The sequence below is a fragment of the Triticum aestivum genome, chromosome 3B (genome assembly GCF_018294505.1).
Source record: "Triticum aestivum cultivar Chinese Spring chromosome 3B, IWGSC CS RefSeq v2.1, whole genome shotgun sequence".
NCBI lineage: Eukaryota > Viridiplantae > Streptophyta > Magnoliopsida > Poales > Poaceae > Triticum > Triticum aestivum.
The window spans coordinates 113,192,076-113,336,254 of NC_057801.1; positions in this window are offsets into that span (position 1 = coordinate 113,192,076).

Here is a 144,179-nt window from a genome sequence, read left to right on the forward strand (position 1 = left end):
TTTAACCACCTGGAGTTTAGCTACGTAGAATGCAGGGATAATAAAAGTCTCCACTGCGTGTCCCGTCTTCGATGGCACTGATTACCCCTACTGGAAGAATAAGATGCGTATGCATCTTGAAGCCATTGATGTCGACCTTTGGTATGTCATCAAGAACGGCGTTCCCAAGGTTGATGAAGGTGTCACTGCTGCTGATGTCAAGAGGTTCATTCAACTGGACTCAACTGCTAAGAACATCATCTGTGGTCATCTGACCAAAGGACAGTATGGTTGTGTGAGTGCTTTGGAAACTACAAAGCTAGTCTGGGACTGTCTTTCCAAGGTCAATGAAGGCGTCTCAACATAGAGAGATTCATTGATCAGTGTTCTTCGCAATCTCTTCAACCGCTTCAAGAGAAATGACAATGAGAATGTCCAGCTCACATTTGATCGCCTCACTGACATCACAAATGAGTTTCATGCACTCAACGCCACTGAGATCACCAAACACGAAATCATCAAGACACTACTGAGGTCACTTGGCAGCTCATTTGACACCCTATCCCTGATGATTCAAGAACGTCTAGACTACAAGACTCTCGATCCGTCTGACATACTTGAGAGGCTCAACACGCATGAGTTCCAACTATCTGAGAAAATAGATATCTATGGTCCCAACTATGGCCGAACTCGCGCTTTGAAGGCAAAGGCTGTTTCCTCATCTGAAGAAGAATCTGACTGCAGTTCTGGGGATCCTGAAGATATTGGAAAGGAGCTTGCTATGCTAGTGAAGAAGTTCCAGAAGTTCACCAAGAAGAAAGGCTTCAAAAAGTCTTCGAGATCCAGCACTAGAAATGATTAAGCTTCATCTTGTGATCCCAAGAAGAGAACGTGCCACAAGTGCAAGAAACCTGGTCACTACATCTCTGAGTGTCCATAGTGGGACAATGAGACAAATAAGAAGAAGAAGAAGAGCAAGGAATATGATTCTGATGACAAGAAGAAGAAGAAATCCTCAAAGTCTTCTTCCAAGTCTTCATCGAAGTCTTCATCACACAAGAAGAGCTCATCAAGCAAAGCTCATGCGTTTGTTGGCAAGGAGATGGATTCGGAGGAGGAATCTGCATCTCAGGAGGAAGAGGTGGAGTCTGAAGAGGAATTTGATTCTAGAGTAGCAAGCCTGGCTCTAGCTTCTTTGTATGTCGCCAAGTCCATCTTCAACACTGAAGAAAATGGCCTCGTCACCAACGCTGATGCCAAGGATGAGGATGACTCTGCTCCCACCTACTGCTTCATGGCACGTGGTGCCAAGGTAAACTCACACGATGCTTACTTTCAAACCTCAAGTGAAGATGACTCTGGATGTGAATCTAAACCTAGCTACGAAACACTTGCTAAAATTGCAACTGAACAATAGAATGCTATGGAACATATTCAAAAGTTGTTAGACAAAAGCGATGACCCGTTGGACGCAGAAATGACCCGAACTCTGTCCTTATTTGAAGACATTAAAAATCTTCATGGTAAGTACGAGGAACTTGAAAGTCGTCATGAAACGCTCTCAATTTCTCATGAGAATCTCTCCTATGATTATCTTCAAAGGAAACAAGAGCTTGAGAAATTGAGATTGGCTCATGAAGATCTTCAAAAGGAGAACGAGTCACTCTGCGCTCAACAGATCAGTTCCGCTCAGGAAGGATTTGAACCACCGTGTCTAAAATGTCTTGAGCGTGATAATGCTGTCTCTGTTGCTGAATGTTCAAATGTTGCTACTGTTGCAATATCTTGAACTACTGATGTGGTAACTAACCCCTCTGTTGAGGATACCACTACTATTGCTGATGAGAATGCCAGGTTGAAGGCATTACTTGAGACATGAATGTATAAAAGTCTCAAAGGGTATCAGACACTATGTGATGTCCTCAAAAAACAGATTCTGAACTGAAACCCTAGGAAAGAGGGTGTTGGGTTTGAAAGGAAAATGAATGTTGATGGTTCTTACTGGATGCCTGAGCAGTAATATTGGGGATTCATTTATCCTCATGTCCGAGCCGGAACAAGAGTTACAACACGCATCTAGACTCGCCGGCCATTTCAAGCAACGCCCAACATCGCGATCAGTCACGCGGGTATGACCCGGCTCGGGGTGGGGCTCCTAATGTGCACAATTAGGACAGAGTGCACTAGCAAACTGAGCAGGCGGCTTATCAGCCCCTACCGGTTTATCCGACGGTGTCAGTCGAGGCAGGTGTGGTCACCAGGACCGGGGGTGTGCCTTGTTTGGTGCTGGCTTTGCGTAACGAGTGTTTGCCCAAGGATTTTAAGGGGCCTCGTAATGTACCTAATTACACGGCCGATTTATAGCCTGCAGCGTGGATTGAGAGTTATGAGATGGCTATGGAATTACTGGAAGTTAATGATGCTGCACTGGCCAAGTACTTCATCATGATGCTGGATGGAACGACTCGTAATTGGTTGAAGGCGTTGCCACCTAATTCTGTTAGTTCCTAGGCGGAGTTAAATGAGAAGTTTATCCAGAACTTTAAAGATACATGTAAGCAGCCCATGTCGATTGTGGAATTGACTAGTTGCAGGTAACAGGAGGGTGAGTCCATGACCCATTGGGTGCGCCGGGTTAAGGAGATAATACATTCCTCTGATAAGATGGATGCCGGTTCTGCAGTATTGATGTTAGAACAAAATTGCCGTTTTGAGCCTCTAAAGATGAAGCTGGGGCGACTCAAGCGTGATTGTTCTGACATGGGCTAGCTGATGGCGGCTCTCGTCAAGTATGCTGACTCTAATAGTACCAGGGATGCCGAGTCTAACGACGAGAAGGTAGGGAAGGGAAAGAAGAGCGGCAATGCTAAGGGTCCTCAGCCTGGCCCAACAAATCAAGGCGGCAACAATAAATGTAAGGCGGATGATAGCTTAGAGTTTGTGGCTAACAATAATGCACATGGCAACAATCAGCTGCGTAAGGGGAGGCCACCTCCTCGATCTGGCGGGTCGGGTCCTACTCTTGAACAGTTGTTAAATGAACCTTGCCCGAAGCACGGCACTGAAGAAAAGCCGGCTACTCACCTGTTGAAGGATTGCACTATCATGAAGGCCTTCAAAAATTCCAACATATGGCGGCGGTTCAGGAGGCGGTTGCTTTCATGGCCCGAACAATGGAGGTGGCAGTTCTGGTTCTGGCTTTCAGGGCCACCAGAACAATCAAGGCAATTTCAATCAGGGTGGTTAAGGCGGCTACAATCAATAGTCTGGCCAGGGGGTCAGCAGCAGCAGCAGCATTCTGGCTATCAGAGTAATCCAAAGCAATTGAATAGTGGGCAGTATCATGTTTTCACCACAAGTTTATGTAAGCGGGATCAGAAGCTTCACAAGAGGGCAGTGAACGCCGTTGAGCCGGCAGTGCCTCGATACTTGCGATGGTCTGAGCAGCCGACTACGTGGAGTCGGGAGGATCACCCACCCCGGGTTGACAATTCGAGTCACTTGGCTTTGGTGGTAGCACCTCAAGTTGGGGGGTACAAGTTCACTAAGGTACTCATGGATGGAGGCAGCAACATCATTATCCTTTATTGTGAGACCTTCCGTCATATAGGGTCAACAGATAAAAATCTTAAGCAGTCCAATACTGTTTTTCATGGCGTAGTTCCTGGTAAGTTGGCATACCTAGTGGGCAAGATCGAGCTGGAAGTAGCCTTCGGAGATGAGTATGATTCCAGGGACGAGAAGTTAACTTTTGAGGTGGTCAAGATCAGGAGCCTGTATCAAGCTCTGTTTGGGTGATCGGCTTACGCAAAGTTTATGGCACGACCGTGTTATGTTTATCTACAGCTGAAGATGCTGGGTCATAAGGGGACTATTACCATTCATGGCAGTCGAAAGGTGGCTCTGGAGTGCGAGGAAGGCGACGCGGCTTATGCTGAGTTAGTTTGTGCTGCAGAAGAGTTAAAGTATTATATGGACAATGTTGACCCGGCAGACATGACATCTTTGAAGAAGCCCACCACAGAGCGTGAACAGGAGATGAAGTTTAAATCAGCTGAGGACACCAAGATGGTTGATTTTGTTCCTCGCGATTCATCAAAATGGTTCAGCATCAGTGCCAATCTGGATCCCAAATAGGAAAGCGCGCTCATCGAGTTCATCCGTGAGAATCGGGACATCTTTGCATAGAAACCTTCTGACATGCCGGGTGTACCGAGAGAACTCGCTGATCACACTCTCAACATTGATCCTAAGTACAAGTCGGTCAAGCAGTTTCTTTGGCGGTTTAATGAGGAGAGGCACAAGGCCATTGGTGAGGAGGTGGCCCGGCTCTTGGCAGCGGGGTTCATTATTGAGGTATTTCATCCTGAATGGTTGGCTAACCCAGTGCTAGTGCTCAAGAAGAACGACACTTGGCGTATGTGTGTGGATTACATGGATTTGAACAAGGCTTGTCTAGCTGATCCCTTTGCTCTCCTGTGTATTGATTAAATCATTGATGCTACGGCGGGATGTGAGCGTCTGAGTTTTTTGGATGCTTATTCTGGATATCATCAGATCAAGATGGTGGTTAAGGACTAGGAGAAGACAACATTCATTACTTCCTTTGGAGCCTTCTGCTATGTTTCTATGCCTTTTGGGCTCAAGAGTGCCCAGACGACTTATCAGCGTTGCATGCAGAATTGCCTTCATACTCAGATTGGCCACAATGTGCATTCTTTTGTGGATGATATTGTGGTGAAATCCAGAGAAAAGGAAACACTAATAGATGATCTCAAGGAGAACTTTGATAACCTCCTACAATATGATGCTTAACCCGGCAAAGTGTGTCTTTGGTGTGCCAGCAGGCAAGCTCTTGGGGTTTCTGGTTTCTAACAGAGGCATTGAGGCTAACCCGGAGATGATTAATGCTATCACCTCTTTGGCAAAACCCAAGTGCGTCAATGATGTTCAGCGTTTGGCGGGCCGGATCGCTGCTTTAAGCCGGTTCATAAGCCGGTTAGGTGCGAAGGCCATACCACTTTATCAGATGTTGAAGATAACATATGACTTTGTCTGGAGTGATGCCGCTAACATTGCCTTTGAGGAGTTGAAGAGACAATTGGCTGAGCCGCCGGTCCTTGCTGCTCCCGTTGATAAGGAGCCACTGTTGTTATATCTGGCTGCTAATGCACGTGCTGTCAGTGTGGCCATTGTGGTGGAGCACAAGGAGTCTGGTAAAGAATATCTGGTTCAACGGCCGGTTTACTGCATCACGGAGGTGCTTATTGAGTCCAAACAGAGGTATCCACATTGGCAGAAGCTTGTTTATGGGGTGTTCATGGCCAGCCAGAAGCTTAAGCAGTATTTCCTGGATCATCCCATCACTGTGGTCAGTTCTGCTCCTTTGGGGGATATCATCCAGAACAGAGAGGCCACAGGACGAGTCACCAAGTGGACCATTGAGCTTGGACCGCATGGTTTAAAATATGTGCCTCGTACTACTGTCAAATCTCAAGCACTGATGGATTTCATCAATGATTAGACAGAGTTGCAGGTGCCTGAAGAGAAGCTGGATAACACATACTGGACAATTCACTTTGATGGATCCATGAAATTGGAAGGCTCGGGGGCTGGAGTTGTTTTGGCTTCCCCTCGAGGTGAGAAATTTTGTTATGTGCTAAGCTTGATGTTTCCCTATACTAACAATGCAGCAGAGTATGAGGCCTTGCTCCATGGTCTTCGGATGGCTAAAGAGATGAACTAAAGCCGGGTAAGGTGCTTTGGCAACTTAGATTTGGTAGCTCAACAAGTCTCACACAAGTGGGATTCCAAAGATCCTCTCATGGCGGCTTATCGCCGTGAAGTTGATGTTGTGGCTGGACACTTCAAGGGTTATCAAGTGGAGCACATAGATCGTAGGAAGAATGAGGCAGCTGATGCTTTAAGCTGGCTTGGATCTCAGTGTAAACCAGTACCCCCGAATACCTTTCTTGATGTTTTGCATAATCCTTCTGTCAAGTTACCTACAGAAGAAGACTTGGCTGTGCCTGACCCGGAGGCACAGCTGGTGGCGGCTCTTCATGTCATCCCAGATTGTACAGTGCCATACTTGGCTTATATGACCCGGGGAGAATTACCTGAGGATGAAATCTTGGCTAGACAGATAACCCGGTGGTCTAAGTCAATGACGATTACCAATGGCGAATTACATCATCACAGTGTCACTGGGGCGTTTCAACGGTGTGTATCTCCTGAAGAAGGACAAGAGATTCTTCGTGATATTCATGAAGGAGATTGCGGCCATCACGCCAGTTCAAAGTCCCTTGTGGCCAAAGCTTTCCGTCACGGATTTTATTGGCTGACGGCTCATGCTGATGCAGAAGATCTGGTCAGTAAATGTGACGGGTGTCAGAAGTTTCCATGACAAGCTCATGTGCCAACTCAAGAATTAAGGATGATACCAATTACTTGGCCGTTTGCTATGTGGGGGCTTGACATGGTTGGGCCTTTCAAAATAACCAAAGATAATAAGAGTGACCTTTTGTTGGTAGTGAATAAGTTCATAAAGTGGGTGGAAGCAGAGCCGGTCAGTAAGTGTGATGCGAAGACAGTGGTTCAATTCATGAAAAAGGTGATTTTCTGTTTTGGCTTTCCCCCATAGCATAATAACTGATAATGGCACTAACTTGTCCAAGAGGGCTATGGAGGAGTTCTGTCAACGTGAGCATATCCGGCTTGATGTCTCATCAGTGGCTCACCCCCAATCCAATGGTCAAGCAGAAAGAGCCAATCAGGAGATTTTGAAGGTATCAATCCCCGGATTTTAGTTCCTTTGCAACGAACACCGGGTTGTTGGGTGGAGGAATTACCATCAGTGTTATGGAGCATCAATACTACCCCAACAGATCTACGGGTTATACCCCTTTGTTCATGGTTTATGGAGCAGAGGCGGTTCTTCCTAGTGACATCCTCCATGACCCATCCCGAGTGGCGGCTTAGGTGGAAGCTAACAATGAGCAAGCACGTCGGGAGGCACTTGACCTGTTGGATGAAAAGCGTGACTTGGCAGCAGCTCGCTCGGTGATTTACCAACAGGACCCGCGGCGTTATCACAGGCGCCGGGTTAAATCCAGAACCTTTCAAGAAGGCGACTTGGTGCTCCAGCTCATCCAGGATCAGACTGATGCACTCAAGTTATCCCCACCTTGGGAAGGGCCCTTTGTGGTCAACAAAAGTTTAAATAACGGGTCTTACTACTTTATCGATATTCGAGAGCACAAAGACTCACGTAAGTCGGAGGAGGAGACCCGCCGGCCGTGGAATATAGCTCATCTTCGGCCTTACTACACTTGAGCCACCGGCTCTCCTGATGTACATATCTTGGTGATATATATATTATAAATAATAAAGCAGGACCTCTGTCCTTTTCGTCCCCAAAGATCATATGTCTTCATTGTCATTATTTCAAAAGTACCATTGGGGGCTGATCGTATTCGAATCTAGCTTAACCCCTTTGGCACAGCTTCCTGACCGTATTCGAATCATAGCTATTCAAACAAACTTGATCACTTGGGGGCTGGGTCGTATTCGAATCATAGCTTGACCCCTCTTGGTCCGACTTAGATTGTATTCGAATCAGAGTCGTTAAATATTCTCAAGGTTACTTGGGGGCTTCCTGTTCAAACATAGGTCGTATTCGAACCAAAGAGAACATAGCTGTCGGTACCCACTTGATCGGCGCAATGCCAAAACCCACTTGGGGGCTTCTTGATCATATTCGAATCATAGCTTAACCCCTCTTGGGTCCGACTCAGATCGTATTTGAATCAGAGTCGTTAAATATTCTTAAGGTCATTTGGGGGCTTCCTGTTCAAACATAGGTCGTATTCGAACCAAAGAGAACATAGCTGTCGGTACCCTCTTGATCGGCGCAATGCCAAAGCCACCGGGGGCTACATGGTCGTATTCAAACCCTAGCTTAATCCCTTTGGGATGGTTTACTGATTGTATTCGAATCAGAAGCCTTAAGTTTGTCTTTGTATTCTTTTTGCTTAAGTCTTCTTTGAAAGCCCTTCTTTGGATTTGTCTTGAGACCTTTTCTGTGTTCATGATTTAAGACATAAGGTTTTGATTGAGCCAGCTTAACTTTGAGCAATCGGTCACGCGACGTATGACAAACTCCAAGAGAAGGTCATAGTTTCTAAGCTGAGTCATCACCCTTACTGTAACATGTCATTTAAATCGGCTGTAGAAACTTGATATCTCAGGTATGATGTTATCACAGTTATATTGCAAGTTCCGATTCTCATCAGAATTATTTATAACTCATATTTCACATTTATAAATATGTGGGATAATTATGACCCGCCCTACGGTGAGCCGCCAAGGGTCTCTGTGATTTACCTCTATGTAGGACTGATTACATGATTTCTTATGCACAAGGGAAATAGAAAAGCATAAGACGGAGTAAATATATGATGGCGATTTAAACAGTGTTAAGGCGTCAAAATGTGCACGAAGGCACGACGCATCAAAGTCATTTCTACTCCTATTACATGACTCCTCGATTCAAAATGATTAAGCATTGTTTTTCAGCAAGGCTACAAATATGAGCCGCCCAACGGATTAGTTCTCTTGATTGCCTGAAGCTTTCGGGTCAACCCTTTCCACTTCTTCGTCCTATTCCTGGTCCTAGAAGGTTGATGATGACCAGTCAATGCCACTTAAAGCTTTACATTCAGCTTCTTCATCGACTAGCCCGGCCGGGTCAATCTCAGGAGCGAAGGTATGCTTACGAGTTGGTGGAATCAGGCTTGTCAGGGTATATTGTGGTGTTGGGATTCTCCGGTTCTCTACGTCATAACCTGCCTGGTACTTGGAGTGATCCGCTTCTTCGGCAATTAAAGTGGCCACAGGACGTATTGCCTTCACACAAACAGCTAAATCTTCTTGTTCAAAGGGCGCACCATCTTCTTTGAGGCCCGGATACCCAATAGCAATGTCAGCCGGGTCTAGTTCCGGAAGCCAAGCTTTGGCCCGGCTCAATGAGGCTACAGCTCTGGCTCTCGCAACGATCGCTTCAGTTCAGCAATCCGTTGGGGCAGCACAATAAGTTTCCTTAGCACATCCGCCAAGAGTGTGGGCACTTCATTGGACAGGGCCATGGTGGCTAAGGCGCATTGAGACCCGGTGTAGAGTTGCTCTACCAGTGTATAAACCACCTTCAGTTTTACCAAACAGTCCTGGTTCAGATTTGAGCTCCTGGGGCCTGCTTAGCAATGTCAGGTGCGTTAAAAAACAAATTTATATGATCATTGAAAAGTATAGTCTTTATAACCTGCAGGGCAACTTACCAAAGATTGTGGTCACCATCTGGGACATATGGCGTTTTAAGCTGGACAATTCATTGGTTGCTTTTTCAAGAGCCGCTTCTGAATTGACAGCTCGTTGGGTTAAGGCATTCTTTTCATCAGCCCAAGTCTTTCTCTCCGCCTCAAAGTCGGCCTTCAGCTTCTCTTGTTCAAATACACTGAATTCAAACTTGGAATTGGCCCTTTGGGTTTCTGCTTCTTGTGCTTGCAGGCAGTTCTTTAAATCAGCAATTTCTGTTTGCAATTGACTGGTGGCAACCTGCACACATACCGGATCAAAGTCATTATTACTAGCATCTTATATTCAAGTCCCAAGCACCTTGCAAGCAAGACTACTTGGCACTTGGGGGCTAATGTCGACCACGGAAGTCTATTTACAATGGTGGTTCATAAGATTGGTGATTCACAAAATTAAAGTCCCAAGCACTTTGCAAGCAAAGGCTACTTGGCACTTGGGGGCTAATGCATATTGCAGTTCAAACTACGCAGTTGATATATTCTACACAAGCATGTGAAGGACCGGCTCATTCATTTTGATTAAACCGGTCCTTGGGGGCTACGGGTTAAGCCGGATTCTTTACAGCATATTCATCACACAAGCAGTAGACTTGGGGGATGGCATAAAGAGAACAACTCAGATGAAAGAGGAGATCATACCTCAAACTTATGGTGCATCTGCTTCACCATGTCGATCTCAACGTCGCGACTACTGTGCACTTGGCTGAGATAGCCAGACAAAACATCTCCGGCACTCATGTGAGAGTAATCCGTAAGGTCAAATCTGACCTTACGGCGTTCCAGGAGTTCTTCTTTGGCAGTGCATTTGGCAAGCACAGTAGGCCTTCCCGGCTCAGTGTAACTGGCCTTGGTAAATTCAACATCAACTTCTTGAGGGTCGATTGTCTTGACTGAGCTCGAGATTTAATGATTTGCAGAGCCATGAAGAGTCTGCTCGGCAGGTGGGTCAGCTGCTAGGGTTGGCGGTTCAGCCGCTATCGAATATCGGATTCCGGCAAAACACTTAAGGTTCGAACTCTAGGGTGCGCGCAGAGATCTTCTCCCTACCGATCCACGCCCACAATCTTGCCGCGATTCTAAGCTAACAAGATGAACAACACAAAGGGCACGTGGTTTATACTGGTTCAGGCCACCATTGTGGTGTAATACCCTACTCCAGTGTGTGGTGTGTGGATTGCCTCTAGGGCTGATGATGAACAGTACAAGGGAAAGAACAACCTCGCGAGGAGAGGTGTTCTTGTTCTGGTGTGTATGAACTGAATCTCGATGAGCCGGCCCCTTGCTATGGTGGTGGTTAGTCCTATTTATAGAGGCCTTGGTCCTCTTCCCAAATATTGAGCGGGAAGGGATTCCACAATGGCGATATTTGAAGGGGGACAGTCAATACAAGCTATCCTGACTAAAGGTGGTCTTCGACTACCAAAGGCGCTGGCGATGACGCCGTCTTGGGCTCCATGGTGACCTCCGTCTTGCCGTCCTGCTGGTCTTGGTCTTGTTGCACCAATATGGAAACCTTTGCTAGATACCTCGGTACTCCGCGCCTGCGCTTGCCCCCTTTGCACCAAAGAGGAAACAAGGACACTGCGCTGGCCGGCGCCCGCCTGGCGCCCGCTTGGTCTTGATCGTCATGACTTGCGTCATGTGCACCTCACGAGGTACCTCTTGCCTTGATCCCTCTTCCTCCTCGCGAGCCTGCCTGGTGAGGCTGCCCTTGAGGAGGCCTTGCGTCGTCCGCCCCGCAAGGCTTGGCCACTCGCGAGGGTCTTGAACTTGGGTTGATGAAGACGGGTCGTACTGGGCCACTGCTGAAGCAGGCCGCAGGCCGCAGGCAGGCAAGTCTGGATACCCCCATATCCAGGACGCCAACAGTAGCTCCCGGTCCCAAGGCACACTCGGACTTGGCTTAGCGGCGAAGCAAAAGGACAAGTGCGGAGCGCCGCGGGACCCAACAACCTAAGGCCTTGGTTAACGCATGGCGACTTGATTGGACGTGGGCGTCTCCGCTTCCGCACACTACCTAGGCAACTGCCCGATTGACAAAAGGCCAGTTTGGTGTAAGGCTTACTTTCATTTCTCTCCTCCGCCTTACTTCAGATCCCCTTCATTGCTCTCTTGCTTCCAAAATCTCCAGATCTGCTCTATCCTTTCTCTCAAGCAGGCGATGGCACCCCACAAGACCAAGACTGACACGCCGCCGGCTTGGTATTCGCCGGCCCTAGACGGCCCCAATGTGTCGAAGAAGAATCTTGCTGCCATACACCTGATGACAGTGATGGAGGGCAGCGAGATGGGGGTGACGGAGCTCCGGGCTGGCTCCGCCGAGGTGGAGGCCAAGGGGAGCACCTTCTACCCCTTCTTTATGAACGCCATCGTTGCCGGACTGGTGCCTCCCTTCTCCGAGTTCTTCTATGCCGTCCTCCGCCATTACAGGTTGCAGGCCCTTCACCTCCATCCCAAATTCCGTTCTCCTTTTGTTGATTTTCGCCTATGACTGCGAGGCGCATGTTGGGGTGATGCCGTCCGTGGCGCTACTGCGCCACTTCTTCTCCCTCCGAATCAATGGCGAGCACACCTCGGCGTCCACCAACTTCATTGCGTACGCCAAGACCAATGTGATCTCGAAGACCGGGAAGAGGGCCGAGAACTTCCGGAGCAAGTGGGTCATGGTGGACGCCAGGTGCATCCACCCCCAGTTGATGCTGCCCACGAGGATGCCCCAGCCTGAGGAGGGGTGGTCTCGCACGAAGATTGACGACAACCGAGCAAAATTGATGCTGGAGAAGATGAACGCCGACTTGAAGCCAGGCAACATGAAGGCGGCGAAGCTGACGGGGGCCATGCTCCTGAGGGAGTTCCTGACCCAGCGGGTGGCTCCCCTTCAAGCGCACTCGCGCTTGTTGTGGCTGCTTGGGGGCGCCGACGACAAGTTTCATTTGAACCCGGATGCTTTGGCTAACGATGAACTGGCCTCTGCCCTTCGCCTCTTGGTTGGAGACGACCAGGGGGATCTGGAAGGTGTCCCTACTCCCTTGTTCCTTCGCGAGGATCGGGCGCTGGTGGTGAAGGCCATGCCTACCTTTGACGGTTTGGTCTGGTGCCGGCGGTGCCTCCTGAGGGCCAGGGGGCGATGATGCCGGTGGAGGTGTCTTCGGATGGTTCCCGCGAGAGAGGAGAGGAAGATGAAGAATAAGAGGAGCATGACTCAGAGGCGACCACAAAGGGGACAGGGGAGACCTCCCACTAGCGCAGGGCCAGCTACCTCCGCACCCTGTTAGAAGACGACTATGCTGACGCCGCGCGAGAGGAGGAGGATCCGCCCGCGATCCTGAAGAGGGACAGGTCGGCGCTGATCTCTCAGGGGGCTAATCTGGTTTAGGCACCACTCAGGGTTGGCTCCAGCCCTTCTGGTGTGCCTTCTCCCGCTTCTGGACCTCCTGAGGCTGCCCCCCGGACCAAGAGGCTGTCGGGCTTCAAGCTTGGAAAGATACCGACGGACTATGCCGCCATTGACCAGTAAGTGCTCGAACTCCGTCTTGTTCTTTTTTTGCTGCCGAGGCTTGACGTTCTCCATCACTGGGTTAGGCCCACGCTTGCGGCGAAGAATAAGAAGGGGGACATGGTGGCTCCACCTGGGGCAGGCACATCTGCCGCAGCTGCGCCTCCGCTTGTGGGAAGGGGAGGCAGTGGAGCTCACACCTCCCCTGCCCAATCATCCTCGCGAGGACCAGAGGGGGGCTCTGGCATGGTGCCAGCCCCCATGGACCAGAGGTGCTGGCGCCTGATGCTGTTGCTGAGGCGGACCGGACTCAGGAGCACCCGGTCTCCCAAGCCGTGATCACGCTGCCGCCTCCTCCTGCTGCTCCGCTGGCTCCGGATTCCTCTTCCTCCGCTGCCGTCTTGGACCGTGCCTGTATCGAGCTGGGCCAGCTGCGGGAAGACCTCCAAGGCGCCAACCCCCGCATGGTGGCTGGGCGCTTGGAGCTGATCTCTGGCTAGGTTCACTCTGATGCCTCTATTCGAGCGGCGCTGAGCCGGGCTGCAGCGGTTTCTGAGGAGGAGAAACGAGCCACCACCCAGGCCGCAGCTGCTCGTGATGCAGCCTAAAGGATGCAACAGTCTCCCAGGACCATTGCAAGGTGCTGGAGGCCGAGCTGCAGAGCTTGTGCAATGAGCTCGCCAAAGAGGCCCGCCACCGCTAGGTGAAGGAGGAGGAGATGAAGGCTCGGTAGGACGCCATTGGGGATCACGACACTGAGCTGGCCGCCGAACGCGGCCGACTGAAGACGCTGGAGAAGAAGTTGAAGATGGAGAGGGCCAGGCTGGACGCCAAGGCGAAGGTTCTGGCTGAGGACCATGCGGCCTTCGCAGATCTGGAAGAGACGTCTCGCAAGGCGCTGAAGACACTCTATGAGGACGGCTTGGAGACGTCGCTGGCTGGCGCCGAGGACGGCCCCGCCCAACTGCTTCCTTTCTTGGTCGAAGCGCTTGAGGAAGTCATGAACGGCGTCGGCCCCATGGCCGAGGCTGAAGCTCGCGTCCTTTCTTCTGCAGCGCTGACGCGCGTCCTCAGCCAGGTTTACCTTCACGATCCTAGTGCGATCCTCGACGGGCTGCTGGAGCCCGTGAACGGCGAGTGTGCCGCCGCTGCTGCTGAAGCCATGAAGGGTCGAGCGGAAGCCTTGCTGGCGAAATTCCACGCCTTTGCCACCGTGCCTAGGGCAGGTGCTGCTGCCCCCGCGGCTTCGGGAGGTGGAGCTGATGGGGGCGACACCACCATGAAGGCAGGGCTCCTGGCGAACGATGGTGTTGCCCAAGGGTGATCTTCTCGCGGCTTCCTTCCTGTTTTAATCCCTGCAATATGCATTGTGCCTCGTGGAGGTGTTTAAACTTGTGTTTGGTATCGTGAAGACGATTATGGTTTGTAATATTTGCTTCTGGATTTGCTTCGAGATTCTATGATTTCCTTTGTATTTGCTTTGTGTTTTACGTCGGTAGAGCCCGACCCCGCGCATACCTCAGTGGCCGTTAGCCCCAACCTGAAACCAGGACGGAATCAAGGAGTGTGGGGATACGTGACAAGTTAGGCTCCTGAGTCGCGATGCTCAGGAGTCCCCCTTGACGTGCAAACAACAAATAGGAAGGGAAAGTAGGGGTAGGTCTAGTGTTCTACGTTGGCAGGGCCTGGCCCCGCGCATACCTCAACCGTCGTTAGCCCGGACCGGAAACCAGGACAGAACCAAGGAGTGAGGGGCTACATGACTAGTTAGGCTCCTGAGTCGCGATGCTCAGGAGTCCCCCTGATGTGCAAACGACCTTCATACCTTGGCTCCACTCAGGGAGGGGCGCGCGACGACCAGGTCCGAGGGACCTGGCTGGGTGGCATGCGCTCGGGCGTCATCCCGGTGCAGCCTCCGTGCCTAGCCCCCTCGCGTGATGCTCCCGAGGGGAGGTGTTGCGATGAGGCCGGACACTGAGTTCTAGGCTCCCTGAGGTTGATACGGCCGTGGGCCGCCCTCAGTTGTTTATCATGAGCGCGGAGCATAGCACTTCCGTATGTGTACGGGCATAGCCGCTCCTCGGCAGTGTCGTCAGCCAGCGCGGAACATGGTGCTTCCACTGGTATGTGGGAGGGGGCTCCCCTCCGGGAGGAGCCCCCGGGGCATGTACAGCCCCGCCCTGACACGTGGCTTGCACGACAGGGCTGGACGAGGTGTATCTGGGCACTCGTGAGCCAACATGGGACTCACGAGGTCCTACCTCAAGGCGGGTTGCGCCCGGTCTTGGGCCTTGGGCGGCTGTGTGCTCCTGCAAGATGGTGAGATACAAAATGCTCTACGTCCTCAAGTCCCGTCCCTCGAGCGAGCTCAACACCGCTGGTACGCCAGGTCGCGATGTCGTGGTCAAGGCCAGGGGTGAGGGCTGGAGAGCCAGTAAGAGCTCCTGAGTCGCGATGCTCATGAGCCCCCCTTTTAACGCACAAGCGATTTGTATGAGGGGGAGAAGGCCCGTGATAGGCGGCCGATGATAATCATAGGCAGATTAAGCATGAAAGGCAGGTCAGCTTGGATATGCAGGAGGGGGGGTACATGCTACTGGGTTAGGCCCGAGTGGCTTAGGGGATGATGCAGCCCGAGGGGCGCCCCCTAGCAAGGTAAACTAAAGATATAAGAAAAAGGGATACATGCCGCAGGGATGGACCCACGCGACCTAGGAATGATGCTGCCCTGAGGGCGCTCCCAGCTGAAATGAACTTGGAAGATGCCACCTGATTCCGTTGCAGATGGAGGGGTGTTGGAGTAGCTGAAGATGCGCGGTGAAGAGGCCTGCCCTCACGAGCCACCAAAGCCTGAGCCTCGGGAGGCTCTGGGGCCCAGGTGGTTCCCTGAGGACCATCTCCATCTCCGCCAGGACCTCGTGGTGCCTGGCCTCCTGAGCCGCTAGAATGCTCTGCAGATGGCGCTGATGAGCAGCAGCCGCGTTTGGCAGGCCGAAAGGCATGTGAACGTAGCTATGCGACAGGCAACGTCCCACGCACGAAGGCCAGAGGCGCTCCTGAGACGTGGCCCGGTTGAGCCCCGGTAAGTCGATGCAGACGCGCAGCCCACCATCCTCGCCTGGATGAGGGGCTACGCCTGGCAGGTGGCGATCGCCGCATATGACTCTTGATTCCTGAAGCTCCTAAGTGACCATGGTGATGAACTCCTGAGGGTTGGGCCTTCCTCGCCCCATGCCTTCTTGAGGGAAACGTGTTGCGAAGCACGCCTCCAAGTGGTGCCCGAGCGCCTCCCTCATGATCTTGGCAAAGTCTGAGGCCCTCCAGAAGAGAGCCCCTGAGCCCTACCCGAGGTGGGCACCGGGCGCACCTTCCTATGCCATGGAGGGAGGCGCCCCTTGCACGGGTGCAGATATTGATGCGGCACCTCCGGAGATGCCAACCTCCCGAGGCCTTGAGCCGGGCGATGTTTTCTTCTTCTTGGGAACTACCTCAGGAGGGTTCTCACTCTCGCAGTCTGGGTCCACGACTGATGCAGCTTGAACGGCGCGCTCGAGCGAGCACACCGCATCCTTCTCTTCATAGGGGACTGTGATGACCCCACCGCTTCCTGGCATCTTGAGGACATTGTAGCCATGGTGGGTTACCGCAATAAACTTGGCCAGGGATGGATACCCAAGGATGGCATTGTATGGCAGGCGGATATGGGCGACGTCGAACTTGATGAGCTTGGTACGATAGTTGTTGCGCTCTCCGAAAGTGACAGGGAGGCGGACCTGCCCTATCGGCATGGTGGAGCCGTAGGTAACCCCGAAGAAGGGCCATGTAGGCTGGAGCTGATCATGTGGCACTTGAAGGTTGACGAACATCTTGACGGACAGGACTTTGAGGCCTGCGCTGCCATCGATTAGGGTCCTGGTGACCTGCACGTTGCTGATGACTGGGGAACAAAGCATCAGAAGGACACCGGCTGTGGCCGCACACTTGAGTTGGTCTGTTGAGCTAAAAGTGATGGCGCACATGGACCATCTAAGCGGGCGCGTGGCCTCAAGCTTGGGGAGGACTGCGTTCACCTCGCGAGCGAACTACTTGAAGATGCGCTGAGAGGCTGGGGCTTGGGCACCGCCGAGGATGCAAGCGATAGCATGCGGCTCCTGGAAGCCCCCAACCCCCTCGTCCTGGTGGTGGTCATCATTCCTTCTTGGCGGTGGCAGCGGGGGAAGACCTCCGTTGCCCTACGGGCGGTCCTCGCGAGGCTGATCCCTCCAGGCTCCCTCGCGAGGCTGGTCCTGCCAGCGATCCTCGCGAGGTCGGTCACACCACTCCTGGCGAGGGCCTCAGTCATCCCATCATCCTCCACCTATTCCTCCTCCTCGGCTGTAGCCCCGGTCGTTACACTGGGGGCGTCGACCGACGCGTCCTTTGCGAACGGCTCTGAGCTCCTGTCATTCGTTGGTGTTGTGGGTATAGAGGTTGTGGTAGGCGCAGAATCGGCTACCCTTGGACGACCCAGCTGGTCCCTACCGCGCTTTGTGTCTGGCTCTGCTGCGAGCATGTCTGCTCATTTGCGCTTCACGTCCTTGGCCTTGGCCTTCTTCTCCTCCGGGTCAGCAGCTGGAAGCTCGAGGAGGGAGAGAAGTCCCTCCTCAGCCCTTGCACACTTGGTCGCCAGGTTGAAAAGCTCAAGAGACGTGCACAAATCCTCGTGGATGGCAAGCTCCTCCTTCATCTTGACGTCGCAGACGCCATCGGAGAACGCTGAGATGATGGCCTCATCTGTTACCCTGGGAATCTTGAGGCGAGCGTTGTTGAAGTGTTGGATGTACTGCTGTAGGGTCTCTCTAGTCTGCTGCTTGATGCGACGCAGGTCACCCACGGCCGGAGGGTGGTCGCGAGTGCCCTGGAAGTTGGCGATGAAACGGCTACGCATCTCATCCCAAGAGGAGATCAAGCCGGGAGGCAGGTTCAGGAGCCAGTGCAGGCGCCGTCTTTGAGCGCCCTGGGGAACCAGTTTGCCATGACCTTTTCATCTCCACTTGCCGCCTTGATGCCCAGCTCGTAGAGCTTTAGGAACTCCGCGGGGTCGGTGGTGCCGTCGTAGCGAGGAGGTAGGTCCGGTTTGAACTTGCCGGGCCAGGCGATGCTGTGCAGCTTGGTGGTGAAGGCGCAACAGCCTACCATGGCCACCGAAGTTTTTTAGAGACGCAGGGCCTGCTCTTGATGGTTCTCACGCGCTGCCGCCTGTGGCAACGCGAGGTCTTGGAGTGCTGGTGTGGGGACGCGGCCTTGCCGCACCGGTGCAGGGAGCACGCGAGCGCCTTCTTGAGGACGAGAGATCTCTTGATAGCTTCTTTCTTGCCGTGCGGACACCGGACGTGGTGGGTCGCGTCCAGGAGCCGCGCGCCTTGGAGCCAGGGCGCCTTCTTGGGGAGGAGGTGGCGGAGGAACTCCCTGAGCCGCATCGCCCATGCTGGATGGAGGGCGAGGCAGCGAGAGGGACTGCGCAGGAGAGCCCCCTGTGGCGCTGACGAGCTCGGTGATGCGAGCGAGCCACTCCTCGTAGAGGTCATCGACGGGGCGGTAGTGCAGGAGCTCATGTGCTAGGAGCAACGCGGCATGCGCGTCCACGGGGGCGCGACGAGCGTGAGACGATGTACCTGCTGGGGTCAGCGATGGCGTGGCGGTGTGGCCTTTTTGCCGCACCGAGGGAAGTAGCGAAGATGCTTGCTGCTTGTTCCCCGCCGGGCCGGTGGCGGCGTGGGCGGCAGGCAACAAAGAATGACGAGGAGGCCCATCGGCGGGAGCCGTCTCGGCGACGTGTGTGGCGAGAGCAGCCCGGCGCTCAGCGCGAGCTCGGCGAGCATCTGCCATGGATGCGATGAAGCGATGGGACGCAGACGAGCGGAGAAAAGATTCCGGCGCACCCCTACCTGGCGCGCCAACTGTTGGATATTGGGTTCCGGCAAAACCCTTGAGGTTCGAACTTTCAGGTGCGCGCGAAGATCTTCGCCCTACCGATGCACGCCCACAATCTCGCCGCGATTCTAAGCTAACAAGATGAACAACACAAAGGGCACGTGGTTTATACTGGTTCAGGCCACCATTGTGGTGTAATACCCTACTCCAGTGTGTGGTGTGTGGATTGCCTCTAGGGCTGATGATGAACAGTACAAGGGAAAGAACAACCTCGCGAGGAGAGGTGTTCTTGTTCTGGCGTGTATGAACTGAATCTCGATGAGCCGGCCCCTTGCTATGGTGGTGGTTAGTCCTATTTATAGAGGCCTTGGTCCTCTTCCCAAATATTGAGCGGGAAGGGATTCCACAATGGCGAGATTTGAAGGGGGACAGTCAATACAAGCTATCCTGACTAAAGGTGGTCTTCGACTACCAAAGGCGCCGGCGATGGCGCCGTCTTGGGCTCCATGGTGACCTCAATCTTGCCATCATGCTGGTCTTGGTCTTGTTGCACCAATATGGAAACCTTTGCTAGATACCTCGGTACTCTGCGCCTGCGCTTGCCCCCTTTGCACCAAAGAGGAAACACGGACACTGCGCTGGCCGGCGCCCGCCTGGCGCCCGCTTGGTCTTGATCGTCATGACTTGTGTCATATGCACCTCGCGAGGTACCTCTTTCCTTGATCTCTCCGCCTCCTCGTGAGCCAGCCTGGTGAGGCTGCCCTTGAGGAGGTGAGGGAGTCCTGGATTAGGGGGTGTCCGGATGGCCGAACTATGACCTTCGGCCGGACTCCCGGACTATAAAGATACAAGATTGAAGACTCCGTCCCGTGTCCGGATGGGACTTTCCTTGGCGTGGAAGGCAAGCTTGGTGATACGATATGAAGATCTCTCCCATTGTAACCGACTTTGTGTAACCCTAGCCCTCTCCGATGTCTATATAAACCAGAGAGTTTTAGTCCGTAGGACGAACAATAATCATACAATAGGCTAGCTTCTAGGGTTTAGCCTCTCTGATCTCGTGGTAGATCCACTCTTGTACTACCCATATCAACAATATTAATCAAGGAGGAGTAGGGTTTTACCTCCATCGAGAGGGCCCGAACCTGGGTAAAAACATCGTGTCCCTTGTCTCCTGTTACCATTCGCCTAGACGCACAGTTCGAGACCCCCTACCCGAGATCCACCGGTTTGGACACCGACATTGGTGCTTTCATTGAGAGTTCCTCTGTGTCGTCACCTTTAGGCCCGATGGCTTCTTCGATCGTCAATCACGACGCGGTCCAGGGTGAGACCTTTCTCCCCGGACAGATCTTCATATTCGGCGGCTTTGCATTGCGGGCCAACTCGTTTGGCCATCTGGAGCAGATCAAAAGCTACGCCCCTAGCCATCAGGTCAGGTTTGGAAGCTTAAATTACACGACCGACATCCGCGGGGACTTGATCTTCGACGGATTCGAGCCATGTCCGAGCACGCCGCACTGTCACGATGGGCATGATTTAGCTCTGCCGCCGAACAATGCCCAGAACGTGGCTCAGGTGTCCGCTCCGACCATTAGCTCGGAGCCTACTGCGCTAGTCGGCGATGGACGGTTGGACGCCACCCCGGGAGCCGCAATCTCTATGGCAATAGAGCCAAATACCAGCCTAGTCCTTTGCAGGGCCCATGACTCTAAGGTGCCAGACTCCGTTCCGGACTCCGTATATCCCGCACCTCTTCCGATCGAACCAGATTGGGCTCCGATCATGGAGTTCACCGCCACGGACATCTTTCAGCACTCGCCCTTTGGCGATATCCTGAATTCACTAAAGTCTCTCTCTTTGTCAGGAGAGCCCTGGCCGAACTATGGTCAGCAGGGTTGGGATACGGACGACGAAGAAATTCGAAACCCACCCACCACCCACTTGGTAGCCACTGTCGACGATCTAACCGATATGCTCGACTTTGACTCCAAAGACATCGACGGTATGGACGCCGATAAAGGAGACGAACAAGAACCAGCACCTACAGGGCACTGGAAAGCCACCTCATCATATGATGTATGCATGGTGGACACACCTAACAGAAATGACAACAAGGATCAAAAGGGCGCAACCAGGGATCGCTCCCTCGAAAAACAATCAAAGCGGCGGCGTAAGCGCAAGGCCAAGCCCCACCTCGACAAAGACCCATCCATAGAACAAGATGAATCAACGAAATACGAACACGCCATCAAGCAACCGTCCAATTAGGGCAGACAATCCGAACAACCCATCCCCGGGAAAGATAATAGTCCGGACGACCTCACGCCGGACAAATTGCTGGAACATCAGAACCTCCACCAAAGGCTCATTGCCACTGCACGTAGACTGAAAAAGCAGAAGCAGAGGCTCAAAACAGCGGAAGATGCACTCAGGATTAGATGGGGCAAAGTACTCAATACCACACACAAGTACGGCAACAGTCGTCACAAGGAGCTATCCGAAGCGGAAACTACTACCGAAATTTGATGAAGAGGCCATAAAGCCCCCACAGTCAAAAATAAGGAAGCCACAAGGTCGGATAGACGACCCCAAGATCGATCTCAAGCAACAAAGGGCGCCGCACTCAATACGGCGCACGATCCGCATCAAAAAACTGGCCCAACCAGATCCATCTATGGGCCAAGAAAGCAAGCTCCAGTGAGCAATGCAATGCAAAACATATCCAAACATCGCGGCACACCTAAATACAGGGGCGCCACACATCCCCTATGTTTTACTGATGAGGTGTTGGATCACAAATTTCCAGCGGGATTCAAGACCGTAAACATAGAAGCATACGACGGAACAACAGACCCTGGAGTCTGGATCGAGGATTATATCCTCCACATACACATGGCCAGAGGAGATGACCTCCACGCCATAAAATACTTACCCCTTAAGCTCAAAGGGCCAGCCCGGCATTGGCTTAAAAGCCTTCCCGAAAACACCATGGGAAGTTGGGAAGCACTCGAGGATGCTTTCCGGGCAAATATTCAAGGGACCTATGTCCGACCTCCATATGCAGATGATCTGAGTCATATAACTCAGCAGCCAGGAGAGTCAGCCCGGAAACTCTGGAACAGATTCCTTACTAAAAAGAATCAGATAGTCGACTGTCCGCACGCCGAGGCCCTAGCAGCTTTCAAACATAGCGTTTGGGACGAATGGCTCGCCAGACACCTCGGCCAAGAAAAGCCAAGAACAATGGCTGCATTAACAAGCCTCATGACCCGCTTTTGTGCAGGAGAGGACAGCTGGTTGGCAAGAAGCAGCACCAGCAACCCGAATACATCCGAACCCAGAGATGGGAACGGGAAACCGCGCCGTAACAAAGAACCGCGTCGGATCAAGGACAACAGCCCGATGAGCACGCCAGTAAACGCCGGATTCAAAAGCTCTCGGCAAAATCAGAAAAAGCCGCCCCCCAAAGATGACAGGGACGAGCTATCCAGCCTCAACAAAATCTTGGACAAAATATGTCAAATCCACAACACTCCTGGGAGACTTGCGAACCATACCCACAGAGATTGTTGGGTCTTCAAGCAGTCCGGCAAACTCAATGCCGAACACACCAAGCGAGGATGACGATGCACCCCACAAGTAGAACACCGGAGAACAAAAGAAGTTCCCACAAGAAGTCAAGACAGTAAATTCACTTCAGATGACAAAAGGGAAACACAAAACGGTGCTTACGAAGACACGCGCCATACGGCCAGCCCTAGAGGAGCACCGCCACTGGTTGTTACAACCAATCACCTTCGATCATCAGAATTACTCCAGAGGAGCCCAGAACGCAGGATGGACTGCCTTGGTCGTGAATCCGATCATTAACAGACTCCAATTTACAAAACTCCTTATGGACGGCGGCAGTCACTTGAACCTATTATATCAGGAGACAATCCGCAAACTAGGGTAAACCCATCTATAATCCGCCATGGCAACACCTCCTTTCAAGGAGTCACGCCGGGTCCAGATACCCAAAGTATGGGTTCCCTTTCGTTAGAAGTCACGTTCGGCTCACCCGACAACTTCCGAAGCGAAAAGCTAACATTCCACATCGCCCCATTCGTAAGTCGCTATCAAGCGCTACTGGGACGTGAAGCTTTCGCCCGCTTTAACGCAATACCACATTATGCATCCCTTACACTTAAAATGCCCGGTCCACGAGGCATCATTTCATTACAGGGGAATATAAATTGACCCCTAAAGTAAGGGCAAAGGTGCGGCCGCCTGGACAGCCGCCCACTAATCCAGCCCTACTATCCCGGACACGGCTCGACGAGTCCGGCGTAAATGTACATATGCTTAATAGCCGCATAACCCTGTACAAGGGGCTCCGCGTGTTCACGCCAGGAGACAATACGGCTCAATTCCTACTCCAATTATATTTTGTTTATTTTAATATAGATTTCTCGCACGCTTATTTTTTACTAAGTTCCTCTCTTTCGCAGACGAACATCATGCTACGCCCGTCCAGGATACGGCACAACGGAGACACAGACGCAGACGTGCAACAGGGACCCGTTTCAAGGATTCTTTTTCAGATTAAGACCCTGCATAAACCTTTTTTACTGTCTCTTGTTAACAACATCCCCCGGTTTTCGCCATAACCGAGGAGGAGGCTGGCGTCTTGGCATGTGGCCACGCCAGAATTTTTGCGCGTACCTGGACACCAGGGGCTTTTTTACCAAGGGCTCTATTTCGGCCCGTCTTCATAAAGACCGAATACCTTAGGGAGTGTTCGGCGTCGCAAGTTTGTCCCTATATGCATCATCTCCGAATCATGTCTTTGGTCAAATGTTGGGTTTGTCCGGCTCCTGTGTTTTGCCGCCTTACGTTCCATTATATCAGCTAATGCGGCACCAGGAGAACTACTGCGATTGTGCCCCGGTTCGGCCAGGCGAGCACCTCAGTAGAGAAAGCCAAAAACTGACTGTCATGATATAGCGAGAGACTGGTCAACCACTCGATGACTTTCGGAATCTTTAGGATTCCTCCGCATTAACGAAGGGCCGCTTCCCAGTCAGGCACACTCGCGCCCGGAATTCGCGTGAGCGCAGTGCCCCTAGGGGCTATTCAGTAGCCCCACTGTCAAACTCCTATGGCTAAGTGAAAGTGATAAAGCATTATAGTCTGGTTGCCTAGTTTGCCGCGCCACCACCTCCTTTATAGGACCAAGACGTTGGATTAAGTGTGAAAAGGCGCCTTTTTTGTGAACACCCCCGCATTCTATGCGTGGGGGCTAAAGCCAACGACTGCCATCTTTCAGGTTATATACACGTATATACATTAAACGGCCGCACAGGAGGCATCATAATTCTTGCAAGCACAAGTATAAAAAGCCTTTATATTCCATCAAAATATTCGCTTACAATAGTACACGCTATTCGAACACAACATCCTTCGAGCACTGCGACTCTATTAAACGAGCGCCATGAAGAACTTCCTCAAAGTAGTGCTTGACAGGTACTCGGCTTTCATCCGAATCTCGGGATGCAAAAACACTGGCCTTCATATCCGCCCAGTATGTTTTGACACGGGCAAGAGCCATTTGTGCGCCCTCTATGCACACCGACCTCTTCATTGCATCAGCATGCGACACCGAACCAAGGAACTGCTGTACCAAGCCAAAATAACTCTTCGGCTCCGGCTTCTCCGGCCACAGACGACTCGCAACATACCTCATGGCGAGTCCGGATAACCTGTTCAGATTCTCCCAGGCGGCCAAACGGATACCGAAAGTGGGCGTTCTGGATTGTGGAACTGCGACCAAAAAAGCTCTTCCAATCCATGGTCACCTCGGCCGCGGAAGTGTTCGGTCGCGTCCGCCGCACTAGCTGCCAAATCCAGATACGTGTTTTCCGCACTCCACTGCCGGTCTAATGGAGCATACTTGGGGTCTCCGAACTTCATCCGCAGCATATAGGGCTTTCCAGCCGTGATATCTCCGGCCTGACGCAGCTCCTCCTTCATAGCTCTCATTGTAGAGCGAGTATCCTTGGCTTCGGCAGTGATCTTTTCAAGGTCCTTCTGAGCCGCCATATCTTCTTGTTCAAGAAATTTACAACGGACGGTAGCATCCTTCAATTTTATGGCCATCTCGGCTATTACCTTCTTGCTCTGGCAGTGAGCAGCCTGTTCGGCTCTTAGCTCTTCAGCCGCTTTAACGGCAGCCGCATCACTTCTCCTTGCTTGCTCCTTGGCTCGGGCAAGTTCCACCCGAAGGTTCTCCACGGCAGCAACACCATCTACATTAAGCACATATATATAAGGCCCAAGCATCGAGCTCCTATTACCAGGTGTCTTTTGGACATACCTTGTGCCTCGTCTAGCCGCTTATTTACAAGCGTGATGTCGGCATCTACTACGTCAAGTTGCCGCTTTAGCTCGGCAGATTCATTAGTCCGGCTAGCCACCGAACGCCTCGCCACCTTCATGGAAAAGGCGACATATTATACCCGGGGGTTATGATCCTCTGTGCGCCGTCACTTTTTAAAGCACATAGAGTCTCGGGGGCTACTATTTATACAGGGCGCATTTAAAATGCAGCTCTACCAAAAGGTACAACTTTTTGCGTACCTCAATGCCTGTTAGCAAACTCTTGGCAGCCTCGTACGATCCGCTTTCCGCTGATGAAACCCTTCCAATCACCATATTCATCAACATATGGTGTGCTTCTAAGATGGACGCCCTACCAAGCAGATCCTTCAGCCCCTCCGACTGCGCACCAGAGGGTGCCGGACTAGCCTGACCACCTTTTCAGGGTCCGGACTTGGGAAAACCCTCTGAGATGACACCTCGGGGTCGCCTACCTCGTGAGACGGTGCAACAAGAGGAGGCGTTTCACTCTCTATCATCTCCGGACGAAAATCCCCTGAAGATGAGCTCTGCTGAGAAGGGTTGAGATCCGAACTTCAAGGTAATGTTTTGGTCACTTTCCTCAGAAATAAGACAGGAGTGTCATTTATTATAGAACCCCTCCCTTCACTTACGTCTCGGGAGAGAGCGGGTCCCCTTTAGGGGGCGATTCGGCCGGGGCATTCTCCGGTGCCGAACACTCTGGTGAAGATTTCTTCCCCCGTTTTGAGGCCATCACATCCGGGTCTTCGGAGGCAGTCCTTTTCTTTCCCTGGTCGGGGGAATTTTTGATTCTTCCCTTCCTAAACAGCCTCCTTCACGGAGGCAGTAGCTCCTTGGTTCCCCCCTTCGCCTTCCGCCAAAAGCGCGACCTCCAGCATCCTGGTTAGCGTGGGATTCGGCGCGGTCTCGGGCAGGGGGGCTGGACACCCGATAAGCTTTGCCGTCGCTATCCACTCCTGTTCAAAGGACAACTCTGTTAAGGGTAATTTTGTGATGAAAATACGGATGGTGTGTCCAAATACGGGGCTACTTACCTTAGCATCTGGGCGATTGCAGCTCAGACCTGTGTCCTTGGACAAATCCAGACACCTTGCTTGTGATCCGAAGAACAATTTGTACATCTCCACGGGTGTCGCACCCATGAAATGTTGGAGGACTCGCGGTCCCTCCGGATTAAATTTCCACAGGCGGAGAAGTCGACGTTTGCAGGGCAGTGTGTGGCGAATCAGCATGACTTGCGCCACTACAGTCAAATTGATATCTCTTTCTAGGAGATCTCGAATGCGGTCATGCAGCAAGGGCACGTCTTTGGGCGGCCCCCAAATAAGTCCTTCATTAACCCATGACGCTAGCCGTGGTGGGGGACCCGAGCGAAAAGTAGGTGGCGCCACCCATGTGGTGCCCCTGGGGGCTGTGATGTAAAACCAATCCCATTGCCATAAGTCGAGCTCCTCTTGAAAAGAGCCTTCGGGCCATGGAGCATCGTCCATTTTGCTTATTATAGCTCCTCCGCACTCAGCGTGCTGCCCCTCGATCATATTCGGTTCCACCTTGAAGGTTTTCAGCCACAATCCGAAGTGAGGAGTGATATGGAGGAAGGCCTCACACACGACAATGAATGATGAGATTTGGAGGATGGACTCTGGAGCTAAGTCGTGGAACTCCAGCCCGTAATAAAACATAAGCCCCCTCACGAAGGGATCAATCGGGAAGCCTAGCCCCCGAAGGAAGTGAGATGCGAACACCACGCTCTCACCGGGCTGGGGAGTGGGAATGACCTGCCCTTAAGCAGGCAGCCTATGCGAGATTTCGCCGGTTAGATACCTGGCATCTCTCAGCTTTCGCACATCTTCTTCCGTAATGGAGGAAGGCATCCACCGGCCTTGAAGGTCGGAGCCGGACATCGTCGAAGGTCCGAAGCGCCTAAAACTAGAGCTTTGGGTGTTGGAACTCGAAGCGAGGGGCGGATTCGATTGGATTGAGAAGAAAGGAGTCGAGCCTTGGTTTCTTTATAAACGAGTTGAATACCAAGAGCCCTCCCCGTAACCGTTTGGGACTCACTTTCAATTAGGGAGTCATACCAAAGGCACGGTTGGGTTACCCATGCTCGTATTGATGAGAATCCCGGAATAAGGGGGCACGATCTCTACTTTGACAAGACGCGCCAAGGAAACTGCCTCGCTAAACATGCTGAGGTGGAAGAGTAGAACGATTCGAATAAAGGCCCGGCCGTGACATGACGTCACGCTGCGGAATACGTCAGCAGATTAGATTTGTGCAAATATTATTCTCTCTATGGTGGCATGTGGAACTTATTTTGCAGAGCCGGACACTATCCTTGTGTTCGACATCTTCTATAAGTATTCGGGGGAGGAACCCGTCTTGCAATGCCGAAGACAATTTGCGTGCCGGACTCGTCATCATTGAAGCCTGGTTCAGGGGCTACTGAGGGAGTCCTGGATTAGGGGGTGTCCGGATGGCCAGACTATGACCTTCGGCCGGACTCCCGGACTATGAAGATACAAGATTGAAGACTCCGTCCCGTGTCCGGATGGGACTTTACTTGGCGTGGAAGGCAAGCTTGGCGATACGATATGAAGATCTCCTCCCATTGTAACCGACTGTGTGTAACCCTAGCCCTCTCCGGTGTCTATATAAATCGGAGAGTTTTAGTCTGTAGGACGAACAATAATCATACCATAGGCTAGCTTCTAGGGTTTAGCCTCTCTGATCTCGTGGTAGATCCACTCTTGTACTACCCATATCATCAATATTAATCAAGCAGGAGTAGGGTTTTACCTCCATCGAGAGGGCCCGAACCTGGGTAAAAACATTGTGTCCCTTTTCTCCTGTTACCATCCGCCTAGATGCACAGTTCGGGACCCCCTACCCGAGATCCGCCGGTTTTGACACCGACAGGAGGCCTTGCATCGTCCGCCCCGCGAGGCTTGGCGCCTCGCGACGGTCTTGAACTTGGGTTGATGAAGACGGGCCGTACTAGGCCACTGGTGAGCCACGCCGCAAGCCGCAGGCAGGCAAGTCTGGATACCCCCATATCCAGGATGCCGACAGACGCTGACTCAGGTGGTGGCTTAGTAGCGGAAGTTTCTGGTACAGACGTCTGAGGTGCCGGTTCATTGAGAGTTGGCTCATCAACCGGCTTGTCCTTCTTGGCCTTCTTGCTAACCTTTGCTTTGCCGCTACATAGAATCAAAAGGTCAGTATAAGCATAAAATGCAAAGTACAAGATAATTAAAATCATCATTACCTTGGAGCGGTCTTGAAAGCCGATATATTCGATTGAATAGAGTCGCCGAAAGAAGGAGAGGTTTCCTGGTAATTCGAGTCAGAAGGATTCAGTGGCTGATGAGTGAGACCCGCCAAAGGATAAGAGGAATCTAAGACGGAGATGACCTCATTCCGACGTTTTCTTGGTGTATTGGGTAGACTGAAGGAAAGTTTCGTGTCTTTTGTGGTCCGGGTATGCCTCTGGTTTTCATGGATCTGTCGCTTCAAAAGAAATTGAGGATCTTGATAAGCTAAGGGATGTGAAAATCTTACTTTCCGGGTTACTTGGTGGAGTTTTTGACGCGGCAAAGGCTCTGAGTCGTAGGAAATAATAGTTACCTCTTCTTCCACCTGGCGGCTCGTGCCCGTGTCATCCTGATCATAATCAGTGTCAATAAGGTAATTAAAAAATGAGCCAAGGGAGTCAAGGGCTACCTCCGACTCAGAAGAATCATCTAGTTGAAGCTGCTCAGAAGCACTGGGTTTCTTTTCGCGTTTCTTTGCGGCGGCTCTCCTGGCGGCTCTTGGCCTTCCTGTCCTTTTTTGCGGATTCATGGTCATATTTAACTTTCTAGAACTTGTCATCAGCCTGTGAAAATCAACAAAAGTTTGAGTATAGATAAAAGCATCAATATTGAAGATGATTTGTTTGGCTTGGCGACTTACCGCTGGTGCCGGATTGGTTTTGCAGAAAGGGCGTAAGCCCACCTTGCCGCAATCTATTAAGCTTTCATTAAGAAGGCATTTGGTCATATAATTGATGACATGATCAGGTAGATCGTCAGGACTGTGTCGCTGAGGGTCATCTTTCTTGCGTGAGTAATTGCACATTAGACCGGGGCGGCGGCTTAGTGGAATGATCCGCCAGGCGTGCCAGACCTGGACCAAGTCAATACCGTTCAGTCCGTTCCCCAGAAGAGCCTTGATTTTGGCCAAGGTGGGGGCGAGTGTTTTGTGTTCGGCGGGTGTTATCTTGTTAGGCAGTGGATGATTGGAGTCCAGACGTAGGGCGTGAAAACCGGGCAGAGAATTCTCATCAGCCGGGGAGGTGTCTTGGCAATAAAACCATGTTTGATTCCAGTCCTTTGGATGGCTCAGCGGGTTGGCATAAGGAAAAATGACGTCTCTCTGATGTTGGATTGAGACGCTGCCGAGTTCCAAGCTCTGTCCGCTGGCACATTCATTTTGGCGGTTTAAGTAAAATAACTCTCTGAAGAGTAAGAGGTTGGGTTCTTCTCTAAGATACACCTCGTTGAACACTTGAAAATTGCAGATATTAGACACGGAATTGGGTCCGATGTCTTGAGGGCGGAGATCGAAGAAATACAGGAAGTCTCTAAAGAATTTAGAGTCAGGTGGTGAGAAACCCCGGTTCATATGATCTGAGGAAACGATCACCTCCCCTTCTTTGGGTTGAGGTCTCTCTTCTGTCGGGTCAGGAGCACGATAAGACATGACATCCCTTTACGGCAGGTAACCAACTTTCACAAAGGCTTGGAGAGTCTGCTCGGTAACGATGGATGGAACCCAGTTGCATGAGGTGCTTGTCTTAGGTGCCATGACGATGGAAGCCTAAGAAAGGATAAAATTTCCGGTTCAAATTTAAGCTGGAGGAAATATCAATGTTCAAGATGGCGGCTTACTAGGGGCCTAATGGTATGAGGATAATTATGGCAGATTCTTTAAGTCGCCACAAGCATCATTGACATTTCAATTATTTAAAGCCGCCATGAGTGGTCAAGATTATCAACTGAAGCATTCTGTTTTAATCCGGTGATAAGAGTCTCCATGGCTAGGGGAATCTAACAGATACATATTTTTTCCTAGGTGTGGCACAAACAAGTTTCACAAAGTACAGTTGCTATTTTGGATCAAATAGCTGTTCAGAAAAGAAAATATTCTAGACCTAAAAACAGAGTACACATGAGTTCATTAGTTCTAGAAAGCCTCTTTGCGGTATAAACGGATCCGTTGATATCAAAAATGTGTGAGAAACCGTTATTGCATAAGTTTTACACTATTTTTGGGTCAGAGGAGACTGCAGTATAGAGCTATGAATAACCAAGATGAATAGCAAAGAACACAAGAAAAACCTATGAACCCTAATGCAGATCTGGAGCAGGGGAAGAAGAAAAGCTTACGGCTGCAGGGGTGTTGCGGAGGTTACCCGTTGTTTTCTAGACAGACTCAGGTCGAAGCAGCGGCCAAAGTCGACGAAGACGAGGGGCATGGCGGCGGCGGTGGAGCTCGAGCAGCAGAAGGGTGCACGAGCAAGAAGATGCGGAAAGAAGAAGAATGAGAAAGGACCCGGTCGGATCTATTTATAAGGGAAAACTGATGACTCACGCGAAAAACGAGGTGGCCAAAGACATAAGTTATCCAACTACAAGGACGCCTCGATTTTTGGGATGGTCTTTAAGATAAGGATCCGTTGAGATATATGGGATAAAGCATATATTAATGACAGATGACATCATGGAGGGTTATCCAAAATCTGGAGGATGACGTCACGACGGGTTAAAGTTATCACACAAGCAGGAATCACAAGATTTTTCCGAAGTGTTGAAGATTGACATGAACCAGTTCAAATCAATCTGGGGCCTAATGTTGGGGATATAACTATTAGGCATGACCCGCCGAGGAGGGGCCAGGTCACACCAACGATGAAGCCCACGAAGACACTTCAAGATGACGACTCACTTACAGGCCCAAGGACCAGAGGCGATTTAAGGCTTGTAGAGATGAACTGCCATGTATGCATAACTTGTATTGTAAGAAAGGAATAGAGAGAGACCGAGCTGGATGTTGTTTATGAACCGGCCGGGACTCTGTGAGCCGCTCGGCATCGACCTCTGTATATAAAGGGACGACCCAGTAGTGGTTCAGGGCAAGTAAGATCAGATCGAGAGCTAGGTCAAGCGGATTCGCTCCCTGGTTATCGATTCATAAGAAATCCCACAAAAAACTGGATCGTAGGCTTTTACCTCCACCGCAAGGGGCCTAACGAGTATAAACCTCGTGTCCTTTGTCCCGTTTAACCCCTTTAAGCTTCCTAGTTGCGATGGCTCCACGACTATGTCCTTACGCTAGGACATCTGACGTGACAATTCCACGACAAGTACCCCAAAACCACATGGGTTGCTGCAAAGGGACCTTCAGTCGATCCATCTACCTTATCTGGCTTCTCTTGTGCTAACCTAATTATCATTAATGAATCCTTTTATGCAAACTATAAACTATTCTAGAATCAGAATGGTGAAGTGTTTGCCAGGTATATCGGTACTAACTGCAGGAATGGACCACCTTTTAAGAAGATCTGGGTACCCAAGAGTTGTCTTGAGAATCTTCCCGTGAATGTCATCATGACACCACCTGGGAAGAAGAAAAATCCCACACCAAATGCTTCATATGGTCCAAAGGCTTCATACAGACAGAGGACTCACTAGAGTCACCCTAACACCGATGTTTTGTTGGGAAATCATACTCAGACTTGTGAATATGAGCATGTTTCGTCAAACCGCTATGTTCATAAGAACAAGAACTTCTCTGCTTATTCTTATGAGTATTATTCACCTCCTGTAAGGCTATTTGCTAGGGCTCCAAAGCCGAAGTTTTCAGATGCTGCACTTAGACTCCTTGCTTCTAAGCCACCCCTGAAGATGTGGGTGGTTAAGAAAACTTCACTCTCTTTTGTAGGGAAAGGTCTCCAGCCGAAAATCACAGGCGTCAAATGCTAATGCTGGGGACCTTAAACATCTTCTGGGACACAAGATAAAATTTCCAAATGGTCTTACTATGTATTTCGTCCCGGGATTCCTTGACAATCATCCTATTTATCCTAACTAAGATCTGAACTTTCATAATCCGCTTGTTTGTCAAATGTTTATGCTTCACAATACCCTTGGTGAAGCCTATCCCCTAAACTATACTGTAGGATATGACACCAGTGGCTTCAGAATGGATTATGGATAGTGGATGCACTAACCACATGATTGGTGATCGAAGTCTTCTAGTGGATTCAACTCTACGCCCGTCTGACAAAAGTCACATCACATTTGCTGACACTAGTAAAAGCAAGGTATTGGGTCTGGCTAGAATTGCAATCACAAGGGACCAACACATGGGTAAAGTGATGCTTGTTGAATCCCTTGGTTTCAACTTAATGTTTGTCTCAATGCTTTCTGATCTGAACATGATTGTGACATTTGGAAAATATCGTTGTCTTGTGCTTATGGAATCTGACAAATCTCTAGTCTTTGAAGGGCATCGAAAAGATGATCTGTACATGGTAGACTTCTCAGCAGGACTATAGTTGGCCGTATGTCTTCTAGCAAAAGCTTCAGAGTGCTGGCTCTGGCATCGGAGGCTAGGACCTGCTAGCATGAGGAACTTGTACACACTTGCGAAGAAGAGGCATGTCATGGGCATCGAGGGCATCAAGTTCAAGAAGGATCATCTGTGTGGTGCTTGTGAAGGTGGGAAGATGACACGGGCCAAGCATCCCTTGAAGACAATCATGACGACATCAAGTCCCTTCGAGCTGCTTCACATGGACTTATTCGGCCCTACTCACTACTCTACTCTTACTACTACAACTTGTCTCTATGGCTTAGTCATTGTGATGATTACTCAAGATATACATGGGTGCATATAATCCTCTACAAGACTGAAGTGCAGGATGTCTTCAGACGATTTGCCAATCGTGCCATGATGAACTATGGCATCAAGATCAAGCATATCAGTAGTGACAATGGCATAGAATTCAAGAACACCGGCCTCGACACTTATCTTGGTACACTGGTCATCACTGATGAGTTCTCAGCTCCTTATACACCTCAGCAGAATGGCATCGTGGAGCGCAAGAACAGAACCCTCATTGAGATGGCTCGGATGATGCTTGATGAGTACAAGACTCCAAGGAAATTCTGGCCTGAAGCCATTGATACTGCATGCCATGTCATCAACCGTGTTTATCTTCACAAGCTTCTAAAGAAGACATCATATGAGCTGCTAACTCGTAAGAAGCCAAACGTCGGTTAATTCAGAGTATTTGGTGCTAGGTGCTAGATCAAGGATCCACATCACACTTCAAAATTTGCACCGAAAGCACATGAAGGTTTTATGCTTGGATACGGAAAGGATTCACACTCCTATAGTCTTCAACCTCTATCACTATAAAGTGGTTGAAACCGTGGATGTGTGTTTCAATGAGACTAACGGCTCGCAAAGAGAGGACCTGCCAAATGTGCTAGATGAAGTCCCTCCTAGTGAATCTATAAAGCTTATGGGTACTGGAGAAATCATACCTTCAGAAGCTCAGGCTGAAGAGGAAATCATCATTGCACCAAATCAACCTGAAGACAATGCTCAGCTTGAAGTCAATGCCGAAGCTGAGGACAATGATCTGCAAGGGCAAAATCTTCGTCTAGTTCATCCCCGTGTTGCAAATGAAGTACAAATTGAGAAGATAATTGATAGCATCAATGCACCTGGTCCACTCACTCGTTCTAGAGCAACACAACTAGCAAATTTATGTGGGCACTTTGCTTTTGTCTCTATATCTGAACCCAAGAAAGTTGCTGAAGCTTTCATGGAACCTGAATGGATTCAAGCTATGCAAGAAGAACTTCATCAGTTTGAGCTGAACAATGTATGGGAACTGGTCAAGCGTCCTAATCCTCGCAAGCACAATATCATTGGCACCAAATGGATCCATCGCAACAAACAAGATGAGTATGGTCAAGCTGTCAGAAACAAGGCTCGTCTAGTTGTTCAAGGTTACACTCAAGTTGAAGGGATTGACTTCGAAGAAACATTCACTCCCGTGGCAAGGCTTGAAGCCATTCGCATACTGCTAGCCTATGACAACCATCATAACATTCTTATGTACCAAATGGATGTGAAGAGTGCCTTTCTCAATGGGAAGATTAAAGAAGAAGTATATGTTGCACAACCACCTGGCTTTGAAGATCCAAAACATCCTGATATGGTATACAAGCTCAACAAGGCACTGTATGGCCTCAAACAAGCTCCTCGCGCTTGGTTTGACACACTCAAAGACTTCTTGAAGAGCAAAGGCTTCAAACCTGGTTCTCTAGATCCTACACTCTTCACGAAGACATATGACGGTGAACTGTTTGTGTGCCAAATCTATGTGGATGACATTATCTTCGGCTGCACTGACAAAAGATACGGTGATGAGTTTGGGCACATGATGCAAGAGCAATATCAGATGTCCATGATGGGTGAGATGAATTCTTCCTCAGTCTTCAAATCCGTCAGCAGAGCAATGGCATCTTCATATCACAAGAAAAATATCTCAAAGATTGCCTGAAGAAGTTTGGAATGCAAGACTACAAAGGATACACGACAACATTGCCAACCGAAAGTCATCTAAGCTCCGACAACAATGGTAAAGAGTTCGATCAAAAGGTATACCGCTCCATGATTAGTTCTTTACTTTACTTATGTGCATCTAGGCCAGATAAAATGCTTAGCACTTGCATGTGTGCCCGATTCCAAGCGGCACCAAAGGAGTCGCATCACCTAGCGGTGAAGCGAATACTTCGATATTTGGCTTACACCCCAACAATAAGATTATGGTATCCAAAGGGCTCAACATTTGATCTGATTAGATATTCTGATGCTGATTATGCTGGTGACAAGGCTGATCGCAAGTCCACTTCAGGAACATGTCACTTTCTTGGACGATCTCTTGTCTGTTGGTCTTCAAAGAAGCAGAACTGTGTGTCTCTCTCCACTGCTGAATCTGAATACATTGCTGCTGGATCGTGCTATGCTCAGCTCCTCTGAATGAAGCAAACTCTCAAGGACTATGGCATCCATACAAAGAATGTGCCACTCTTCTGTGACAATGAAAGCGCCATCAAGCTTTCCAAGAATCTAGTTCAACACTCTGTACCAATGACGCCTCCTCATCATATGTTGATACAAGTAAGATTGAGGGGTAGAACCTTTCTCCTCGCACGGTTGCGAATTCTATAAACGGGTTGTTCTATTTCGAAATCATTTTTGGAATGAATGAGTATTGCGTATGCATCATACCTCGCGGGTCTATTTTCTCAGAAAAGCGGTTTGAACATATAGAGAATATGTTTTCTAGCACGACCGAAATGAACATCACCGATCCAATACAAGACCCGACAGATTCAAACACCAGGCCTTCTTACGATGGAAATCACGAAAAAGATCATTCGCTCTTACCTCGTTTGGAACAGACGAAACGTCTTTTGTTTGGACTTTGGCCTTTTCATTTCAATACTGAAGCCGAGTAGATCAATCAGCAAAGACAAAGCACATTCAAATCCGTCATCACTTTCTCAGAGATCATGTCAACAAAGAAGATATTGATATCATTCACATTAACACTGAAGAGCAATTGGCAGATATCTTCACAAAGCCCTTGGATGAGAAAATGCTTTGCAGGTTGTGGTGTGAGCTAAATATCTTAGAATCCTCAATGTCCTATAATTGGACACCCATCCTAACGCTTATGCATGTTGATGACTTATATGTGCAACACTCGAAGTAACTATATCTTCAATCAATGAAGACTTACTCTCTGAGTGTGAATACATTAATGTGGAAATCGACTTCGGAGCGCCACGATAACTGTGTGTCGTGTCTGGGTCTAATACTTCCTGTACGGTGGGTAACGCCACCACCAAAATTCTTTTGAAGTGTTTCTCTTGGCGTCATGGTTGCATAGTCTTCGCATTTGGTTTGTCTTCAACATTGATTTAACTTCAAGGTTTATCTTCACAATGCTGAGTTGATATATATATATATATATATATATATATATATATTTGTTTATGTTATTCCTCTATAGCATTCACTTATAGCTATGTCTTCATGCTTGAATCCTTATTAAACTAAGTGAATGCGATCGGACCCTAACCTATTCTGTGCTTCTATCTCAAACTCTATCTGTCCAAATCATATGCATTCTACTGAAACCTGTCAATTGTCTTCTCTGAGTCCTTGTCAGCAGAAGACAATGTGACAAACATTTAAATCTGCTTTTAATGCTATATCCTTATTGCTTGGAAACTGGAGAAGCCGAAACGACCACCCAACAATCCAGGCGTGCATGGGAACATCAAACAACTTTCAATGAGTTGCATGCATGCCAGGTGTCCCTCAGATGTGAACCGCCAGGGGCGCCTGAGTAATTGTGATGCGCCGCCCTCCTCTTTCCTATAAATACTCACCCGCGCGGTCAATATATGCTCTTCCACCCTCGCCACCTGTAACACCCCGGATGTAACTTTCCATATTTGTATCTCCAACTCTTGCCATTTTTGGCGATGTGATATGATATTCCCTCCATGGTTGGGTTTTGTCTTTTGTTTTGCATTTTATTCATGTCATGCATATCATATCATGTCATTATGTGCATTTCATTTTGCATACATGTTCGTCTCATGCATCCGAGCATTTTCCCCGTTGTCCGTTTCGCAATCCGACACTCCCACATGCACCGGCGCACCCCTCTTGTCTCCTTTTCGTGTGCGGGTGTTGAACGTTCTCGGAATGGACCGAGCCTTGCCAAGTGGCCCTGGTATAGCACCGGTAGACCACCTGTCAAGTTTCGGGTCATTTGGAGCTCGTTTGGTACTCCAACGGTTATCCGCATATCCGCAAAGGCCTCTTTTAAGTTGCAGCCCAACACCCCTCCAAAACAGCCCAATAACCCATCTAACTCCCTTCCATGCTCTCCGTCGTTCGATCACGATCGTGTGGGCGAAAGCCGCACCTCATTTGGACACTCCTAGCTCCCTCTACCTATAAATATGTCACCCCCCGAAATTCCGGATCAAACCCTAGCCCCTCCTCGCCGCCGGACACGTCCGGGCGACCGGACACGTCCGCGCCGCCGCCGCCGGCGAATCGGGCGCCACGTGGCACCGCGCCAGCCCCGCGCCGCCCGCGAGGCCCGCCGCGGGCCCCCGCGCCGATCCGGCCGCGCCCGCGGCCCCCGCCGCCTCCGCCGCCGCCCGTCGCTCCCGCGCCGCGCCGTCCGCCCTCCGCGGCCCCTCCCGCGAGCTCCGGCCGGAGCCGCGCGCTCCGCGCCCGCGCCCCGCTCCGGCGCCGTCCCGCCGCCGGCCTCCTCGCCCCCGCGTCCTCCTCCGGCCGCCGCTCGGCGCCGTCGCCGCCCGCTCCGCGACGACCCGCTCCGCAGCCTCGGATCCGGCCAGATCCAGATCCACCCGCGGTTGACTCTTCTCCCCCCTTTTTTTCAAGTCTTTTCTGTGATAATTATTGTTGCATCTTCATCGCATCACATCTTCGCATCCGTAGCTCCGTTTTGGGCGTGTAATATGTCAAATTGTTCGCCTCGAAGAGTACATCATTTCATTCCATTGCATCATTTACATTTGAGCTCATCTTGATGCCCGAAATGCTGTTGGAAGAGGGCTTCATAATGTTAGTTTCAGAATCTTATCAGCACGAGCTCTTTTGTCATTTTTGCCATGATTGATGTGTGCATCCTATGGACTTGGTCCCTAAATGTGTTTTGAACTAGGCTATGTCTTCTTTACAGAGGTGCTTACCATGTATTTTTGTGATCAATGTGGTGACTAGCACAAGCATGCAAACTAGGCTTCGTGATAATGCTGATTTTAGTTCCTGTTCTGCTGTAATTTTGATGCCATGTAAACATGTTGCTACAGAGAGATCCATGCATAATTTGAGATACTTCAGTAAGGGTGTTTTGAAAACATGGTTATGCTCTATCCATCCATGGTCCTGGTTGCAATTATGGAGTAGTCTAGCATGTCATTTTCGTGCTCTACTTTTGCTTCAAAATGTTTCCTGGCAGATTGTTTACATGTTATTCAATTTGGCCGAGGTTGTTGTAGTTGGTCCGGATATGCTATGATGTTGTTTCTTGCCATGTATAGCTTCTATGACATGTCTTCCTGATGGATGTATGCTTAGTTTATCATGAGATGCTCTGTAGTGAGTGCATAGAGCTCACAAAGGTGCCTTCGTAATTATTTCAATGCCATGCTTTGTTTGCTGAAATCTGTTAACGAAACTTGCTATGTTTACGTGGGTGCCATCATATTTTCTGATCCTTTTTGGCTTATGGTCAGTAAGGGACTTTTGATCTATGCTTTGAGTAGATTCATGCCATGCCTTGTTTGCTATTATAAGTTCCTGTAGCATGTTGATAACCTGCTCTGAACATTGCTTCGTGATGCTGTTTATGCCATGTCCAACCTGATATTTTTTGCACTTTCTCCATGCTTGTTTGAACCTGTTATGATGTGATTTAGCCGTAGCTCAGTGTTCCTCTTTTGTAAAGCATCTCCTGTAGATCATCTCCATATGCTTTGTTTTCATGTTGGGGTGCTGTAGCATAGTTTATTGTTGCATGCTAAGTAGCATCGTGCTGTTAATCGCAGCTTTGTGCCATACTTGTCTTGCTTGCCATTTGCAAACCGTGCATCCGAATCCGGTGATCTTTATATCGATTTCAACCGAAATCATCTCATCTTTCCAGCGGCATACTTGGTTTGCCAAGTTGATGCCTTGTTCATCATCTTTCCTTCCGAAGCACGCATATGCATTGCATACCACATCTCGCATATCATGACATGTATCGCATCATGTTGCTTGTGCATTGCACCGTGATTTATTGTGGTTCCTTGCTTGTGTTCTTGCTTTGGGTAGAGCCGGGAGACGAGTACGTGCACGAGGAACCTGTTGAGTACGCTAACGAGGATCCAGCCTTCGACAACTCTGAGAACCTTGCAGGCAAGATGACCATACCTTCGATATCACTTCTATCTTTGCTTGCTAGTACTCGCTCTATCGCTATGTTAGCTCTACTTGCCATTGTTTACCATGCCTCCCTATTGCCATGACAAACCTCTAACCAACCTGTCCTAGCAACCGTTGTTTGGCTATGTCACCGCTTTTGCTCAGCCCCTCTTGTAGCGTTGTTAGTTGCAGGTGAAGATGAAGTTTGTTCCTGGTCGGAACATGGATATTTTGGGATATCACAATATCTCCTGTTTAAATTAATGCACCTTATATACTTGGTAAAGGGTGGAAGGCTCGGCCTTATGCCTGGTGACTTGTTCCACTCTTGCCGCCCTAGTTTCCGTCATACCGGTGTTATGTTCCTTGATTTTGCGTTCCTTACACGGTTGGGTGATTTATGGGACCCCCTTAACAGTTCGCTTTGAATAAAACTCCTCCAGCAAGGCCCAAACTTGGTTTTACCATTTGCCACCTAAGCCCTTTTCCCTTGGGTTTTCGCGAGCCCAAGGGTCATCTTTATTTACCCCCCCCCGGGCCAGTGCTCCTTCGAGTGTTGGTCCAACCTGAGCGATGTCCGGCGTCCCCTGGGCAACCAGGGTCTATACCAACCCGACGTCTGCTCATCCGGTGTGCCCTGAGAACGAGATATGTGCAGCTCCTATCGGGATTTGTCGGCGCATCGGGTGGCTTTGCTGGTCTTGTTTTACCATTGTCGAAATGTTTTGCGAACCGGGATTCCGAGACTGATCGGGTCTTCCCGGGAGAAGGTCTATTCCTTCGTTGACCGTGAGAGCTTGTGATGGGCTGAGTTGGGACACCCCTGCAGGGTATATAATCTTTCGAAAGCCGTGCCCGCGGTTATGAGGCAGATGGGAATTTGTTAATGTCCGGTTGTAGATAACTTGACACTTGACCTCTTTAAAATGCATCAACCGTGTGTGTAGCCGTGATGGTCTCTTCTCGGCGGAGTCCGGGAAGTGAACACGGTTTGTGTTATGCTTGACGTAAGTAGTTTCAGGATCACTTCTTGATCACTTCTAGCTTCTCGACCGATGCGTTGCTTCTCTTCTCGCTCTCACTTGCGTATGTTAGCCACCATATATGCTTAGTGCTTGCTGCAGCTCCACCATATTACCCCTTACCTACCTATGAGCTTAAATAGTCTTGATCTCGCGGGTGTGAGATTGCTGAGTCCTCGTGACTCACAGATTCTACCAAAACAGATGCAGGTGCCGAGGATACTGGCGCAGATGGCGCAACTGAGCTGAAGTGGGAATTTGATGAGGCCCTTGGTCGTTACTATGTATCGTTTCCAGATGATCAGTAGAGGAGCCCAGTCGGGACGATCGGGGATCTAGCATTTGGGGTTGTCTTCTTTTCATTTGAACTTGACCGTAGCCGGTCTATGAGTGTATTTGAATGATGTATGATCTTAATTTATGTATTGTGTGAAGTGGCGATTGTAAGCCAACTCTCTTTATCCCATTCTTGTTCATTACATGGGATTGTGTGAAGATGACCCTTCTTGCGACAAAACCACCATGCGGTTATGCCTCTAAGTCGTGCTTCGACACGTGGGAGATATAGCCGCATCGTGGGTGTTACAAGTTGGTAATCAGAGCCATCCCCGACTTAGGAGCCCCCTGCTTGATTGTTTGCTGGCGATGTTGAGTCTAGAACAAAAATGTTTTGAGTCTTAGGATTATATATATCGGAGAGTAGGATTCTTTTTACTCCTCAGTCCCTTCGTCGCTCTGGTGAGGTCTCCTGACGTAGATGTTTTGACTATCCTCTTCTCAAATTTCACTAAAAAATTTTTAGGATCACGCGGGTATCTTGGAATCGTTCCGATGGTTTTGTGACGAGAACATTGTTCTTGGTGCCTCCTGACATTTAGGGGTTGTGGCAGTGTCCCGGGGAGTTGAGCTCCGAGGTGTTGTCGTCACAATTTTATCGTTGCAGTTCTGGAATACCTGAGTTTGCCGACATCGAAAATCTCTTTTATGCAGTTGTTGGTGAGATAACCCCGATAACCCAGTACTGGGGCGAGCTCGGGAGTATTGCCATAACTCGTATAACGGATGCTTTTCGAAGGTTGAGGTACACGATTTCCGAAGGTTTCTTGGTTATGTGTTGACGGATGGATACAGCTGGATGTAGGGATTGTTAGTTTGGGTGAGATATTGTGCTTCCCCTGTATCCCCAACACCAGATTGCATAACCAGAAAGTTTCGGGAGTTTATAGGTGGGATTCAAGTAGCTCTAGCATTTCTTCCCGCAGATATTTGGTTTGTGATTGGGTAATCCTTACCACTTATTTGTTCCAGTTGTACCTTGTTTATTTCATTCATCAATCTCTATTCAAGTGGCTTCTCACCTTAATGGACGTGTGATGTTTACTTTGGAATTCATTCGTTCATCTTTGTTCGAATGTTTATTGTGAAGACTATATGTTGCAATTTCTATCCGTTGATTCAACTTGTCTATCTGTCTATCAAGATGCTAACGGATGTCACCCTCTTCAGGATGGCTCCGCCAACGCGTCAGAATCCGGATCGCAATGATGGGAGTCAGGCGAACCCTCCACCTCCACCTCCGCCTCCGGAGGCATGGCAAGCTTTGATGGCAGCCTCTAACGCCCATGCTCAGATGATGATCCAGCTCATGCAAGAGCGCAACCAAGGCCAAGGCAACCAAGGGAATCAAGGTCAAGGGCAGTTCAATCATCAGCCTCAGTTTCCAACCCTCAACCAATTCCTTGCAAATCAGCCGAAGTCTTTCAGCTACTGTGCCGAGGCCACAGACGCCGATGATTGGCTCGTGGATATCAACAAGCATTTTGAATGCAGCAATGTCAGGCCTGAGGACTATGTCAAGTTCGCTTCTTTTCAGCTCAAGGATCAGGCAGCTGATTGGTTCCAGCAATACAAGGATTCCAGAGGTGGTCGAGTGATTACTTGGACTGATTTCTGTCGGGACTTTAAAGCTCACCATATTCCTACCAGTGTTGTTGAGAGCAAGCGTGAGGAGTTCCGCAATCTCAAGCAAGGCAACATGTCAGTGTATGAATACAACAAGCAGTTTCAGAAACTTGCTCGCTTTGCTAAGCAAGATGTTCCAGATGAGAAGAGTATGATCTATCAGTTCAGAGGTGGCCTTAGAGAGGATCTGCAGTTAGCTCTCGTTCTTATTGAGCCTACTCAGTTTGATCAATTCTACAATATGGCACTCAAGCAAGAAGGTGCTCAGCTCAAGTGTGAGGCTTCTAAGAAGAGAATCAGAGATGCAGTGCAATCTTCTTCTTCCTCACAAGTGGCAGCTAAGCAGCAGAAGTTCTATCTTCCTCCTCCTCCGTTTCGTCAGCCTTACCACAGAAGAACTCAGGTGCTCGTGGATCTTCCCACCCACCCAACCCAAGCTATCAGAACAAGTCTCAGTCTCAAGCTCCAAGGTCAAGTGCTCCTTATCACCGTCCGCTCTCAGAAGTGACTTGCAACAAGTGCCAGCAGAAAGGCCACTACGCGAACAAATGCTTGAATCAAAGGCGCCTTCCTCCTCCTCCTCCTGTGAGATCTTCAAGCAATGCAGTGGTCAAGCATAATCCAAAGTCTGCAAAGGTGAACATGATGAATGCAGCTCAGGCAGAGGATTCTTCAGATGTGATCATGGGTAATCTTCCTGTTAATGATATTCCTGCAAAAGTTTTACTTGATACGGGTGCTTCTATTTCATTCATATCAAAGCCTTTTGCATCCATGCACGATTTGCATACTGTTGGTCTACCTAAGTCGATAGCGGTTTCCTCTCCGGGTTTATTCATGAACACCAAAATGATGGCTCCAGGTGTTTCTATCAAGATGGGCGGCTATAGATTTCTATCTTCTCCAATGGTTCTTGGCGACTCTGATATTGATCTTATTCTTGGGATGGACTGGCTTTCTAAGCACAAGGCTCAGCTTGATTGTGCTGCCAGGCAAATTCAATTGACACACCCTTCTGAGGATGTTATCATCTATGCCGCTCGTGATGAAACCATTCGGTTGTTTTCTCTCAATGAGAAGGGCAAATTGGATGCTATTTCTCAGATTCCAGTCGTTTGTGAGTACCAAGATGTCTTTCCAGAAGAGCTTCTGGGTATGCCTCCTCATCGGCCAGTCGAGTTCGTTATTGATCTTGAGCCTGGAACTGAACCCGCTTGCAAGTGTCCATACAAGCTTGGACCCAAGGAGCTGAAGGAATTGACGAAGCAGCTCGATGAACAAGAGCGTCTGGGTTTGATCAGACCGAGTTCTTCCCCATGGGGTTGTGGAGTTCTTTTTGTCCAGAAGAAGGATGACACGGACCGACTTTGCGTTGATTACCGTCCATTGAAGAAGAAGACAATCAAGAACAAGTATCCACTTCCCAACATCAATGAGCTTTTCGAGCAACTCAAAGGGGCTAAAGTTTTCTCCAAGCTTGACCTTCGTATGGGTTATCATCAGATTCGCATTCGTGAAGAAGATATCCCCAAGACATCATTCAGAACAAGCTATGGTTCTTATGAATATACTGTCATGTCTTTCGGCCTTGTCAATGCTCCTCCAATGTTCTCTCGCATGATGAACTTTATCTCCAACCCCTACACCAATGAATTTGTTCTGGTGTATCTCGATGATATTTCGGTCTTCTCCAAGAATAAGAAGGATCATGCCAAACATTTGCGATTGGTGCTCGACAAGCTCAGAGAGCATCAATTCTATGCGAAGTTTTCCAAATGTGAGTTCTGGCTTGATGAAGTTCTTTATCTTGGTCACATCATCTCCGCCAAGGGAATTGCTGTTAATCCGGCGAAGGTTTCTGCAGTTGTGAATTGGGAACCTCCTCAGAATGTCAAGCAGCTCCGCAGTTTTCTCGGTCTTGCAAGCTATTGCCGAAGATTCGTTGAGAACTTCTCTAAGATTGCAAAGCCTCTTTCCAACCTCCTCCAGAAGCATGTCAAGTATGTCTGGACGCCTGAGTGTGACGTCGCTTTCAACACCCTCAAAGAGAAGCTAGTCACAGCTCCTGTCTTGACTCCTCCTGATGAATCCAAGCCATTCGAAGTTTTCTGTGATGCTTCCCTTCAAGGTCTCGGTGCTGTGTTGATGCAAGAGAAGAAAGTTGTGGCCTATACCTCTCGTCAGTTGAAGCCCAACGAAAAGAACTACCCCACTCACGATCTTGAGTTGGCGGCAGTTGTCCATGCATTGATAACATGGAGACATCTCTTATTGGGAAGGCAAGTGGACATTTTCACCGATCACAAGAGCCTCAAGTATATCTTCACTCAACCCAACCTTAACCTCAGGCAAACTCGATGGGTCGAAATGATTCAGGAGTACAATCCGAGTATCGAATATACTCCTGGCAAGGCGAATGTGATTGCAGATGCTCTGAGCAGAAAGGCTTATTGCAACAGTCTAATTCTCAAGCCGTTTCAACCGGATCTTTGTGAAGCCTTCCGCAAGCTGAATCTTCAAGTTGTTCCTCAAGGCTTTCTTGCCAACCTCATAGTCTCTCCTACTTTGGAAGATCAAATTCGTGAGGCACAACTCCTGGATACCATGGTGAAGAAGGTGAAACGTGGTATTGACAAGGGCATTCCCAAATACAAGTGCTATCGCTTGGATGACAAAGATACTCTTTTCTTCGAGGATCGAATTGTGGTTCCAAAAGGTGATCTGAGAAAAGTCATCATGAATGAGGCACACAATTCCCTCCTATCCATTCATCCTGGAAGTACAAAGATGTACCATGACCTCAAGCAGTCATATTGGTGGACTCGAATGAAGCGAGAGATTGCTCAATTCGTGAATGAATGTGATGTCTGCAGAAGAGTGAAAGCAGAACACCAACGACCAGCTGGTCTCCTCCAACCTCTTGCTATTCCGGAATGGAAGTTTGACCATATCGAGATGGACTTCGTGACTGGTTTTCCTAAGTCCAAGCGTGGAAATGATGCTATCTTCGTTGTCATTGACAAGCTTACCAAAGTGGCTCATTTTCTTCCTATCAAAGAATCTATCACAGCAGCTCAGCTGGCAGAGCTATACACCTCCAGAATTGTCTCCTTGCACGGCATTCCACAATTGATATCTTCAGATCGTGGAAGCATCTTCACTTCTAAGTTCTGGGACTCCTTTCAGACGGCCATGGGCACCAACATTCGTTTCAGCACAGCTTTCCATCCTCAAACAAGTGGCCAAGTCGAGCGAGTCAATCAAATCCTTGAAGATATGCTCAGGGCTTGTGTCATCTCTTTCGGTATGAAGTGGGAAGATTGTCTTCCATATGCCGAGTTCTCCTACAACAACAGCTTCCAAGCGAGTTCGGGCAAGGCCCCATTCGAAATTCTCTATGGCAGAAAGTGTCGTACTCCTCTCAATTGGTCTGAGACAGGTGAACGCCAACTTCTTGGCAATGACTTGATCACAGAAGCCGAAGAAATGTGCAAAGTCATTCGTGAGAATCTCAAAGCCGCGCAATCGCGACAGAAGAGTTACTATGATAGCAAGCACCGTGACTTGGCTTTTGAAATCGGAGACCATGTCTACCTCCGCGTCTCTCCAATGAAAGGCACTCGTCGCTTCGGTATCAAAGGGAAGCTTGCCCCTAGATACGTGGGTCCTTTCAAGATCATTGGCAAAAGAGGCGACCTCGCCTATCAACTTGAGCTTCCATCCAACTTTGCAAACGTGCACGATGTGTTTCACGTGTCACAGCTTCGCAAGTGCTTCAAGACTCCTGAGCGCACTATCAACTTCGAAGAGATCGACCTCCAAGAAGATCTCTCTTATCATGAGCACCCCGTTGCTATTCTTGAAGAAACCGAGCGCAAGACTCGCAACAAGTCAATCAAATTCCTGAAAGTGAAGTGGTCACACCATTCCGACCGAGAAGCCACCTGGGAGCGCGAGGATCACCTCCGTTCCGAATATCCGGAGTTCTTTCAGTCCTAGATCTCGGGACGAGATCCTCTTGTAGTGGTGGAGTGTTGTAACACCCCGGATGTAACTTTCCATATTTGTATCTCCAACTCTTGCCATTTTCGGCGATGTGATATGATATTCCCTCCGTGGTTGGGTTTTGTCTTTTGTTTTTCATTTTATTCATGTCATGCATATCATATCATGTCATTATGTGGATTTCATTTTGCATACGTGTTCGTCTCATGCATCCGAGCATTTTCCCCGTTGTCCGTTTCGCATCCGACACTCCCACATGTACCGACACTCCCCTTTTGTCTCCTGCAGGTGTTGAACGTTCTCGGAATGGACCGAGCCTTGCCAAGTGGCCCTGGTATAGCACCGGTAGACCACCTGTCAAGTTTCGGGTCATTTGGAGCTCGTTTGATACTCCAACGGTTAACCGCACTCCCGCAAAGGCCTCTTTTAAGTTGCATCCCAACACCCATCCAAAACAGCCCAATAACCCATCTAACTCCCCTCCATGCTCTCCATCGTTCGATCACGATCGTCTGCACTCCCCCGAAATTTCCGGATCCCCAAACCCTAGCCCGCTCCTCATCCGCCGCCGGACACGTCCGGGTGACCCGGACACGTCCGCCCGCCACCGCCCGGCGAATCGGGCGAAGCCACGTGGCCTTCGCCGCGCCAGCCCCGCCGCCGGCCCGCGAGGCCCGCCGCGGGCCCTCCCGCGCTCGATCTGGGCCGCGCCCCGCCGCCGTCCTCCCGCGCCGCCGCCGTCCTCCCGTGCCCGCCGCCGGTCGCCCTCCGCCGCCCCTCCGCCGCGAGCTCCGGCCGAGCCGCGCGCTCCGCCGCCCGGCCGCCCGCTCCGGCGCCCGTCGCCGGCCGCCCTCCTCGTCCCCGGCGTCCTCCTCCGGCCGCCGCCCCGGCCGCCTTCGCTCTGGCCGCCGCCCCGGCCGCCTCCGCTCCGGCGACGACCCGCTCCGGCGAGCCTCGGATCCGGCCAGATCCAGATCCATCCCGCGGTTGACCTCGTTCTCCCCCCGTTTTTTCACTAAGTCTTTTCCTGTGATAATTATTGTTGCATTTTGATCGCATCACATCTTCGCATCCGTAGCTCCGTTTTGGGCATGTAATATGTCAAATTGTTCGCCTCGAAGAGTACATCATTTCATTCCATTGCATCATTTACATTTGAGGTCATCTTGATGCCCTAAATGCTGTTGGAAGAGGGCTTCATAATGTTAGTTTCAGAATCTAATCAACACGAGCTCTTTTGTCATTTTTGCCATGATTGATGTGTGCATCCTATGAACTTGGCCCCTAAATGTGTTCTGAACTAGGCTATGTCTTCTTTACAGAGGTGCTTACCATGTATTTTTGTGATCAATGTGGTGACTAGCACAAGCATGCAAACTAGGCTTCGTGTTAATGCTGATTTTAGTTCCTGTTCTGCTGTAATTTTGATGCCATGTAAACATGTTGCTACAGAGAGATCCATGCATAATTTAAGATACTTCAGTAAGGGTGTTTTGAAAACATGGTTATGCTCTATACATCCATGTTCCTGGTTGCAATTATGGAGTAGTCTAGCATGTCATTTTCGTGCTCTACTTTTGCTTCAAAATGTTTCCTGGCAGATTGTTTACATGTTAATCAATTTGGCCGAGGTTGTTGTAGTTGATCCGGATATGCTATGATGTTGTTTCTTGCCATGTATAGCTTCTATGACATGTCTTCTTGATGGATGAATGCTTAGTTTATCATGAAATGCCCTGTAGTGTGTGCATCGAGCTCACGAAGGTGCCTTCGTAATTATTTCAATGCCATGCTTTGTTTGCTGAAATCTGTTAACGAAACTTGCTATGTTTACGTGGGTGCCATCATATTTTCTGATCCTTTTTGGCTTATGGTCAGTAAGGGACTTTTGATCTATGCTTTGAGTAGAATCATGCCATGCCTTGCTTTGCTATTATAAGTTCCTGTAGCATGTTGATAACCTGCTCTGAACATTGCTTCGTGATGTTGTCTATGCCATGTCCAACCTGATATTTTTTATGCACTTTCTCCATGCTTTTTTCAACCTGTTATGATGTGATTTAGCCATAGCTCAGTGTTCCTCTTTTGTAAAGCATCTCCTGTAGATGATCTCCATATACTTTGTTTTCATGTTGGGGTGCTGTAGCATAGTTTATTGTTGCATGCTAAGTAGCATCGTGCTGTTAATTTCAGCTTTGTGCCATACTTGTCTTGCTTACCATTTGCAAACCGTGCATCCGAATCCGGTGATCTTTATACCGATTTCAACCGAAATCATCTCATCTTTCCAGCGGCATACTTGGTTTGCCAAGTTGATGCCTTGTTCATCATCTTTCCTTCCGAAGCACGCATATGCATTGCATACCACATCCCGCATATCATGACATGTTTTGCATCATGTTGCTTGTGCATTGAACCGTGATTTATTGTGGTTCCTTGCTTGTGTTCTTGCTTTGGGTAGAGCCGGGAGACGAGCACGTGCACGAGGAACCTGTTGAGAACGCTTACGAGGATCCAGCCTTCGACAACTCTGAGAACCTTGCAGGCAAGATGACCATACCTTCGAAATCGTTTCTATCTTTGCTTGCTAGTACTCGCTCTATCGCTATGTTAGCTCTTCCTGCCTTTGTTTACCATGCCTCCCTATTGCCATGTTAAACCTCTAACCATCCTGTCCTAGGAAACCCTTTGTCTGGCTATGTCACCGCTTTTGCTCGGCCCCTCTTATAGCGTTGTTAGTTGCAGGTGAAGATGAAGTTTGTTCCTGGTCGGAACACGGATATTTTGGGATATCACAATATCTCCTGTTTAAATTAATGCACCTTATATACTTGGTAAAGGGTGGAAGGCTCGGCCTTATGCCTGGTGACTTGTTCCACTCTTTCCGCCCTAGTTTCCGTGATACCGGTGTTATGTTCCTTGATTTTGCGTTCCTTACACGGTTGGGTGATTTATGGGACCCCCTTAACAGTTCGCTTTGAATAAAACTCCTCCAGCAAGGCCCAACCTTGGTTTTACCTTTTGCCACCTAAGCCCTTTTCCCTTGGGTTTTCGCGAGCCCAAGGGTCATCTTTATTTACCCCCCCCCCCCGGGCCAGTGCTCCTTCGAGTGTTGGTCCAACCTGAGCGATGTACGGCGTCCCGTGGGCAACCAGGGTCTATACCAACCCGACGTTTTGCTCATCCGTTGTGCCCTGAGAACGAGATATGCGCAGCTCCTATCAGGATTTGTCGGTGCATCGGGTGGCTTTGCTGGTCTTGTTTTACCATTGTCGAAATGTTTTGCGAACCGGGATTCCGAGACTGATCGGGTCTTCCCGGGAGAAGGTCTATTCCTTCGTTGACCGTGAGAGCTTGTGATGGGCTGAGTTGGGACACCCCTGCAGGGTATATAATCTTTCGAAAGCCGTGCCCGCGGTTATGAGGCAGATGGGAATTTGTTAATGTCCGGTTGTAGATAACTTGACACTTGACCTCTTTAAAATGCATCAACCGTGTGTGTAGCCGTGATGGTCTCTTCTCGGCGGAGTCCGGGAAGTGAACACGGTTTGTGTTATGCTTGACGTAGGTAGTTTCAGGATTACTTCTTGATCACTTCTAGTTTTCTCGACCGATGCGTTGCTTCTCTTCTCGCTCTCACTTGCATATGTTAGCCACCATATTTGCTTAGTGCTTGCTGCAGCTCCACCATATTACCCCTTACCTACCTATGAGCTTAAATAGTCTTGATCTCGCGGGTGTGAGATTGCTGAGTCCTCGTGACTCACAGTTTCTACCAAAACAGATGCAGGTGCCGAGGATACTGGCGCAGATGGCGCAACTGAGCTGAAGTGGGAATTTGATGAGGCCCTTGGTCGTTACTATGTATCGTTTCCAGATGATCAGTAGAGGAGCCCAGTCGGGACGATCGGGGATCTAGCATTTGGGGTTGTCTTCTTTTCATTTGAACTTGACCGTAGCCGGTCTATGAGTGTATTTGAATGATGTATGATCTTAATTTATGTATTGTGTGAAGTGGCGATTGTAAGCCAACTCTCTTTATCCCATTCTTGTTCATTACATGGGATTGTGTGAAGATGAACCTTCTTGCGACAAAACCACCATGCGGTTATGCCTATAAGTCGTGCTCCGACACGTGGGAGATATAGCCGCATCGTTGGTGTTACACCACCTCGCACAAACCCTAGCGCCACCACTACCTCACGTCGATGCCTGAGATGAAGCGCTTAGCTCCCGCGACTTCTTCGACGCCGTCCTCACGCAGGTCGCGGACCTCGTCCTCTCCGCCGCCGCTGTAGGTGTGTTCTGCCGCTGAGTTAGGGCATGGGAGATTGAACTACTCGGCCTCTCTTTCAACCTCGTCTTGCAGTTCGTCAGCGGTAATTAAATCTTACTTTTTACTATCTTTTTGATCCCTCAAATCCGTCCACTTCAACCAAAAGTGGTTTCTTCACTTCCAAATCTGGATATATCTTCTCCAGCATCTCATATCATGCCAAGTATATTCACTTATGCTTCATAACTAGTTAGATTCCACACTTGTACTTATTCATCGATTCGTACAAATCTGGAACCAACTCTCTTCAAATAAGTGAATGTCTTCGCACTATGAGATCAATGTCTTCTAAACCGGTTTATCTTCAAAATCTTCTGAGAATGCATATGACCTCTTCCCCTTCCCTTGCATCTCTAATGCTGTCATAGGTACATGTCCGTTGGAGAATCCCTTGGTTCTCATAGTCTGCATTCATTTGCAAAATACTTACAACATCACATCGAATCTCCTGAAGCCACTTCTTGTCTAACCAGCAGACGGAAGCCCTTCATTATGTTGAAGCCAATCAGTTTGAATATAACAGCTTCAGAAAAATCTGCACGGTAAGGCAACAGGCAACGCCGTGGCAACACTGCACTTGATTTGCCTCCTGATCTATATGAACTGCATAAGTTAGACACCAAGGAAAGTTACAATAAGCGCAATAACCGGATTCAGTGGATCCAAAGATACTGGGCTGAGGAATGGTTCAAGTACAGGTTCGTGATGCATGAATATGCAGAAAAGAACGCCATCAAGCGCCCATGGGGTGACTGTCTGTACTGCGGCTTGGTGCCAAAGACTAAGGCTGAAGCTGTTTAACGGGAGTTCTATCCATGTATAGTCAGAGGACCACATCCTGAAAATGCCGACCCATCTTCTCTGTTATGGTGTCGTGAAGACAATCTTTTCAAGCGCAACTATCAGTTTGTAAGAGATTCAGCTATCACGAATCAAAAGGAGTTTGGCCTCAACTTCAACCCTGGCCCCTCCGCTCCAAGATCTGATGGGACACGTGAAGCTAATGAGAACAGAATTGGCCCCTACGCCAATTTGATGGGCTTCTGTCTCACATTGCTACTCAGAGAGCTGATGTGGAGCAATCTGCTGGAGAAGTTGATTCTGATGAAGCTCCCTCACCTCCAAAGGAGAAAAAGAAGAAGAAGACAAAAGCTCCTAAGCCATCTGCTTCACCAAACGCTTCAACAAGGAAGACTCTGAAGTCTGCACCGCCTGAATCCAGTGTGCAGTCTGAAGATGTATCTTGCGTGTCCAAGAGGACCAAGCAGCCTTTGCTCAAGAAGGCCACTAGGCAACCCCTGACTCCGTTTGCTGTTCTGCGCAACGAAGATGACACCATTGATCTGTCCAGCGATCAAGATCTTCGTGATGACGTTCTTGAGATGCTTATCAAGAGCAAGCAAGAGGCAGAAACCTTCAATGACCTGCCCCTCTTCGATGTTGACATTCTGAACAACTTCATCGATGAGTGGTTCGACGACCAGAGCATCACTATTGATGATCTTCAGCTTCCTGTGGACATTAGCGTCACATTCCACGAAGCCATTGCAGGAAAGTTGGCCTTGGCTCAGAAGATTGTTGAGATCAAGAACAAAAACGATTATGAGAAGGCTCACTTCAAGAACAACATGGCCAAGCTTAGCGTGGCAGATGTTCAAATCTCCAAAAAGATGTTGCATGAGCTCAAGGAGGAATTCCATAAGAAGCGCACTGAAGCTAAAGACTCACGAGAACACATGAAGTATTTAGCTCAGAAATGTGTTCAAGCACACAATGAAGCTGAGAAGCGCAAAGCTCTTGGGCGCCCTGGTATCGATCCCAGGATGGTTGCCAAACCAAAGAAGCCTGCTTTGACCCAAATTGAAGTACCAAGGCGGGAAGAACCTAGCATTGTTTTCCCTTCTAGCATGACAGGCTCGAAGCCTAAGGTCCCCTCAGCAGCTTCAGCGCTGAAGAAGACAAGGGCAGTTGAAGCTGAAGCCAAGAAGCGCAAGCACAAGGATGCATCTGACGATGCCCCTTCCAAGAAAATGTTGAAGACTAAGGGAACTAAGTCTTCAAAGAAAAAGCATGCTACGACTTCTCAGCCTCTCATTGTTGAACCTATCTCTGTCACTCCTCTAGCTGCCACCAACAAAGATCGTTGTGTTGTGATCCACCAACCTGCATCCACAGAGGCTCATGAAGATGAACAAGTTCAAGCGGTTCACCCCAACGCAGCTGAAGACATTGGTCATGGAGACAATGTTGTTGGTGATGAAGTCCTTCCTCAACTCGAGCACCACTTGGTATCATCGCCTGCTCCAACGAGCAGTGACTACATTAGCATTGGTCGTCCATTGACCCAATCGCTCAAGATAATTCCTAGGATGAGCGGCCTCAAAAAGAGTCACCAGTTCATGATGAGACACCCCACACTTCCCCAGCACAAGTTACAAATCATGTACTTAATTATGACAACTACATGGAGACCACTCCATCACCAAAGGCGTCGCCCATGTTTCAACAGCTTCGCAAAGGTCTCAGGCCATCTGTCTCCATGTCAACCATCCCAGAAGAAGATTCACAACAATCCAGTTCAGTGGCACGTCAAGTGTTCCATGAAAAGAATCCTTCAGTGATGGTTCCAGAGTCTGAAGCTAGCTGTTGAAGACATTCCGGCTGCATCAGCCGATGAAGAAGAAAGAAGAGAAGATAGAGTTGCCACACCCCCAGCTACAAACCAAGTCATTCTCGAGGAGAATTTGATTGTGCTAGACCCTCCAGTCGTTTACCAAATGGAGGTTGAGAACAATGAGGCTGCCACAAACACTACTGAAGTCAATGACCCTGTCTTGGCTGAGGACCGTGTGGAGCCTGAAGCTAATGTTGTGCCTGAAGCCAATGTAAACCCTGCAGCTTCTGTGATGCCGGTCCCCACTGACGGCGCTATTCCTCCCCAAGGCCTCATGCTATGGAAATGACTTACGATCGTGATGGGGAGTTGGTCACAGTTCGTTGGCCAATCATGGTTCCTCCCACTGCTCCTGGACCACAATATGATTATCATGTGGAGCAGCGACCACAAGTTCAGAAGCCTAAGCCAAGGCTGCCAAGGCTTCCAGGTGCTGCTACATTGCCATGATCATTCAGCGCCAACTGCTTCAGGGCACACAAAACATTCTTTGACAGTGCCAAGAACCCATACTCGAAGCCAAAGATCTCTTCCAATTGGTTTTGGCCATCAATAGCTGCTACCTCTTGAGCACTGCGTTGGATTTCCCCGAAGAGGAGAGGATGATGTAGTAAAGTAGTGTAAGTATTTCCCTCAGTTTTTGAGAACCAAGGTATCAATCCAGTAGGAGATCACACACAAGTCCCTCGTACCTACACAAAACGATAGCAACTCGCAACCAACGCTTAGGGGTTGTCAATCCCTTCACGATCACTAACGAGAGTGAGACCTGATAGAGATAATATTTTTGGTATTTTTGATAGATAGATGCAAAGTAAAAAGTAAAAGGCAAAGTAAAAACAAAGCAAGTAAATAAAGTAGTGGAGATTGATATGATGAGAATAGACCTGGGGGCCATAGGTTTCACTAGTGGCTTCTCTCAAGAGCATAAGTATTCTACGGTGGGTGAACAAATTACTGTTGAGCAATTGATAGAAAAGCGAATAATTATGAGATTATCTAGGTATGATCATGTATATAGGCATCACGTCCAAAACAAGTAGATCGAAACGATTCTGCATCTACTACTATTACTCCACTCATCGACCGCTATCCAGCATGCATCTAGAGTATTAAGTAAAACAGAGTAACGCTTTAAGCAAGATGACATGATGTAGAGGGATAAATTCATGCAATATGATAGAAACCCCATCTTGTTATACTCGATGGCAACAATACAATACGTGCCTTGCAACTCTTTCTGTCACTGAGTAAGGACACCGCAAGATTGAACCCAAAGCTAAACACTTCTCCCATTGCAAGAACTACCAGTCTAGTTGGCCAAACCAAACGGATAATTCGAAGAGAATTGCAAAGATAACTCAATCATACATAAAAGAATTCAGAGAAGAATCAAATATTGTTCATAGATAAGCTGGATCATAAACCCACAATTCATTGGTCTCAACAAACACACCGCAAAAGAAGATTACATCGAATAGATCTCCACAAGAGAGGGGGAGAACATTGTATTGAGATCCAAAAAGAGAGAAGAAGCCATCTAGCTAATAACTATGGACACGAAGGTCTCAAGTAAACTACTCACACTTCATCGGAGAGGCTATGGTGTTGATGTAGAAGCCCTCCGTGGTGGATGCCCTCTCCGGCGGAGCTCCGAAACATGCCCCAAGATGGGATCTCGCGGATACAGAAGGTTGCGGCGGTGGAATTAGGTTTTTGGCTCGGTATCTGATCTGACGGGGGTACGTAGGTATATATAGGAGGAAGGAGTACGTCGGTGGAGCAACAGAGGGGCCACGAGGCAGGGGGTTGCGCCCAGGGGGAGGCGCCCTCCACCCTCGTGACCGCCTCTGGCACTTCTTGGAGTAGGGTCAAAGTCTCCTGGATCACGTTCGGTTGGAAAATCACGTTCCCGAAGGTTTTATTCTGTTTGGACTCCGTTTGATATTCTGTTTCTTCGGAATACTGAAATAGGCAAAAAACAGCAATTCTGGGCTGGGCCTCCGGTTAATAGGTTAGTCCCAAAAATAATATAAAAGTGGAAAATAAAGCCCAATATAGTCCAAAACAGTACACAAATTAGCATGGAGTAATAAAAAATTATAGATACGTTGGAGACGTATCAAGCATCCCCAAGCTTAATTCCTGCTCGTCCTCGAGTAGGTAAATGATAAAAAAGAATTTTTGATGCGGAGTGATACTTTTGGCATAATTTCAATGTAAATCTCCTTAATTGTGATATGAATATTCAGATCCGAAAGATTCAAGACAAAGGTTCATAGTGACATAAAAATAATAATACTTCAAGCATACTAATCAAAGCAATCATGTCTTCTCAAAATAGCATGGTTAAAGAAAGTTATCCCTACAAAATCATATAGTCTGGCTATGCTCTATCTTCATCACACAAAGTATTTAATCATGCACAACCCCGATGACGAGCCAAGCAATTGTTTCATACTTTAGTAATCTCAAACTTTTTCAACTTTCACGCAATACCTGAGCGTGAGCCATGGACATAGCAGTATAGGTGGAATAGAATGGTGGTTGTGGAGAAGACAAAGAGGAGAAGATAGTCTCACATCAACTAGGCGTATCAACGGGCTATGGAGATGCCCATCAATAGATATCAATGTGAGTGAGTAGGGATTGCCATGCAATGGATGCACTAGAGCTATAAGTATATGAAATCTCAACAAAAGAAACTAAGTGGGTGTGCATCCAACTTGCTTGCTCAAGAAGACCTAGGGCACTTTTGAGGAAGCCCATCATTGGAATATACAAGCCAAGTTCTATAATGAAAAATTCCCATTAGTATATGAAAGTGACAACATATGAGACTCTCTATCATGAAGATCATGGTGCTTATTTTGAAGCACAAGTGTGGAAAAAGGATAGTAGAATTGTCCCTTCTCTCTTTTTCTCTCATTTTTTTTCTTTTGGTGGGATTCTTTGGCCTCTTTCTCTTTTTTTTATTTGGGCTTCTTTGGCCTCTTTTATTTTTCACAATGTCTGGAGTCTCATCCCGACTTATGGGGGAATCATAGTCTCCATCATCCTTTCCTCACTGGGACAATGCTCTAATAATGATGATCATCACACTTTTATTTTTCTTACAACTCAACAATTACAACTCGATACTTAGAACAAGATATCCCTCTATATGAATGCCTCCGGCGGTGTACCGGGATATGCAATGAATCAAGAGTGACATGTATGAAAATTATGAAGGGTGGCTTTGCCACAAATACAATGTCAACTACATGTTCATGCAAAAAGCAATATGACAAAAGTAATGTGTGTCATATGAACGGAACGGTGGAAAGTTGCATGGCAATATATCTCGGAATGGCTATGGAAATGCCATGATAGGTAGGTATGGTGGCTGTTTTGAGGAAGGTATATGGTGGGTGTATGATACCGGTGAAAAGTGCGCGGTATTAGAGAGGCTAGCAATGGTGGAAGCGTGAGAGTGCGTATAATCCATGGACTCAACATTAATCAAAAGAACTCATGCACTTATTGCAAAAATTTAGAAGTCATCAAAAACCAAACCATTAAACGCATACTCCTAGGAGGATAGATTGGTAGGAAAAGACCATCGCTCGTCCCCGTCTGTCACTCATAAGGAAGACAATCAATAAATAAAATTGTGCTCCGACTTCATCACAAGCGGTTCACCATACGTGCATGCTACAGGAATCACAAACTTCAACGCAAGCATTCTTTAAATTCATGATCACCCCAACTAGCATTGCTTTAATATAATCACCTCCATATCTCAAAACAATTATCAAGCATCAAACTTATCTTAGTATTCAACGCACTCAAAAGAAAACAAATCTTGAACACAAAGTATATTAACATTAAGCAAATTACCGTGCTATTAACAACTCTCAAAATAATCTAAGTGAAGCATGAGAGATCAATAGTTTCTTTAAAACAAATCCACCACCGTGTTCTAAAAGATCTAAGTGAAGCACTAGAGCAAAAAATATTACGCTCAAAAGATATAAGTGAAGCACTATGAGCAAAACTATCAAGCTCAAAAGATATAAGTGAAGCATATAGAGTATTCTAGCAAATTCCAAATCATGTATGGCTCTCTCAAAAGGTGTTTACAGCAACGATGATTGTGGCAAACTAACAAGCAAATACACGAATAATAAAGACGCTCCAAGCAAAACACATATCATGTAGTGAATAAAAATATAGCTCCAAGTAAATTACCGATGGAAGTAGACGAAAGAGGGGATGCCTTCCGGGGCATCCCCAAACTTTGACTTTTTGGTGTCCTTGGATTATCTTGAGGGTGCCATGGGAATCCCCAAGCTTAGGCTCTTGCCACTCTTTGTACCATAATCCATCAAAAGAATTCACCCAAAACTTGAAAACTTCACAACACAAAACTCAATAGAAATCTCGTGAGCTCCGTTAGTGAAAGAAAACAAAAGACTACTTCAAGGTACTGTAATGAACTCATTATTTATTTATATTGGTGTTAAACCTACTGTATTCCAACTTCCTTATGGTTTATAAACTAACTTATTAGCCATAGATGCATTGAAATAAGCAAACAACACATGAAAAACAGAATCTGTCAAAAACAGAACAGTCTGTAGCAATCTGTAACTAACGCAAACTTATGGAACTCTAAAAAATCTACCAAAAATAGGAAGCACTGGAAAATTTGTGTATTGATCAGCAGCTAAAAGAATAAATGCAAAAGCACGTTCCTGTGATTTATTGAATATTTTCTCGTGAGCACAAAGTTTCTGTTTTTCAGCAGAATCAAATCAACTATCATCATAGCTTATCCTATAGGTTCTACTTGGCACAAACACTAATTAAAACACAAAACCACATCTAAACAGAAATTAGAAACAAAATTTAGCACTAAACAGTAGCAAAAACAAAGAACACAAAATAAAATTGGGTTGCCCCCCAACAAGCGCTATCGTTTAACGCCCCTAGCTAGGCATAAAAGTGAATATAGATCTAGGTTTTGCCATCTTTGGTAGGCAATCCATAAGTGGCTCTCATGATAGATTCATATGGTAGTTTTATTTTCTTTCTAGGGAAGTGTTCCGTACTCTTTCTCAAGGGAAATTGGAATCTGATATTCCCTTCCTTCATATCAATAATCGCACCAATCGTACTAAGGAAAGGTCTACCAAGAATAATAGGACATGAAGGATTGCAGTCTATATCAAGAACGATAAAATCTACGGGCACATAATTCCTATTAGCAACAATAAGAACATCATTAATTCTTCCCATAGGCTTTTTAATAGTGGAATCCACAAGATGCAAATTTAGATAGCAATCATCAAAGTCATGGAAATCTAGCAAATCACATAAAGTTTTGGGGATAGTAGAGACACTAGCACCCAAATCACACAAAGCATAAAAATCAAAATCTTTACTTTTAATTTTAGTAGTAGGTTCCCACTCACCATAGAGTTTTCTAGGAATAGAAACTTTCAACTCAAGTTTTTCTTCATAAGATTGCATCAAGGCATCAATAATGTGTTCGGTAAAGGCCTTATTTTGACTATAAGCATGAGGAGAATCTAGCACGGATTGCAACAAGAAAACACAACCAATCAAAGAGCAATTTTCATAATTAAATTCCTTGAGATCCAAAATAGTGGGTTTAGCAACATCAAGATTTTTATTTCTTTCAATCCCACTTTCATCAATTTCATCATCAAGATCTAGAAACTCCGAATTCTTAAAACGCCTTCTAGGTAAAGGAAGATCATATTCAGTCTCATCAAGATTCATATTGCAAAACAAATATTTAATGGGGTACACATCAATAACTTTTAGATCTTCATCTTGATTTTCATAGGAATCGGAAGAACACGCTTTAATAAAGGCATCTTTGGAAGCACGCATCCTAGAGGTTCTTTCCTTGCACTCATCAATGGAAATTCTCATAGATTTGAGAGACTCATTGATATCATGCTTAGGAGGAATAGATCTAAGCTTTAAAGAATCAATTCCAAGAGAAATTCTATCAATGTTCCTAGCCAAATCATCAACTTTAAGAAATTTTTCTTCAAGCAAGGCATTAAAATTCTTTTGTGAATTCATAAACTCTTTAACACTACTCTCAAATTCAGAGGGCATCTTATTAAAATTTCCATAAGAGTTGTTGTAGGAATTTCCATAATTATTAGAAGGATTACTAGGATAAGGCCTAGGATCAAAATTCCCTCTATACGCGTTATTTCCAAAACTATTCCTACCAACAAAATTCACATCCATAGATTCATTATTGTTCTCAATCAAAGTAGATAAAGGCATATCATTGGGATCAAGAGAAGTATTTTTAGTAGCAAACATCTTCATAAGTTCATCCATCTTTTCACTCAAAACATTGATTTCTTCTATAGCATGCACTTTTTTACTAGAAGTTCTTTCGATATGCCATTGAGAATAATTAGCCATAATATTATCAAGCAATTCGGTAGCATCCCCTAACGCAATTTCCATAAAAGTACATCCCGCGGCCGAATCTAAAAGATTTGTAGAAGCAAAATTCAATCTGGCATAAATTTTTTGTATGATCATCCATAAATTCAAACCATGATTAGGGCAATTGTGAAGCATCAATTTCATTCTTTCCCAAGATTCGGCAACATGCTCATGATCAAGTTGTTTAAAATTCATGATATTGTTCCTAAGAGTGATGATCTTAGCGGGAGGAAAATATTTAGAGATAAAAGCATCTTTGCACTTGTTCCAAGAATCAATACTATTTTTAGGCAAAGATGAAAACCAAATTTTAGCACGATCTCTAAGTGAAAACGGAAATAATTTCAGTTTAACAATATTGTTATTCGTATCTTTATTCTTTTGCATATCAAACAAATCAACAAAATTGTTTAGATGAGTAGCGGCATCTTCACTAGGAAGGCCGACAAATTGATCTTTCATAACAAGATTCAGCAAAGCGGTATTGATTTCACAAGACTCATCATTATTAAGAGGAGCAATCGGAGTACTAAGGAAATCATTATTATTTTTATTCGAGAAATCACACAATTTGGTATTATCTTGCGCCATGGCAACAAGTAATCCAACACACAAGCAAAGGCAAACGAGAAGAAGGAAAACAAGAAAGAGAGGAGGAGATTGGGAAAGAGAGGCGAATAAAACGGCAAGGGTGAAGTGGGGGAGAGGAAAACGAGAGGCAAATAATGTAATACGAGAGATAGGGATTGTGATGGGTACTTGGTATAGTTGACTTTTGCGCGAACTCCCCGGCAACGGCGCCAGAAATTCTTCTTGCTACCTCTTGAGCACTGCGTTGGATTTCCCCGAAGAGGAGAGGATGATGTAGTAAAGTAGCGTAAGTATTTCCCTCAGTTTTTGAGAACCAAGGTATCAATCCAGTAGGAGATCACGCACAAGTCCCTCGTACCTACACAAAACGATAGCAACTCGCAACCAACGCTTAGGGGTTGTCAATCCCTTCACGATCACTTACGAGAGTGAGATCTGATAGAGATAATATTTTTGGTATTTTTGATAGATAGATGCAAAGTAAAAAGTAAAAAAGCAAAGTAAAAACAAAGCAAGTAAATAAAGTAATGGAGATTGATATGATGAGAATAGACCCGGGGACCATAGGTTTCACTAGTGGCTTCTGTCAAGAGCATAAGTATTCTACGGCGGGTGAACAAATTACTGTTGAGCAATTGATAGAAAAGCGAATAATTATGAGATTATCTAGGTATGATCATGTGTATAGGCATCACGTCCAAAACAAGTAGATCGAAACGATTCTGCATCTACTACTATTACTCCACTCATCGACCGCTATCCAGCATGCATCTAGAGTATTAAGTAAAAAAGAGTAACGCTTTAAGCAAGATGACATGATGTAGAGGGATAAATTCATGCAATATGATAGAAACCCCATCTTGTTATCCTCGATGGCAACAATACAATACGTGCCTTGCAACTCTTTCTGTCACTGAGTAAGGACACAGCAAGATTGAACCCAAAGCTAAACACTTCTCCCATTGCAAGAACTACCAATCTAGTTGGCCAAACCAAATGGATAATTCAAAGATACTTGCAAAGATAACTCAATCATACATAAAAGAATTCAGAGAAAAATCAAACATTGTTCATAGATAAGCTGGATCATAAACCCACAATTCATCGGTCTCAACAAACACACCGCAAAAACAAGATTACATCGAATAGATCTCCACAAGAGAGGGGGAGAACATTGTATTGAGATCCAAAAAGAGAGAAGAAGCCATCTAGCTAATAACTATGGACCCGAAGGTCTGAAGTAAACTACTCACACTTCATCGCAGAGGCTATGGTGTTGATGTAGAAGCCCTCCATGGTGGATGCCCTCTCCGGCGGAGCTTCGGAACAGGCCCCAAGATGGGGTCTCGCGGATATAGAAGGTTGCGGCTGTGGAATTAGTTTTTTGGCTCCGTATCTGATCTGACGGGAGTACATAGGTATATATAGGAGGAAGGAGTACATCAGTGGAGCAACAAAGGGGCCACGAGGAAGGGGGCGCGCCCTCCACCCTCGTGACTGCCTCTGGCACTTCTTGGAGTAGGGTCCAAGTCTCTTGGATCACGTTCGGTTGGAAAATCATGGTCCCGGAGGTTTTATTCCGTTTGGACTCCGGTTGATATTCTGTTTCTTCAGAATACTGAAATAGGCAAAAAACATCAATTCTGGGCTGGGTCTCCGTTTAATAGGTTAGTCCCAAAAATAATATAAAAGTGGAAAATAAAGCCCAATATAGTCCAAAACAGTAGACAAAGTAGCATGGAGTAATCAATAATTATAGATACGTTGGAGACGTATCAACAGCGCAGCTACTTCTCTTGTATCCTCTACAACCGGGCGCATCTTTCCCCAGATGCGTCTTGATTGTGAAGTTGTTGCTGGGCTACCCTGCCTTGAAGAAGCTCTTGACTGCTTTCGGGATGCTGGTCTTCTGCAATTTTTCACTGCCAAAGAGCACTAGAATGAAGAGCTTCTAATGCAGTTCTATGCTACTCTTCACATTTCTGGCTACAACAGGGATCCGAAGACATGGATCCTCGAGTGGATGACAAGAGATGTGCACCATGAAACCAAAGCTCAAGGCATCATTGAGCTTACCTCCCTGCCCCCCCAGGTGAATTGTATGAGCCTGGTTGTCAGTGTCACACAGAAGAACTGCAAAGCATTTTTCAGAGGCCTGAACCCAATATGAGTTAGATGCTCAGCATGATGAAGCCATTGCCCCAAGATGCAGAATATCCCAAGGAATTCTTCGTCAAGGACCTTGAGTACTTGCCCCGCACAGTCTATCATATACTGAGGCGTACTCTATGGCCAATCAAGGGACATTCTTCCGAAGCCAAACTTGAAGGAACAATGAAGACTTTGGTGTTCTATATTGTCAATGGCATTAGATTCAACTCCCAGGATTTCTTCATCAGACAACTTGCTGCATCTAGGATTGGTCTATTTGGATTGAAGTTCTATGCCCCAAGGGTAATGTGCCTAATCAAACTCCATTCTTATGTCGATTATCAGCCTTCAGCATGCAACCATCTTGTCTTTCTGCTTGAGGTTGATCTGCCAGTTGAGGCCACATACCCCGAGCCTGCCAAGGAGCCTCTATGTCGTCAATATATTGATCATCACAGCTTATCGCGACAAATGGAAGGAGTTCATGTCCCCAATGCTGATATTCCTGCTTATCCTCTGGCTGGCAATGTGTGTATGCCTCATCGTGCAAATATTGAAGTCACTGCTAGTACGATTGCCCAAAGGCCTCAGAAGTGCTCTCGTGTACTCAATGACCGAGAACTTCTTGTGGCCTTACATCAGAAGCAAGACAAGCATCACAACTGGCTAAAGAGTCAGATGCATAGTCTCTTGATGGATGTAAATCACATTCGCAACGTGGCCACCAAGAACTCATTTGTTTCCCATGAAAGCTCACGTCGGTCCTAGAAGAGCCTCACTCTGCTGTGTTCTGAAGACGATCTTCGCGCAGATGGCTTCACCGAGGGATTCAAGTTTGATTCCAGGCCCCCACAAAATGCAAGTTGGTGCCGCACTCCCTCACTTGAAGATTTTGAATATTCATCTTCGACTGCAACTGTTGTTGTGAATGTCGTCGATGAAGAAGACGACGCCACTTCACCAACCATGGCTACACTGCATCTCGACACTGCACCAGGCCCTTCTGCACCACCAAACTCCAACATCGACCCTGCTCCTGCATCTGCTCCTTCTAGGAACGAGTAGATGCTCTATGTATTCAAACCTTTTTGGTCATTACTAACAAAAAGGGGAGAAGCGTATGAATTGATAGTCTTCAAGCGGGTCCTTATGGGTGGTTGCATTATTTTGCCAAGTATTTACAACTCACGTCTTTTGATACATTTGGTTCTTTGAGTTATAACACTAAAACTTGATGGTGTCTGCTACTTTTTCTGCTAATTTGTGATGCAATGATAAATTCCGCAAAAAGTCATTCTGCATGACGTCCATTTTCCATTATGCATGTCATTATCTTCATTATCTTCTTATATGCATAATGCGTTGTCTCCACACTTTGAAGATGGCCTCCACAAAGCAAAACATGTCATGTGCATTTTCATTCAAAAGAAAATCATTCATATGCACATCTTCAGGGGGAGCTGTCGGCGTTTTGGGAACGGGGGTCCCCAGACTTGCCTGCCTGCGGCCTGCGGCGTGGCTCGAGCAGTGGCCCAGTGCGGCCCATCTTCATCAACTCAAGCTCAAGACCCTCATGAGGGGCCAAGCCTCGCGGGGCGGACGATAGGAAGCATCCTCAGGGCTAGCCTCGTCAGGTTGGCTCGCGAGGTGGCGGAGAGATCAAGGCAGGAGTACCTCGTGAGGTGCCCGTGACGCAAGCCATGACGATCGAGGCCGGGCGGGCGCCGACCTGTGCAGTGTCCTTGCTTCCCCTTTGGTGCAAAGGAAGCAAGCACAGGACGACGCATCAGGCAAAGGCTACCATTTCGGTGTAACAAGACCAAGACCAGCGGAACGGCAGGATGGAGGTCACCCTGGAGCCCAGGAGGACGTCATCGTCAGAGTCTTTGGCAGGCGAGGACCAACTTTAGTCAGGATAAGTGTACTAGATGTTCCCCTTTAAAATGGCCAATTGTTGGCGCCCTTCCCGCTCAATATTTGGGAAGAGGACCAGGGCCTCTTACTCTATATATAGGACTAGCCACCATAGTATAGAGGCATATGGAATCGACCCCTCCAAAGGGACAACACCACCACAAGAACATCCTCGAGAGGCTGTTCTTCCCTTGTACTATTCATCATCAGACCCAGAGGCAATCCACCACACCGCAAACTAGAGTAGGGTATTACACCACAACGGTGGCCCGAACTAGTATAAACCTTGCGTCCCTTGTGTTGTTCATCGTGTAGCCTAGATTCTTTGCGAAGCGATGAGACGTGAGTGGGTAGAGGAGAGATCTTTGCGCGCACCCCAGAGTTCGAACCTCAAGGGTCTGTCGGAACCCACAATCCGACATTTGGTGCGCCAGGTAGGGGTGCGCCGGAATTGCGTCTTCCATCGTCTTGCGTTTCCTCGTCCGTCGCATCCATGTCTGATGCTCGCCGAGCCCGTGCCGAGCGCCGGGCTGCTCTCGCGGCCCATGTCACCCAGACGGCCCCCGTCGGCGGGCCTCCCCATTGTTCCCCGTCGCCTGCCGCCCACGCCGCCATCGGCCCGGCGGGAAACAAGCAGCAGACATCATCGCTGCATCCCTCGGTGCGGCGGGAAGGCCGCACCGCTACCCCGTCGCTAACTCGAGTGGGCTCGTCGTTGCACGCCCGTTGCGCTCCCGCGAACGCGCACGCCGCATTGCTCCTGGCACGTGAGCTCCTGCACTACCGCCCAGTCGAAGATGTCTACGATGAGTGGCTTGCCCGCATCACCGAGCTCGTCAGCGCCGCAGGGGGCTCCCCTGCGCCGTCCCTCTCGCTGCACGGCCCTCCATCCTGCGCATGCAACGCAGCTCCGGAGGCTCCTCCGCCGCCTCCTCCTCAAGAAGGCGCCCTGGTCCTAAGGCGCACGGCCCCTGGACGGGACCCACCGCGTCCAGCGCCCATGCAGCAAGAAAAGAGATGCCTAGAAATCCCTCGCCCTCAAGAAGCTGCTCGCGTACTCCCTGCACCGGCACGTCATGACCGCGCTCCTGCTCCAGCACGCCAAGACCCCGCACTGCTCCTCACGGCAGCGCAGGGAGACCTCCAGGATCAATCCCTTCGTCACCAAAGGCCCCCTGTGGCCACTGCAGGCTGTCGTGCCTTCACCGCCGAGCTGCGTAGCGTGGCCTGGCCGGGCAAGTTCAAGCCAGATCTGCCTCCATGCTATGATGGCACTGCAGACCCCGCGGAGTTCCTCCAGCTCTACGAGTTGGGAATCGAGGCGGCCAACGGAGATGAAAAGGTCATGGAAAACTGGTTTACTATGGCGCTCAAGGATGGCGCCCATATATGGCTCCTCAACCTGCCTCCCAACACGATCTCCTCTTGGGACGAGATGCGCACTCGCTTCATCGCCAACTTCCAGGGCTCTCGTGACCGGCCCTCGACCATGAGTGACCTGCCCCGCATCAAGCAACAACCAGGAGAGACCCTGCAAAAGTACATCCAACGCTTCAACAACGCCCGCCTCAAGATCCCCAGGGTGACTGAGGAGGCCATCATCTCAGCCTTCTCTGATGGCGTTCGAGACATCAAGATGAAGGAAGAGCTAGCAATCCACGAGGACTTGTGCACCTCTCTGGAGCTATTCAACTTGGCAACCAAGTGCGCCAGGGCCGAGGAAGGACGCCTCTCCCTTCTCGAGCTTCCAGCTGCTGATCCGGAGGAAAAGAAGCCCAAGGCCAAGGATGTGAAGCGCAAAGGAGCAGTTGTGCTCGCAGCTGAGCCGGATACCAAGCGAGGCAGGGATCAGTCGGAGTCGTCCAAGGGCAGCCGGTACTACATGTACCACGACCTCCACACTCACAACACCAACGAATGCCAAGAGCTCAAGGTTGTGCGAGATGAACGTATCGGTCGACGCCCCAAGCGCAACGATCGGGTTATAGCCGAGGAGGAGGAAGAGGTGGATGCGATGGGAAGACCGTGGTCCCCGCCAAGGGTGGCGTGACCGACCTCACGAGGACCGTTGGCAGGACCAGCCTCGCGAGCGAGGTTGGAGGGATCAGCCTCGCGAGGACCGCCCACAAGGCAATGCAGGCCTCCCTCCGCTGCCACCACCGCCGAGGAGGAATGAAGACTAGTATCAAGACAAGGGGGCTGGGGGCTTCCAGGAGCCGCGCGCAATTGCTTGCATCCTAGGTGGAGCCCGAGCCCCGGACTCTCAGCACATCTTCAAGCAGTTTGCTCGCGAGGTGAATGTAGTCCTCCCAAAAACCGAAGCCTCGAGCCATCTCAGGTGGTCCACATGTGCCATCACGTTCAGTTCAGCGGATCAACTCAAGTGCGCAGCAACAGCTGGTGTCCTCCCAATGCTCTGCTCCCCTGTCATCAGCAACGTGCAAGTCACCAGGACCCTCATTGAGGGTGGAGCAGGACTCAATGTTTTGTTTGTTGAAACTTTCAACAATCTCCAAGTGCCATATGATCAGCTTCAGCCAACCAAGCCCTTCTCAGGAGTCACTGATGGTTCTACCACCCCGATTGGGCAGGTCTGCCTCCCTGTCACCTTCGGACAGCGCAAAAACTACCGCACTGAGCTCATCGACTTCGACGTCGCTCACATTCGCCTGCCCTACAACACCATCCTTGGATATCCGACCCTGGCTAAGTTTATGGTGGTGACTCACCATGGCTACAATGTCCTCAAGATGGTAGGAAGCGGTGGAGTCATCACAGTCCCCTGTGAGGAGAAGGATGCAGTGTGTTCTCTTGAGCGTGCCTTCCAGGCCGCGGCAATCAAAGACCCAGATCACAGGAGCGGGGGCCTTCCCGAGGCAGTTCCTTAGAAGAAGAAGACATCACCTAGTCCAACCATCAGGAGGCTAGCACCTCCAGGGGCGCCGCGCCAGGATCCGCACCCGTCCAAGGGGCGCCTCCCTCTATCGCATAGGAAGGCGCGCCGGTGCCCTCCTAGTGCAAGGCTCGGGGGCTCACTCCTAGAGGGCCACCGACTTTGCCAAGGTCACGAGGGAGGCGCTCGGGCACCACTTGGAGGCGTGTTTCAAAGCACGTTTCCCTCAGGATGGTGTGAGGCAAGGAGGGCCAAAACCTCAGGAGTTCATCGCAAGCAACACTCAGGAGCTGAAGGAGTGAAGAATCATGCCTGGTAGCCATCGCTTACCCGCCGTAGATCCCCATCCAGGCGAGGATGGTGGGCTGCGCATCTGCATCGATGTACCAGGGCTCAACCGAGCCGCGTCTCAGGAGCACCTCTGGCCCTCGCACGTGGGACATTACGAGGGTCCACCCCACAACTACGTTCGCATGCCTCTCAGCCTGCCGAATGTGGCCGCTGGTCATCAGCGCCTGCTGAGGAGTAATCTAGAGGCTCAGAAGGTCAGGCATTGCATAGTCCTAGCGGAGATGGAGATGGTCCTTGAAGAGCCGCCTGCGCCCCCGGAGCCTCCCGAGGCTCTGGGCCCTCGGGGCTCGTGAGGATCGGCTTCCACACCTTGCTCCATCCGCTACTTCAACATTCCTCCATCTCCAACGGTATCAGGTGACACCTTTCAAGTTCCATTTCAGCTGGGAGCACCGCCAGGGCTACATCATTCCCAGGCCGCATGGGTCCGTCCCTGCGGTGTGTATCCCTTTTGTTCATGTCTTTAGGTTACCTTGTTGGGGGCGCCCCTTGGGCTGCATTATCCCCAAGCCGCTCGGGCCGGACCCAGTGGCGCGTGTCGCTCTCGCACCTATCTAAGTTAATCTAGCCTTCCATGCCTAACCTGCCTGGCTTGATCGCCCGTTCGATTGATGCCGACCTTTGGAGCTACTTTCCCTGGCACGACACTTGCGCATGGGTCCGTCCCTACAACATCGACAAACCTGAGTGGCGGAGCTCTGGCTGCGGCAGCACCACACGGTGCCACCTCATCAGGCCCTCAGTGCCCTCATCACACCCCCTGAGCAATGAGTGGCTGGCTAACGATTGTGATGGCGACTCTTGCTTTTTCTCGTGATAAGTTACAGGGTCTCTCTGAGGGACAGCGTTGGGCGAGGCCTCCACGGCCCCTCTTCCTCTCTCACCCGCACAAACTGCTTGTGTGTTAAAGGGGGGGGCACCTGAGCATCGCGACTCACGGTTCTTACTGGCTCTCCAGCCCTCACCTCCTAGCCTTGTCCACGGCATCGCGACCTGGCATACCAGCGACGGCTGAGCTCGCTCGAGGGCTGGGACCCGAGGACGTAGAGCATGAAGGGGAGTGCGGGGGAGAAGGAGGAGGCTCGCGGAGACCTCACTGGGCAACCCCTCAGCTGCTGGCGCGCGGGCCTGGCGCAGCACTGAGAAATGGCTTCAAGCTCCCAAGATAAGTCATTCTCCGGAACTACTAGCTATTGCAACACCAACCTTGCACCTAATGCAGCCCCGTAATGGCGACGTCGCGCTCCTTTCTCACCAAGCGACGGCTGCTTGAGCGCTAAAGGGGACCTCCCGAGCATCGCGCCTCGGGGGCTCTTACTGGACCTCGGGCCACTCACCTCCTGGCTTTGACCACGGCATCGCGACCTGGCATACCAACGACGACTGAAGCCTTCCTGGGGACTGGGACCTGTCAGCACAGAGCACCAGGCCTTCGTGAGGTTGGAAAGGAGGTACCAAGTTGAGACGGGACGAGCATCTCACACTACTTCACGATGAGGATCATATTAACAAAAGAGACTACAAACACTTTACAAGCCCCTGGGGGGTATGTTCTTGGTTCCTCGCAGGAACAAAAGACGTGAATCCTAAGGAGCCCTAACTACAGGAACCACAGCGGCAGACACCATCATCAATAGTGGGCCACATGGGGCCGGCGCCAACCTCATCCAGATCAGCCATGCCGACCGTCCAGCACACCGGCTCTCCTTCGGGCGCGGCGGGAGCTCGGTCGCTCATAGCTGTCATCACTCGTCTCCGGAGTCAGGAGAAGTTCGGGGGAGTCCCTGGACCCTCCGGCACGGCCGCTACTGCCAGAGGAGCTACTGGAAAGGCGGGCGGCAGGCCTGGTCCTCACCGTCCCGGAGCTCTGGCCGCTGCCCCTGGGACAGCACTCTAGCCGGCGTCCTTCTTCGTCAAAGACACTGAAGAACATCAAGGAGGCGCCATCCTACTCCAGATGGATCACGAGGGTGCCCTCTGTTCGGCAGACCCTGGTGATCTCGCCCCAATCTCGGGTCATGAAGACCCTGCCAGGCGCGACGACTTCGACCTCCGCTTCGGTCACGGGGGAGCGGCAGTCGGCATGCTGCAGCCATAGCTCTTGAGGCCACCTCGACGGTATCTTGAAGGCCAAGGAAGCAGGTAGGCGGATCCAGGATCTCGGAGGCATGGCGGCGTGGAGCATGAACTCGCGGGAGGAGTTCGCCGCATGGACTCTAGGGGGGACGACGCGCACCGCCGTGATCCGTCGGTGACGCCGGCGACGCGGGCGGCGCCGCTTGTCGCCCTCTTCCCCAGGGCCGTCGGCCTAGGCGTATAAGGGCAACGGGTATCCAGGAGGAGGCCGCTTGTACCAAGGCCTCGACACCTCCTGCCGAGCACCCTCATCTCGGCGGCAGGGGACCGACCGCTTCTTCAGCAGAAGTGGGACGGGCCCCTCTCGGGGGGCCTTCCCTTTCTCTTCGGTCGAGAACTGGCGGATCGGCGCCATTGTCGACGAGTTGAAGGAGGAAGTGAAGAAGGGTAGGCGGAGCAAGGAAAGATGGACTGAAAGGCCTCATGCCGCTCCGTACTTATAGCCGGAGGAGGCCAACCGTCGGCCTCCACGATTACAGGTAATCATGACCCGTTTTAGCATGCAGGGAAGTGTGTTGTCGAACGGTTGCTGAGGCATCGTGGGGAAGCGGAGACGCCCACATCCAATCAACCGCCACGCAGCGCTCCAGGCCGCAGGCTGTTGGGGCCCGCGACGCTTCTCTGCTAAGCCAAGTCCGGGCGCGCCTTGGGCCCGGGGGCTACTGTCGGCGTTCTGGGAACGGGGGTCCCCAGACTTGCCTGCTTGTGGCCTGCGGCGTGGCTCGAGCAGTGGCCCAGTGCGGCCCATCTTCATCAACTCAAGCTCAAGACCCTCATGAGGGGCCAAGCCTCGCAGGGCGGACGACAGGAAGCATCCTGAGGGCTAGCCTCGTCAGGTTGCCTCGCGAGGTGGCGGAGAGATCAAGGCAGGGGTACCTCGTGAGGTTCCCGTGACGCAAGCCATGACGATCGAGACCAGGTGGGCGCCAGGTGGATGCCAGCCTGCGCAGTGTCCTTGTTTCCCCTTTGGTGCAAAGGGAGCAAGCACAGGCCGAGGCATCAGGCAAAGTCTACCATTTCGGTGTAACAAGACCAAGACCAGCGGAACGGCAGGATGGAGGTCACTGTGGAGCCCAGGACGGCGTCATCGTCAGAGTCTTTGGCAGGCGAGGACCAACTTTAGTCAGGATAAGTGTACTAGATGTTCCCCTTCAAAATGGCCAATTGTTGGTGCCCTTCCCGCTCAATATTTGGGAAGAGGACCAGGGCCTCTTACGCTATATATAGGACTAGCCACCATAGTATAGAGGCATCTGGAATCGACCCCTCCAAAGGGACAACACCACCACAAGAACATCCCTCGTGAGGCTGTTCTTCCCTTGTACTATTCATCATCAGCCCCAGAGGGAATCCACCACACCACAAACTAGAGTAGGGTATTACACCACAACGGTGGCCCGAACTAGTATAAACCTTGCGTCCCTTGTGTTGTTCATTTTGTAGCCTAGATTCTTTGCGAGGCGACGAGACATGAGTGGGTAGAGGTGAGATCTTTGCACGCACCCCAGAGTTCGAACCTCAAGGGTCTGCCGGAACCCGCAATCCGACCGGAGCCTCGTCATATGTATGAAGATAATACTCACAAAATTGAACTTTCACATACTTTTATCGCCGTTGAAAACTTCAACCAGTTTGTCATCAATCACCAAAAAGGGGGAGATTGTAAGTGCATCTAGTGCCACCCCTAGTTGGTTTTGGAGTATTGACAACAAACTTGGTTGACGGACTAATGTGTTTGTGAGAATTGCAGGATAACACATGTAGTAGTCCCATATTTATTCAGTTTACCTACCAGAGATGACCCCTAAAAATGCGTGAAGACATTGAAGACAATGGTGGTCTGTGAAGATATTCACAATGAAGACTATGACATGAGAAGACATCGCATGAAGACTATGGAGTGCGAAGACATAGTTGTTTCGTTGTTTCCTTTTCTTCTTTGTTGAGTCATAGGAACAACCGTACTGTTAAGTGGGGTCCAAGTGAACAAAGTCAGAGTGACTGAGGTGATGCTGAACCAAATTCTAAGTCTTCGAGCAAAAACAATTGGAGCACATCTTATCTAGAGCTAGATGAGTCAGCTTTACTTCTAGCCCAAGTCAAGCTGCCGCGTGTGTTTGAAATCTGACTGTTAGACACATGTCAGTCCCTTAGTGATCCAGGGTCATTTCAGACAAATCAGGTCGGGTTGCCTCCTGGCTATAAATAGCCCACCCCCTACACCATAAATTGGTGGCTGCTCAGAGTTAGTACACAACTTTTGTCGTTTGAGAGCAATCCACCTCCGAAGCCTTTGAGAGAGTAATCCTTGCGAGGACAAAGCCCAAAATACCCAGGGAATAAGGTGAAGACGCGGTCTTCTGAGTTGAATCTCAGCCTCCCTAACCAGACGTAGAGTTGTCATAGCAACTGGAACTGGTCCAACAAATCCCTGTCCTCTCCGAGCAACTGGTTCCATCTTTCACCTCTCTTTACTTACATTTTGTATTCATGAAGTCATTGCCATTTGTCTGATCTGATTGACTTCACTGAGTGAAGACTGTTTAGTGTTTGGCTTCATACTATCTTCCATCCTGATCTTTACTACCTAGCTGCTGATAGTCTTCGTGCTTTAACTTCATTGCTTACTTGAATATGGCTTGTCTAGTGTAGTCTACCTTCCGCTCCATATCAATAGGATCATTTTTATTGTTTGTCTTCAAAGAATTCATGTTTTGAAGATTTTGATAAAAATCACCTATTCACACCCCTCTAGTCGAATACTAACACTTTTATAATCGACGTCGTGTTCCAATCCGAGCACGGCGGACACCCTCCACCAGATCAAGATGGCTCTTGCAGATCTAAATTTCGACAAAGGTCAAGACTTTGCGTCAGAGGTATGGAGAAAGTGGGGAGTGTCCATCAATTTTATGGACGGCATAGATCTCCAAGAATTCATCCTGGTGGCGGAGTTCACTCGTTCTAGGATTCGACTCATTGTGGAATCAGTGGCCACATTTCTCCTAGCATGTTTCAGGGGTCGTGCTTCATTGTCCAAAGTTTAGCTGCTCCAAAACTGGTCCTTCAGTTTCTATGTCTCCTCCAAAGAAGTGGGTTTCTCGATCATAAAAGGAGGTAGCATTTCACTTCCTAAGCTCAACATCAATTACCTTCTCTGGGGTTCGAGAGGTCCAAATTAATGCTGAGAATTAGATCAGTATCTCCAAGAAAAGGAAGATGAATGGGCGCATGTTTTCCACAATCATCCCAGAAAATATTACCTTCAAGCTCTTGATATCCTACCATGTTTCGAAACCATGATCAGCCTTCGAGCAACACTCAGATGGATCATGCTAATAAGTCGCGAGCCTAATTAGCAGGCCGTGATCACCGTCTGGTTCATACACAGTTATTATAAATGGCGCGGGATCCCCGCTGGTTCAAAATTCAGTTAATGGGTTGTTCTGCGTCTGCTACCTCCTCACATGCCACCTCAGGCCCAGTTGCATGAATCGCATGAAATGTAGTAACTACAAGAGATGGGGGCACATTGCTCATGCTTGCTATTCATCTGGGCCCCGTGTGTCGCCGATGTTCCCAACCAGACTGCCACTAGTCAAGCCCAAAACCCAACAAGCTCTAGACAAAATCCCATTGTTGCCGTGATTAAGACTAATTAGTCGGTCATTCCTACCATCACTCATGGAAACAGAGGGAACTCCTCGATTTCACCCCCTGTAGTTGGTATACGCCATTTCACCGCCCCCTCCACTTCCATAGCACAGAGACTTGTTGACTCTGACTCTCAAGCCAGCGCACAAACCCTCTCCACCCGCCTCTCCATACAGATTCCTCCTCCTTCAAGAGAATCGACAATGGCGTACTTCCCATTTGACCCCACGCCTTTCCTCCCGCATGGTCACCAACGTATCGACATGGTGGGAAGGCCTGCTAGGGTCCGCATCTTGGCGGGAGCAGTATCTACAACGCATGAGGAATGGGCAATCACAATCCGAGAGGTATTATCTAATTTTCTCACAGATGTCAAGCACTTGGGTTTCTTTGAGATCTCGCTCTATCCGTTCGGTCAAGCTTTGGTCAAGCTCAATAGTGAATTTGACAGAGAGGAACTAGTAAGGAATAGCCCTCATCAGTTCACAGATGTTCATGTGATCTTTGAAAAACATAACCAAGGTATGAAATTGGAGAAGATTAGAGCTAGTAGAGAAGTATGGATCCTTGTTTGTGGCTTTCCTTTCAACAGGAGAAGCATTCATGAGATTAATTATGTTGTGAGTAAGTATGGGAAAGTTGTCATGTGGGACATGAATAAGAGTACTCGTGCTAACTTGATGGTTAAGGTTAAGGTTGGAGAGCTAAGGGACATTCCTGCCAGTATAGTCATTGGGGAGGGAGATGAAACTGTTGCTACCTCTTGAGCATGCGTTGGTTTTTCCCATGAAGAGGAAAGGGTGATGCAGCAAAGTAGCGTAAGTATTTCCCTTAGTTTTGAGAACCAAGGTATCAATCCAGTAGGAGGCTACACTCCAAGTCCCTCGTACCTACACAAACAAACAAGAACCTCGCAACCAACGCGATAAAGGGGTTGTCAATCCCTTCACGGCCGCTTGCGAAAGTGAGATCTGATAAAGATAATAAGATAAGATAAATATTTTTGGTATTTTTATGATGTAGATTGGAAAGTAAAGATTGCAAAATAAAGTAGATCGAAAACTTATATGATGGAAAATAGACCTGGGGCCCATAGGTTTCACTAGTGGCTTCCCTCAAGATAGCATAAGTATTATAGTGGGTGAACAAATTACTGTCGAGCAATTGATAGAAAAGTGCATAATTATGAGAATATCTAGGCATGATCATGTATATAGGCATCATGTCCGTGACAAGTAGACCGACTCCTGCCTGCATCTACTACTATTACTCCACACATCGACCGCTATCCAGCATGCATCTAGAGTATTAAGTTTATAAGAACAGAGTAACGCATTAGGAAAGATGACATGATGTAGAAGGATAAACTCAAGCAATATGATATAAACCCCATCCTTTTATCCTCGATGGCAACAATACAATATGTGCCTTGCTACCCCTGCTGTCACTGGGAAAGGACACCGCAAGATTGAACCCAAAGCTAAGCAATTCTCCCATTGCAAGAAAAATCAATCTAGTAGGCCAAACCAAATTAAAAATTCGAAGAGACTTGCAAAGATAACCAATCATACATAAAAGAATTCAGAGGAGATTCAAATATTTCTCATAGATAAACTTGATCATAAACCCACAATTCATCGGATCTTGACAAACACACCGGAAAAAGAGTTACATCGAATAGATCTCCATGAAGATCGAGCAGAACATTGTATTGAGATTCAAAGAGAGAGAAGAAGCCATCTAGCTAATAACTATGGACCCAAAGGTCTATGGTAAACTACTCACAACTCATCAAAGAGGCTATGGCATTGATGTAGACGCCCTCCGTGATCGATTCCCCCTCTGGCGAAGTGTCGGAAAAGGCTCCAAGATCGGATCTCATGGGTACAGAAGGTTGCGGCGGTGGAAATAAGGTTTCATGGTGCTCCTGGATGTTTTTGGGATATGTGAATATATATAGGAAAAAGTTGGTCAGGGGAGCCACGAGGGGCCCACGAGGGTGGGGGGCGCGCCCACTTTCGGTGTCAAAACCGGCGGATCTCGGGTAGGGGGTCCCGATCTGGGCGTCTTAGGCTGATGGTAACAGGAAGCAAGGGACACAATGTTTACCAAGGTTCGGGCCCTCTCGATGGAGGTAAAACCCTACTTCCTGCTTGATTAATATTGAAGATATGTGGAATACAAGAGTAGATCTACCACGAGATCGTAGAGGCTAAACCCTAATAGCTATCCTATGATGGTATGATTGTAATTGTGATCGGCCTTCTAAGGACCATGCTCTCCGGTTTATATAGACACCGGAGAGCTAGGGTTTACATGGAGTTGGTTACAAGGAAGGAAACATAATATCCGGATCGCCAAGTTTGTCTTCCACGCAAAGGAGAGTCCCATCCGGACACGAGCCGAAGTCTTGAGTCTTGTATCTTGACGCTTCTATAGTCCGGACGATATGTACAGTCCGGCTGTCCGGATACCCCCTTATCGGGGACTCCCTCAGTAGCCCCTGAACCAGGCTTCAATGACGATGAGTCCAGCGCGCAGTCTTGTCTTCGGCATTGCAAGGCAGGTTCCTCCTCCGAATACTCCAAGGTTATTATTGAACATGCAGGTCGTGTCCGGATCTGCAAAATGATCTTCACATACCACCGTAGAGAGAACGATACTCCAGCTGACAGCTTTTTAGACGACGCGATATGTCATTTCGGTCAGATCGAACCATTTTTTTCACAACCAGCCACAACGCGTATTGCGAGGCGGTTTCCTTGACACGTCTTGTCAAAGCAGAGATCATGTCCCCTTACCGCAGGATTCTCATCAATACGGGTATGGGTAATCCCCTCGTGCCATCAATCGTGGCGCTTGGGAAGTAAGCGATTCTCAACTGGCTAGTGGGGAGGCGCACCGCTTTTCGTCGCCTCTATAAAGGGATAAGAGTTCCTCATTTTTACCCACGCCTTCTTCCTCCCTCGCATACTCTTGCCCCCTCGAGCTCCAGCGCCCTAGTCCAGGTCTTCTCCGCACAGTTAGTCATGTCCCGAGTAGGAGGCAAGTGGGTGGCTTCCACCGCGACGGAGAAGAAGATTGTGAATCTTCGGGCGGCCGGATACTTGGCTGCAGACATAGCACACCGGCTACCAAACGAGGGGCAGGTCCTTCCAACTCCAGGACCCCACGAGAGGGTCGTGTTCCTTGCCCACTTCGTCCGTGGACTGGGGTTTCCACTCCACCCCTTCGTCCGCGGGCTCATGTTCTACTACGGGCTAGACTTCCATGATCTAGCTCCGAACTTCGTCCTCAACATCTCGGAGTTGATCGTCGTGTGCGAGGCTTTCCTCCGCATTAAGCCTCATTTCGGCTTGTGGCTCCAAACCTTTTGCGTGAAGCCGAAGATTGTGAGCGGCCAGCAAGCGGAGTGCGGAGGAGCCATGGTGGGCAAGATGCCTAATGTCACCTGGCCTGACGGTTCCTTTGCGGAAACCGTGAAGGGGTGGCAATTGGGGTGGTTCTACATCACCGAGCCATGCGACGCCAGCTGGGCGGCGGCCCCCGAGTTCCGATCTGGACCCCCTATGCGGCTCACCTCCTGGGAACAGAAGGGCCTGTTATGGGGCAAATCTGCAGAGCTAACCGGACTCATCAACTGCGTCAAGGGCATGAAGGACAAGAACATCAAGCTCATCAACATGATCCAAGTCATGCTCATTCGCCTGATTCTGTCGTGCCAAAGGCGGGCATTCAATATGTGGGAGTACGTCCCGGCCGAACACCGGACGCTCCAGAGGCTCTATGGCATGAAACACAAGAACGCGTGGAAGACGTTGTTAAAGTCCACCGAAGTACCTCCTCTCATAACCGAGGACCGTGGGCTCCATGCCGCACGGCACCCTACCCAGGTGAGTTCTCAGGCCTCCACCGGGTCCGGTTCTTCCCAATGTATTCATGGAGAATTCCGAAGCGATTGTATATTTTTGTTTTAGGAGTATGTGGAGACAGCGGAGTGGATTGACAGTCCAGCTCTGTTGCCAGAAAGTCCAGCCAATGATCTTCTGACAAAGATGCTGGTCCCGGCGCCCTATAAGGGGCCGGAGAAGAAGGCCGATAAGAAGGCCCCGGGGACCCCAAAGGGTCTCCGAAGTAAGGTTGCGCAAGCCTCGTCCGAAGATGACAAGGCGCACTCCTCCCCCGAAGGGGAAGAAGAAGAAGAACAGGACGCCCCATCCGGAAAGGATGGGGGGCCTGAGACGGCGAACCAGGGGGCCAGGAGAGGCCCCCGGCGTAAGGCCGTCATACCCTTGTCGTCCGATGACGACGAGGCAGATTCCTCCCGTGGAGGCGGGGAGGAACAAGGAGAAACACCACCTCCCCGTGTCGGGGGAGGGAAGAAGAGGAAGGCCGCCTCGATGGGGGAGACTGGGACATCCAAGAAGGGAAAGGCATCCCTTCCGGACTACTCATCCACCGCCGAAGATAGCGAGGAAGGGTGGCTGCCCAGGAAGAAGCCCCTTGTGCGATCGTAAGTATCCGCACTCAACCGCAATTTTCGCTTCATAATTTTGTTTATAATGCTGAACTGTATGCAGTCCGGCTAGGGCCCATCCGGAAGTGTCATCTTCGGACGGGTCCTTGAGTGAGTCAGCAATGAACTCACTCCCGATGGCCACGTCTCCTTGTCCTGTGGACGACACGGAGGTGTTGTCCTGAAGGTTCCCGATGATGGCGGAGGTGGCCCTGGAGGCGCCTCAAGGCAGCGTCCTAGGCGTCGGACTCGCGGGGTTCAAGGTCCCCGCGGATCGTGTCGATGAGAGCCACGGCAAGCCGGGATCTCAGCCGAACACTGTTCCGGAGCCTTCAGTGGTTCCAGACTTAGGTGGGCAGCCCCTCGTTATGGAGGGAGGGCCATCTATATCAAGGACTTCCATTGCGCCCCAGGCGCCGGATTGTCTACTGGAAGCGCTTCACGGCGCTTCCGTAGATGAAGAGCACCATACTCTCATGAGTGCGGTGATTCAGAAGGTTACGTCCGCCAAGAGCGGACTAACCGAAGCCTGCACCAGCCTCCTGACAGGCTTTGAGGTAAGTAAAAATGTGTGAAATTACCACCCGATAGGTAGTAGCCCCTGATACTCTGTTTGGTGTTTGGAAGGAAAAACCAAATGGAGGGTCAATTATAATCCACATGAGTCTAACAATAAGTTTGAATGTGAATAAACAGACTATGCTTTTGGCCGCTACTGCTTGTACGGACGAAATCGCCGGCCTAACACAGGACTTGGAGCGGGCACAGGGAGAGCTCGGCCTCGCGAGGAGGCAGCTCGAGGAGAGCAAAGGTGAATGATTCCCCTCTCTCATATAAAAAAAGTTGATTATGCTAACGACGAAGTGTTGTAATTTGACAACAGAGGCCACAATCGAAGTGGCGTATCTCAAGAAGGCGTTGTCCGAGGCCGAACACAAAGCGGCCTTGGAACTCAAGGAGCGCAAAAAGCAAGAGGCCCGAGTGGGCGAGGTAGAAGAAGAGCTCCAGGAGCTCGGCAAGAAGCTCGAGTCTGTGGAGCAGGAGCTTAAAGCAAAAGGGGCCGAGCTTGCGAAGGCCCTTACAAATATAAAAGACGCCAAGGCCGAAACCGAGAGGGCTCAGCAAGAGATCCAGGAGGCCGAAAAGATAGCAGCGGATAAGAAATTTTTTATGCAAAGCAAACATGTGGAGGAGGCGTTTCTTTTACTTACTCGAATCCAGAGCTCTCTAGGGGCATTCGCAGTCCTGCCACGCAGCGTATCAGATGCCGCGGAGTTCTACCGTGCCCAGGAGGGGAGCTCAATAGAGAAGTTGTTCTGGTCCCAGTATGCTAGGGCCGAACATGCAATGCCTTTGAGTGACCAACTGAAGCAGCTGGTCGAACTCCACAAGGGGCCGAAGTGGCTATGAAAAATCTCATAGTCCGGATATGGCCTGGCGAGCTTCTGCCCACCAGCTACCTCGGCCTGATCAAGCGGATGGTGGATTCCTGTCCGTGACTGGAAGTCATCAAGCGATCTGTTTGCATTGAGGGTGCCCGCCGGGCCCTTGCTCGCGCCAAGGTGCATTGGGGCAAGCTGGATGCGGAGAAGCTGGTGAAGGACGGGCCACCGGAGGGCAAGCCGCATCGCGTCCCCGAGAAGTATAATGATGGTGTTATGAAGGGTGCTTGCCTCGTGGCCGATGAATGTACCAAAGACATAATTTTTGAATGAATTCACTTCTGTCATGTTTGTAATTTAAAGACGAAGTTACTTGCGCTATGTAGCGCATTTGTTATTTAAAATATTACCTTATGTGCGGCTGTTTATCAAATTCTGAAAGTAGGCCAGTCACCGGCTTCCGCCCCCGTGTAACTAGTACTGGGGTGTTCGTGGAAAACCCGGACACTCTTTATCCAAATGTTTGGTCCATTAAGGAGGTGTCCAGCGCAACGAACAAGGCAATCAGACTATGCGGCTTTATAACTTTCACTTAGCCATAGAAGTCTACCATTTTAAAATTCGGTGAAGCCCCTACAGTCCAGAAGGCCGAATTGGGGCGCTATACACGCCTATATCGGACAAAGCCGAATTAACGCCTAAAGCGGAAAACTCTTTAAGATTTTTAAAACCTCTCGAACAGCGACCAGTCTCCCGCCACATCATGTCGGACAGTTTTGTGCTTTCTCTACTGAGGTGTTCGTCTGGAAGAACCAGGGCACAATCGCAGTAGTTCTCCCTGCGCTACCTTAGCCGAATTAACAGAACGTAAGGCACCAAAACAAGGGAGCCGGGCTATCCCAACCGTAACCCAAGACATGATTTGGAGCTAATGCATATAATGCTATAAGTTCAGGGTGCCGCACTGTTGAAAGTGTTCGGACTTGACTTGCCATATTATGGGGTGCCATAAGAAGCCCCTGGCAAATGAAGCGTACCAAAGTGTATGGATGCAAATTTAAATAGTCATTTATAAAAAATTCTTAAATAAAAATAAGTAAGCTGACGCTATATGTGGTCTCCCATTGGTAAATAATACGTTTACACGTATGTTTACAATGTATGCATTAAGCGGAGACAAATAGGATTATTTGACATATCCTATCCAGGGGCAGGCTACGTACAGATAGATAAAGCAGGCCTACGATGGAATTACTCACGCACGGCAGTGAGCATCATGAAATTGGTGATGGGGGATGGTTGATGATGACGAGGGGGATGAATCCCCCTCTCCGGAGCACCGAACGGACTCCAGATCAGCCCTCCCGAGAGAGATTAGGGCTTGGCGGCGGCTCCGTATCGTAAAACACAATGATTTCTTCTCTCTAATTTTTTTCTCCCCAAAGGCCAATATATGGAGTTGGAGTTGGCATCGGAGGGCCACCAGGGGGCCCATGAGGTAGGGGGGCGCGCCCAGGGGGGGCGCCCCCCACCCTCATGGACAGGGTGTGGGCCCCCTGGTCTTCATCTTTTGCGAGGATTTTTCTTTATTTTTTCTAAGGTGTTCCATGGAGTTTCAGGACATTCCAAGAATCTCTATTTTCTGCACAAAAACAACACCATGGCAATTCTGCTGAAAATAGCAACAGTCCGGGTTAGTTCCATTCAAATCATACAAGTTAGAGTCCAAAACAAGGGCAAAAGTGTTTGGAAAAGTAGATACGACGGAGACGTATCAACTCCCCCAAGCTTAAACCCTTGCTTGTCCTCAAGCAATTCAGTTGACAAACTGAAAGAGAAAAAGAAAAACTTTTACAAACTCTGTTTGCTCTTGTTGTTGTAAACATGAAAAGCCAGCATTCAAGTTTCAACAAATATTATGAACTAACCATTCTCACAATAACACAAAGGTCTCACAATTACTCATATCAATGGGATAATCAGCTAGCGAGCCATAATAGCAAAACTCGGATCACAACACTTTCTCAAAATAATCATAACATGATATAACAGAATAGTATCTCGCTAGCCCTTTTTGAGACCGAAAAACATAAATGCAGAGCACCTTTAAAGATCAAGGACTGACTAAACATTGTAATTCATGGTAAAAGAGATCCAGTCAAGTCATAACCGAAATAAACCAATAATAATGAATGCAAACGATAGTGTGCTCTCCAACGGGTGCTTTTTAATAAGAAGGGTGATGACTCAGCATAAAAGTAAATAGATAGGACCTTCGCAAAGGGAAGCAGGGATTTGTAGAGGTGCCAGAGGTTGGTTTTAAAATAGAGATTAAATAACATTTTGAGTGGCATACGTTTGCTGTCAACGCAACAACTATGAGATGACGATATCTTCCATGCTAAACAAATTATAGGCGGTTCCCAAACAGAATGGTAAAGTTTATACTCCCCTTCCTCCACAAGCTTCAATCCATGGCTTGCTCGAAACAACGAGTTCCTCCAACATTTAACGGGTCCCAAGGGGAGTTTTGTTTGCAGTTATTTTGATTTAGTTTGCATAAAGCATGGGACTGGGCATCCCTGTGACCAGCCATTTTTCTCGTGAATGAGGAGCGGAGTCCACTCCTCTTGAGAATAACCTCCTAACATGGAAGATAAGGGCAGCCCTAGTTGAAACATGAGCTGCTCGAGTATACAAAACAGAATTTTATTTGAAGGTTTGGAGTTTGGCACATACAAATTTACTTGGAACGGCAGGTAAATACCGCATATAGGTAGGTATAGTGGACTCATATGGAACAACTTTGGGGTTTAAGGAGTTTGGATGCACAAGCAGTATTCTCGCTTAGTACAGGTGAAGGCTAGAAAAAGACTGGGAAGCGACCAACTGGGAGAGCGACAACAGTCGTAAACATGCATCAAAATTAATTTACACCGAATACAAGCATGAGTAGGATATAATCCACCATGAACATAAATATCATGAAGGCTATGTTGATTTGATTCAACTACATGCGTGAACATGTTCCAAGTCTAGTCACTCAATTCATTTAAAGGAGGATACCATCCCATCATACCACATCATAATCATTCTAATAGCATGTTGGCACGCAAGGTAAACCATTATAACTCATAGCTAATCAAGCATGGCGCAAGCAACTATAATCTCTAAATGTCCTTGCAAATATGTTTACTTCATAATAGCTAACTCAGGAACGATGAATCATCATATTTACAAAAACAAGAGAGGTCGAGTTCATACCAACTTTTCTCATCCCAGTAAGTCCATCATATATCATCATTATTGCCTTTCACTTGCACGACCGAACGAAGTGTATAATAATAAGAGTGCACGTGCATTGGACTAATCTGGAATCTGCAAGCATTCAACTCAAGAGAGAAGACAAGTAATATGGGCTCTAGGTTAAATAATCATTCATGCATATAAGAACCACTAAGCATTTTCAACATGGTCTTCTCGACCCCCAAAGAAAGGAAAAGAAAAAAAAACTATTTACACGAGAAAGCTCCAAACAACAAAAGAAGAACAGGAAATATTTTTGGGGTTTTCTTTTTTAACTACTACAGCAAAGAAATAAACTACTACTAATTTTTTTTGTTTTTCTTAAGGTTTATTAAACACACAAGAAGAAAGCAGGAAAAAGAAAATAAACTAGCATGGATATTACAGTGAAAGAGTATGAACACCGACATCTAGCAATGAGTGTGTGTAAACAAGAATGTAATTTCGGTGGGAAATACGTACTCCCCCAAGCTTAGGCTTTTGGCCTAAGTTGGTCTATGGCCAGGAGTGGCCTGGCTGATACCCATAAGTGAAGCTGGGGTCATACTGTGATGAAGAAGGCTCCAACTGCCATTGGCTAGCAGCCTCCTCTGGATCCCAAGAATAAACAGATAGTCGTGGAGGCTCATCTTGTGGCTCCGGTTCCGGGACTGGTGCATGATTTCGATAGGCTTGAATGGCCGCCCACGGAACAATATGAGGACCTGAAGACAAGTTTATATTTCAGGGTGATGTTTATCAAAGTATAATTTATATTTGAGCTCCCCTTCGCGGCTTTTAACAAGAAAATCATGCGCTAGCATACTCCTATAATCTAAATCAGCACGAGGCAGCGATGTTTCCTCTTCCTCCTCATGCCTAATAGGTATTTCAAAATGTTCAGATAGGCGTGAGGCATAAATACCTCCAAAGATGGGGCCTTTAGTACGGTTCAGACATAACCGCCTAGCAACAATTCCACCCAAACTAACAGAGTTACTTCGATATAAACCATGGAACAAAATGATAACATCAGGAATACTAAGGTTTCCACAGTTTCCACGACCTCTCAGGCAACGACTAGCAAATAAGGCAAAGTATCGTAAAACAGGAAAATGTATGCTAGTGATTCTTGCATCAAACATCTTCTGGTTTCTCCCACCGTGATAGTGTTAATAAAAGCTTCTACTTCATTACGGTGTGGTTCATCCAAGGTGCCCTCAAAAGGTATTTTTCATACCTCGCAAAATTCAGCTAATGGCATCCTCTTAACAACGTCATATAAATGAAATTCTACCGATGGAGGTGAACTCTTAGGGAAAAAGTAGAAATTTTGCACAAAAGTATTTGTGAGTAAGAGGTACTGATGACGTTGGTCACGGAGGAAATCGATGAGGCCAACATTCTCAATTAACAAACAGAAATCTTCATAAATCCCGGCTCTCCTGAAGAAGTCATCGGAAGGCCATTCACACGGCCGGACCTCCGCGGTGCGAGGCGAATTAAATCTGGGCTTTTGTTCCTCTTCCTTTTGATTTTCCTTAGAGTTTTGGCTCGACGAGCCCCTCAAAAATCTCTTCATTAATTCTGAAACAATCTGAAATTTTTAGTAACTTCAAATAAAAGTGAACCAACTTCAATAAAATTGATAGCAACAACTCCTACAAGTGCCTAGAGCCTATATAAAGCATTGGAACTACTTGGAACCATGTAAATTTGACATGAAAGCTCAAGAACATGGTCACCTATGCATCACAAATTTGCAATGAATAAAGCACTAGAACAAAAACTAATTGGATCAATGGAGGAGTCACATACCAAGGAACAATCTCCCCAAGCAGTTTTGCGAGAGGTGCTTTGAGCAAGGAGATCGAAAATCACAACAACGGGGGCTGGAACTCGTGCTTGAGTTGGTTTTTCGTGTTTGTGTGAGATAGAGGAGAAGATGGGTGCAGGAATAAGTGGAGGAGGGCCACCGTGGGCCCACGAGGTAGGGGGGCGCGCCTAGGGGGGTAGGGTGCTACGTCTCGAGCTTGCGTTGGATTTCCTCGAAGAGGAGAGGATGATGCAGCACAGTAGCGTCAGTACTTCCCTCATTTTTTGAGAACCAAGGTATCAATCTAGTAGGAGACCACGCGCAAGTCCCTCGTACATGCACAAAATGATAGCTACTCGCAACCAACGCTTAGGGGTTGTCAATCCCTTCAGAGTCACTTACGAGGGTGAGATCTGATAGAGATAATATTTTTGGTATTTTTGGTATAAAGATGCAAAGTAAAAAGTAAAAGCAAAAGCAAGTAAATAAAGTGATGGAGATTGATATGATGAGGATAGACCCGGGGCCATAGGTTTCACTAGTGGCTTCTCTCAAGAGCAAAAGTATTCTACGGTGGGTGAACAAATTACTATTGAGCAATTGACAGAATTGAGCATAGTTATGAGGTTATCCAGGCAATGATCATGTATATAGGCATCACGTCCATGACAAGTAGACCGAAACGATTCTGCATCTACTACTATTACTCCACTCATCGACCGCTATCCAGCATGCATCTAGAGTATTAAGTTAAAAACAGAGTAACGCCTTAAGCAAGATGACATGATGTAGAGGAATAAATTCATGCAATATGATAAATACCCCATCTTGTTATCCTCGATGGCAACAATACAATATGTGCCTTGCAACCCTTTCTGTCACTGGGTAAGGTCACTACAAGATTGAACCCAAAGCTAAGCACTTCTCCCATTGCAAGAACTACCAATCTAGTTGGCCAAACCAAATGGATAATTCGAAGAGACTTGCAAAGATAACTCAATCACACATAAAAGAATTCAGAGAAGAATCAAATATTTTCCATAGATAAGCTGGATCATAAACCCACAATTCATCGATCTCAACAAACACACCACAAAAAGAAGATTACATCGAATAGATCTCCACGAGAGAGGGGGAGAACATTTTATTGATATCCAAAAAGAGAGAAGAAGCCATCTAGCTACTAACTATGGACCCGAAGGTGTGAAGTAAACTACTCACACTTCATCGGAGGGGCTATGGTGATGATGTAGAAGCCCTCTGTGGTAGATGCCCCTCCGGTGGAGCTCCGGAATAGGCCCCAAGAAGGGATCTCGCAGATATAGGAAGTTACAGCGGTAGAATTAGGTTTTTGGCTCCGTCCCCGATCTGTTGGGGGTACGTAGGTATATATAGGAGGAAGGAGTACGTCGTTGGAGCATCAGGGGGCCCACAAGGCAGGGGGGCGCGCCCAGGGGGGAGGGCGCGCCCCCACCCTCGTGACCTCCTCTGGCACTTCTTGGAGTAGGGTCCAAGTCTCCTGGATCACGTTCGGTGAGAAGATCACGTTTCCAAAGGTTTCATTCCGTTTGGACTCAATTTGATATTCCGTTTCTTCGAAACACTGAAATAGGCAAAAAAACAGCAATTCTGGGCTGGGCCTCTAGTTAATAGGTTAGTCCCAAAACTAATATAAAAGTGGAAAATAAAGCCCATTATAGTCCAAAACAATAGATAAAGTAGCATGGAGCAATCAAAAATTATAGATACGTTGGAGATGTATCAGGCATCCCCAAGCTTAATTCCTACTCGTCCTCGAGTAGGTAAATGATAAAAAGAGAATTTTTGATGTGGAGTGATACTTTGGCATAATTTCAATGTAAATCTTCTTAATGATGATATGAATATTTAGATCCGAAAGATTCAAGACAAAAGTTCATATTGACATAAAAATAATAATACTTCAAGCACACTAATCAAAATAATTATGTCATCTCAAAATAACATGGCCAAAGAAAGTTCATCCCTACAAAATCATATAGTTAGGCTATGCTTCATTTCTGTCTCACAAAGATGTTCCCAACTTCTATACCCCCGATGACAAGCCAAGCAATTGTTTCATACTTAAATAATCTCAAACTTTTTCAACCTTCACGCAATACATGAGCGTGAGCCATGGATATAGCACTATGGGTGGAATAGAATATGATGATGGGGATTGTGTGGAGAAGTCAAAAAAGGAGAAAGTCTCACATTGACGAGGATAATCAATGGGCTATGGAGATGCCCATCAATTGATGTCAACATGAGGAGTAGGGATTGTCATGCAACGGATGCACTAGAGCTATGAATGCTCAACAAAAGGAAACTAGTGGGTGTGCATCCAACTTGCTTGCTCATGAAGACCTAGGGCATTTTAGGAAGCCCATGATAGGAATATACAAGCCAAGTTCTATAAGGAAAAATTCCCACTAGTATGAAAAAGACAACTTATGAGACTCACTACATGAAAAACATGGTGCTACTTTGAAGCACAAAATATGAGACTCACTACATGAAGAACATGGTGCTACTTTGAAGCACAAGTGTGGATAAAGAGATAGTAGCATTGCCTTTTTTTTGGGCCTTCCTTTTTTTATTTTGGCCTTTCTCTCTTTTTTGGTCAATGCTCTAATAATGATGATCATTACACTTCTATTGATTACAACATGAGGATTACAACTCAAAACTAGAACAAGGTATGACTCTATATGAATGCCTCCGGCGGTGTACCGGGATAGTGCAATGAATCAAGAGTGACATGTATGAAAAATAATGCATGGTGGCTTTGTCACAAATACAATGTCAACTACATGATCATGCAATGGCAATATGACAAAAGTAATGTATGTCATAATAATGATGAACGGAACGGTGGAAAGTTGCATGGCAATATATCTCGGAATGGCTATGGAAATGCCATAATAGGTAGGTATGGTGGCTGTTTTGAGGAAGATATAGGGAGGTTTATGTGTCATAGAGCGTATTGTATCACGGAGTTTGGATGCACCGGCGAAGTTTGCGCCAACTCTCAATGTGAGAAAGGGCAATGCACGGTACCGAAGAGGCTAGCAATGGCGGAAAGGTAAAAGTGTGCATTATCCATGGACTCAACATTAGTCAAAAGAACTCATATACTTATTGCAAAAATTTAGAAGTCATTAAAAATCAAGTACTACGCGCATGCTCCTAGGGGGATAGATTGGTAGGAAAAGACCATCGCTCGTCCCTGACTGCCACTCATAAGGATGCACAAGCTAGGTACACTTCATGCTTCAAATTTGTTACACAACTTTAACCATACGTGCATGCTACGAGATTTACCAACTTGAACACAAGTATTTCTTAAATTCACAACTACTCAACTAGCATGACTTTGATATTATTACCTCCATATCTCAAAACAATTATCAAGCATCGAGCTTATCTTAGTATTCAACGCACTCAAAAGAAAGTTTCACATATCTTGAACACCAAGTATATTAACATTAAGAAAATTACCATGCTATTAACGACTCTCAAAATAATCTAAGAGAAGCATGAGAGATCAAGTTTCTTTAAAACAAATCCACCACCATGCTCTAAAAGATCTACGTGAAGCACTAGAGCAAAAATTATCACACTCAAAAAGATATAAGTGAAGCACTATGAGCAAACTATCAAGCTCAAAAGATATAAGTGAAGCACATAGAGTATTCTATCAAATTTCAATTCATATATGGCTATATCAAAAGGTGTGTACAGCAAGGATGATTGTGGTAAACTAACAAGCAAAGACACAAATAATACAAGATGCTCCAAGCAAAACACATATCATGTTGGTGAATGAAAATATAGCTCCAAGTAAACTACCGATGGAAGTGGATGAAAGAGGGGATGCCTTCTGGGGCATCCCCAAGCTTTGACTTTTTTGTGTCCTTGGATTATCTTGGGGGTGCCATGGGAATCCCCAAGCTTAGGCTCTTGCCACTCCTTGTTCCATAATCCATCAAAAGAATTCATCCAAAACTTGAAAACTTCACAACACAAAACCCAATAGAAATCTCGTGAGCTCCGTTAGAGAAAGAGAACAAAAGACTACTTTAAGGTACTGTAATGAACTCATTATTTATTTATATTGGTGTTAAACCTACTGTATTCCAACTTCTCTATGGATCATAAACTATTTTACTTACCATAGATTCATCAAAATAAGCAAACAACACACGCAAAACAGAATCTGTCAAAGACAGAACAGTCTGTAGTAATATGTAACTAACGCAAACTTCTGGAACTCTAAAAATTCTACCAAAATAGGACGTACTGGAAAAAAATTTTATTGACCAGCAGCAAAAATAATCAATGCAAAAGCACGTTTCTGTGAGTTATTGTATTTTTTCTCGTGAGCGCAAAGTTTCTGTTTTTCAGCAGAATCAAATCAACTATCATCGTAGGTTATCCTATAGGTCCTACTTGGTACAAACACTAATTAAAACATAAAACCACATCCAAACAGAAGGTAGATGGATTTTTTATTCCTAAACAGAAGAAAAAACAAAAAACACAAAATAAAATTGGGTTGCCTCCCAACAAGCGCTATCGTTTAACGCCCCTAGCTAGGCATTGATATTTCAATGATGCTCACAAGAAAGACAAGAATTGAAGCACAAAGAGAGCATCATAAAACATGTGATAAACACATCTAAGTCTAACATACTTCCTATGCATAGGCATCTTATAGGAAAACAAATTATCAAGGCAAGCAAAAACTAGTATATGCAAGGAGGCGGAAAGAAACAATAGCAATCTCAACATAACGAGAGGTAGTTTATTATCATGAAAATTTCTACGACCATATTTTCCTCTCTAATAATAATTACATGTGGAATCATAAGCAAATTCAACAATATAGTTATCACAAAACATATTCTTAACACGATCCACATGTATGCAAAGTTGACACTCTTTGAAAATAGTGGGATCAACATTAACTAAAGTCATGACCTTTCCAAACCCACTTTTATCAAAAATATCATAAGATTGAACATACACCAAATATGTGGGATCTAAAGTTAACACTCTTACAAACCCACTTTCAATATTATTGCAAACACTATTATCAATCTCATATTCATCATGGAGGTTAAATAAATTTTCAAGATCAAAAGAAGAATCACCCCAATCATGATCATTGCAACAAATAGTAGTCATAACAAAACTAGCATCCCCAAGCTTAGGGTTTTGCATATTATTAGCACAATTGACATCAATAGTAAAATTATTGCAATCATGTTTTTTATTAAAAGAGTTATCGTAAATCTCTTCATAAATTTCTTCATCATAATTTTCAAATTCACGAATTTCAAGCAAAACTTCATAAGGATAATCTAATGCACAAAACTCACTAGCAATTGGTTCAACATAATTGGATCTCTTAAAGAGATTAGCAAGTGGATGAGGATCCATAGACTTGTAGCAAGCAAAGATGCAAGCAGAAAGAAGGTACATGGAGACACAAGAAAACAAGAAGGCAAGCAAAAGAGAGAGGAGATTGGGAATGAGAGGGCGAATAAAACGGCAAGGGTGAAGTGGGGGAAAGGAAAATGAGAGGCAAATGGCAAATAATGTAATGCAAGAGATAGGGATTGCGATGGGTACTTGGTATGTTGACTTTTTTGCGTGAGCCTCCCCGGCAACGGCGCCAGAAATTCTTCTTGCTACATCTCGAGCTTGCGTTGTTTTTCCCCGAAGAGGAGAGGATGATGCAGCATAGTAGCGTAAGTATTTCCCCCAGTTTTTGAGAACCAAGGTATCAATCCAGTAGGAGACCATGCGCCAGTCCCTCGTACCAACACAAAACGATAGCTACTCGCAACCAACTCTTAGGGGTTGTCAATCCCTTCACAGTCACTAACGAGGGTGAGATCTGATAGAGATAATATTTTTGGTATTTTTGGTATAAAGATGCAAAGTAAAAAGTAAAAGCAAAAGCAAGCAAATAAAGTGATGGAGATTGATATGATGAGGATATACCCGGGGGGCATAGGTTTCACTAGTGGCTTCTCTCAAGAGCATAAGTATTCTACGGTGGGTGAACAAATTACTGTTAAGCAATTGACAGAATTGAGCATAGTGATGAGGTTATCCAGGCAATGATCATGTATGTAGGCATCACGTCCGTGACAAGTAGACCGAAATGATTCTGCATCTACTACTATTACTCCACTCATCGAACGCTATCCAGCATGCATCTAGAGTATTAAGTTAAAGACAGAGTAACGCCTTAAGCAAGATGACATGATGTAGAGGAATAAATTCATGCAATATGATAAATACCCCATCTTGTTATCCTCGATGGCAACAATACAATACGTGCCTTGCAACCCTTTCTGTCACTGGGTAAGGTCACCGCAAGATTGAACCCAAAGCTAAGCACTTCTCCCATTGCAAGAACTACCACTCTAGTTGGCCAAACCAAATGGATAATTCGAAGAGACTTGCAAAGATAACTCAATCATACATAAAAGAATTCAGAGAAGCATCAAATATTTTCCATAGATAAGCTGGATCATAAACCCACAATTCATCAGTCTCAACAAACACATCGCAAAAAGAAGATTACATCTAATAGATCTCCACGAGAGAGGGGGAGAACATTGTATTGAGATCCAAAAACAGAGAAGAAGCCGTCTAGCTACTAACTATGGACCCGAAGGTCTGAAGTAAACTACTCACACTTCATCGGAGGGGCTATGGTGATTATATAGAAGCCCTCCATGGTATATGCCCCCTCCGGCGGAGCTCCGGAACTGGCCCCAAGATGGAATCCCGCGGATACAGGAAGTTACGGCGGTGGAATTAGGTTTTTGGCTCCATCCCCGATCTGTTGGGGGTACGTAGGAATATATAGGAGGAAGGAGTACGTCGGTGGAGCGTCAGGGGGGCCACTAGGCAGGGGGCGCGCCCCCCATCCTTGTGACCGCCTCTGGCACTTCTTGGATTAGGGTCCAAGTCTCCTGGATCATGTTCGGTGAGAAGATCACGTTTCCGAAGGTTTCATTCCGTTTGGACTCCGTTTGATATTCCGTTTCTTCGAAACACTGAAATAGGCAAAAAAAACAGCAATTCTGGGCTGGGCCTCCGGTTAATAGGTTAGTCCCAAAAATAATATAAAAGTGGAAAATAAAGCCCATTATAGTCCAAAACAATAGATAAAGTAGCATGGGGCAATCAAGAATTATAGATACATTGGAGACGTATCATAGGGCGCGCCCTCCACCCTCGTGGCCAGGTGGCTGCTCCCCCCGCGGTGATTTTGGCACATTAAATTCTTAAATATTCCCGAAAAAATCATATTAAATTGGCATGGCATTCTGAGGACTTTTATTTTCTTGATATTTTTATATTGAGCGGATAAGTCAGGAGACAGACAGAAAAATACTATTTTACTTTGTTTCTACTAAATAACAGAAAATATAAAGAGGGTACAGAAGGTTGTGCCCTATGATACGTCTCATGATCATCAAAATGAATCCACTAACAAGGTTGATCAAGTGTTGTTAACGAGCTCATTCTGATTAACACGAAACCGGAGAAATTTCGAATAGCACTAAGTTACCTCAACGGGGATATGAAAATCCCCAACAATGAGTATATCATAATTTTTCTTGACAGTAGGGAGAGGAAATTCAAAACCTCCAAATATAATCGATGGATTTTTTCCAATAGAGTTGATACTATAAAGTTGAGGTTGCTTCCTCGGAAAGTGTACAGTGTGTTCATTACCATTAACATGAAAAGTGACATTGCCTTTGTTGCAATCAATAACAGCCCCTACATTATTAAGGAAAGGTCTTCCAAGAATAATAGACATACTATCATCCTCAGGGATATCAAGAATAACAAAGTCCGTTAAAATAGTAACGTTTGCAACCACAACAGGCACATCCTCAAAAATACCGACAGGTATAGCAGTTGATTTATCAGCCATTTGCAAAGATATTTCAGTAGGTGTCAACTTATTCAAGTCAAGTCTACGATATAAAGAGAGGGGCATGACACTAACACCGGTTCCAAGATCACACAAAGCGGTTTTAACATAATTTCTCTTAATGGAGCATGGTATAGTAGATACTCTGAGATCTCCAAGTTTCTTTGGTATTCCACCCTTAAAAGTATAATTAGAAAGCATGGTGGAAATTTCAGCTTCATGTATCTTTCTTTTATTAGTAATAATATCCTTCATATACTTAGCATAAGGACTTGTTTTGAGCACATCGGTTAATCGCATACGCAAAAATATGGGTCTAATCATTTCGGCAAAGCGCTCAAAATCCTCATCATCCTTTTTCTTGGATGCTTTCGGAGGAAAAAGCATGGGTTTTGGAACCCATGGTTCCCTTTCTTTACCATGTTTCCTAGCAACAAAATCTCTTTTATCATAACGTTGATTCATTGATTGTGGGTTATCAAGATCAACAGCAGGTTCAACTTCTACATCATTATCATTACTAGGTTGAGCATCAACATGAACATTATCATTAACATTATCACTAGGTTCATGTTCATCACCTGATTGTGTTTCAGCATCAGAAATAGAAATATCATTTGGATTCTCAGGTGGCTCAACAATAGGTTCACTAGAAGTTTGCAAGGTCCTATCATTTTTCTTTTTCTTCTTTTTAGAAGAACTCGGTACATCAATATCATTTCTCTGAGAATCTTGCTTGATTCTCTTAGGGTGGCCTTCAGGATACAAAGATTCCTGAGTCATTCTACCGGTTCTAGTAGCCACTCTAATAGCATAATCATTTTTCTTACTATTCATTTCATCGAGCGCTTCTTTTTGAGCTTTAAGTACTTGTTCTACTTGAGTGGTAACCATAGAAGCATCTTTGCTAACAATTTTAAGTTCATTTCTAATATCAGCCATATAATCACCCAAGCATTTAATCATATAGGCATCTTGTTTTAATTGTCTAGCAAAATAAGCATTAAAGTCATCTTGCTTAAACATAAAGTTATCGAACTCATCCAAGCACTGACTAGCAATTTTAGTAGGAGGGACTTCAGCTTTATCATATCTATAGAGAGAATTTACCTTTACTACCTGTGTCGGGATATCGGGAGGTTCTTCAGTAAATAAGTAATTGGGATCATATACTTCTTCAATAGGCGGTAAATTAAGACCGTGTATTTCTTCAATAGGAGGTAAATTCTTAACATCTTCAGCTTTAATACCTTTTTCTTTGATAGATTTCTTTGCCTCTTGCATATCTTCAGGACTGAGAAATAGAACACCTCTCTTGTTCGGAGTTGGTTTAGGAATAGGCTCAGTAATTGGCTCAGGAACTGACTCAGGAGGTAGCTCGGGAGGTGCCCAATTATTTTCATTAGCCAACATATTATTCAATAGAATTTCAGCGTCATCCGGTGTTCTTTCCTTGAAAACGGAACCAACACAACTATCCAGGTAATCTCTGGAAGCATCAGTTAGTCCATTATAAAAGATATCAAATATTTCAGGTTTCTTAAGAGGATGATCAGGCAAAGCATTAAGTAACTTGAGAAGCCTCCCCCAAGCTTGTGGGAGACTCTCTTCTTCAATTTGCACAAAATTGTATATTTCCTTCAAAGCAACTTGTTTCCTATGAGCAGGGAAATATTTAGCAGAGAAGTAATAAATCATATCCTGGGGACTTTGCACACAACCAGGATCAAGAGAATTAAACCATATCTTAGCATCACCCTTTAATGAGAACGGAAATATTTTGAGTAAATAAAGATAGCGCGATCTCTCATTGTTAGTAAACAGGGCAGCTATATCATTCAACTTAGTAAGATGTGCCACAACAGTTTCAGATTCGTAGCCATAGAAAGGATCGGATTCAACCAAAGTAATTATATCTGGATCAACAGAAAAATCATAATAATCCTTATCAGGAACACAAATAGGTGAAGTGGCAAAAGCAGGGTCGGGTCTCATTCTATCTCTAAGAGATTCTTTACCCCATTTATTTAGCAACCTCTTAAGTTCATATCTATCCTGGCAAGCAAAAATAGCGCCAGAAGATTCTGCATCAAAAAGATAACCTTCAGGAATAGGAGGCATATTTTCATCATCACACTCATCATTGTATTCAGGTGCAATAATTTCTCTTTCTTTAGACCTATCAATTTGCTCATCAAGAAATTCACCAAGGGGCACAGTAGTATCAAGCATAGAAGTGGCATCATCAATAACATGCGACATATCAGAATTCATAGCGGTAGCAGGTTTAGGCGTCGCAAGCTTACTTATAATAGAAGGAGAATCTAGTGCAGAGCTAGATGGCAGTTCCTTACCTCCTCTCGTAGTTGAGGGCAAAATCTTGGTCTTAGCGTCTTTCAAGTTCTTCATAGTGCCCAGCAGATATAAATCCCAAGTGACTCAAAGAATAGAGCTATGCTCCCCAGCAATGGCGCCAGAAAAAGGTCTTGATAACCCACAAGTATAGGGAACCGCAACAGTTTTTGAGGGTAGAGTATTCAACCCAAATTTGTTGATTCAACACAAGGGGAGACAAAGAATATTCTCAAGTATTAGCAGCTGAGTTGTCAATTCAACCACACCTGGAAACTTAGTATCTGCAGCAAGGTGTTTAGTAGCAAAGTAATATGATAGTGGTGGTAAGGTAACAAAAGTAAAGACAGTGAAAGTAATGTTTTTGGTGTTTTGTAGTGATTGTAACAGTAACAACGGAAAAGTAAATAAGCAAGAACCAGTATATGGAAAACTCGTAGGCACCGCATCAATGATGGATAATTATGCCGGATGTGGTTCATCATGTAACAGTCATAACATAGGGTGACACAGAACTAGCTCTAGTTCATCAATGTAATGTAGGCATGTATTTCGAACATAGTCATACGTGCTTGTAGAAAAGAACTTGCATGACATCTTTTGTCCTACCCTCCCGTGGCAGCGGGGTCCTATTGGAAACTAAGGGATATTAAGGCCTCCTTTTAATAGAGAACCGGAACAAAGCATTAGCACATAGTGAATACATGAACTCCTCAAACTATGGTCATCACCGGGAGTGGTTCCGATTATTGTCACTTCGGGGTTGCCGGATCATAACACATAGTAGGTGACTATAGACTTGCAAGATAGGATCAAGAACTCACATATATTCATGAAAACATAATAGGTTCAGATCTGAAATCATGGCACTCGGGCCCTAGTGACAAGCATTAAGCATAGCAAAGTCATAGCAACATCAATCTCAGAACATAGTGGATACTAGGGATCAAACCCTAACAAAACTAACTCGATCACATGATAAATCTCATCCAACCCATCACCGTCCAGCAAGCCTACGATGGAATTACTCACGCACGGCGGTGAGCATCATGAAATTAGTGATGGAGGATGGTTGATGATGACGACGGCGACGAATCCCCCTCTCCGGAGCCCCGAACAGACTCCAGATCAGCCCTCCCAAGAGAGATTAGGGTTTCGCGGCAGCTCTATATCGTAAAACGCGATGATTTCTTCTCTCTGATTTTTTTTCTCCCTGAAGGCCAATATATGGAGTTGGAGTTGGCGTCGGAGGGCCACCAGGGGCCCCATGAGGTAGGGGGCGCACCCAGGGGGCGCGCCCCCCACCCTCGTGGACAAGGTGTGGGCCCCCTGGTCTTCATCTTTTGCGAGGATTTTTCTTTATTTTTTCTAAGGTGTTCCGGGGAGTTTCAGGACATTCCGAGAATCTTTATTTTCTGCACAAAAACAACACCATGGCAATTCTGCTGAAAACAGCGTCAGTCCGGGTTAGTTCCATTCAAACCATACAAGTTAGAGTCCAAAACAAGGGCAAAAGTGTTTGGAAAAGTAGATATGACGGAGACCTATCAGGCACTATTGCTATGCTTCGGCTGACCAGAGGTATGGGCAGGGCAATGTTGCCTTGGTCATCTAGTGGATGAAGGCTCGTCCCATCATACAGCCTGGATGGGATGGGTGCTGACCCGTGGCCGGGTTGAGGAACGCGCCACGAGCAGAGCTTACATGTCGGGGAAGTCTTGGCATGCCAGGTTCGGCCATCTCGTGCTGGCCATTGAGGCCAAGTCGAGGAGCCTGGCCGGGTTGGAGAGTTCGGCCGGGTTGCGGGACCTGGCCGGGTCGAGAGACTCGGCCAAGCACGGGCCTGCTTGAGGGGCGATGCTGCCCCGTTGTTTTTGAAAAGGATTCGGGTTCCATTGCCTGCCCGGGGTTCATCCCCGCGACAGTAGTCCCCGAAGCTCTGAAGGTCCGCCGTCTTCGGATGGGAGGGCCTTCGCAGTTTCCCCCCTTGAAGAGGCGAATCCTGCGATTGCAGAGTCTGGCAACACCCACTGTGTGCTGGTTTTCGAAAACCGGATTGCAGCATCCCGGCGGTGGCGGGAAATCGAGGAGTCCATCGAATCTTGGGGAGATCCCTCGGGCTTCGCGCGGGCGCCATGTGGCGCCTAGAAGTCGGAGGGGCCTGACAGGCCATGCGCATGACGGGACTGGGCGACATGCTGGGGCCCGCCGCCGCGTGCCCTTGGGCCCACGCACGCGGATTTATTGCGGTGTCCGTGGGTTGATTGCTCTTCCTCGTGCAGTTATTGTGCGTGTATGTGCGCACTTATTGCGGGGTAGTGGGAGAGGCGAGCGCAAACAATCCCACTCTCCCACGTTCAAACCGAGGCTTATAAATTGGGGCGAGGGGGGCGGCGGACATTATTCTCGCTTGCGTGCCCCTGCCCATTCATCCTGCTCCTGCTCCTGCTCCTTGTGACCGCCGCGCTGCCACGCCCGCTGCTTTGAGCAGAGCTCCATCGTCATCCATCTTCCTTCCTTTCCCGTATCTCCATCGATGGTGCTGCCGTTGGGCTCGTGGATTGGCTCGACCGTCACTGCCGATGACATCTCATACCTCCGCTCATCTCGGCGCCTGCCGAGGGAGATGGATGTCGCCGTGCGCCTGCCGCACGGTGAGCAGAGGCTGTAGCCCCAGGGGCACGGAGCGCGTGGTCTTCCTCCCACATTTCGAGCGCGGGTTCGGGCTTCCGGTGAGCGCCTTCTTCCGCACCTTCTTGGAGTTCTTCGGGCTCCAGCCCCACCATCTAGGGGCTGGCGCCATCGTCCAACTGTCAGGCTTTGTCACCCTCTTCAAGGGGTACCTGGGGGTCGAGCTCACGATCGACCTCAGGGCGTGCTTCTTCTCGTTGAAGTAGCAGGGACCGACGGCCGGCGAGTTCTCCGACTACGGGACTGCCGTCATCTCGAAGCGGTTGGGCGCTGATTGCCCCAAATTCCGCTAGAGGATTCTACCAAGAAATGGCAAAATTCCTTCTTCTACATCCGCAACCTCGGCGCGGACCGCATCAACCTGCCGGCCTTTGCCACCCCGCGGGCAAAAATGAACTGGGGTTTTTACACCAGGTATCCGTCACAGGAGATTCTCAATCTCTGCGAGCGGGTGTGGGCGATGAAGGCGCGGGAGGGGCTCAGCGGCACCGACCTCCTTGCCACCTTCATTATGCGCCGGGTCCTTCCCTTGCAGCGGTGCACCTGCCTCATCGGGGAGATAACCGGCCTCCAAGACCCCAATCGCCTAGGGACGACGCGCCTGGCGACGGATCAGATCGCGCGCCGTGCTAACGGCATGTCCAAGGCCAACTTGAGGGATGACTGGCAGTTCGGCAAACCGCCGTACATTAGCTCGAGGTCGTCGCCCATGGTGAGTCTCTAGTCCTCGTATTTCATTGCTACACATCTTCACATCCGTCCCGAGACGACACGGGAGGTGCTTCTGAATGCCATCCGGCACCCTTACGCCCGGGCTCCGCCACAGGTTGTGCGGTCGGCGTCGGAGGAGCCTGCGGCCCATGGCGGAGGGGAGGAGGAGGACACCAACGTCGGTGCGGGGCGTCGCGCGGGCAAGTCTCGCTTTTTTCTTTCTTTTCCGTGCTTCTTGAGTTGCCGGGGGGAGCGCGACACGGGCGATACTGATGCGGACCATTGATGCAGTGGCGCTGGGTGGAGGAGGCGGCGATGTCAGCGGAGCCGGGTTGTTGCGGGCGGCGACGCCAAGCCGGCCGCACGGGAAGGACAACTGTCGGATTTCGGGTTCCGGCAAAACCCTTAAGGTTCAAACACTGGGGTGCGCAAGAGGATTTTCCCCCTACCAATCTTGCCTCTCAGCCTCGCTGCAGTCTATAAGCTTCGGGTGATCAAACCGCAACACAAGAGACGCGAGGTTTATACTGGTTAAGGACACCATAGTGGTGTAATACCCTACTCCACTGTGGTGGTGGTGGATTGCCTCTTGTGCTGATGATGAACAATACAGGGGATGAACTAGCCTCGGGAGGCGAGGTGTTCTTGTGCTTGCTGGGTTGTTCTGGTCCGAATGCATCCGTCTCTTCTATGGTTGTGGCTAGTCCTATTTGTAGAGGCCCTGGTCCTCTTCCCAAATATTGAGCGGGAAGGGATCCAAGAAGAGCCAATTTGAAGGGGGACAGCTAGTACAAGTTATCCTGACTAAAGTTGGTCTTCGCCTGTCAAAGGCGCTAGTGGTGACGCCGTCTTGGGCTCCATGATGATCTCCATCCTGCCGTCCTGCTGGTCTTGCTCTTGTTGCACTGATATGAAAACCTTTGCCTAATGCCTCGGTACTCCGCACCTGCGCTTGCCCCCTTGGCACCAAAGGGGAAACGAGGACACTGCGCACACTGGCACCCGCCTGATGCCCGCCTGGCCTTGGTCCTCATGGCTTGCATCACGGGAACCTCGCGAGGTACCCCTTGCCTTGATCTCTTCGCCCCTCACGAGCCTGCCTCGTGAGGCTGCTCCTGAGGAGGCCTTGTGTCGTCCGCCCCACGAGGCTTGGCCCCTCGCGAGGGTCTTGAGTGCCGGCTGATGAAGACGGGCCATACTTGGCCATTGGTGGAGCCATGCCACGGGCCGCAGGCAGGCAAGTCTGGGGACCCCCATTCCAAGAACGCCGACAGTAGCCCCCCGAGCCCAAGGCGCGCTCGAACTTGGCTTAGCGGCAAAGTCAAAGGGCAAGTGCAGAGTGCCGCTGGCCCGCAAAGCCTGTGGCTTGCTTGACGCGTGGCAACTGATTGGACGTGGGCGTCTCCGCTTCCACACACTGCCTCGGCAGCTGCCTAACTGACAAAAGGCTGGCGCGGGCAAAGCTTGCCCTCATTGCTTCCCTTTGTTTTGCTCCAGATCCTCTTTCTCGTTCCTTGCTGCCAAAATCCTAGATCCGCTTTGCCCTTCTCCCTCTCTGCGACCATGGCGCCCCGCAAGGTCAAGGATGATGCATCGCCAACTTGGTACGAGCCGGCCTTGGACGCGCCCACTGTCCCGGAGAAGAACCTCGCCGCCACGCGCCTGCTAGGTCCGCCGTGACGGAGGCTCAGGGGAGCACCTTCTATCCCTTCTTCATGAGCACCATCGCTACGGGCCTAGTTCCCCCCTTCTCCGACTTCTTCTACACCGTCCTCCGCCATTACAGGTTGCAGGCCCTTCATCTCCATCCCAACTTTGTTCTTCTCTTGTCGATTTTTGCCTACTACTGCGAGGCATATGTCGGGGTGATGCTGTCCGTGGCTCTACTGCGCCACTTCTTCTTACTCCGACTCCACGGCGACCACACCTTGGGGTGCGCCAATTTCGTCACGTATGGCAAGGCCAATGCGCTTTCAAAGGCCGCGAAGAGGGTTGATGGCTTCCGGAGCAAATGGGTCATGATGGATGCCAAGTGCGTCCACCCCCGGCTGGCGCTGCCGATGAAGATGCCCTAGTACGATGGAGAGTGGTCTCATGCGGAGCTCACCGATCATCGGGCGACGTTGGTGCTGGAGAGAATGAACACCGACCTGAAGACGGGCAACGCGAAAGCGGCGAAGCTGACGGGAGTCATGATCCTGAGGGAATTCCTGATGCAGCGGGTGGCTCCGCTTCAAGCGCGCTCGCGCCCCTTGTGGATGTTTGGGGGTGAAGACGACAAGCTTCACCTGAGCGCGGTGGCTTTGACTGACGAGGGGTTGGCCCCAACTCTCCGCCTCCTGGTCGGGGACGACCAGGACTATCCACCAAGTGCTTTCATCCCCCTGTTTCTCCGCGAGGACAATGAGCAGGTGGTGGCTGCTATGCCCACCTTCGATGGGCATGGCCTAGTACCGCCGACGCCCCTCATGGCCCGAGGAGCAGCGGCGCCGGTGGATGTGTCTTCAGGTGACTCCCGCAGAGGAGGAGGAGAGGAGGGAGACGAGGAGTGCGACTCGGAGGCGACCCCCGAAGGGACGGGGGAGATCTCCCCCTGGACAAGGCCGACATCCTTCGTGCCTTGCCTGATGACGATGAGGCCAGTGCCATCCAAGAGAAGGTGGATCTGCCCGTGATCCCGATGAGGGGCAGGTCGGCGCTGGTCTCCCGTGGGGCTACTTCTGCTCGGATGCTGCCTGGAGCCGCCTCCAACCCTTCTGCTGCACCCTCTTCTTCTCCTGGAGCCCTTGCGGCCGTGCCCCGGGCCGCGAGGCTCTCGGGCTTTAAGCTCAACAAGAGGAAGATGGACTACACCGCTGTAGACCAGTAAGTGTCCGTGCTCCATCTTGTTCTTGATTATGTTGTTGGTCCTTGACGTTTGCCATCGATTGGCTAGGCCACCACATGCGGCGAAGAAGGGGAAGGGAGATGCAGTGACGCCGTCTGGGGCTGACCCGTCTACTGCGGCCACACCTTCTTCAGTGGGGAGGGGAGGCGATGGCGTTCACACCTCCCCTACCCAGTCATCCTCGTGAGGCCCAGGAGGGCATCCTCGTGAAGAGTCATACCCCATGGCCCTGCCGACTCCGGAGGTGCCGTTACCTGACGTTGCTGCTAAGGTACCCATGGCTCAGGAGCCCATAGTCTCCCGAGCCGTGGCTACGCTGCTGCCTCCTCCCCCTGCTGCACCGCCGGTTCCAGGTCCTTCTGCCTCCCTTGATGTCTTAGAACGTGCCCTTTCCGAGATGGTCCAGCTGCAAGAAGACCTCCAGGGCGCCAACTCCCATCTAGTGGCTGGCCGCCTGGAGTTGGTTTCCGGCTGGCTTCACTCTGACGCCACTGTCCGGCGGCGCCAAGGCAGGCCGCAGCGGCCTCTGAGAAGGAGAAGCAGACTGCCACCCAAGCCATGGCCACTCGTGAGGTGGCATTGAAGGATGCCGCGGCTGCCCAGGACCGCTGCAGGATGTTGGAGGCCGAGCTGAAGGCTTTGCATGATAAGCACGCTGCAGAAGCTCGTGACCGCCAAGCAGAGGAGGAGACGAAGAAGGATCGGGAGGATGCCGTCAGGGGCAGCGACGCCGAGCTAGCGCATTCGGCGAAGGCGCAAGCCACTGAGCGCGACCGGCTGGAGAAGCTAGGGCAGGAGGTGAGGGCGGAGAAGGCCGAGCTCGATGCTAAGGTGAACGTCCTGGCCGAGGACCGCATGGCCTTCGTGCTTCTCGAGGAGAGGTCTCGCGCGGCGTTGAAGGCACTCTATGAGAAGGGCCTGGAGAAGCCGCTGGCCACCGAAAAGGATGGACCCGCCCAGCTGCTTCCTCACTTGGTCGAGGTGCTTGAGGAGGTCGTGAGCGGCGTTGGCCCCATGGCAGAGAAAGAAGCTCGCATCCTTTCTTCCACTGCACTGACGCGCGTCTTTAGCCATCTCCACCAACATGAACCCGACGCCAATCTTGACGAGCTGCTGGAGCCTGTGGACGACGAGCGCTATGATGCTGCTGCCGAGGCCGTGAAGGGCCAGGTGGAGGCCTTGTTAGAGAAGTTCCGTGCCTTCGATCCTGCGCCCATGGCAGGAGGTGCTGCTGATCCTGCAGCCCCGGGTGGTGGTACGGGTGAAGGCGATGCCGCCATGGGAGTGGAGTCCCTGGCGGGCGACGGCGGTGGCAAGGGTGACTGACTCATGGCCCTTTCCTACTTAATTCCTGCGATGTGCACCATGCCTCGTGGAGGCATTTAAACTTGCATCTGGTATTTTGAAGACAATTATCGTTAGTAATAATTGCTTTTTCTTCCTATTTGATTTACGTTCTACATTGGCAGAGACCGGCCCCGCGCATACCTCAGCCGCCGTTGGCCCCGACCGGATCACCAGGACCGGACCAAGGAGTGAGGGGCTACATGACCAGTTAGGCTCCTGAGTCGCGATGCTCAGGAGTCCCCCTTGACGCGCGAACAACTTATGGGAAGGGGACGCATGTGTAGATCTATCGTTCTACGTCGGTAGAGCCCAACCCCGCGCATACCTCAACCATTGTTAGCCCCGACTGGATCGCCAAGACGGGACCAAGTAGTGAGGGGCTACGTGACCAGTTCGGCTCCCGAGTCGCGATGCTTAGGAGTCCCCCTTGACGCGCAAAACATCTTCATACCTTGGCTCCGCTTGGGGAGGGCGCACGACGACCAGGTCCGGAGGACCTGGCTGGATGGCGTACGCTCGGGCGTGACCCGGGTGCAGCCCTCGTGTCCAGCCCCCTCGCGCGGCGCTCCCGAGGGGAGGTGTTGTGATGAGGCCGGATGCTGAGCTCTAGGGCTCCCTGAGGTTGACATGACTGCGAGGCCGCCCCCAGTTGTTTATCACTAGCACAGAGCATAGTGCTTCCGTATGTGTATGGGCATAGCTGCTCCTCGGCAGTGTCGACAGCCAGCGCAGAGCATGGTGCTTCCACTGTTGCGTGGGAGGGGGGCTCCCTGCTGCGGAGAGCCCCCGGGGCATGTACAGCCCCTCCCTGACACGTGGCTTGCACGGCAGGGCTAGAGGAGGTGTATCTTGGCACTCGTGAGCCAGCACGATACTCATGAGGCCCTACCTCAAGTCTTGGGTCTTTGACTGATGTGTGTTCCTGCGAGATGGTTAGGTGCAAGTGCTCTGCGTCCTCAGGTCCTGGCCCTCGAGCGAGCTCAGCCACCGCTAGTATGCCAGGTCGAGATGCCGTGGCCAAGGCCAGGGGTGAGGGATGGAGAGCCAGTAAGAGCTCCTGAGTCGCGATGCTCAGGAGCCCCCGTTTTAACGTGCAAGTGAATTGAAGGGTGGCGATCAAGCAGATGATAATCATAAGCAGATTATGCATGCAAGGCAATCAGCTTAGGCACATGCAAAATGGATACATGCCACTAGGTTAGACCCAAGTGGCTTGGGGATGATGCAGCCCGAGGGGTGCCCCCAGCAAAGCAAGCCAAAGACATAAAAAGGGATACATGCCACGGGGATGGACTCATGCAGCCTGGGAATGATGCAGCCCTAAGGGCGCTCCTAGCTGAAATGAACTCGGAAGATGTCACCTGGTTTCATTGTAGGGGAGGAGTTGGGGCAGCTGGTGATGTGCGGTGAAGGGGCCGACCCTCACGAGCCACCGGGACACTGAACCTCAGAAGACTCTGGGGGCTGGGTGGTTCCTTGAGGACCATCTCCATCTCTGCCAGGATGGCATGGTGCCTAGCCTCCTGAGCCCCTAGGGCACTCCACAGGTGATGCTGGTTGGCGGCAGCCATGTTCGACAAGCTGAAAGGCGTGCGAACATAGCTGTGTGGCGGACCCTCACACCGACCCACGCGCGAAGGCCTGAAGCGCTCCTGAGAGGCGGCTCGGTTGAGTCTTGGGATGTCAATGCAGATGCCCAGCTCGCCATCCTCGCCCGGATGCGGAGCCATGCTAGGTGAGCGGCGGTCGCTGCGCATGGCCCTTGCTTCCTGAAGCTCTTGAGTGGTCTTGGCGGTGAACTTATGAACGTCAGGCCTTCCACGCCCAGTGCCTTCATGAGGGAAACATGCCACGAAGCACGCCTCCAAGTGGTGCCCGAGTGCCTCCCTCATGATGTTGGCAAGGTCTTAGGCCCTCCAGAAGAGAGCCCTCGAGCCCTGCCCGAGGAGGGCACTGGGCGCGCCTTCCTATGCGATGGAAGGAGGCGCCCCAAGCACGGGCGCTGATCCCGACACGACTCCACCCGAGGCCCTGACCTCCTGAGGCCCTGCACGAAGCGGTTGTTTCTTCTTCTTGGGGATGGCCTCGGGAGGGTTCCCGCCCCTGCTGTCTGGGTCCTCGACCGCTGCAGCTTGGAAGGCACGCTCGAGGGAGCACACCGCATCTCTCTCCTTGCAGGGGACCATGACGACCCCGCCACTCCCTGGCATCTTGAGGACGTTGTAGCCATGGTGGGTCACCACCATGAACTTTGCCAAGGCTGGATACTCGAGGATGGCATTGTACGGCATACAGATGTGGGCGACGTCAAAGTCGATGAGCTCAGTGTAGTAGTTGTCGGAATGGTGGAGTCATCGGTAACTCCTGAGAAGGGCTTGGTAGGCCGGAGCTGATCATATGGCACCTGAAGGTTGTCAAAAGTCTCAATGGATAGGACACCGAGCCCCGTCCCACCGTCGATGAGGGTCCTGGTGACTTGCACGTTATTGATGACTAGCGAACAGAGCATCGGGAGAACGCTAGTAGTAGCCGCGCACTTGAGTTGATCTGCTGAGCTGAAGGTGATGGCGCACTGGGACCACTTGAGCATGCGCGTAGCCCCGAGCCTAGGGAGGGCCGTGTTCGCCTCACGAGCAAACTGCTTGAAGATGTGCTGAGAGGCTAGGGCCTGAGCTCCGCCCAAAATGCAAGTGATAGTTTGTGCCTCCTGGAAGCCCCCAGCCCCCTCGTCCTAATGGTGGTCGCCATTCCTTCTTGGCGGCGACAGCGGGGGAAGGCCCGCGTTACCCTTGGGGCGGTCCTCGTGAGGCTGATCCCTCCAAGTGCTATCACGAGGCTGGTCCATCCAGGCGCCCTCGCGAGGCTGGTCTTGCTAGTGATCCTCACGAGGTCGGTCGCGCCACTCCTAGCGAGGGCCACGGTCATCCCACCGTCCTGCGCCACGTCCTCCTCCTCGGCCATAGCCCCGGTCGTTGCGCTCGGGGCGTCGACCGAAGAGTCCTTCTCGAATGGCTCTGAGCTCCTGGCAGTCGTTGGTGTTGTGGGTGTGGAGGTTGTGGTAGGCGCAGAATGGTCAGTTGCCCTTGGACGACTCCGGCTGGTCCCTGCCGCGCTTTGTGTCTGGTTCTGTAGCTAGCACAGCGATTCCCTTTCGCTTCATGTCCTTGGCCTATGTCTTCTTTTCTTCCGGGTCAGGAGCTGAGAGCTCGAGGAGGGAGAGGCACCCCTCCTCAGCTCTTGCACATTTGGTCGCCAGGTTGAACAGCTCCAAGGATGTGCACAACTCCTCGTGGATGGCGAGCTCCTCTTTCATCTTGACATCACAGATGCCATCAGAGAATGCTGAGATAATGGACTCGTCAGTCACCTTGGGGATCTTGAGGCGGACGCTGTTGAAGCACTGGATGTATTTCTGCAGGGTTTCCCTATGCTGCTGCCTGATGCGGCGCAGGTCACCTGCAGCCGGGGGGCGGTCGTGAATGCCCTGGAAGTTGGCGATGAAGCGGCTGCGCATCTCGTCCCAGGAGGAGATCGAGCCGGGAGGCAGGTTCAGGAGCCATGAGCGGGCACCGTCCTTGAGTTCCATGAGAAACCAATTCGCCATCACTTTCTCGTCGCCTTGGGCCGCCTTGATGCTTAGCTCGTAGAGCGGCAAGAACTCCGGAGGGTCGGGGGTGCCGTCATAACGAGGAGGCAGATCCGTCTTGAACTTGCGCGGCCAGGCGACGCTGCGCAGCTCGGGGATGAAGGCGCGACAACCTGCTGTGGTCACCGAGGCCCCTTGCCGCTGTGGGGCTTGCTCTTGATGGTACCCGCACCGCCACCACAGGTAGTGTGCGGTCTTGACGTGCCAGTGCAGGGAGCACAGGGACGCCTTCTTGAGGCCGAGGGACTTCTTGACATCTTCCTTCTTCCCGCACGGGTGCTGGAGGTGGTGGGTCATGCCCAGGGGCCGCGCGCCTTGGCACCAGAGAGCGGTCTTGGGGCAGAGGTGGTGGAGGCGCTCGATGAGCCAAGTCGCCCGTACCCGGCTGAAAGTGCAACTATCCCTAGGTGGTTTTGGTAATTCATAACAACATATAGCTCATTGAGCTAATGCTATTCCAAGACTATTATTTCAGGAAAGCTCAATGAATGGCATGGCATGGATGATGAAAGTGGATCCCTCAAAATACTAAGGACAAAGGATTGGCTCAAGCTCAAAGGCTCAAGACTCTTCGTTTTACATTTTAGTGATCCAAGATCACATTGAGTCTATAGGAAAAGCCAATACTATCAAGAAGGGATGAGGTGTTGCTTAATGAGCCTCTTGCTTCATGTGCTTAGTGATATGCTCAAAAACCCTCAACTACTTTCCCACATCCACAAATGACCTAAACCAAAGCCAAAATCGGTCACAGCGATTCTTTCTATCCTGCGCCACCGATTCCAAAAGTCATAGCCACTGCCACAAACCCTAAGCAAATCGGTCTTACCGATAGGGATCTCGGTCTTGCAATCTCTCTGTTTCCCTTCGTAACGTTTTGGTCTAACCAAAGTGAGCGATCGGTCCCACCGAGATTGCAATGTAAACTCTCTGTTTACTTTTTGTAACATTTCGGTCTCACCGAAAAGAGCAAATTGGTCCCACCGAGTTTACCTGACCAACTCTCTGGAAAGCTTATTACCAAATCGTTTTCACCGAGTTTGTGTAATCGGTCTCACCGAGATTACGTTATGCCCTAACCCTAACCGAATCGGTCTCACCGAGATGCATGTCAGTCCCATCGAAAATCACTAACGGTCACTAGGTTTACTAAATCGGTCCGACCAAGTTTAACGATTCGGTCCCACCAAGTTTGGTAAATTGTGTGTAACGGTTAGATTTTGTGTGGAGGCTATATATACCCCTCCACCTCCTCTTCATTCGTGGAGAGAGCCATCAGACTAAACCTACACTTCCAACTTACCATTTCTGAGAGAGAACCACCTACACATGTGTTGAGGCCAAGATATTCCATTCCTACCATATGAATCTTGATCTCTAGCCTTCCCCAAGTTGCTTTCCACTCAAACCCTCTTTCCACCAGATCCAAATCCTATGAGAGAGAGTTGAGTGTTGGGAAGACTATCATTTGAAGCACAAGAGCAAGGAGTTCATCATCAACTAACCATTTGTTACTTCTTGGAGAGTGGTGTCTGCTAGATTGGCTAGGTGTCACTTGGGAGCCTCCGACAAGATTGTGGAGTTGAACCAAGGAGTTTGTAAGGGCAATGAGATCGCCTACTTCGTGAAGATCTACCGCTAGTGAGGCAAGTCCTTCGTGGGCGACGGCAAGGTGGGATAGACAAGGTTGCTACTTCGTGGACCCTTCGTGGGTGGAGCCCTCCATGGACTCGCGCAGCCGTTACCCATTCGTGGGTTGAAGTCTCCATCAATGTGGATGTACGATAGCACCACCTATCGGAACCACGCCAAAAACATCCGTGTCTCCAATTGCGTTTGAATCCTCCAAACCCTTCACTTTACTTTCTTGCAAGTTGCATGCTTTAATTTCCGCTGCCTATATACTCTTTGCATGCTTGGTTGAATTGTGTGATGATTGCTTGACTTGTCCTAAGATAGCTAAAATCTGCCAAACTCTAAAATTGGGAAAAGGTTAAGTTTTTAATTGGTCAAGTAGTCTAATCACCCCCTCTCTAGACTTACTTCAAGGTCCTACACCGGCGGAGGGCGAGGCAACGAGAGGGACGGCATGGGAGAGCCCCCCACGATGCTGACGAGCTCGGTGATGCGAGCCAGCACTCCTCCTTGATGTCGTCAACGGGGCGGTAACACAGGAGCTCGCGTGCCATGAGCAGCGCGGCCTGCGTGTCGGCGGGGGCACGAAGAGCATGGTACGACGAACCGGCTGGGGTCAGCGATGGAGTGGCGGTGCGGCCGTCCCGCTGCACCAAGGGGTGCAGCAAGGATGCCTGCTGCTCGTTCCCCGCCGGGCCGGTGGCGGCATGGGCGGAAGGCAACGGGGAACGACGGGGAGGCCCGCTGACAGGAGCCGTCTGGGGGACGTGCGCGGCGAGAGCGGCCCGGCGCTTAGTGCGGGCTCGATGGGCATTAGACATGGCTACGACGAAGCGATAAGACGCGGATCAGCGGAAGGAAGGCTTCAGTGCACCCCTACCTGGCACGCCAAATGTCGGATTTTGGGTTCCGGCAAAACCCTTATGGTTCGAACACTGGGGTGCGCACGAAGATTTTCGCCTACCAATCTCGCCTCTTAGCATCGTCGTAGTCTATAAGCTTAGGACGATCAAATCACAACACAAGAGACGCGAGGTTTATACTGGTTCAGGCCACCATCACTACAAAAAAAGAACACTTCCGTGATGATACGTGTTTGTCACAGTAGGTCGCGTTTTCTATCATGCATGTACATCCATGATGATTTTATGACAGAATCAAGATAGTCATACATGTGCTGTCGTAGAAGTGTTCCATGACATTACCAAAATTATCATCACAGAAGTGTCCACTTCCATGGCGATAAATCGCGCATCACAGAAGTGCTTTCGTCAAGGGTGACCAACACGTGGCATCCACCATAACGGAATGCCGTTAAGCTATCGGGTTGGGTTTTGGATCCGATAACCCGTTAACAGCCCCGACCAATGGGGATTTTCCACGTGTAAAATTCTGATTGGCCGAAGGGAACACTTGTCAGCTCGTTAGTGGGCCAGAAGTCGCCCGTCCATTGGAGGAGACATGCCTATGATACGTCGACACGTGGCGGGGCCCAACAGAGGCCCATATAGGTTAAAAAGGACGGCCCAGTCAAATGCCCGTAGTCCTTAATCAGGTACTAGTGGGCCAGCCCAATAACGGCCTTCTTAATAAAGCCCCATTTACGGCCCGAAGCCAGATCTGGCTCGTTAATTGTTCGGCCAAAATTTGGGCCCATTTACGGCCCGAAGAGATCTGGCCCGTTAATTGTTCGCCCAATAATTGGGCCCATTTGCGGCCCGAAGCCACATCTGGCCCGTTAATTGTTCGCCGAATATTTGGGCCCAACTATGACCCATTGACTTTAGGCATGTTAGAGGCCTAATGTAGACATGGGCCCATTTCAGCCCGGTGTGACTTTCGGCCTGTCAGAGGCCTGATGTAGACATGGGCCCATTTCAGCCCGGTGAGACTTTCGGCCTGGGAATGGCCCGTGCTGCCCATGGGCCATATATGATCTGACGGGACATCGTGCCCACTAACGGCTCATGCTAAAGGTGGCAACAGTTAAGCCCAACGTGACTTTGGGCATGTTAAAGGCCTGTCGCGTAATTCGGCCCGTTGATGCCTGTACTAAGCTTTTGGCCTCTTAAAGGCCCATGATATCAGTTGGCTAACAAAGGCCCGAGATATGTTTCGGCCTAGTAATGGCCCGTGAGCTAACTAGGACCAAAAAGGCCTGGTCTACATTTCAGCCTACTGAAGGCCCGTCGACCACTAGTGAAAATTGAGGCTCAACATGCATTTTGGCCTTCTAAAGGCCCGTGGTTTCATATCGGCCACAAGAGGCCAGTATAATATTCAGCCTGTTAATGGCCCAACACTACCTGGGCCAAACTAAGCGCTGGGTCAACAAAAGACCCAACTAAAATATAGGCTAGTGTAAGTTTGGGCCTGGCGCAATGTGTGAAGGCCCCAATCATTCGGGCCCAAGAAAAAAGCAGGCCGGCCCAATTGTGGCCCGCTAAAAAACATGCTCGTTAGAGTCGAATGTTTTGGCCCGGTCGACTATATCTGAATTTTTTTCACACAACGAATGATGGCAGTAACTAGTAGGAATTAAGAACAAACCTACTCTATACAATAAAGAAATTACGGCATAGTAACTAAGAGTAAACCTACACTATAAAATAAAGGATTTAAGGTATATTAAATCCACTGGTCATCGAAGTTCGCCACCAGTGATCATAAAGCGCAACGAAGAAGCAGATTACAAAAACTGCGCACCATTGCAGCGTAACCAAATAATACTGAACCAAGACCACTTCCAAGACAGTTCAAGAAAGGTTAGCCTTGCCGGAGAACTGCTGCACAAGCTGCTGAGCAAGGCTGTGAGACCATCCTAGCATGTCGGTCATAGCTTCTAGGTGTAGCTGTTTAGCGATGAGGTTCTCGTTGGTGTTCTCCGCAATCTTTCTTAGAGATAGGACTTCAAGTCGAAGTTGAGTTGCAGAATGCCTTTCTGCTAGAACTTGGGACTAAACAAGTCGAACTGATTCAGACAACGAATTCTGTGAGCTTGTCTGACTGCTAGTCTCAAGTAACTTGAACACTGCATGAAGACAAGACTTTGGGGTTGTCTCGCTATCTTCAAGATGTTTTGCCTTCTTTGCTGCAATATATGTTGGGTTTGTCTCACAGCCTTCAGCAGACTTGTGCATGCCATCAAGCATATCACCCTGAAACAAAGCAGAGAGATTACAGATTTTGCACGTGTATAAACAAAGATGATAAATGTGCTGTCAATTCCATTCAATTTCAAAATAGAAAATAAAGAGTAATTTCAAAATATCAATAGCATAATTTGGCATTGTTCATAATGCGAGGAGCTTCACCACACTACTGGATTACCATGTCAACATAACAAGCATAGATGAAGGGAAAAGAAAATCATTGTATCTATTTTGGATAATGTGCATGGCATGTTGTTCATATCATCAGCCACATCAGTAAGATAAAACAGGAGATGCCAAGGTGCAAACGTGGGCTGCTTCATCACACACTGGATTATAGATCCACAAAAAAGCATACATATAGGGAGTATTAAGTAATGCGCATGGTATGAATAAGGAATTTTGTTTTACAAGTAAAACTTAGAACTTACGGTTCTTGCGAACATCCATTTTGGTAAAAACAGCAAACTAAACAGCAGTAAACAATAGGGAGTATGAGCAAATTAAACAACAATTGAGGATAAAGGCTTTAGAAGGACTGACTTACATTAACAGTTAACACCAGCTTTATAATGCCCTTCTCCATGTCAAGGGAAGGATAACTCAAGAATTTCAGCACAGAATCTTCTTGATAAGCATTGCCTGTACTCTACATTTTATAGAGAGTAATTGTAGATATGATAATACTGGAAGGGATAGAGGATAATGAAGATAAGATGCATATTGATGCTACATAATCAACTACCAATCCCTGGAAGTACAAGCGTTACAAGACAAAATGTACTAACAAGAGCAATGGGCTACACTTCTGCACTGGCATTGTCTGTATTCTACTTGTTGGTAAGATTAAATATAGATCTGATCTTTTTTAGTAAATGGTGGGCGGGGGAGATAAGATGCAGAATGCTACACAATGAACCAATCCCTCTTCCCACAATACAAGAGTGTTTTGAACACTGGTGTACTGTACAAAACGTTCTTATATTATGGGATGGAGGGAGTAGCTGTTAATGTAAGTACAGTGATAGACCACGTTCAGTCCTTACAAGAGGACTGTAGAGCTAAACCTCTTCAAAAGCATTGGGTTGATTCTAAATTTATGTAAGAGTCCATACGGATCTTATAATGTCCACCAAATGGACGGTTACAAGGCTAACATGTGCAATGATACTACATAATCAAACAGCTATGAAAGTAAGTATGGTCATACAGGGCAAGAGGTACTCACAAGAGCAATGCAATGTGCAGTATAGTTGCGAGATTCTGTGGTCCCTTGAGAACGAATGTTCTTCTGCTAATAGTTTTCGTACAAGTGAGACATCAAGGCAAATGCAGATATGTAGTTCAATTGTGATGTGATAGCATCGATAGTACCTTACGCTGCAGCCGAGACCAATGTGTAACAAGATTATTCCAGTCACTGTCGGATAAATGTAGCACCGGAGACTTTACAGAAATTTCTTTCAGAGGCTTGCCATCGAAGTGCGCTTACCTCAGGTAGGAACGATACTTCATCAACGAGTGCTTGAAAAGCGCAACCAACCCTTGCTCGTCTTCACAATCCAGTTTGCTCCTCGCCTATTTAAAAGAATGAAGTCTTGTGTCTTCTGTCAGCAGAAACAAATGCAGTAATGACCATGAATAACATTAGTGCATTACTTACGCATAAGTTGCGGAGTAAGACTGGAAATTGTTCTGTGTCTGCGGTATAATCTTCCCATGAAGGAAAGATGGGCACAAAGTTCCTGACAACAACATAAGCTTCATCTTCTAAACTAGGAAGAAATGGAACAGGGGTCCTATTTGCTGCAATTTGGGCTCTCTCTGGTTCGAAAAGGGATTTGGCAACTGGATTTGGTGTACTCTTTGCTGGAATGGGGGTTTTGCGTCGTAGAGCTGGTGCTATGTCAACTGGCATAATCATACTGTTTGCTGAAGTTGGGGTCTGCTGAGTTGGGGCATCAGAAATGACCAGTGTAGTAGGGCTAGAGTCTGCTAGAGTTGGGGTGTTTTATGAGTGAGGTGATATTGCAACAACACCTAATGGACTATTTGATTTATCAGGTGCCACTACCTTTTCCAAATACTTTGCTTGTGCTCCTCCATGATCAGCAATCACCCTCTTCCTTTTGAACATCTGATACACAAGAACATCATTTGAATGGATAAATATGGTATGATGACAGATGGAATATGTACTGAAAATGGATAGGCAGGGCGTATTCACATACACGATGTGTAAACTAAGCTAATGGCAGTTCAACAAAGTAGAAGCAATGCAAAGCATCAATTGCAAGATATGTGCGAGCAATGTAACCTTGGAAAGTTAGAGCAAGTACCTTGATGGGTGAATAAGATAGGGCATCTTCCTCTGACTCCTCCACTAGGGAGCTACATTGACTTAGGTCTCCCTCTATCTCAGAATCACTGTTAGGATCATATTCTGAGCATGAATCTGTAGGTGGAGAGCGTTTGCATTGCATTGCATCCAGACTTGATTTCAGTCCCTTAATGCCAAGTTTGACAGCCATGGCATTGTTCTGCTTTATTCTTTTCATGCACGCAAGCTCATAATCATTATGATGATGTTCAGAATCTGAGATTCATGAAAACATAAAAAGCAGTCAGATTATCTATGGAATGCATTGAGGATTCAACTCGAAGAGTGTCTCCCTATAAACCCATGCATATGCAAAGTTCACCCCCCAACCATGCTGACCAGACCACACACAGAAATACAAACCCCTTATGCCTCTATAACAGGTAGGCACACATTTCAAAACTGAAGTAGGAACATTAGAATCATATGAAATTCGTATTTGAACAAATAAACTAAGCAATTATGAGTGGCATAATGTTTAGCTTCAAGGGTGGAGTGTTGGTAGTGCGACACAAAGCAAGTAGGCAGATTGTATTCCATGTAAAAGATCGAAACCTATGTAAAAGCGGGAAATGACACTTTCTTTCTATACAATGCAGTGTCCGTTGCCCACACATGATGGAAGAGATCACATAGAGAAATACTATTCACGCATGTCTACGGTTCCAGTATTTACAAACAGGGTGGTCCACCCTAAAAGAATATTGACAACAAATATGACAAGGCAAGCATAGATGTAGTGAATCAATCATTTACTTGTGAGCTTACTAGGACAAGTATGCAGAATTGTAACTGCAGTAAGAGACCGTCCAAAATCTGAATGAAGAACTTTGTCTAGCACTTACTATTTGCAACTAATCGACGTGAATAATTGGATATTATATCAAATGAGTAAGAAAGACAAGTAAAATTGTCAACAAACCTGGCTTGCAGTAGTAATCTGGGTCAATGTCACTACGACCAACAATCCAAAATGACTAGTGTCTGTTCCGAGAGCCGGAATTTTGAAAACCCTGTGAACTTAGAGGTACTAAAGATTACTGAAATACATCTAAACCAGTAAGTGTAGGTAGCATTGAGCACACAACAAACCCTAATGATAGTCCTGCCTAATGAGTAATGAATCAATTAGAAAATGGGTGATGAGGAGTGGCTGCTGAGTGTTGAGGACGTATCTCAGGATAAATTGGGTTGGCTTGGTGGGTGCTGCACGCCTGAGCCCTGAACGGACTTGGAAGGTAGGCATGGCGGCGCACCCGAGCAGCGGTGATGCTGTTGGGCGAGCGGCTCCTGGCCTCCTGTTAGTTCGGCGTCTCCTCCTAGAGTCATGCCGTCCGGGGATGGCAAGTCGCCGATGAGGCAGACGGCTGGGGGCGACTAGAGATCGGAAGCACGTAGCAGAACAGAGGGGAATCGGGGCCTGGGACGACCCAAAATCCCAGGGTGGGCCGGCCACCGTGGGCACCCTGTAGAGATACACACCCGAGCGGCGAACATGCATTTTCGAAACTAATTTAGGAACATTTAGCTGACCAATTAAACAACTCTGTTTTAATAATATTAGATTCGTATTTGAACAACTAAGCTTGTTTAGCTTGATGGGTGGAGCAGTGTTATTATGACACGAAGCACGTATTCTGATTGTATAGTGCTCACCAAAGGGGGAAACTCTAAGCATATTTTTTTAGAAAAAGTGGGTTTTCCCTCCGATTTCTATTAAAGAAACCACCACGGAACCAACATGATCAATTAAACCCTAAGCATGATCAATTAAACCGTATTATGGTTGTGCCATGGCAGATTTGAAGCTGCAAACCGAAGAAATGATATTTAGCATCCATTGTTTGCTTCAAACTAAGAACTAAATTCTAAGAGCTGAAAAGAAAGTAGAGTAACCAAGTTAAGATCTATTTTCTGGTTGAGATCAAAAAGTTGAGGAGATATGAAGTACCACCTCTCTTGCGGCGCCGTGTAGTCATCCGGGGTGCGATGGCTGTCGGTGGCGTTGAAGTAGATCTGCGACGGTAGACGGGTGCATCGGGGGATAAGTCCCATTACGGTGGAAGAGAAGGTCGTGTGAGCGGCCCCAGCAAACAGGACGACGGCGCCGATGAAGCGAGAGGACGCGATGCAAGGCTATTGGTCCATCACCGTGGATGAGAAACGTCCATCTCTAGCAGTGGACGACACGGTCTTGGTAGGCGCTCTGGCATGGTGGAGGACGATTGCGATGGATGTGGTGGAGGACGGCGGCGATGGATGGGGTGGTGGGCGGAGGCTGGTGTGGGGATGGGGTGTTCTAGCGCGGACGGTGTATGAATCAGAAAATGGAGGGAGAGGTACGGGGAACCATGTTTTTGGGACGCGCCTGTCTGAAATATGGGAAAGTTACAAACTTAGCCCCCGTTTAAAATTTGGACATCTCGTCAGTTGGGGATAGGACGGTAATCTCGCATCTCGCCAATATTTGCCCAGAGTGATTTCGGGCGAGGAGAGGGTGGTTGGCGCCCATGGTTGGCGCCCACGGTGTATGAATGGGGCTGACAGGTAGGGCGGTTGTGTCACGTCTGAGTGAAGTTACAAACCTGCCCCTATTGAAAATATTTGCCTACATCGATTTCGGCCGAGTCGAGTTTGTTTTGCCGCCCACCGTGTATGAATGGGGAATGGAGGGAGAAACAGAGGTCTTTCAGACGAGCTTGAATCAAATGAGTTTTGCCGCCCATGTTTGACGCCCACCGTGTCGGAATGGGCTCAGAGGCGGTCGTGTCACGTCTAATTGAAGTTAATAACCTACCCCTATTTAGAGCAGTGGAAATCGGGCCGATGGATTGTCCGTGTAATGGGTAGACAGTAATTTCCATCTCCCAAACACTTGGCTCCGGGCAGCCGACGTGGGAGTGGACATTTTGCCGCTTCTTTCGAATTTTGGGACAATAAGCATCCACGTTTACCCTGGCAACTAAATTCGAATCCATTTTGTATTCCTATATGAATCTTTATAAATCATTCTATGTGTTTTTATATATCTTCAAAAGGACGACAAAGATGTATTCCACTGTCATATATGAATATGTTTACAAATGCCGATACTCAAATTCAGAAGCTAGAATCCAGTTTAAGGTGAATTCAAATATTTGGAACACTTCATGTCCAACTCAAATGTCACACGCATCATAATGTGTACTCCCATTTAGATATGTACACAAGCGATGTATCAAGATTCAAATACCGAGTCAATCAACCAAGAATGTACAGAACTAACAGACATATAAACACTTATAGAGTATATGGATCAATAATATCAACTAACATACATAAGCCAGGCCGCTGTACTTTTTTGGCTACAACAGCATCCTTTTTTAGCCAGCATCTTGGCCCTTTCCGATGCGTGCCACTTATGGTCCATCTATACTACTACTATTGCTGAATGCACATTCAGCCCGATTGGCATATTTGTAGGTCTGGCACAGCAATCCAAATGAAATGTCTCCGAGTCTTATCAATTAATACAGACTTGTGCTCAAATAAAATTACAAACCAAAAAACCAAAAAAACAATTATTACATGATCTCTAAAACAAATGGTTTGATTGATTACATGAACAGACAACACAAAGGTTATTCAACGATGGAAAGAACATTTCACCTATGATTTACCAAGTAGGAATTTAATTTCCTTTTTTCCTTCAGGACCTTAACAATCTGGTCAGTCTCAGCTTGCTTCGTTTTGAAATCCACCAAATATTTAATGGTTGTCTTGAGTACTGCTTGTGATTGTGTTGTTTGCTTCCTCAACATGTCAACTTCATCTCTAAGTGCAGAAGCAGAATCTCTTTCTACCACTAGTTTAGCCTCTAGAGCATCAGCAGTTGGCAATTCATAATGCACGATTGGGCCGGTGCCACTGCTGTGGGATGATGCAACGTCCATGGGGACCTCGCTCTTTGATCTTGGGCTAACCTGTTTTGCCATTAAAGTTCCGATTGGATTCAGAAAAGTTGAAGTTAGCAAACATCTCAACTGGGAGTTATAACAGCAAACCAGTTAAACAAACAAGGAATTAAAGAGTTTCAATTGGATGCTGAAAAGTAGTTATTAACATCATTGTAACCCGTTGTTGCAGCAGCAAAGCAGTTAAACAAACAAGTAGATATTTAAGTTAAGGCAAACATGTAATTCTTAACAGTAAGTATCAAACACATAGATAGTCGCAGTCTACAATATGATTAACAGGCTGTGGCATTATGTAATCAGTAGCAAACTAAATTAAGCCAAGCACGTAATTGAACAATTTTGCAATAAGTGGCTAACTAAAATTCCGAGAAGCAGGTAACTGAACTTATGCTAGTTCTTGTACATGCACACTGCAACTTCTTTTTCGCTTATAAGGTTGTACGAAGGAGTCCATGGCATCAATTGCTTGGATACGCAGTCCCAATAGTTCTTTCTTCCCGCACTGCATGGGTAAGTCGAATGGTTAATCTGGTAGGATGGTGCGTCCTTGATATGTTATATGAGGACGTGTAGTCAGACTAGTTGTAGCCAAACACATCACACTGGCTTTTACTGTATATTTCATGCGGTTACTTTTGGCATATCGAGATCTAAGCAATCTACAAGAGGATGAAAAGACTGGCATCCTTCACATTATTGGCGAACTCAGTTCATAGAAACAAGTAATTCAACCATTATGTGGGTAAATCAAAAGCGCCACTGGAATATTTTTCACTATCCAATCATACACGCAAAAAGGGGCGATGCCACCATAGGGGATGATATGGGCGGCCCACGCTAGTTTTGTTCGTCCCAACGCACGAGCAGGCAATGTAAAAAATGAAGAAAAATGTTTCAATTTGGATGGGCCAATAACATAAGTGCAAGGCAGGCCCTATAGCAGGCTCGCGGCCCAAACGAGCGCCTCCCATATCGATCGACAGCAGGAAAAATCCCAATTCATTCGCTCCAGCCTCCAGTCTGGTTCGCTCCTAACCTAGCCGCCACTGGACAGACCGACACAGCACTTCCTCGCGCCCTCGTTGGAGGGCGGTCGCCGGGCTTCAAGCGAACGGAAGGACAAGAAGATGAAGATCCAACCCTGGGTGTAGCCTGCGTGGGAGGCAGCGGCGGCAGCACGGGCATGGCATCGAGCTTGCGCAAACGGACAGTCGCAGCTTGCAAGAGTAGCATGCGCAACGAGCAGGTACATCACATCCCTGATTATATCTAATTCAACTCTTCAATTTCTGGCCAATAGTTAAACCTGACGGTGTTGTAAAACTGCTTGTATGTAGGGAATCTATGAGAAAATGAAACCAATTTCTACTTATTTTATAACTCCCCCAATCAATACTGAACTGACTGAATCTGATGTATCTAATCAAGTTTCCGGTGCAAACATACAAGCTCATGTTGTTCTTGAGCCTGAAGTGTCTAATGAACAGACTGCTAATGAAGGATTTGATGCAAACATTTTACATGCTCCTGGTGATGAACATATAGTGTCTAATGAGGGATCTAATGCAAGCATTTTGCAAGCTCATTGAAGGATTTAGTGTCTAATGATGATCTACTATGTTGAGAGAGACAGAGATTTGCAGGCATTGATGACAAGCAAATTATAGTGCATTTTCATAGCTTGAGGAAACGTCGAGGCCATCTACCAGAAAGTCCCCGTATCATGACAACATAGCATAAATACTTTTCTAATCTGTTGTTTGAAACTATTGGCATACTTGTGCAGGATAGATATATTGATATGCAGTTTGCGCACTGGTTATACGTGCAATTACACTTCGATATTTTCAGCCAGAGAATGAATAATTCAAGCAGGTACAGACCATGTTTGTAGTCCTTGTACACCATGTTGCATTTTGTGTTTTTTGGTGCTTGCATCATTTAGTGTTTATAATCTGAACTACTTTGGATCATTAGCTGGTTTTCGAAGTGCATGTAGCTTCACATTTCTCAAGTTATGTTGATTTCGGGAGTGCAAGTGCCTTCGTATTTTGTAAGTTAAATGTTCGCCCCTGGTAACTTGAATTCATGGATCAGCCACTGCACACAAATCATACACGAATGCCAGTACGAATTAAGTGAAATGCAGGGACTTACGCTAGCTCGTTGTACAGGCTCACTGCAGCTCTGCTTGCGCTTGGGATGTTCCATGTACAAGTCCATGTTACCACTTGCTTGGATGTGCAGGACTTGTGCTCCTTGCATCCCCCTCTGCATTTTTTACATGGCGAATGGTTGATCAAACAAGAGGAATCGACCTTGATGTTGTACCGGAGGACAGATACTTACAAGGTTATACGGGTGTGCAGGATGTGTACCAGATCCCGTGGCGCCGTCATGCTTCGCAAAAAAATGGATTTGCTTGTTTCAGATGATATCTCCAGAAGAAATAAGAGTTAAAGTCAGAGTTGCATAGGCGTGTAAGCTAAGAGAGCAGTGAAAGGATATCCAAACATCGTCGGAACAGTGCACAAGGGAGTGATGTGTGGATACCTAGTTCGGGCCGGCGTTTGGGCATGCTCGCCTAGCTAGAGTGCGGGTCACTTCAGAGCCGTTGAGGGTGATGCGCTGGCGTTGGTTGGCCGCGCACGGATGCAGATCTTGAGTGGCAGCAGAGCGCTACGATGCGGTAGACGAGACCGTTGGTGAAGCCCCAACGGCCTCGGGGGGCGGAGGTGCGACGATGTGCTCGGTGAAGTAGCCCCGGTGAGCTGGGAGATGACGTCGGTGAAGCGCACTTGATGCGGTGGAACTCGGTGTCTGTGAGGCACGTTGGTTGCGGCGGCCGACGTTGTCGGTGGACCACCCGGTGCAGTGGACGAGGGCGTAGATGAGGTAGCTCTGGTGCGGTGGTGAAGCGCGACCGTCGTCTTCGTCGTTGTCGTCTGGCACAGAGGTGGGGAACGGTGGGGAAAGAGACGAGACGAGGGGCAATTCGAGGGTTGGCGGCGAATTAGGGATTTGAGCAATCTGGGCACGGAAGGGGACGGTGGAGAAGAGAGATTTTGCAGGGCTAGAATTGGGGCCGCTAGATATTTCAATCCAAAACGTGGAAGCGCGAACTTATATTGTCGTCGTCCTTTTTTTGGGGGGAGGGGGGTGGGTGGCTGGGTGCTACGCGTCCGTCCGACACACGCGACCACCCCGACAGGACTATGCTTCGGTGCCTTAAGGCACCTGCCTTTGTGTCCATGGCATGTGGGCCCAACAGGTGCCTGGCCCACATGTCAGTGACCCAAAGGCAGTTGCCTTTAAGGCACCGAAGTAGCGTCCACCCCGACACGACCCTGGTCTGCCTGGTGCGCCTACATTTGAGAATGCAAATGAATCTTCTTTCATTTGCAAACGAATCTGTATGTATTACCATGCCCGTGTTTTCCTTGCAATAATTAGTCATTCGAAACAAGATACTCCATCCGTTCACTTTTGTAAGTCGTTTCAGACAACTTAAAATGAACTGTTTTGCACATTGTCTGAAATGTCTTCAAGGTCTTATAAAAGTGAATAGAGGGAGTACTATAAATTAATTAGTAAGGAGTTATTTGAAAAAAAATCAAAACGGTACCCACGCTAACATGGATTAGAGTGTGTGTCACATAATTAGTTATTTGAATTAGAGTGTGTGTCACGTAGTTAGTTATTTGAATTAGAGTGTGTGTCACGTAGCGATCTCCAATTCTAACGTGGATTTCGCATTTCACTGTATCCACACTACTTTTTTAATACAAATTCATATGTATATGATGAACACCATGGTAGTGAGAAATTTTTTGGATGGATTCAAACATATGACCTACAAAAGAGCACAACAAACTGAGTCAATGTCAACTTTTCGAAACTTACTATGGCACGAATTCGAAATAATTACCTGTATGCCTGGTCCTCGGTTCAAATCTTACAATGTACACCGAATTGAAACATCGATATTAATTCTCGTACTATGTACATTCAAATGTTGTTTTTAGCCCCCTCCCCCCCGCACAAACGCTACATACTTCCTGTATCGGTCAATCTTCCTCTCCTAACCACCTTAGGAAGCTATCGGTTACCAACACACGTTCATTCTTTCTCTCCATGTTTCGATCTCTAAGTCTCTCAACTACACAACCCCCTTTTCCACTCTGTTACCAAATGTATTTACCTCACACACCCGCCATAGCACCCCATGCGGAGCTCTCTCTCTCTCCCCCTATCCCTCTCACCCTCTCGCGCTAAATACATGCATTGCCTATCTAGCCCCCTTGACCTCTCGTGCGCACACACGCACGTTGTATATCTACACTCCCTCGAGACTATCTCACTCTTTCTTCCGCACGGCGGGCCACACTTGCTCAATCTCGCTCTCTTTATCTGAGTCTCGTTTAACCTCGTTTTCTTTCACACACAAATGATATATCTCCCTGTTCGGGCCTCGATCGACACACTCTATACTCTCACGCAGATTGTCTATCTAGGTCAGTCCATCCAAGCCGCCGCCACTCTTTCGACCTCATGGTGGGCCATGCTCACTCAATCTCTCTCTCTCTCTCTCTCCCGTATGTCTCGATTGACCTCGCTCTTTCTCGGACAAAAACGATATATCACCATGTTTGAGCCCAATTCAACCTATTCACATTGTATACTCTCTCACGCACATCGTCTATCTAGGTCACTCTCTCCAACCCGTCTCACTCTTTCGATCGCACGGCGACCCTATGTGATCGGTTGACCTTGCTTCCTCCCACGCACAAAATATATCTACACGTCTGTGACTGGATCATCTCTCAAGCTCTATCTTACAGCCCTCAACCTTGCCAAAAAGCTCAATTGGACAATATCTCTCCAGAGCATATATATTTGTTCAATGAATGTCGGACCACACTCACTTTGTCTCTCTATCTATATGTCTCTCGATTGACCTCGCTTTCTCACACCGTATCTTCCACGCGTTGAAGCTACTACCTCTCCATTCCTCGCAAAGCCGGAGCTAGTTACATTGCGAGGGGCACTCCAACCTTGGATTAATTTGTGTAGGCATTTATTCTGGTCGGTTTAGATTATATTTTCGTAGCATTCGGCCCACAACTACTCCAAACACCGTTGCAACCCACGCAACTCCCCTAGTTGATTTCCCTCTGGCTCGGTCATCGCTCTCTCGCACGTCCTTTCTCGCCTTCAACGTCGCACCATGGTATTATTGAAAAAACTATGTTGTTCTCTTTAATTATTATAAATAAGCTACAAAACTACACACCGATAGTCCACTTGGAATGGAACAAATTTTGACCCACAAATTAAAGTGCTACAAACTACACACCGAGGGGCCCACATGTCATGAAACAAATTTGGACCCATATACAAATTAAAAAATAAAGGACGAGGATCGAACATGCGACCTGGCCTTCAAGCCGCACGTAAATAGGCAACATACGTAGAATAGCAATGTTTGTTGTACCCCCTTTGTTCACATAATGTTTTTATATTACCACAGCCTAATTAATGGATAACATGTAATATTATTTTTAGTACTATTCGCCTTCACTTACTGGTGGGTTCCATGTGTGCTCTCTCTCTCCTCCCCTTCTGCGTTTAGAGCAAGTATAATAGAGCTGAGTCAGCGGGTTATAAGGAATAAACTAATATATTTCTGCTTAGTTGGAGGAAAGAGAAGATGAGAGAGAAGGTAAGCGGGCTCTTCGTGAAGAGCCAGCTCTAGCACGTGCTCCTACGCACTTTGTGAGAATGAAAGGTGGGCCACATAATAAAAAAGTAGTACACTCTTTTGATCTATTATTGTACATGTTGGCTATAAGACGGGCTGTATATGACATGGCACTGGCTTATAGCCAGCAGCTGGCTATATTATTAACCATGCTCTTAGACGCACGAGCAAACAGGAAGAACTCGCGGGCGATGTTGCCGTTGACCATATCTGGACGCGTTCACAAGTCACGGCACCAGTTTCACGTACTAGCAGCACTAGTCAGTGTGTACGTGCAATGCGCATTAATTTGGAAGTATATTAAGTGCATGCGGATATTAACTACTAGGATATTATTTGCGTGTTGTCATGTGATTAGCACTATTTTTGGCATGAAATTAACTGCACGCTAAACGTGTTGAGCGCTCGACATTGAAGCAGTCTAGGTCGTTGGATGACAAGGAATACATGTGGCTTGATGACGTTTTATATTTAATTTGATACGGCTCTAGCAGAACATTCAATCGATCAAACCATACATTTCGTTCAGTCTGACTCCGACTTTAAATTATACGACGATCGATATAAAATAAACGGAAATGATAAACGTTCGGATTTTAAGCATGGCAATCCGAACGTTTTTCATGGCAAATTTAGATTACGCGGCGGCGGGGGCGTCTCGCGGTGGGTAGCGGCCCCTCTGCCGTGCTCTGTGTGTCATCGGGCCACTGACCGACGGCGATGGCGGCGTCTTGCGCCGTTGTTGGCGTAAGCCTGGACGTTGGCCTAGCTTCAAGGAAGGCCAAAATGTTCTGGACTTCGGAGCAAGTCAACTGGCGGGAGGAGGCGACTGGCGTTGGTGCAAGGAAGCGGTCGACGGCGGCCATCCATGCCGCTGAGGAGGGCACTGGCACCCGCGCGGGGACAGGCGCTGTCAACGGCGCGGCAGAGACATTCGGGTGCACGGGCACTGGCACGGGTGCGCACGTCAGTGCATGCACAGGCGCATGCGCTGGCAGGTGCACGGGCACCGGCACGGGCGTGCGCGTCAGTGCACGCGCAGGCGCATGCGCTGGCAGGTGCACGGGCGCGTGAAAGTCGGCGGGGACCTCGTGGAACCCCGTGGGATCAAGCTCGGCGACAATGTGCGGCTCCCAGCCCATCAATGCCACGGGGATGGGTGCTGGCGCAGTCGGGGCGACGGGAGCGGGGACAGGCGCGGCGTCTTCCCGCAAGGCCAGTTCAAGCTCGTCCCAAAGCGCCTTATGTTCTTGAGACTCCGGCTGGGTGTCTTCCTCAGGAAACTGGAACACTAAGAGCAGACCATCATGATGCGGCATGGCGTACGTTTAGGTCAGGCTAGTTGGAGGTAGACGACAGGAGAATCGGAGAGGAAGAGAGAGGATTGTAGCGATACCGGGTAGTACGGGGTTGATTTTAAACTGCGGCGCCGGCGACATTAAAAGTGGGAGCAGTTGGGACGACAGTGGGCAGCAGAGCCTGGTCAAAGGGCTCGCCTCCCGGTGAGCCTGCACAGCGGTCTGCTCGCACGCCTCCCTGACAGCCGGCGCAGCGGTCTGCTCGCACGCCTCCTGTTGACTCACACGCTTGCTCGGACGGCACCTGCCGATGAGAAGCGGGGACTCGTGGCGGCACGTAAACGCCCATGGTTTCAATAGTGAAAGCGTTCGCCTTAACGTGACAGGTCTTTTTTCCAAAATACCTTGGCTCTTCATTTGTGCAACTTGTCATAAGCAGCTTGTCTCAAATTGAAGAAAAAACTTACGAAGTAATATTTGTTCCATATCACGTGACCATGCTTAGTTTCAAGAATTTACGCTCACTTTTAGATTTTCTGAAATTTAAGATCCGGGATTCGAAACAATATCATAACCTGCATCATGCAATAAATTTTCAAGCCGTACATCTGTCCTGTTGTATTTCTTAAGAAAGGATATGGTCAAACATTTTGCTTAGTTAGACTTCAGACAAGTTATATATGCAGAGTAAAAGGATAATCCTTCCGTACCAGTGCATTGCCTGATATATTAACTCAAGTACTAGGTAGGAACAAACGGGCTCAATTCTGTGCTCATCCTGGTGTAGTAGTAGTAGTACTAGGCAATGCAGTTGACGGGTGACCTTGACGAGCGCGACCGAGGGAATTGAACCGTGCTCGGCACGGTAGGTAACGTTGTCTAGTTACTAAAGCATCCCTCCGTTGTTCATCGGTAGTCATTATGGACCGGGGACATGAGGGGAATTTCCTAGGGCTAGAATTCTGGCCGCCAGATATTTCGACTTGAAACGCTGAGGCTCGACTGGTTGGGGTTGCCTAATGTGCGTACCACGCACGCCACCGAAGGACACGAGCCCGGTTTTTTTATTTTTTTATTTTTTAGGATCAACAGGAGCCAAGGTCTGGCTGGTACGCCGTTGGGTCCTACCATTCGAGAATACGAAAGGAACCTTTTAAATTGCCGAACGAATCTATGTGTATTACAATACCCGTATTTTCCTTGCAAATACTAATCTTAACGTGGTAATTGATTTATGACGAGTTGTTGAATTAGAGTGAGTTTGTGATATAGTGATCTCAACGTGGATTTCACATTTCATGGTATCCCTAGTAAGTTTTCCAATGCAAATTCAAATTTAAAAGATGAACAATATGGAGGTGAGAAAACTTTGTATGTATCAAGCATATGACCACACACACACACACACAGACACACACGCACGAACACAACAACAACCCAATAAGTATAGTGCATCTATTTTTCCAAACCATGCATGTATGACACAAATTCAAAAATACTCCTTCTATTCCTAGATATTAGTCTTTTAGAGAGTTCAACAAGTGACTACATACGGAGCAAAATGAGTGAATCTAGACTCTAAAATATGTCTATATACATCCGTATTTGCTAGTCCATTTGTAATCTCTAAAAAAAATTAATGTTTATAGGAACGAATGGAGTAAAATGTAAGACATGCATGGTCCTCAGTTCAGTATTTAAAATGAACATGAGACTGAAACATGAATATTAAGTCTAGTACTACAGTACATGCAAATGTTGTGTTTAGGCGGAGCTATGATTGTCGGGGGTCAACCCCTCGACCTTAGATAAAATTGTGGAACTCTGTTTAGGGTTGTTTAGATTATATTTGTCCCCACCCTCCCAACCACCGATTGGTTGTGCACCCCCACCCCTCCTCCCCGGGAGAATATCATGTGCCCCCATACCTTAGATGCTATATGCCGATACGAGTTGCTTGGAGCTTGTAGATCTGAGATATAGCAGCTCACATGATGTGTCTTAATATTTTAACAGGAAACCTTGATTAGTTTGAGAATTGCACACAATTTGTACAAAAACTACTCAGATGCCCTTGGATCCCATATCCAACGACCTCGAAGCTCGTATCACCGTAGCATCTAAGATGAAGGAGGACATCATATTCTCCTGTATGTAAGAATATCATGTGCTACCACACCTTAGATGCTTTGGTGATACAAGCTCTTCGGAGCCGTTGGATTTGTGACCCAACACCTCCTCGGTGGTTCGAATGGTTTTTTGCAGAAAAGCCCCAAAAGAGTTCGGCCACTGCTTACAAGCACAAAGACTGCTCAGATGCCATTGGATCTCAGATCAAACGACCTCGAAGCTCGTATCACCGTAGCATCCAAGCTGCGATAGCACCTTATGTTTTCTCGCACGGGAGTATATGAGGTGCTCCCGCACCGTAGATTCTATGGTGATACGAGTTCACTGAGATCTAACGGCCCACAGTAGGAGGTTTGAATGTTTTTGCAATATATGGCTGATAGAGTTTGGGAAATGCGCAGAAAGTACAAGTACTACGCATGTGCCATCTGATCACTGATCAGACGACCTAGATGCTCATATCACCGTAGCGGGTAATTAAGCTACGGGGAGCACCTAATATGAGCAACGGGGAGCCGTTGGATCGAAGATGCAGCGGCACACACGAGGCCTGAATGTTTTATTTGCAAAAAAACCTTTGGAGAGTTTGGAAATTGCGCATAATTACAAAGACTACTCCCAAGCCATTGGATCTCACTTCCAACGGTGTAAAAACTCGTATCACCATGGTATCTAAGCTGCGGGGTGGATGTGATATTCTATGCCGCTGTCATTTTTTTCGTAAACTTGCAAAATATGTATAACTCGTGCCGTTACTTGTCTAACCGCGCAAAGTGTTTGTTCAAAAAAACCATCCTACACTGAAATATCGGAACAACACACGGGGGTCCCACTTGTCATTAATCAAATTTGGACCTAAAACTAACAAATCTGAAAGAGGAGATTCGAACTGGCAACCTGGACTAAAAAGCGTAAGTCGATAGCCTGAAACAACAACGGTTGTTGGCTTTGTCCCATAACTTGATTTTATACAGTATTACGTTGAGTAGAGTAGAGGGAGTGCCTCGTCAACACGTGCATGACCGTTGTCTCACTTACTGGTGGGTCCCAGGTCTGCGATCTCAATCTCTCTTCTCTCCATCGTCTAACCTTTGCACGGGCACACACGAAGAGCGGCGCTAGCTTGCCGTGGTGTTATTACAACTAAAAAAAGCTTGGAAAATAGAAGAATCGCCTAGAACAAGAGACGTTGTGGCTGGTCGAGACGGAGCTAACCACATCTATCCTCCGTGCCACGTTTGCATGATGAAGCTGTGTGGCTAGTGGGGTGTTTTCGACCGACTGGCTGGGTCCCGAGGTCGAACCATAGGTACTAGAGTTACTGCCGACGTCTGATACAGTACTCCCTCCGTCTAGGTGAGTAAGTCACCGTGACCGAGGAGGAGGGGAAAACGAGAGACCTTAATGTTTATTTGCTAATTAATAACATTGCATGCAATGAACTAACCACTACATATCGTGTTTGGTAGTCTCAAATCATTAAAAGAATGCACACCCCTCATCTCTTATTGGTTGATATGTCAAGAAACAAGAAACGAGATAGAAGTTAATGCACCGCGCCTAAGTGTTTTGGGATTATTTGATTTTCGTAAGATGACTTACACACTTAGACGGAGGGAGTATATTTTTACACGCACATTTTTCCTCCGTGCCGAGACGTGGCACACCCTACCGCGCGGTTTCGGGGTCCTCCCGGGTGGTGCACGCATATATTCTTCCCGACGTGGGACGCCCTGCCGCGCATTTTCTGGGTCCTCCTCTGTTGTAGCGCCGAAGCAAGTAAATGAGTCATCAAATCACGAAAGACCACCTTTCCCGCCGAGTACATCAGCGAAGCACGGTGGCTAGCTAGTTGGGCTAGTTCGATCGATTAGCTAGGCCGCCGCCACATTTGTTTTTTCACCCCTTTTTTTATCTACTTGCCGGTAGGTAAATTTAAATATCCACTGCGGCGTTGCTCTGGTGTTTGGGTGCGGCAGGATTTTTAATTTTTTGATTGATGGGAGTAGGCGCGGCAGCAATTAGTCATGATGACTCCGCCTGTAAAACCACCTGCTCCCTGATGTGAGAAGTCGTCGACTGGTGTTTTACCGTGGTGAAAACCAAAAGATTCCCTGCTCCTCGGCTGGCTCCCTCCGCCTTCCCGTAGATTACATTGCCTTTCAGCCGTTTCGCCCCCTTTGCTTCCTCTCCCCATTGCTTCTACCTAGTGCCATCGCGGCGCAGCAGATCACGGAGTCCGACTTGAGGCGCCTGACACAGGAGCTCCATGCCAAGGATGCGGAGCTCAGGGCCAAGGACGTGGAGCTCCATGAGCTCAAGGAGGAGAGGAGTGCCATGCTCCTCCGTTATGTGCGGGAGTTCACGGAGCTTCAAAAGCGGCAGGCGTCCGCCACAAAGATGCTCGAGGCGTCAGCGGCGTTGCTGCAGAAAGCGGGAGATACGATAGGCCGTCAGGGGAGCCGGCTGGAGCGCGAGAGGGCCGATCGTGACGAGGTCCAGGATCGCCTCAGCCACTTGGTGAACCAAGTTGCCATGCACGTGTTGCAGCTGCGCGATGCCTACCGTCGTGCGAGCGCAACGATGCTGGCCGTCGGGCTAAACCCGTTCGACCACCCGGCCGACTTCAACGAGCTGTGGCTTCCTGACCTGGTCTCCTTCTTCACCTATATGTTCGTGGAGCTGAGCCGTCTCCGCACGATGGTGGGGGCTGAGCTGGACAAGGAGGGGTTGCGGGCTGCCGTCGCCATTGCCGGGCAAATCCTTTCAGGGCTCCGTCACCGGAATCCATTCGTGCCATTGGACGCCATCTTTGACGAGCTGGCTCCCGTGGACCGGGAGCGGGCTCTGCGGGCGGTTGCACCCTGCATCACCAACGTCGTGCGCCTCGAGAAGCAGAGGGACTTCGGTGGTGTTTAGGCGCCCTCTGCATGGGCATGTCCATGTCTCGGCGCAACATGACCGTTGGATCAAACTCAGACGGTGCAGATCAGTCACTGTAGCACAAAGCGTGTGGGTGTGTTTGGTTGCATTCTCATCTCAATATAGTTGTTTCCTCTTCGTGTATTTTTGTTAACCTACTAGTGTGGACTCATGCACCCTTCATGCACTCTGCCAAACACCCAAAAGTGGGTCGAGAAGGGAACTTTTGCTCCCATCCCGTGCACCCTTCATACGGAATTCCCTTCATACACCCTGCCTAACACTATTCGTGCTTCATATGGTTCATGTTTCGTGGAGTACTGTAGCACCGTACTCTCCGTGCGCTGTAGACCTACTTCTGTTAACATTGATCTCACCGTTCATTCTCGACCGGACAGTCGAAAAAGCGGTACTATGTTACATATAGGAGTAGTTGACATGCGCACAACATCATTTGTTATCGTCATATCTTACTACACTAGCAACAAGATTGTCTAGTACTGACGTATGAACCACTGCACATGCCTAGTAGTAGGAGCACTGTGTATGTTCAAGTGGCTGCCGTGTTTCGCACTCCTCCGTCGTAAGAGTGGAAACGCTTGCTGTAATCATTTTTTTCTTCAGAAAAACAGTGGACACGATCTACCGTGCGGATCCTCCTCCAGCCATGCGCTAAATTACTCACTTTCGCCGACGTGTGGGACAGCCAGCACCTGGGTCCACCAGCCATGCACTAAATTACTCCGTAGTAGAGTGACGGTAGACTACCCCGATCGAAGCGCCGCAGTAATGCCCAATGAGCCGTCAAATCACAAAACCCCCTCCTTTCCAGCAGTAAGTTGGACGGACGAAGCAACCATCATTTCACTCTTCTCTCTCAGCTTCCTCTCTTGAAGAAAACCCCCACTCGCTTCGCTTCTCCCTCATCTCGTTCCTCCTTTCACTCTTCTCTCTCAGCTTCCTCTCTTGGATGGACGCTGGAGCACCGGCCGACGTGATGTCTATGGCTCTGGCCAAAACCGTCGAGGCTCATGGTACGAAGAAGCGCAAGCACCCCGCCGAGACTACCGCAGACAAGCTCAAAGCCATCGCCCTGTCCAAGCCCCCCTCTCCGGGATCCCTCATTAAGCAAGTCCAGGTAATGTCTCTTGTTGACGATCTTTTTCTCGATCTTGATCGTGTTTTTTCATCTAACATGCAGTACTAGTACTGGTAGTACAACTTTCTGGGTGATCTTGCATGTGATTTTAGTGTGCCAAATGACGGTTCTAAATTCCTCTTTTGACCAAAACATGCGAGAGGTTGACACTGATTTCTTATAGATTACTTTCAACTACTCCCTCTGTCCCAAATTTCTTGTCTTAGATTTGTCTAGATACGGATGTATCTAATACTAAAATGTGACTTGATACATCCGTATCTAGACAAATCTAAGACAAGAATTTTGGGACGGAGGGAGTACTTTATGAACATCAATGCTACCTTTGAAGAGGGTATATTTGCCTCAGTAACTTGTGTTATGGATATTGCAAGTAATCCCTCTGCTCTCATGCCTTTGAAGACATGTTCTAGTGTCTTTGTTCACTCATTTCTGTGCGTATATGTAGTCATATATGGAGTATAATATCGAAAATCATCTTATATTTCTGAACGGAGGTAGTAATAAAATATGGTTTCTGTTTGAATTAGAACCAGGTCCGCGGTGGAGATGAAGTTCTCAAAGTCATGCCGTGTGAACTGGAAGACCTGGGGATGAGTTCTACTGCTAAACTATCCAGCTGTTGTGTCCTTGTCGCCACGTGTCCTGAACTAGTGTTTTCCTGTAGCATTGTTGTCAGGCGTGTTCTCGAGGCTGTACTTGACCACAACAATTTCCTGGTTGTGCCTTCGATTACGAAGGGTGTGGTTCTTGTAAAGCTTCCCAACAAATCTGATGCGGCCTGTCTTCATCATCATGTTTATGAGTGGAAAGACCACTCTGTTAGGTTCTCCAAGGTTGACAAGATGGTGATGGTGCATGTAGACATCTCTCACGAAGTCCATGGCCTAGTCAGTTATGCGGGGTTCATCCCGTAGGTCGGTGGCAAGAAATAGTCTGCAGAGTTTAATTAGTGCAACTTTGCTTGTCTGTAGTAAGTACTATTGTTCAGTACTTGATTTGTGTTTGTGAACCCTGTATTGTTTATTAGTACTGCCGCTTTTGGTGTGTGGTCAGTCCTGAGAACGGTCTATGTTAATGTCTGTCCACTCAATTCAGTCTGTATATTTTGAAGTATCCAGATCATCTTTTTTGTGAGGACGGTTTATCAATTATGGTTACACTCCAATATCTGTATGCATTGCAGGGTTTATCGCACCCACCAGGATTTCCAGTCCCATGGATGTTCGGTCCATACGATTTGTCACGACCTTTGGACTGTCCTGCTTGTGGGAGTAGGAGGGGCCCCTGCATGCCAGCCGTAGTTGGACGATCAATCTTCTGTTTAGTACTTCAACATAGTGATTTCCTGGTAAGGATTCACTCGTGTCACATCAAGTAAATCTTATTGATTTACTGTCTAAATCTTATTGATTTAATGTCATGTTTTCTTTCTTTTCCTGCAATTTTATGATGCAGGTTTTGCCATGTGACATTCATCACAGAATAAACCGTTTGGTTTGCTCTACGATGGCTATTTTTGCAGGTTTGACTTCTTATGTCGTGTCAGTAACGAAGGCACTGTCCATCACTTATATTACTGGAAAAAATTGGATCAGTCTGTTGTCTGAGTACAAGCTGAATCCCTATGATGAACTGCAGTTTGGTTTAACAAAAACGCCACAATTAGTCCTTCTCGCGTTTAGAAGAAATGAAGAAAAAGACTGGATCAAGGTCACGGATCCTAGTCAAGTTAGAAAGCTGATCATAGCAGACCAGACACGATCGCCGCTGTCTCGCACATCGGTACCACCTTCAGCAACGGATCGAGCACCGGCAGTTGCTCTAGCACTGACAGCGGCAGCAGCTCAGTCTGATCCAGCTGAGGATTGGGCACCGACCGCGTCAGCGGATCAGTCTGATCTACCGGAGGATCGGGCATCGACACCGGCACCTGCTCCGACACCGGCACCAGCTCTACAAGGAGCACCATCTCCGGCAGCAGCAGCGGCTTCGGCACCTGCACCAACACTTGCACTTGCATCTGCTCCGGCCCGTGCAGTTGCACCGGCAACAGACTGGGCTGCAGTTCGCACTTCATATACCAAAGTCCTTACGAAAACCGACATGTCCACCTTCTTGGTAAGCATTGGCCGCCCAAGTGCTTCGTTCTTTTTTCTTTTCATGTTGTTTCACATGATTCACTGTGTTGATCTAACTGTTTGGGTATGTCTTCTTGTTTGCAAACAGAGAATTCCTAGAGCAACGAGGGAGTCGTTCAACAATCCGGGCGACCGCGGCCAAGTTTCTCTTACCATGGGCAGCCTTGGTGTGAATGAACCTGCTCAATATACCGTAAGTACAAAGGATGGTCGCATGATGATTGATGCTAAAGGATGGTCAAGGTTCAAATCTAAATCATATCTTGCGGTAGGGGATGATGTCAAAATCGAACTTTCTCGGCAAGGAGAGCTGGTCCAAATCAACTTTGAAATTCTTCAGTAGCAGCACGCAACTGCCGAACTGATCTATCCTCCGAGAGATTTTGATGTAATAATCTGGCATGGTGAAACAAGTGTCCTATGTGTATAAGTAGTATGACAGTATTATTTATCACATGGTATATCGTTGATAGAATTGCAACTCTGATTGCTGGTTAGGAACTGTCGTTCGATTTAATTCCAACAGCTACCGTGCGTTATTCAATTTTGTGTATTCGCCTTGCGACAGCATCTAAAACCAGCGCCGTACCGATCGCTTGCAATATGAAAAGCGCTGAGGTAGAACACATGGGCCCGCAAACATGCAGGGTGGGCCTGCGGCCCAAAGTCCAGAACTGTGAGCCTGTCTGAGTATTATATTCTCAGCTGAACCCCCATAAAAAAAGCTGAAACCGCATAATGCCCGTGCGTTGCACGTAACATCAAGGTGCATTTTTATGAGTATTTTATCTTGTGAGAGAAAAGGATGAATGAGGGAAGGCCTTATTTTCAAATGTGGAGAGGTGTGTGGGTACCTTTTTGCAAAATTGCCATAGTTTCCTTCCTATCCGTCAGATATAAATCGGACAGCCTATATTGCAGGATGGCAGGCACACCATCATCACCAACTCGTCTATACTGTGTTAAAAACAACTCTGTTTTTTATAATTATGTATGTTATATATATTCCCCTTGATTTTCTTATATATAAAATTGTGATATAAAAGATTTGTATATTTCTTTACAGAGGGAGTATCTCTGTGTCAAAATATATATTTATGTGTAACTAGTTACTCCTGTCTTTCTACTTCCTTCCGCTGATATATGGGGCAACAGGCAATGAGGTCCACATACCATATGCACAAATTAGAGTGCACAACTGCACGGTAGACACGCCCCAGTCGTAGCGCCGCAGTAATGCCCAATGAGCCGTCAAATCACAAACCCCGCCTTTCTGGCTTTAGCAGTAAGCTGGACGGACGAAGCGGCAATATTTCATTGGGCCTGAATCTCCTTCTCCCTCGTCTGCTTGTTCCGAGAAAACCCCCTCTCGGCGATTGCATAGCGTTTTCTCATGGAGAACTAGGTACGAATTATTCATACATCCTCGATAAATCCAAGTCCCTTCGTCGCAGGTAATCCTAGGATGGCAGCCTGCGCCGTTGATGCATTTTTCTTCCTACTGAATCTAGTGTGTTTCATTTGCAGTGCCAAAGTGCGAGTACCCTACAGGTTTCTATGCCCTCGGCGAGACGCCACACTTGTTCCTTCTCATCCTAACACAGGATTTTGAAACGCGCACAGTATGTTCCTAGAATCCTCTTTTCTATCTGGGAGGGTGGGTTTTTTTGAACATGCTGTCAACTAATTTGGAAATTTGGATTGCTATATTTGGATAAAAGGTACTACTAGTACGATGGTCAACAATGACGTGAAGGAGGAAGTTATTTCTAGATTTGGATAGGGAATACATTGTGTTCTCATATTATTTTTCCTGCAGTGCATTATTTGCTCTTCCAGAACACATGTACTCAAGATGCTCGGCCTTGCCATAACTGAATACACTAGTTTAATGGTCACAATGAAGACAAGCCATGGATATAAGTTCCGAGTTGGCTTCATGAACCAAGAAGATCGCTGCTTTTTTATGTCCGAACTTGGATAAACTTTCTCAAGTGTTATGGACTGAAAGTTGGCGCACAAATGTTGATGGAAATAGCAAAACCTGGTCTCATCTTCACTGCGATCTTCCACCCCGACGTTGTTCCAATTGTTCATCCATGTTAGTTTTGTATCTGGTTCTTGCTTGTTGCCTCGATTACTTCTTAATCCACCTATTCTGTTTAACTAATCACAATTTAACTTTAGAAGTAGCAACGAATCTCTCACGAAGATGCTACTTCTAACTAATATTTTCTTATAATTGGTGGCACGTGTAGGTTTTTTCAGAGTTAAGCAGGCTGCTCGTTTGTTATTCTGTAGTAACTCGGCTGTTACTGATGGCACTGAAGTTGACTGGGACGACATCCACAAGTTCCTACACTTTATTGATCGTCTTGAGGTCCTTGTGGGGCGTTTCAATGGTGGAAGGCCACGTGGGATATGTGTGCCACTGCTGCACTCGTTGAACAGGTCCAACTGTGTCGAGAAACTTATGGTATGAGCTGTTTTCTGTTATATATGTTGTTCATAAACTATTGCTTATACACAGTTTTACAGCTGTGATCTTCTTGAAACAGAAACTGCCCAGTTCTATTGTTCCTATACAGATGCCTGACAATGGTCGGGTCAGACTTGCGCTTGGTCACAACATGATGTTTATGTCGACCTACTCAATTCCCCTTGGAGGTGAAAAGATACTTATTCATGGGTGGTCTCAAATAATGAAGGCCCGTCCATTTTGGAGAATAGGACAGAAGATTATGTTCATGCTTTTCCATGGCTCTAAAGCAAATATCATGTTTATTGACCACATTGCGAGATGAAGCCACTTTCAAAAGGTTGTGGATGAATGGGGTGGCGCCTGAGCCTTGTCCTGGGGCTTGGCGGCCTCACCCTTGGTTAACTGTAGGCAAAGTAGCACTGTTCGAGGCGTGCTTTGTACGGTTGAACCTGTATAAGTACTCATACTGCTTTCAGCTTTGGTTGTTAAGTGCCCTTGCTGGTTTCAGTTAAGGTTGTTAAGTACTCCTGCTGCTTTTACAATCTGTCATGTTTCTTCAGTCATGTCTTCCTCCAGCCGCAAAAACTAAACCAGCGCCAGCGGGGCCGCCTGCTTCCACCTCCCATGGCTGGCTGCGCCTCAGCGCACACATCGCGCCCCACCGTCTCATAAATGGTTAACGCCGATGTCCTCCGTGCGGTTTGGTGCACTCGCCACGATGCCGCCCTCTCGCGTTGTCAACATGGTCAACAAACAACAGGAATCGGCAGAAGTACGTGGATAGGATGACAGTAGGGGCCCACCACGTCAGCGTATGGAAAAATAAAATGCTTCCACCTAGTGTTTTCCTGACATGTGGGACCCACGACATTGTGAGCGTATATAGTCAATAGACAAGAGAACAGCACAAGATCGGCTGACACCTGGGACGTAGCTGCTCGAGCAGTATTTTTTTTGTTATTGTTGAGACGGAACAGGGTTTGAACTGGGTTGTGGCCCGTCTAGCCCAGGCTTATATTTTATGTTCACCATGTGACCAGCCCAACTATTTTTTCTTTGTGAAAATGAGCCCAATTTATTTTTCTGAAGAATACCCAATCCATGCCAACTTATTATTCTACGCCCTGATGGGCTGCAACTCTTTCAAGACGCCTGCAAATCTTGAAAGTAATATGAAATGGGTTGTAAATATAAAAATAGATGACAAATTGGCAATTACTTTATAAATTTTTTCACAGTTTCATATTCCTATTTCACTGGGCATTAACCTAATTTAAATATATCTTCAAAGTACTTTAAATCTAGATCGACATTTCGGTATTAAAAATAGTTTGGAACCCACAGAAATATGCAAAATTGGCCTTGGCCAACCAAAAAAAACGACTGCAATAAATTGCTTAAGAAGTTACTAGGAGCTATATATAAATTATTAAAAAAAGGTTTGGTCTGACTTGTGGGCCTGTTTAGTTGATGCGTATGCAAGATTTTTTTTAGTTATTATATACGTCAGCAAACGATTCTAGCAGACATAACCGTTGGATGTCAATCCAACGGCCGTCGTGTTTCTTCAGTCTCTGATCTTCTTGCTCGAGCCGCCAAAGCAGCGCTGGTGGGACCGCCTGCTCCCGCCTCCCGTGGCCGGTTGTGATGCCGCGCAGTCCTCAGCGCCCCCTACTACTCCCACCGCTGGCTAAGGCATCCCTCTACTCACCCACACCCCTGTTATTCTATGGTGACGGCAGCCTCACACCGCAGCCGAACTGGTGAACCCTCGTACTCCTCTCCACGCGGGCTTCCACTGCCGCGTCTTCCCCGGCTCTGCGTCGTCCCCTTCCCAGGCCTTGCCGTCGTCCACAGCCGTGGTGCTCTTGGCACGGCGTGGTCAATGTGGTCAACGACCGACTTCCATCGGAAGAGTACTGTGCGTGGAAAGGCTGACAGCTGGGTCCATGGCGGCCGCCAGGAAGTGCCTCCTTATTACGCGCAAAATAATTATTCCTCCACCGGACAGCAGGGACCCACCGGATGGGCCACCTTATTTTGCGAAAAAACGTTTCCTCCCTGACTGCTGGGACCCACCAGCTACATCTTCGCACGCAAGGAAGTGCGTCCGGGCAAAAAAACGATTCACCCCCCTGACTGCTGGGACCTACCAGCTACATCTTCGCACGCAAGGAAGTGCATGACAGTCAGGACCCACCTGGTCGAAGCGTACATAGTGTTGTCATTCTGGTCGCGAACATGTACGTACATACTGGTGGATGTAGAGGCACGCACGTGTCGTAGTAGAGGCGCGCATGTGTCGTAGTAGAGGTGCGCACATAGCATGTACACGTACATACAATGGCCAGTGCGCAAGAAAGAAAATACGGCCACGTATGTGTACATATGGGCGGGGTCTCGAACGCCTACTTGCGCATATATACGTACGGCCAAGGCTCGTGTACATGGCTGGGTCGGAACGGAGAAACATCGTCGTCGTCGTGTTCATGGGGAGCCAACCGGCTGAGTCGGAACGGAATGCGTCGTCGTGTTCATCGGGAGGGCTTGGACGGAACAGGCAATGGAAATGAGGCCTGGCATATCACGGAACGGAGGAAACGGCCTTGTGTTCCACCGGCCATGTTCGAAATGGGATCCTGTTGATCAGGAAGGTTCTGGCGTACCGCAAAACAGAGAAAACGGACCTCCTACGGTCGAAATGGGGGTCCTGTTGATCGGGAGGGGTGTGGCGTACCGCAAAACGGACGAAACAGACTTGTGTTGGAGCGCTACAGTCGAAACGGGGTCCTGTTCATCAGGAGGGGTGTGGCGTACCGCAAAACGGGACTCCATGGGATACTGTTCATCTCCACCGTCGACCTCCTCCAGCCTCCACGGGCTACTGTTCATCCACCGTCGACCTCCTCCAGCCTCCACCTGCGACTGTTCATCAACGGGCTCCTGTTCATCCAGCCTCCACCTCGCGCTACTCCACCGGCTACTGTTCAACCACCCCTCTCCACGGGCTCCTGTTCAACCACCCCTCCATGGGCTACTGTTCATCCACCCCTCCACCGTCTACTGTTCATCCAGCCCTCCACGGGGTCGTCCTGTTCATCCAGCCCTCCACGGGGTCCTGTTCATCTGGCCCCAACCGACTCGATCGATCGAGGTCCTGTTCATCCAGAGGCAATGCAACGGGTCCTGTTCATCCACTCCCACCACTCACTATTCATCCAACAGCCCCCCCCCCCCCCCCCCCCGCAACACTCACTATTAATCCAGAGAGGCAGCATCGATCGGCTTCAATTAGCAGTAGTAGTGAAGGAATCGATTGCTCGGGTTTAGTAAGGCATAGCCTGCAGAGTAATCGCTCGGGTTCAGTTAGAGCCCAACGCCTCGCTCGGGTTCAGTTAGAGCCAACGCCTCGCACACACGTGCGTACATGTACGAGAGAAACATGCATCGCTCGGCCCCGACCACCCACCGTATCCGGGAACTCCCCGAAATTTACCTCGCCCTCGGTTCTACCACGGTTTTTTCCGTCATGGACGACCCAAGGAATGTCATGCAGCTGCGTCTCCGGCCCGCCCAGGACGAAAAGCCCATTTTCTGTCATGATTTTTTGTCATAGAAGTAGGAGCCCACCACATCTATGATGATACCGGGTTTTGTCACAATTATCGTCACAGAAGTGTCATATGTATGACAGATAAAATTTTCGTTCGGCCCAAAATGTCACGGATGTGTCTTTTTTGTAGTGCATTGTGGTGGAATACCCTACTCCAATGTGGTGGTGGTGGATTGCCTCTTGGGCTAATGATGAATAATACAGGGGAATAACTAGCCTTGGGAGGCGAGGTGTTCTTGTGCTTGTTGGGTGGTACTAGTCCGAATGGACCCGTCTCTTCTATGGTGGTGGCTAGTCCTATTTATAGAGGCCCTGGTCCTCTTCCCAAATATTGAGCAGGAAGGGATCCAACAACAACCAATTTGAAGGGGATAGCTAGTACAAGTTATCCTGACTAAAGGTGGTCTTTGCTTGTCAAAGGCGCTGGTGGTGACGCCGTCTTGGGCTCCACGATGACCTCCATCCTGCTGTCCTGTTGGTCTTGGTCTTGTTGCACCGATAAGGAAACCTTTGCCGGACGCCTCAGTACTCCGCGCCTACGCTTGTCCCCTCGGCACCAAAGGGGAAACGAGGACACTGCGCATGCTGGCACCCGCCTGACGCCCACCTGGCCTTGGTCGTCATGGCTTGCATCACGGGAACCTCGCGAGGTACCCCTTGCCTTGATCTATCCGCCCCTCACGAGCCTGCCTAGTGAGGCCGCTCCTGAGGAGGCCTTGTGTCGTCTGCCCCGCGAGGCTTGGCCCCTCACGAGGGTCTTGAGTGCCGGCTGATGAAGACGGGTCGTACTGGGCCACTGGTGGAGCCACGCCGCGGGCCGCAGGCAGGAAAGTCTGGGGACCCCCACTGCTGGAGCCACGAAGCGCGCATCGGACCCGGCCGGGGGCGCGTGGACGGCCGCCAAGAGGAGGCGTGGCGCCGCGCAGGAGAGGCCAGCGAGGCTTGCTGTCCTGGTCTTGTCGGGGTAAGTTTTTCTTCTATCTGCATCCGAGTAGCTAGGTCGGCCCTGCGTGTTGTTCACTTTGTCTTGGGCTTCAGGTTGCCAATCGCGCTGGCAAGGGCGGCGGCCAATGCTGCAGCCGCCGAGGGCACCGTGTTCCGGCAGAGCTGGTCCGCCGCCATCGACCGGGACAAGGAGGAGGAGACGGCAGACCCGGACCTCAGCCTGGACCCGACCGATACCGAAGGCCTGGCCTAGCGGGATCGAAACAGGGCCGAGGCGGAGCTGCAGGCGGCATCGGTCCAGGCCTGGGCCGATGCTGCGGTGACATGGGCGTGAGCCGACGAGGAGTCGGTGTGGCGTGAGATGCCGGAAGGCACGATGGTGGTGGTGACGGTTTATGATCCATCGTCGGTGAGGGAGCACGGCCAAGGGGGCCGTGCGGAAGTGGTGAACCTCGCCCGGGAGGTCATGGTTGTTAGAGACGACACCCCACCACGGACCGCCATGGTCGAGCGGGCGGGGGTCGACGGAGGTGGCGGCGACGCCGTCTTGGAGGAAGCGTCACTGGTGGTGGCGCTGTGGGCCACCCCAGCTATCGAGCCGACGGTGGTGCAGCAGGCCGCCCCGGTGGCCTGGTTGGTGGCGACGCCGGAGGAGGCGTCGAAGGAGGCGCCGGCCGCGGCGGGGGCGGCCGGCAGAGAGCACGCCCTGGTGCTCAGGCCAGGGGGATGTCGGGCCGCCGAGCCGCAGCCGGCACGGAGCGGGACAGCCGTTGTCTTCGGGCCTCAGACCCAGGAGGAGGCGGTTATGGACACCGTGAGCCGCCGTCTGTGGCGGGCGGACCGGATCGAGACCTGTGACCAGGACGAGGTGGAACGGACGCGGGAGCTGGAGTGCGCCTTGCTGGTAAGCCTCTTTTCCGCCTTTTGGTACTTTTTTCTCCGTGCCTTCTTTTTATTGGGGGAACGCCAGGGCACCCACTGGGTGTAGCCCCCGAGGTTCGGGCCAACTGTGTAACAGTTGGGTCGAATCTTAAATCTTGCATCTTCGAATTGATCCATGCCTTCTCCAACAACTGGACGCCTACCACATCAGCGTCTTCAATCGCCTCCTTGGCAAGCACCGGGAGCTCAAGAATCAGCTCGCCACTAAGAAGGAGGAGCTCCGCGTTGCCGCAGGTATCTACATGCTCTTTTTAGTGAGGGGTGCTAGCGCACCGACTCGGTGTAGCCCCCAAGATTCGGGCCAACTATGTAACAGTTGGGTCGAATCTTAAATCTTGTTTTTCTTTTCTGAATTTTCTTCTCGCAGCCGAGGTGTTGGCTCGGCAAACCCGGCTGCTTTGGGCCTACCACCACTACGACCGGCTTGTCGCCGATGCCGGCAGTCTCAGGGCTGAGGTGGTGCAGGCGAAGGCAGAGGCGGCGAAGGCCCGGCGGTTGCTCAATGAAGCCAGCCGGTTGCACGAGCAGTTGGCAGGCGATGAGAGCCACCTTGAGGCCGAGGTAGAGCGCCTCAAGGCAGAGGCCGCCAAGGTGGTGGAGGCATAGCGGGCCCTGGTCGAGGCAGACCAGCAATGCGGCAGGTTGGCCGATGACAAGGGCCAGCTGGAGGCCGAGGTGGAACGCTTGAAGGAGTAGGTGACCATGGAGGAGGAGGCCCGCCAGGAGGAGGCCCGTCGGTGCGAGGCGTCCGAGAAGGCGGCCGAGGACAAGGACGCCGAGCTGAAGACGATCCTTGCCAAGGAGGCCGACTTGGAGAAGGCGCTCCAGGAGCGCGACTGTACCATTGATCGGGAGCGGCGCGGTACGTTGCTTGAAGTGCAGCACCTGGAAGAATCCTTCTCCAGTAAGTGCTTTTTCTTGAGTTTTGCCGGGTTGGGATCCGGCTTCTTGGCCTTGGCGTCTTTTTTCTGACTTGCTTTGCTTTCTGACAGGAGCCTTCCCGGAGACGCAACAACTGGCGGAGGAGGCCGTCCGCTTCCAACGTGACCTGCTGGGGGTCGTCGGCTCCGGGACCGACCTGCAGGTGGTGTGGACCTTCCCGGAGATTGTGACCACTGCCGAGGCCCGCCCGCGGGTTCTGGGTGATCAGATGGGGTGGCTGTCCCAGGCCAGTACAGCAATGATGGCGGCCCTGTGGCCGGGCTCTGTCACGCCGACCAGCTTCACGCGGCTCGTGCGTTGGCTGGAGATGGGGCCGGACCGTCTCCATGAGTGGCGCGTCTTTGCCGCTCGCGCCGTCCCGAGATGGCGCTCCGCTTCACGCTGTCTTGGCACCCGAACATGCAGCTGGATGTGCTGATGAGCCAGCGGGCTGGCTAAGAGTAGCAGTTGCAGGAGCAGGCCGGCCAGATTGCTTCCCGGGCAAGCTAAATTGCTGGGTTTGCTTTCCACGACGAGTTCCACCCGGAGCAGGCTGAAGATGACAGAGTCATTGTTGGTGATGACTATGGCTTGCTTTTGCACGACCCAACGGGCAGCTCTGAGGAGACGGGGGTCTACCACGACGGGGGCGCCGAGGAGGACACGGGTACTTCGGCGGACCCGGAGGCCGCCATGGGGCAGCCGTCAACTTCGCGGCCCAGAGCCGGAGACGCCTGAGGCCGTCCTTCCTGTTTATGACTTAGTAGAATTTGCTTGTTAGGTAGCAGGTCCACCCACCCACTAGGGGTTTCTGGGTGTAATAAACTCTGGTCGTGGTCCCTTTAAATATTATGTGATGTGTAAATCATGTGAATGTCTTTGCCTTTGCTTTTTGTTTTTTGAACCGATTTATTTCTTTTTTCCTCTCTCGAACCTCCCTCCCCCCCCCCCCCACGAGTCTGACGGGCGAGGCTCCGGTCCATGACAAGGAGTTCGGTTTTTTGAGAGGAGCGCGCAGTACTTAGGTTTTCAAAACGTTGAGCGCGAGCGAAACACCCACTAGGCCGGCTGACGGCAACCCGGCAGGGCCGATTGGCGAGCAGCCGGTCGTGCAGCATATTAGAGCGATGGGCCGGGTTGGTCGAGCCGGTGGACTTTGACTTAGTGTTTGAGGCGTGCTGAGCTCTGACCCGTTGTGCTTGCCAGCCGACAGCCGAAGCCGGATCTGTGGCCTAGGGCGAAGTGAGGGGTCGCTGCGTCCTAAGCGCGTCAGGAATCACCAAGGAAGGCGGCGGGTGGCGACCGAGCCGGCCAGCCCCCGAGCCCACGGGTCGAGCGTGTCAGACCGGTGGCCGGGTTCAGAAGCATAGTGATGCATAAAAAGTAGGGGACACAATAACTTGGTCGGCGAAAGGCAGCCCCCGAGCATCATTCGAGGACTCCATAGTTTCATGCGTTTACAAAAGGCAGCGATACATACATAAAGAAGGCTAACTATAAAACTGGCAGAGGAGTTCCGCATTCCACGGCCAGGTCGTTTCTTCGCCGTTGGTGTCTCTCTTGCACTTGTTTGACTTGAGTGCGTGGATGAGGTAGTAGGCGTTGCGATCGCACAAGGCCCGGCTGATGATGAACGGGCCCTCCCATGGAGAGGACAGCTTGTGCTGGCTGGCTTGCTCTTTGACGAGTCGGAGGACGAGGTCACCCTCACGGAATGCGAGGGGCTTTATCTTCTTGCTATGGTAGTGCCTCAGGACTTGCTGGTACATGGCCGAACGGCTGAGCACCAGAAGGCGGGCTTCTTCGAGTATGTCGATGCCGTCTTCGTGGGCTTCTTTGGCTTCGGCTTCGGTGTACATCGCGACACGCGGCGAGGCGAACTTGACGTCGGTCGGGATGACGGCTTCAGCCCCGTAGGCGAGGAAGAATGGGGTGAACCCGGTCGACCGGTTTGGTGTGGTTCGGAGACTCAAGTGGAGGGCCGACATCTCATCAAGCCAGCTGTCGGGTGAGCGGATGAGTGGCTCGACAAGCTGCGGCTTGATGCCGGATAGAATGAGGTTGTTGGCCTGCTCGACCTGCCTGTTGGACTGCGGGTGCGCAACGGAGGCCAGGTCGAGGCGGATGCCGGAGACAGAGCAGTATTGCGCGAGCGCACCCTTGGCGAAGTTGGTGCCGTTGTCTGTGATGATGTTGTTCGGCATGCTGTAGCGTACCGTGATGTCTTTGATGAACCGGACGGCTGTTGGCCCGTCCAATTTCTTGATTGGTCGTGCTTCGATCCACTTGGTGAACTTGTCCACTGGCACCAGCAGATGCGTCATGCCGCCTCGGGCGGTTTTGAAGGGTCCCACCATGTCAAGTCCCTAGACCGCAAAGGGCCAGGCGATCGGGATGGTGCGGAGTGCTGACACCGGTTGGTGGCTGCGCTTGCTGAAGCGCTGGCATCCCTCGCACTTGAGCATGAGTGACTCGATGTCTTGGAGGGCTGTAGGCCAGTAGAAACCATGGAAGAAAGCCTTGGCCACCAGGGACCGCGACGCGGCGTGGTGCCCGCATTCGCCCTGGTGTATGTCGAGGAGGTTGTCGATGCCTTGGTCCTGCTCGACGTAGCACTAGAACAGGCCAATGGGGCTGCGTTTGACGAGCTCGTTGTTGATGATGCAATAGGTGGGCGCATGGCATTGCACCTGCCAGGCTTCGATCT